Source organism: Labeo rohita, chromosome 1 (genome assembly GCF_022985175.1).
Source record: "Labeo rohita strain BAU-BD-2019 chromosome 1, IGBB_LRoh.1.0, whole genome shotgun sequence".
Classification (NCBI taxonomy): Eukaryota; Metazoa; Chordata; class Actinopteri; order Cypriniformes; family Cyprinidae; genus Labeo; species Labeo rohita.
This window is the reverse complement of record NC_066869.1, coordinates 28,191,797-28,335,975: the sequence shown is the minus strand read 5'-3', so window position 1 is coordinate 28,335,975 and position 144,179 is coordinate 28,191,797. Positions and strand designations below refer to the sequence as shown.

The 144,179-nt window shown below is 36.3% G+C and overlaps 1 protein-coding gene across 1 annotated transcript; it reads left to right on the top strand.

Annotated features, from left to right (window-relative positions):
- The first annotated feature begins 24,334 nt into the window (after window positions 1-24,334).
- Window positions 24,335-136,553, top strand: nlgn4xa (neuroligin 4 X-linked a). The gene is given in 8 exon segments (XM_051114261.1): window positions 24,335-24,675; window positions 31,508-32,070; window positions 32,072-32,267; window positions 47,855-47,914; window positions 62,189-62,341; window positions 112,591-112,776; window positions 117,866-118,655; window positions 134,030-136,553. Coding segments are annotated over 7 exon segments (2,541 nt in total). The 5' UTR covers window positions 24,335-24,675; window positions 31,508-31,803; the 3' UTR covers window positions 134,919-136,553.
- The last annotated feature ends 7,626 nt before the right edge of the window (window positions 136,554-144,179 follow it).

Genomic DNA, 144,179 nt, shown 5'->3' with positions numbered 1-144,179 from the left:
AAAAAAAATCATATTCAAGAGTAAATGTCTAAAAAGCATAACTATTTTATTTTAACACATATCTGGCAAGCATATCTATAGAATCATAATTGACACAAAACCACAGACCCTGTGTGTTTGTGTGGGTTACAATTTATCTACATTGTAAGGACTGAATATCTCCACAAGGACAGTAAACCTATATTGTGGAAATCAGCTGATAGAAAGTTCATGGAAAGTTCCCGATATAATAGAAAGGCAAGGTTGTTTGGGTGTGTGCAGACATATATTCCAGTACCGAAACTCACACACAGCAAAAGATTTATTTGCTTCTGTGATAAAACATTGGACATATTACTGATAGTTTATAGCGTCAAAGAAATGCATAAAGGAAAGAAAAAACATATAAAAGCAAACATGTTTTTCTATATTCCTTATTATAATAGATGATCCACCTTCAATTATTTACAGATTTCCACATTAAATTATTGTTATGCAATATGTATATACATAGAAACATAATTTTGCTGTATACTTCTTGTGGTTAGATCTTCAGTTTAATTATGTTGTCTTTTATTCGTGAGTATTTGTTGTTCGTGCTGAATAATGTATTTGGTTTTGAGCACAGTTCAACTTTCTAACACATCAGAAATCATCTCTACTAGTTAAATAAAGCCAGAAGAGGTGACTATGTTCCACTTACAGCAGTAAGCCTATGAGCAGCACTGCGGAACGGACAGACCACTCAAGAAACAGGACCCATATACAGCCTATAAAAAGGCAACCATTTAAACAATGATTGTCAGGAAAAGTCTAGTCTACTTTCAGCCCCCACTAACAAAATATGAGGACACTTCACTTTGACTAAGAGGCAAAATACAATTTTAAAGTTGAGAAGTGGTACAGTGGATACTTTGTGTGACGGAAATCATTTTGTGGACAGCTCAGAGCACTTAAAGTTACATTTAGACCATGTCACTGAAGAAACAAATAGCGCTGCTGTCTTCTCCTATCCTTCAGAAGATGAGCAGCAGAGGAGCTGGTATTTGACCTGAAATAGATTTTAATTTGTGATTTATGCAACTGCTGCAGGTCTCACAGTATGGACTGTCAGGAAATAGATGATATTAGCCTAGGGGCGTTCGATAACTAATTTAACCCTGGGCGCTAATGCTGAGTCTGACAGATCAATCAAGAAGGTGTTAGATTCTCTGATGCTTATGATTCTCTCTGGCACTGTCAACTTGTTCCATTAAGTGGAATTGACAACATTAACCGACTCAATCAAACATCAAAAGTCATGGAAGGTAATCTTTACAGATTATCACAAATTCTGTGCTTAAAAAAACCCCCCTTAAACCAGACATGGTTTGGTGGTCTTAGTTAGTCTAGCTCTGGAGTCTCCAAGGATGGCTTGGGTTCTAGGGCCATAATCCTGGGGGGTTTAGCTCCAGTCCTAATCAATAACCCCTGTGCCAATCATCGCTGTAAAAAAAACAATTTGTTGAGTCAACTTAAAATAATTTGTAACCTGGCTGCCTTAAAATTTCAAGTTTAGTCAAATAAAAAAAGTTTATTCAACTTGAAATTTTAAAGTATACTAAGTGACAACTTAGATATTTGAGTTGAATCAACTTAAAATTTTAAGGCAGCTGGGTTACTTAACCGTCTGTTAAGTTTAGCAAATACAAATATCTAAGTTGTTACTTAGTACAACTTAACATTTTAAATTGACTAAACTTATTTTAGTTGACTGAACTTAAAATTTTAAGGCAGCAGGGTAACAAATTATTTTAAGCTGACTCAACAAATTGTTTTTTTGTTTATTTTTTACAGTGAAGGTCTTCAGGAATACTAAAAACTTCCAGGCAAGCGTGTTTTGTGTATGTTGAAGCAAAACACTGCAGGACATTGGCCCTTCAGGAGCAGGATTGGACACTGCTGATCTGTCTTTGATTTTGCTAGACGGCCAGTCTGACAAGCTGAAAAATGCCCCAAACCTCTTTGCTCTAAAACCAGCAAACCATACCAGTCTGTAAGACCAGCTAAACCAGCAAACTAACAATATCTGTACTTTTTTTTTTTTTCTTATTTAGCAGAATATAAGCAATTTTTCATGTTACACAAGAACCCATACGTAAGATACTGACTGAAGTCAGCATTATGTAAGATACTATTTTGGAAATGTAATTTTAGGATAAAATGTATATATTTTAGAATGAAATTGTGGAAGTCATGCATTAACTGATGCCAACACGGTCTACTGCTGCTTGCTTCCTGGAAATTATGTAATCTGATTGGTTTTATCAGTCAGATAAAAGACTGTAGTTAGAAATATCTGTGGCGCAGTGATGTTTATTAAGTGTCAGTCAAGCATAAGTGTAGACTAAGTGATTCAAAGAGGAAAAAAAAAAAAAAAAAAACGATTTTGGTGGCTAAGCCTGCACTTTTTCAGCAGTCTTTTGATCTTAAAATTGTGATTCCTCCATTACTTATGAAACAGAAGATTGATTGGCAAGCCAGCTTTGATTACATTTTGTTTTGTTTTTTTAAGTGTACATAAAGATTCTTTGTTTGTTGAATTCTTATTGTATTTGACAATTCAGGTTGGGCTGTAATACGTTTTTGCTGTAATGTCTGTGTGTATGTGCTACATTTATCTCAAAGTGTAACACTATTAGAAAACAAGGAAAGATCACTGGATGTGCACTTCAGAAATCTAGGCAGCAGTAGGTCAGAGACTTTTCATGTACTGTTTTATGAATGCTATGAATTCAGAATTATGGATTATGATTTATATATAATTAAGAATGAATAGCATACCCTTCTGACACATTTTATTATTATTATTATTTTTTACCTACTCAACAGCAGGCATATTTAGATGCAGGGCTATTAAGTTGTCCTCGTAGGCTGCATGCATGCGCAGCGTGCCCTTTGTAATTTCATTCACAAACTAATGACGCTTATGCGTTGGTTATTTTTAGTAAATTAAAAGCATTAGCAGAATGAGTATAGCCTGATTTATGAACAAATGACTCTTACTAGCTGCTTCTTTTAATTAATTAAAATAGAGTCTGAATCACTTTGAACTATAAGATATTATTATAAATTGTCACAGGTAAAAAATAAATAAATAAATAAATAAATAAATAAATAAATAAATAAATAAATAAATAAATAAATAAATTATACACTTCATATAACACTCTTTTTTCACCTCACATAGTTTTACCTGAGCAGGAGGAAAAGAATTTGAATGATCACTGATATACTTCATGATTTAAATCCCATCCGGATTGTTTTTTTCCCCCTTCACATAACCTAGGAAAAACTGTGATTCAAAATATTGTTTTTCAGCTAATTCAAAGGTCCTCTGAGAAATCTAATTCTATTTATTAGATAGGAAAGTATGTTGCTGTCCACACTCTCTCTCTCTCTCTCTCTCTCTCTCTCTCTCTCTATATATATATATATATATATATATATATATATATATATATATATATATATATATATATATATATATATATACACCCACATACTCCCTGCTAAGTACCCATCTGACCGAATCAATTCATGCAATCACAGGCGGGTGTCTAAAATGCCAACTTTTGCCAATAGTGACATCATGGGCATGTATATTACATGCTCAGGTATGTGCACATGCATGTACTTTTTCTTTAAAAAGTGACATCACCAACTACTGGCCTGGCATGCATAATACAGCATTTTTAGTCATTTTTGCAGATCCATGTAAACAAGGATTGTTTTGTCTGTACATGAAACTTTTCAAAGACGCTGTCATGTAAAAATCCAAACACCCTGTGTTAAAGGAGAAGTTCACTTCCAGAATAAAAATGTCCTGATAATTGACTTACCCCCTTGTCATCCAAGATCTTCATGTCTTTCTTTCTTTAGTCGCAAAGAAATAAGGCTACGTTTACGTTTACACTAGTGCGTTTTAAAACAAAAACTTTTGCTACGGTTGCGCCTATCGTTTACACTACTCTTTTGTTTTCGGTTATGAAGTGTACACAGAGATCGTTTCTGAAATGCAGTGAAAACGCTAGAGTAGACAAGGATCGTTTTCATTTTAAAACACAGTTTTAAAACAAAACACACTAGTGTAAACAGGGCCTAAATGTAAACCTTTCCAGGATGTTTCTCCATAGTGAACTTTTATGGTGGCCAACGTTTTGAAGGTTAGTTGCAGTTTCAATGCAGCTTCAAAGGGCTCTACATGATCCCAGCTGAGGAATAAGAGTCCTATCTAGTAAAACAATCAGTCATTTTCTAAAAAAAAATAAATAAATAAATATATAAACTTTTTAACCACAAATGCTATTCTTGCACTAGCTCTGCAATGCATGTCTTCATGCATTACGTAATCATGTTGGAAAAGTCATGCACGGTTTGTCCTTTGTCTGTGTACTTCGATTCATTTTCTCCTCCAACTTCAAAATCTTCCGACATCATTTTACTTTTTTTTTGTAAAGTTCCGCCTACATCACCTTTCCAACATCATTACGTAATGCATGAGGACAGGATGATGCAGGATGAGAGTTTGTGGTTAAAAAGTACTTTTTTTTGTTTGTTTTAAGAAAATTACTTATCATTTTGCTAGATAAGACCCTTATTCCTCAGCTGGGATCATGTAGAGCCCTTTGAGGCTGCACTAAAACTGCAGTTTGGGCCTTCAAACCATTGGCCACCATTGAAGTCCACTATATGGAAAAAAAAATCTAGGAAGGTTTTCCTCAAAAAAAACGTAATTTCTTTGCAACTGATGAAAGAAAACATGAACATCTTAGATGACACAAGGGCGAGGAAAATATCAGGACATTTTTATTCTGAAAGTAAACTTCTCGTTTAATAGCTTAAACTCAGACATTGTTTGGAAATCTAATTCTGTCTTTGTGGTCTCAAACATTGATGTTTTGTCATTCCTTTCTAATGTTTGCAAATTCATGAACATTTGTAATTGGTGGAAGCTTTAATAGATTTTTGTTGCTGTTAAATCCGATGCATAAAAACCTGGAATTTATATATTTTACCCAAGTAAGTAGATATTGATACAAGTTGTTGTCACTAGGTAAAATTATTGAGGTTTTCCTAAAATCTGTTGGTAATCTGAATAGATAATAATAATTTTTGCATTTAAGTTAATGGGACACAATCTCTTGGTGCCCTGACCCAACATAACAGTTTGTGTTGAATATAGGTTTGTTTGGCTGTATTCAGACTGTGATATGTGATTTGTAGTGAAGTGTAAACAGCATCTTGTGACTTCAGTCTTTATGTAGCAGGCATGCAGTGTTTGTTCTCACAAAAAAAAAAAAAAAATGCCAGCATGTTTGTTTCTCGGTGGACACATCTCTTTATATCTTACCATATTGGTGAAAATATGGTTCAATATTGGGAGGGTCACTGTGCAGGAAGCAATGATTGCTGCCCATCAAATAGTCTATATTTCTGTAATTAAATGGTTGTCAATACCTCATATTTCACGGGAGGCACACGACCAACAACTGACCTTGCTCTTGTTCATGCAACAGCTAGCAAGTCTTTTCTTATCTCAAGTGCAACAAGGTGTTACAGTGGATACGGAAAATAACTCTCTCTTGTACAATTGAACAAATCCATTATTGGTGGGAAACAAACAAATTACATAAAATTGCCATAATGAGATACAAGGATGTTTTTCTGTCTAGAAAAGGGGAGGCTGTTTTCAGTCCTGCTGCGCAGCATGCTGCAATCTGTAAGCGCTGATTCGCAAATCGATTGCAGGGCGCGGATAGCTTTTTGATTAAGAACCTCGATATCTTTCTCTCTCTCTCCATCTCACTGTCTCTCTATCTATTTCTCCTTCTTTCTCCCCATGCTTTTCTTTTTCCTTCAATTTTCTCTTTCTTTCCTCTGTGCTTTCTCGTTCTTTCCACAAAGCCTTATTCAATCTACCTTCCTAATCTTTCCCACCCTATCCCGTAAGAGAAAGCTGTCCTCAGCAGACAAAGAGTATCACTGCTGTCTGGAGAAACGCATTGGTTTGTGACGTAGGGAATGCACAGAACACGGTGTTACAGATGGGATGCAGGTGGCGTATTGATCGTGCCCAAAAACTCATCAAGTCATTCCAAGAAGCTGTCCCATGGATTCGGTGGCCTGGACATCAGTCTCTCCCTCCTCTGACTGATGAGTCCATCCCATCCTTTTGGAGGCCGAAGATGCAGTCTAACATTCCCTGATGTGTCCTAATCAGATGCTTGTTTTTTTACTTCTGACAGACCGACCCTGAATTGACCCTTCGCTAGGCCCACCTCAAAATCATTACTGAGTAATCCTACTTTAACATCTGTTGCCATAAAAATGTTCTCAAACAAGCTTTAGCTCTTTTCTAATGTACATCTGTGAGAGATCTGGGTATTTTTGTCTGTGTTAAATGAAGGTTTATGGAAAATATACAAAATCTTTAAATGTAGTAAATCTTTAGAAGTGCATGCTGTTAATGAAATGGCCCTCATTTCCAAATTAATTTCCACGTAGAACAGCAGTAGGGCACTACATTTTCTTTAAGGCAAATTATTGTTAATAATTTAACACCATTTCATTTACTTATCGATTCAGGTCATTGTAATGTCGATAGTAAGTAAGTGATTAAAACCATAGCAAATGTGTTGTGAACAGTTTGTGTTAGGAACAGTTCTGTTTTTCCCTTACACTAATGCTATCATATGCTATTAATCACTTAAAACCCCAAAGGTTTCTTTTAGTTCGCAATTATGTGTAATGATTGTTCTTTTAATATTGTGAACTCTGTAATACTTAATTTTTTGTTGTCCTTGTTATACATACTATAGTAATATAGTTTGTCCTTTGTCTGCGTACTTTGATTCATTTTCTCCTCCAACTTCAAAATCTTCCGACATCATTTTACCTTTTTTTGTAAAGAGCATTTGACTTTCTTTGCGCAGCCACATTGTAAACACTGGGTCGGTACTTCCGCCTACCTCACGCGTGACCTTTCCAACATGATTACGTAATGTACAAGGTTGGGATAGTGCAGGCTGAGCATTTGTGCTTAAAAAGTAAATAAAAATTGTTTGTTTTAAGAAAATGACTGATCATTTTGCTAGGAACACTGTTAAAAATAAAGGTGCTTCACAATGCCATACACTGTAAAAAATAAAAAAAACACAATTTGTTGAGTCAGCTTAAAATAATTTGTTACCCTGCTGCCTTAAAATTTTAAGTTCAGGCAACTAAAATAAGTTTATTCAACTTGAAATGTTAACAACTTAGATATTTGTGTTTGCTAAACTTAACAAATGTATAAGTAACCCAGCTGCCTTAAAAGTTTAAGTTGATTCAACTCAAATATCTAAGTTGTCACTTTGTATAATTTAACATTTCAAGTTGACTGAACTTAAAATTTTAAGGCAGTCAGGTTACAAATTATTTAAGTTGACTCAACAAATTGTTTTTTACAGTGTAGAACAACCTTTTTTGTTTAAATGGTTCCATAAAGAACCTTTAACATCTAAAGAACTTTTCTGTTTCACAAAAGTTTCTTCAGATTATAAAAAAGTAAGAAAGAGATGGTTCTTTAAAGAACCTTTGACTGAATGGTTCATTGTGAAACTAAAAATGGTTCTTCTATGGCATCGCTGTGAAGAACCTTTTAAAGCATCTTTATTTTTAAGAGTGTAAGACCCTTATTCCTCAGGTTGGATCATGTAGAGCCCTTTGAGGCTGCACTAAAACTGCAAATTGGGCCTTCAAACCATTGAAGTCCACTATATGGAGAAAAATCCTGAAAGGTTTTACTTAAAAACCTTCATTTCTTTGCAGCTGAAGAAAGAAAAACATGAACATCTTAGATGACACAAGGGTGAGGAAAATATCAGGAACTTTTTAATCTGGAAGTGAACTTTAATATCTTAAACTCAGATATTGTTTGGAAATCTAATACTGTATTTGTGGTCTCAAGCATTGATGTTTCGTCAATCCTTTCTAATGTTTGCAAATTCATGGACTTTTGTAATTGGTGGAGGTTTTAGTAGATTTTTGTTGCTGTTAAACCTGATGCATGAAAACTTGGAATTTATATTTTACCCAAGTAAGGGTAATAACAGCAAATTATGTGCAATTACACAAAACCAATGCTTAATCCAAACCCTTTAGTATGTGCTGTTAATTAACATTATTCAGTACTTAATTGTATAATTTTAATGTAACAATGACACATTAAAATAAAGTGTAACATAAAATCTTGTACCACTGCAATATACAAAAAAAAAAAAAAAACATAATGAGGACAATATGAAGAAATCACTAAATGTTCTCTTTAAGCTAAAAACGTTTTTTTGAGAGAAGCTACAGACTCTATAATTAAATTAAACTAACCATATTTTCCCATGAATCTACTGAGGTTTCCTTTGGATAAACAGTGTTTTAATTTGAATTTCTAGAATCAAATATTGGGCAAAGGTAATTGTTTGAAAAGACTGGTGAGACACATTATGACAACCATGAGAAAAAAGGACTTGCACAGTCATTGTGCATTCACTGCCACAGAATGCCTTGTCCACAGTTCTGAATCACATATAGTGTGTGTAATATGTACACACACAGAGACACACACAAACACTGCCCCAGCAAGCGAGCTTGTCAGACTTAGTTCTATCCCCTCCACACTGTGAGATGGATGGGAAACAGAGTGTGAGTCAGAGTGCTGTGTGTTGCATTACAGACCTTCCCCCCAACTTTCTGTCCTTCAAAGGGCAGATTAGAAGATCCATACTGTGCACATTTGGAATTATTCCTGAACCCCTAAAACCTCCGTGTGTAAATCCAAACCCTGGCACTTGTATAGGTCAAGCAGTCACTCTCTGAGCATGTGTGAACTGACATTGTCACATATTCCTGACTGTTATGATGTTTAATCCATGGGGTTTTGGTAACAGCTGCCCCATTGTGCTGTTCCGAGATTCTAAGCACTTTAATAACCTTTCAGACTGGCATCCCTAAGAAAAGGAGGAGGATGGTCCTAGTTAAGATGAAAGGGCAGCTTGTACCTGGAGCAACAAACATGACCAGTCATGTTCATGTGAGGTCAAATGTATATCATATGAGATCAACAACAATGAAAGCCTCACAGTCATTTTAATATCTGCTGTTGCATATTTAATTTATTCTATGTACTCTATTTGGTTGTCTAGATAACACGGTAGAAGACCAGTGCAGGTTAAAGACCATCTGGGTTCTGATGAATGAGAATTACTGTACATGTATTCATTGGGATTCTGGGTCAACCGAGGTTGATCAGAGCAAAGATGACAACAGAATTGCATTTAAGTCGGCTCTGACTTGCTTTAATATTTTGTATGGATTAGTGCATTTGTCCAGATGTGCATGCATTTATGTTAAAGGTATAGTTCACCCAAAAATGAAAACTACCGCATGATTTACTCACCCTCAGGCCATCCTAGGTGTATATGATTTTCTTCTTTCAGACAAATAAAATCAGAGTTATATTTAAAGTGCCCCTATTATGGATTATAAAAGGTTCATATTTTGGTTTTGGGAGTCCCAGACAAGAAGTTGACATGCATGCAAGGTTAAAAAAAAAAAAAAAAAAAACAATTTTATTGTCTTATAATATGCATTTATTTTTACCTTATTTGTTCAACGACTCCCAAACAGTTAGTTAAAACGAATCATTTGTCCAAACCATTCCTTTGCGTGACAATAATCTGCGGTGATTGGTCCGATGAACCAGTCTTTTGTGATTGGTTTAACGTTACTGCATGCAGTGAATTTCAAACATGGAACGCCTCAGAATCACTGTTACTCTAGCCCACAACTCAGTGGTAAACAACAGCACCCAAACAGCCATAGTATATGCGTCAACCCAATGCAGAAACGTATTGATAAAGCACTGCAGCTTGTACACCAACATATTGTTCTATTCTTTGTCAGAACTTCAAGTAATAACAACGACAAACATTCACTATTCATCGACACATTTCTTCTCGACATGACGTAAACCACATGGAAATTGTGCTGTATTTCTGGGCGGGCAAGTTGTTCGCGACGTAGAACGTGGGCGGACATTATGTAAATATGTTACTTTGTGACGTACAGCCGTAACAGAAAAAGATTCAAATTCCAAATTCTCGCGAGACTAGCATATTTTTACCGGAGCTTACGCTACACCGTCTTACAACATCCACTGCAAAGCAACTCTTATGTGAACGTGCCTACGATAATATGGATATTTTTCTTACACAAACACATTGATTCGCTTCAGAAGGTTTTTATTAACCCCCAGAGCTGTGTAGAGCACTGAGCATCGAGCATTTTTGATGCATGGATGCACTTTATTGGACTTCAAAATCTCAACAGCCATTCACTGCCATTATAAAGCTTGTAAGAGCAAGGACATTTATAATATAACTCTGACTGTATTCATCTAAAAAAAACCTAGGATGGCTTGAGGGTGAGTAAATTATGGGGTAATTTTCATTTTTGGGTGAACTGTCCCTTTAAGCCTGAGTGTGTATGGTGCAAATACTAGCCAAACTTCAGAGACAAGGGGATGAAATGTTTCTTGGACATATGTGGGCAATGCGTTTAGTGTATATATGTAATCAAATAGATGTAGCCTAGATGAACATTAAATTTGTTCTTTCAAAAGCATGAAAAAATCTTTATGACCCCAAACTTGTATCTCAATTTAATACAAATTGATCTATAACTTAAATTAGAGAGAGAAAGAGAGATAGAGAGAGAGAGAGCAAGAGAGTTAGAGAGAAGTAAAAGAGAGTAAGGGATTGATTAAGATGCTTTACCTTGAATTATCTGAAACCATTTTTCCAGCTGGTGTGTCACAGCCTTGAGAACACCTATCACCCTCCGAACAACTTTGTGCTTGACCTGCCACAATTTTTCTAGCTCCTCCTTCACTGCCTGGTACATCTTGCACTTATCTGCCTTGTTGCTTTTTTTATCACTTTCTGTGAAGCTTTCCATTTAGATGTACATTAGGTGATCCATTCCGTCACCCTGTTTGCTTCTAATCAGTGTGTGCTGTTAATGCTGCATTAGGAGCTGGAGGCCTCTTTGCAGTCTGCACCTCCGGTCATTTTTTGAGTACTGTTTATTGATCTGGTGCTGATGATGTATCCATGATGTATTCATAGATGCTTTACATTTCATCATTTACTGGCCTTGACACTGTATAAATCCTGTCATCTTTTTTTCAACTTGTATGCAGCTTCTAGATACTGGCTTCAGGTGCAATGCCACACACATTTCCTACTGCACAGCAGAATTTATTTTTGTTAATGTTGACTGCTTTCAGTTACTCTTTTGTTCAACTGACTTGGATGACTGACAGGGCGTATGAATTGTTCTTTAGCTCAAACAGTAGAGGTCATAGGTTTGACTCCAAGGGAATGCATAAAGTGATAAATTGTATAGCCAACCTTGAAGGCAGTGGATAAAAGCATCCACCATATAGTCTTGAGCTTATATCCACTAAAGGGGTCCTATTATGCTTTCTACATTTTCAGCCTCCTTTAGTGTGTAATGTTGCTATTTTTAGCTTGACGATATGCAAAGTTACAAAAAGGGAGTTTTTCTTTGTATCAGTAAGCACTTGTTCCGAACTCCCACCCAATGAGGTAGCCCTTATTGCTGTGTGACAGTCAGTCGCTGCTGCCCAATCTTACCTGTCACAAAATTGTGTTATTTTTCTTATAACTGTTTAATGCAGTTTAATGGTAAACAAGTTGAAGATCAGTTGATAGGCAGTCAATTTATTAAATGATAAGCTGTTTTCCCACAAAAGCAGTTTATTCAACATGGTGAAGCCTCACCTTCATTGACATCTGATCAATGAAGGAGGGCTGCTCATTTCAATTTAAAGAGACACACATGAAAACAGCGTGTTTTTTTGCTTCCACCAAAGAAAGGGCATTTACAGCATGGAATAATAAATGATCTTTGAGTTACTTTGAGCTAAAACTTCACAGACACATTCTAGGGACACCTGAGACTGATATTACTTGTGAAAAGGGTATAATAGGAACCTTTAATGAAGACTTGACTAAAGCTTTTCATGTCTATTCAGAAGAGCATCGCCTTGTAGACTCAACACCTCATGTGTGGTCGCCATTGTGATGATCTTGATTTGGCCTCTGGAAACATTCTTCATGAGTTCCCGATGAATGTCCGTAGTGTTTTCCCTTAGTCAGTCTGGGCTCAGTTTAATTTGGTTTGTCTGGTTTATGGGGAATTGAATACCTGCTCTTTCTACCATTATCTGGTGCTCCGAGCCATATGGTATCGTTCCCAGTTCTTTTCAAAGCCACTGTTCTTGTGCATTCAAAGCTAAATCAATAGTACTATTCTTGTTATCAAATCATCTGTTTCTCTCTCTCTCTCTCTCTCTCTCTCTCTCTCTCTCTCTTTCTCATCATAAACATTGTGTGCCAAAGCTCTTCCAAAACTTTCTCTGTGCCCCAAATTTTCAATTATATTTTCCTTATACATAATAACATATTCATTGTAGTAAAAATGATCAGAACCATTACATGTTAACTTACTGTTGTCACAAACGCGGTCTCTGTGGCTCCCTCCGACGGCCGTCAGCGGGAACCATCACCGGACTTTTAATTCACTACATCTCCCATAACCCCGTACCTGGGATCTCCACTTCCGGTTCCGGGTCCTCCCGGGTCACTTCCCCTTTGTCGGCCATTTATAGACTGCCAGGTTGGCGGGCCTCTTTGCGAAGTTTTGGTTAGTCTGACTATTCAATCCTGAGCGTTTTCTTGTGTATTGCCTACCTGTTGCCGTCCGGACTGTCTTTTTACTCGTGTTTGATTTATTGCTGCCTGCCCCGACCTTTCGCCTGGACTCTCGTTTACTCTTTGGATTATCTACGTTACCCCTGTCTGCTGTCGCTCTAACTCTGCCTGTTGTACTCCGTTTTTGGTTCATTAAAGTTGTCGCACATGGATCCCACGTCTCCGGATCAGTCACTGACCACGTTACAACTGTATATAGTAATTACGGTCACACTTTATTTTAAGGTCCAATTCTTGTTATTAACAATCCGTTAAGTACTACTTTTGCCTCAATAAACTCCTAATTTGCTGCTTATAAACAGTTAAATGTACAGTAGCTGTACCCAACCCAACCTTCTGGGTAGTTTTAGTTAACTGAAATATTGTTTACAAATTACAGTCACACTTTATTTTAAAATCCAGGTCTCTGACAAACCATTAACTACGACTTTTGCCTCAGTGAACTCCTAATTTGCTGCTTATTAATAGTTAGTAAGGTAGTTGTTAAGTTTATTGGTATTGGGTAGAATTAGGGCTGTATAAAATGGTCATGCAGAATATGTGCTTTAAACGCACTAATAAACAGCCAATATGGTAATAATAGGTATTCTAATAAGCAACTAATTAATAGTGAGAATTCTTCCCTACACTAAAGTAACTTAAACAAGTGGTTAAGCAGATGTTGATCTAAATATGGGTTAAATGTTTAACCCAACCTTCTGGGTTATTTTACTTAACTCAATTATTGATTAAAAATTAAAGGTCACACTTTATTTACAATTCTCACTATTAACAAACACACTTGACTTTTACCTCAATAAACTACTAATTTGGTGCTTATTAATAGTTAGTAAGGTAGTTGTTAAGTTTAGATATTGAGTAGGATTAGGAATGTAGAATATGGTCATGCAGAATATGTGCTTTATAAGTACTAATAAACAGCTAGTGTGTTAATAATAGGCATGCTAATAAGCAACTGGTTAACAGTAAGATTTGGTCCCTATACTGAAGTATTAACCATGAATTTTACATTATAAAAATGCTCAGTAGAGGTCAAAGATCATAGTGAAATATGGACAGACCCAGTGACTGGGTTGTTTTGACAACCCAATTTGGGTTATTTTGGTAATCCAACGCGGGGTTGGTTTACCAAATCCGGTGTGTCGCTGAAATCTGAGCCGGCGATGGGTTGCTGTTCCCTGGGGAATCTGCGAACTTCAGACCGCCACCACCTCACGTTTCACTCGTAGCTAAAAGGTACCGTCACTGACTAACCTGTCCATAAACAGTTCCGAGTTTTGAGAACATATTTTAATTTATGAATTAATTAGAATCAATATTACAACAAATAAAACCAGTTAGATTTTATTACAGAAAAAGGCATTTCTGATACCTAAACTTAACAACTACCTTACTAACTATTAATAAGCAGCAAATTAGGAGTTCATAGAGTCAAAAGTAATAGTTAATGGTTTGTTAATAGTGAGAATTGGACCTTAAAATAAAGTGTGACCAATTTAGGTATTCAAAAGTTTATGTATGAATTTGTATCTGCATTTTTTTTTTTTTTTTTGGTTATAAGTGTCTAAAGTAATGAAAAGGATTCTGTAAATTAAATTTACAAATGCTAGGGAGGGAATATAGTGTGATTATTTACATCACTTTCATAAAAACATATTAACATATTTTGAATTTGTTACAGTAAGACGGATAGTTAGCCCATTATTTGTTCACCCTCAAGCCATCCTAGGTGTATATGATTTCCTTCTTTCAGACAAATCCAATCAGAATTATATAAAAAAAATGTCCTGGCTCTTTCAAGCTTTATCATGGCTATAGACGGGTGTTTCTCTTCAACAGGTCAAAACAAGTGCAATAAAGTGCATCCATCCATAATAAAACGTGCCTCACACGGCTCCAGAGGGTGATGCATTTTTGTATGAAAAATATGTATATTTAAAATGCAATCATCACTTTAATCTAGCTCACGCTCACTGTTGTAGACGGAAGCAGCTCTGGGCAGATGATGTATGACGTCAGCATTGCACATGCAACGCTCAGAAGTGACAAAAGCAGAGGCGGAGAGAAGAGATCAAAACAAAACAATGGTCACAAATCAGAGGATTTGTAAAGAGGAATTTTGATATAAGCCAAGAGGAGACTGGTTTGATAAAGTAAGTCAACTTTGCTTCCTTTGCTCCTGTAAACAAGCGTTGATTTTCACGAGACTCACCGGCGCATGCACGACGCCAACGTCCTATGCCATTTGCACGGAGCTGCTTCCGTGTACAACAGTGAGCGTCAGCTAGATTAAAGTGATTATTGCATTTTGAATGTGGGCATTTTTCTTTTCTTGCCATGCGAGGCACTTTTTTTTATGATCGATGGATGCACTTTATTGGACTTGTTTTGACCTGTTGAAAAGAAACACCCGCTTGCTGCCACGATAAAGCTTGAAAGAGCCAGGACATTTTTTAATATAATTCCAATTGGATTTGTGTGAAAGAAGGAAGTCATAAAACGCCTAGGATGCCATGAGGGTGAGTAAGTAATGAGCTAATTTTCATTTTTGGGTGGACTAACCCTTTAATTCTTGAAAAAAAAAAAAAAAATATATATATATATATATATATATATATAATCCTTATTGCTTTGGACCTCAGGTGACTCTAAGACATCAGCTGTGTTAAACAGCTACAACATTTTTTTTGCCATGAAGCACTGGATGAAAACCTATTTTTATGTTCCCATGCAAATGTGTATGCATGCATGTATTAATACCTATGAGCGTATGTGTGACTACCATGTGCAGATGGATGTGTTTTTCCCTAGGAGAACGTTTGCCTGAATAATCTTGCATTTAGGATGCCGTGTTTATGCTTGTGTGTCTGAGTGTCTTTGTGGGGTATGTGGAGCCAGAATCACCACATCTGTAAGCAGGTCAGTCTTCTGAAGCTTCCCTTGAGGAAACCAGAAAGAGTTCCACACCACCACTAATGATCCAGCACTATTTTCCAAGAAAGTGGAACAGACTCTCCTGACCTTAGAAATGAAAAGCAAATACAAAATCTCAATTACACAAGTGACACACAATCCATTTTTCTTAAATATAATATCAATATCAAGGTTACTACCTAAAAAGTAGCTGCATCACCTGCAAGATAATAATTTGTTGGTCGTGACAGATGAGTTCAATTCTCTGTTAGCCATCACATTTGCCAATGAAATTTAATATTGTTGTTACATATTTGCCTGAAGGCACAAAATTATGCACCCAGGTGAAATGAGAATTGCAAATATTTATGCTTGACTGTGGAAGTGTTACACAAGAATGTTTTATTTATTTTCATCTGATATGCCTGATTGAACTGTGTCAACAAATTCGCATGAGAGTCAGTGACGTCAAAATTGTTAAACACATGCTCAGTCAAATAAGGATGGAGTTACACTCTTTCAGAGTTTTACCGAATTTTCTGACCATCTTTTAATATCATCTTATAAATGATTAAAAAATGGAAAGGAAGGTGTAATGCAGGAATGCAATTATTCATACACCATTAGAAGGAAAGAGGCACTCATGAACACGAACAATATCATCAGTCCATAAATTATTAACGGCTTAGGTCAAACCACATCATCCTTATCCGTCAACACGTTCCGTTTTGACATTGATCTTTTTGCCCCCTTTGCCTTCCGTATCTGTTGCTGCTGAAGGACAGTAGCACTCCAGTGCTTATTTTAGCTGCTGTCTGAATATGGAGATCCTTCAGAATTGGACCACTCAATCTGTCCATCAGCCCCTGTGAGACTGGCAGATGTCACAGAGGATTCATATCAAAGGTTTTGCATGGAAGTGCGATGTGGAATGTTTCAGTCTGATGTGGGATGATATAGACCCTGTGGTCAGTGTCTGGGCAAGGATCCTCGGTGAGGGAAAGGTCACATCCTCTGTGTGTCATTTTGCACCTTGCATTGTCCTTTTTTAACTCCTTATGTCCATGTGAGTGACTGTGAGGTGATGCAGAGCAAAGCTAGTATTGCTAACTAAAACTGTTATGAAGGAGAAAACTACACTGTAAAAAAAAAAAAAACGCAATTTGTAGAGTCAGCTTAAAATAATTTGTTACCCTGCTGCCTTACAATTTTAAGTTCAGTCAACTAAAATAAGTTTAGTCAACTTGAAATGTTAAGTTGTACTAAGTAACAACTTAGATATTTGTGTTTGCTAAACTTAACAGATGGGTAAGTAACCCAGCTGCCTTAAAATTTTAAGTTGATTTAACTCAAATATCTAAGTTGTCACTTAGTATAATTTAACATTTCAAGTTGAAGAAACTTTTTTGGAGTTGACTGAACTATAAATTTTAAGGCAGCCAGGTTACAAATTATTTATATATAAAAAATTATATATATTTATTTATTTTTAAGTGCAGTACAATACGAACAAACTAAATACTATCACACAGAAAATGACTGTCAGTATTTTATTTTATTTTATTTTATTTTATTTTTAAATGCAGCTGTGTTGTTGTGAAGATGACACATGAAACTTTGAACCTGTACTTTTGGTATTATAATAATTATAATGCTGTTTCCAATAAATCAACTGGTGCTAAATACAATAAAAAAGCACCATTAAAGCTAACTAAAACTAAACTATTGAAAACCATGGTGAAAAATTAACCATTTTCAATAACCCTCATGCAGAGAGCTGGAACCTTACATAGGGTGAATAGTAAAGAGGTCAAATATACATATAACAATGTGAATAATAAGGATGTGACGTTTCATCAAATTACATTCTGCTCAGCCTCATTTTACATGGATGGAATTTTCTTGAAAATTGAACTTGAAAATCATCTTATCAGGCCTCATCACTGACTTGTCACATGGTTTTTACAATCTAGTTAAATTGATAAAGAAAACTTGTGAAATTAATGCTCAGAGAAAAAAAAATCTTGTAGAAATGTGAGGTCAGAGGGAGTTAATAAATGATTATTTATTCATGCATACATCAATATTTAAATGACATTAATATTCATTGAGACTATGAATCCATATTTATCATATAAAGTAGATGTATTATAGATATCTTGGAATCTCTTACACAGCTTATCTGGAACATGCTTCACTTCATCTCCCGGTCAATCATCTTAAAAAAAAAAAAAAAAAAAAAAAAGCGATAAAGAATACTAAAATATACATAAAAAACGTTTTTCTGATATTCAAATATAATATATTACATTTCTATGTATGTAATAGTTATATGAAGTAAAAACATCTATGAAATCTATTAGAAATTGGAGAAATTCCATATATTAACATGCTTGTATGTTTATGTGTGATACATTTTTGACATATATGACATATATGTCATGTATATTTATATCCATCCTGGTCATTACAAGTTGATATTAAGCAAACATAAACCATCTAAATATAAACATATAGCAGATATAGCAGAAATAACATGTGCAGACACAACTTTTGCTATGGGGATTTTATATATGTGACCCTGGCCTCAAAACCAGCCGTAGCACGGGTATATTTGTAGCAATAGCCAAAAATATAGTAGATCAAATATAGTGGATTAAAACCTTTCATCAAAGTTGTCCTAAAACCAAAACAATACCCATTCTTGTCTTAGGACAACTTGATTAACTTTTTTTGATCCACTTCAAATTTTGAGTACTGTACATTGTATGGGTCGACTGTATTTTCTTTTATGCCAAAAATCATTAGGATATTAAGTAAAGATCATGTTCCAATTGCCTACCGTAAATATATAAAAACTTAATTTTTAATTAGTAATATGCATTGCTAAAAACTTCATTTGGACAACTTTACAGGCAATTTTCTCAATATGATGATGTATAAATCTCAATAAAAAAATAAAAAATAAAAATAAAAAATTACCCTTATGACTGGTTTTGTAGTCCAAAATCACATATGAGTCATTCTATATTTAGGGGTACGTTTCATGTCAGCCAATAAACTAGGTGGTTGAATAATATATCCCCTTGATGTGCTAAATTAATTATTTGGAAAGCTTAAGTTCTAATGACTTTTTAAATATGTTAATGAAAATTAACATTTGATTCATTATTTTGTCAACTGTGTTATAGACAAATGCTGTGTCGAATGAAACATGAATGAAGTACCACATGTTTGATAACACATTTGTTTGAAGGTTTTTGAGTCTATTCACCAGTTTTGAGATTATCTGTCTGATTTAACTGATTTAAAAATATGAATTTGGGGCTTCATAATGGGCGTTCTGTGGGATGCTATCATTTAGTATTAAACTTTTCTTTAACATAAGTCCACAGTATGCTAAATTTAACGTTATTCACCATCCTTACCCAAGACCTCCATCTCCAGAGATATTCCCGTGTTTGTTTTTTTTTTTTTTTTTTTTTTTTTTTTTAGGTTTAGTTCACATTGAAAAGATTTATGACATAAAAACCACACATAACACAGTTGACAAAGTAACACAGTTGACAGAACAGAAAAAGAGGAAACTTTCTTTAAGATAAAAACATATAATAAAATAAAATACAATAAAATAAAATAAAATAAAATAAATATCTTAACCTTTTTCAGTTCATTTTCACCAGTCATGACCTAGAAGAAATAAATGTATGTCAAATCTATAATATTCTATAGGTTTAAGTCAATCATGAACAATTCTTAATGCTTTATAACCCTTGACAAACGTAAATATAACGTGTATACAATATCATGGATACTGAGTTAATAGAAATTGTGGCTGTGATTAGATCAGTTAAGTTTATCCATTGTAATGCAAATCATGGTTTAAGGCAATTCCCATGTAATTTATGTGTAATGACAACAGTTTGTACATTTATTTATTTATTTTATCAAGCCCTTAATGTGAGCATAAATTGACACTACCAACATTTTCAACCATGTTAATCCTTGTCAACTGTGTTACAGCTAAGGGGTAACACAGTTGACAGGTAACACAGCTGACATTTCAGTCATTTTTGGGCCTTGTGCAAACTGCTGACCTTGGACTAGTTAGTACATGACCTTGATTAACTTATGTTTTTAGATTTTTTTACATATTTATAAATATAACATTCACCAGAAGTTCACCAGAACATGTTGATAACACAGTTGACGATGATGATTTTGATGATTTACTACACTGTCTTCAAATTTCCCTATAAAACAAAGTAAATTACATCACCTGATATTGGACCTGTGACTTTGGAACAAACCATTTCTGATTTATAGGGGGTTTTATAGGGTGTAACAGTTGACACCGACTTCTCAGACATACACAAAATGGATGACTTAATGTAGATGCATGAGCAAAATATTTTTTAAAACTCTTTCTCATAATTTGATGATTATTTTGGACAAACATTTATAAGAAATATATACAGAAACATGTATTTTAGAGCTAATCTGAAAAGCAATACCTCACATTTACCAAATCGGACAGCACACCAACAGCAAATTCCAGTACAGAACATGCCATTTTTTGCAAGATAAAAGTTGTCCCCTGAACAAGAAATGTCCCCTCATATAAAAGTGATCATTGCTTGAAGTGAAACTTTATTGAAAAAACTTTTATAGAGTATAGAGTCTATGGACATGACATGTACCCCTAATTATAGGGGTATCGTATGTTATAAACTTAAATCTTCATCTACCCAGATAATGTGCATATGGTCTGTAAAAATTACACATTGCCTTATACGGCAATATCACATTTCATTTCCGGTTGCAATTCCAGCCATTCATAAAACAATGTTCACGGAGATTGCTTTCAAAAGGATATTGTGTATTCAAACTCTCACCCCAAAATTGAACCTTTCATGGTTGGATTCACACTAACAGTGCGCTTTTTCACTATGCCACAGCCAGACGTAATATTTAATATCAAATCAATACAAACAGTGCTATATGTCAAGTACAGAGCATAAATTATTAAAGAACAGTCGGCTCAGTCTTACTCTTACTCTCATTCCTTTTGACAGGCGCACTTCAGGTGTAAAAGCTGATATGCTATTCCATACCGCCCATAGCACTTGGCCAGCTCTCAGCAGCCATTGATGCGGGTGTCATGTCCGATACATCACAAGCTTTCCGCTAGAGACGTAGCAATTGTTACGTGGCTGCGGGACGCGGCCAGATTAAATGTGTTACTGCGTTTGGGGTCAGCAGGCACTAGACAGATCCCTGCTATTAGACTGGGATGAGGGAGACAGCGGGGCAAAATGAGCTGCATTGACTCAGTTGCAACACGGGACATGAGGAAATTTTAGAAATGTGAGATGTGGAAAGGTTTCTGTTGCTGGGTTACTTAAATACAATAATGGTGGAAGAATGGGCTGGAGTCTGAGCACTGACTTCAGGACAAGTGAGAATATCTTGTTATTACTAAAATATTTTTTTAACATCAGATTTATCTAAAAAAAAAAAATGTATGTGAAACATGTATGCAATACAGTAATATGTATTCCCCGTAAAGTTTTTACTGGTTGTTGTATTGGCACAATCCCTTTGAAAAGTCTTTTTCAGTGTCAGCCAGAGACTGGAATTTTTTTTTTCCTCAGGCTTTCGCTGGGGAGACAAAACTATGAAGTATCTGGTATATGATTATCTTTTTAAAAGTAATGTTTTGTAACAGATATGAAGAATAGGGAGTAAACAGTGGCAGGGATCTACTCACATTACACTCGCGTGGGCCCTCGGCTGCCATATGAATCCATTTGCTGCCCTGAGGCAACAAGCTTCATCTGTGCCGGGAGTTTGAACGCCTGGAGAAATGAGCGCCCATGGTCTTTGATCTAAGTCTCTCGCGCGTGATTGTATCTTTGCAATCCGAAGCACTTAGGCACGCTCGGTAATTTCCACTACAGCCACAGCACCACAGTGCATCAGCCACTGTTGGTAATTTTACCTTCCAAGCTGCACAAATTACATAACGGATGGCCTTTTTAATCTAAACATCCAATTACAGCTGCGATCAGTAATAATAATATCACAGATTAAAACTAACTAGTTAATAAATGACAATAGAGAGAGCTCTCCAGAAAATGACAATGCTCCTTGTCATCCTAAAAATTTAATACTGCACTCATAATATAAAGTCTGGTCTCAGTTAATCTAAAGTTCAGTGACTGTACGTTTGCCAGAAAAAGGGAAAGTAATAGCAGCAATATTTCTGTATGTAAAGTGTTTATAATATATATTACTTTTACTTATGTCACCTTTATTTTTATAGCACTTCCACAGTATTAATCAGAAAAGTAATAGAATTAGTGATGCAAACTTCAAATATGAAGCAAATCCAAAATTTTGCTATAAAGCAGCTGTTGCAAGGCAGAAGTGTCATTATTCACTTCATTCCAGTTCAAAATTTGAACTGGAATAAAGTGAATAATGACACCTCTGGGATTTCTTCCCAGGGATTTTCAAGGATTTTTGCTCTCATCCAACAGTGTCAGTGGTGTCAATTCAGTGATATTACTGAATATTATGTGTCTTTTGACCCCAACTAAGCAAGCCGAAGGCAACAATGGCAAGGAACCCAAACTTTGCAGATGACATAAATGGAGGGAGCAAGTTTGCTGATAATTAGTACTGGGACATCTCACTACCTGTGTTTATGTTGACCCTAATAATACGATCATAATAGGACTAGAAGCATAATCAGAATAAAAAAGTCACATAACCGTGTCAGTCAGATTGAATTGGCCAGATTCGATTCAGATTTCGATTGGATTGTAAGGGGTGGTTTATTCCTTTTGTAATCCGAGTAAGGGGACACGTAAACGCTTGTTCAGACTGAAAACCAAAACTTGAAGGCATTGCGCACATGCAGTGACGTAAAAAATAACGAACGAGCTATCCTTCCTGGTGAATAAAGTGTCATAAATAAGTTTATTAAACGGATAGTTCCGGTCCTTGATTCTGATTGGTTGACTCATGTTCAAAGCTGTTGTAAATTACTCTACAAACATGTTTAATTCTGTGTATTGCTCGGCAACCACTTTGTTCCAGCCACAACTGTTTCTTCTACATTGTTTGGTGGAAGAATAATGTTTGTATTAATAACATTACACTTTATTTGCTCTGTTTTATTTTATGAAACTTTACTATGTATATGGCATAACTGTTTTATAAAAGCAATAAGCTAATAATGTCCCTTAGCTGTTATAAATTCACTGTAAATCACAGTATCTTGGGGGTTATTGCTTTATTCAGTCATTCTAAAATTCTGCTTTCACTCAGCGTCTGTGAAGTGGAGCAGCACAACATCCCACAACAAGTCCTTGTTTAAGACTCTCATCAACAGATGACTGGTTTTGGGTGCGGAAAGGGGCACTTTTGCTGTTTTCTAGTAAGCAGCACAGCACAACAGTTCATGTGCTGGTCGTCGCCTAATTAGGACCCAAAGTAAATAAATATCAAGTGAGCTTTTTAAAACAGTATGTGACAACAGTGGGAAACTCTGTATATTCATGCAGTGCGCATGTCAAAAGAATAAATCTGATTAGAAGCTTGTGACACATAAAGGTGCATATCAACCCGATCACTTTATTTAGCATTCATGTAAACACTACGTTCAGATTCGTCAATCAGAATGAATTCATTTTGATGGAAGGAAGAAGTATCTATGTAAACGTAGCTACTGTTCATAGACAAGAGCATGTGAGTGGTGCACAGTGGAAACAGACATTGTCTGCAGCGGAAAGACTCTAGAGATAAGAAACAGTCATTTGTAAACATCGAATATAGTGACACCAAATTAGCTTTCCACCGGTCAGCATGGCACATTTGCATGATCAACATTAACCTGATGAAATCTGTATGGATTTTTTTTTTTTTTTTGGAATTCCCAGTCATGCGAATTCCTATTGAAATTACTTTGATTGCACCTTTAGACTTTTCTGTCATAGAAAATTTAAAGAGGATGTTGAAAGTCACACCACTTGGAGCTGGGTTTCTCTCTGTAGGAAGAGAAAAATCAAAAACCTGGAGTGGATCTCAAACTGAGTGATGGGAAAATATCTGCCAGTCCACTCCACTCATACACTGTTCCAGACTGGTTTTCAGTCTGTACATTGCTGAAGTTTGGCTTCTTTTAGAACTACTTCCATTGGCGGAGGAGAAACTGGCCAATTTCTTTTTTAAAAAGTAAACTTCTTGATGTGTGATGATCAAGGGCGGCATCATAAGTATATTGCCGTGTTGATATTCAGTACAACAGCACTTGTGTGATATTGCTTAAATCACATCCACTATATAGTTGTAACCCAAAACAACCACAAACACACTGCTATTATACACGTATTGAAGCTGGTTAAAGGGTGATAGAATGAATGCGGCAATCTATTGGTTGTAGGCATTGTAAATTTCATTCAGTGCAGTCCAATGGCAACGAGAGAGAGAGAGAGAGAGAGAGAGAGAGAGAGAGAGAGAGAGAGAGAGAGAGAGAGAGAGAGAGTGAGAGAGAGAGACGCCTGATACAGCCTCAGTCTCTCTCCCTTTAATCTCTTTTTTTCCAGTCTGTGCTGCCTCTTTCTATGGAGACAATCAGATTCTCTACAATTTACTGTTCCTCCGCAGTGATTTCAATGAATTACCTTAATCTATGTGGGTCATTTACATCAGATATGTTGCCGCGTCTCTGCTGAACAGTCCCCGGTGTGCCACCTCTCTTTCGGACGGCAGCATCACGTTGGATTTTAACAGGGGCAGAACGGAGTTTGATTTTTTTCCCTTGTGTGGCACATACATTTTGACCGTACCTCAGGAAGTCGGGGCGGCAGGACAGAAGCCGTACAATGCAGATACCGCAAAGGTAAGCGACACAAGCAGCGCTGGAAGTGAAAGTATCTCTATTTTGTGCTTATACAGAGTTGAACTGTTTGCCTGACGCCGCGTACGCGCTTATTTCCAGCTGGTTCCCAGGATTTTTCCCCTCTCTCTCTCTCTCTTTCTCGCTCTCTGAAAGCTTCATCCATCCGGACGAACGATGCAACGATTTTGCTTTGAGTGTTTAATTCGCGCCGGCTACTCGCGCTGATTTGCATGAAAAAGGCTGACCGTACAAACTGTTTTAGTAGTTTTTGGGCAATTTAATTTGCGTGGACCTTTTTTCGTCATCGAAATTATTATTAGGATCAATAAAACCCTTATTCTACTTTCCACCATTAGTGTCATCTACATTTAAAGATGAAGCTCAAGTACACAGCATGAAAGAATCTTTTATATGAGTCACAGTAAATACATGTACGCACTTCGACACTCAGCAGATGAGTGGAAATATTTTTTTAGCAAGGGATTCGTGTGGCATAAGTGTTTTGGTATATCACTACTTACCTGTGGCTAACCAAACCTCGGTACAGTGAGGTGTTGATTGATATACGATAGTTTTCTTTATCGTACGTCTATAGCCGTTCACATCCATACGCGTGTTAATCACTCGGCTTAAAAATGTGGTGCCGATAAATCTTTCGAGATTTCGTTTCTCGAGAGCCATAATGTTGGGCCAGGATTTGAGAGAAATGCAAGGTTATTATTTAGAACGTAGTGTATTTGCGATAAAATACATTATCATTCTGTGATGGGACACTTAGAATGCGCGCTCAAACTGAGGAAGACTTAGCGATATGGCGTGTTTTGTTACTTAACTTTCGCCTGGCTTTGCTATGGTTACTGACGAAGTACATTCTCCTCAAAAGATGTGGTGAGTCCAGACTTTCATCACAGGGACCACTGTTTCAACCCAAGCTGTCCCGCTTATACAGCGGTGAACCACAAGGTGGTACTGTGGACATCTCCTGCATACGTGCGTGTTTTTGGGATGGAGTGAGGAGGGGAAATTGGGCCGCCTCTCGAACATTCGCACTGTACAGCATTTTAACCTTCACTTCTGTCAGAATGCGCGGCAACTGCGTGACATTAGTGTCGTTTTAAGAGTGAATTATGGTTCATAATTCACGTAAATTGAAAAATGTCAACAAGTTCAGTCTTTCTATAAGGTAGATCAATAAAAAAAAACATTGATTAGTACTTTCAAAGTAGAAAAAAAAATAGTGATAAAGTATGCTCTTTAGGTAAGTGTGTAATACTAATACTTGCTCCACCATGCTGGCATTGTTCTTCTTTGACCTGTAACTCGCCAACAAAAAAATTGAAAGTAATTTGATTGTGTGCTGTAATCTTTCTTGGTTTCTTTAGTAGGCCTGTGTATATATATATATAAATAAATTAATAAATAAATAAGTTGTTTCTGCTATTTTCTCAGCTCCTTAGCTCCTGTGGTACTGTTGGATAGCAGACCAAATATTGTACGTCATCTTGGTATTGCTCTCCTACTGTTTCATGAATATTTGTGATATCTAACTCATTGATGTACTGCTTGCTGCATAATATATAGTGCAAAGCATGCATATTTTGACACAAAGGTGTGTTCAAACTTGGAAAGAAAATAGACAATTTTTTAAATCTTGAATACAGGTTTTAGTGGCATAATGGGGTGTATATAAAATTAGGCATAGACGGATAATGAGCTTGAGAATATTTTGTTGGATAGACAATAAGACATACCAGTTTACTATTTCTTACTTCTGATCACTGTTGTTTTAAATAAGTCACATACATAAAGAACCGTAGTAAATGTGATGGAGCTACTTGAGTTTGTAATCACAAAAACGTATGTAGTTAAAATAGACATAGTGCTTGTATAAGCAAAATAATTCTGGTTTTAGTATTCAGTATTTCTCTTGTGTTCTCTCTCACTAACTCATAGGATCAGTGGTTGGCTGTTGGTGTCACCTTTGAATAAATTTTCACTCTCTCTCTTTGCTTTCTGGGGTTCCTGTCCACACTTGGTCAACTGACAGAAAGATAGAAGGAGAGAATACAGCTTGAGAAAACAAATTCCAGTTGACTTGCCAGCCCAGACGCCATGTTGAATAAGTCATAGCAGGTGCATTTGCGGTGGAATCGCACCACGTTTATCCGAAGTTCACCCAAAGGTCACAGCAAATTCTATGCTTTATTCCATGGTCTTTTGTGTATCGCTTGGACCGAATCAATACTGTCTCCTTTAAGTCATGAGTCACTCTTTGAACAGTGCAATTGTTAGAGCCTCCTTCAAGCAGATCATTTATTATAATTAAAATTCAGAGATAGACCCGGTGCCTTCATTGAGATTCGCGTGAGTTATCTTCAGTGATCACACAGGCAGCGAATGCTATTTTCTCTCCTTTTATTCTCTTTGGTCTCATTTCTCGCTTCTTTTTATTTGTCATACTCACTGATGTATCGAGGGTGCATTTAAGGGAAGTGTTTGATACATTTACAACAGAAATTCCACCCAGTCACCTTATCTAAATTTAACTGACAAAAACTCACATTCTCTCATCTTAATTTACTCATTTAATACTAGAAAATAGCATGGTTTATACCTTAATTAATTCATAATAAGATTTCATTTTATTTTATTCAATATCAGACAATCAATTTAAAAGTCAGTGGGGTCCAATGTTGTTTTCTCTTATTGTGTGGACAAAAAAAAAAAAAAAAAATATGAAAAGCCTTCATACAGGTTTTGAACAATATGAGGGGTGAGTAAATTACAAAATTTTTCATCTATTTGGGCTGGTAGCCAGTATGGGCAGCTTAATTCTGTGTTCTTCTTTGTTGTAATATGATGTTTTGGCAGAAAGTGCCTTCATATACTGAGCCTCTTGAATGTAAGCATTGCTTGAGGATGTAGCTATATTGGCGTAAAGTTATTGAATAAATCCCTCTTGGCTCGTCTGGACATCAGATGAGAGTGCATGCAAACTGGTGGATGCTACATAGCTTTTTGTCTGTGTTGGAAATTAAATTGCTGGCCAGACATTCAGGCCCATCTGCTTCGGAGGACAAACATGTACGTGAAAGATTTTCAAAAATGCCCATCTCAATGTCATGATGTATAATGATAAACAGCAAAGGGAGAAGTAATGAAAGCTTAGGATTTAAAAATCAGCAGGCCTACCTCTTAGATCAACACAGGCCTGTTGATGGATCATGCTGTCTTAATTGTTAATTGTTTACCAAGTCTATTACAATGTGATTTATTTTAAGAGATCAAATTTTCTCACTTTCTTTTGGGTATCTCTTAATAATGAAGCCACTGCTGTGTGCACAGCACATGTCTTGATATCTGAGCTAAATGATGGTTTTAATTTTAAAAAAGGGTGGACTTAAAACCCCAGGGTGTTACGGGATGGGTCTTTCTGAGACCACCAATAAAGATCTTTTAAAGCATGTCATGTGTGCTGGGACCCAAGCCTTATTAAAATCATACTCCTTCATTAAATGCTGCCTTGGAGGAATAACACCTTTCAAATGCTCTAAACTTCCACTAAATATTTATCACAATAATATTTTACAGTCATTTACAGTATCTGGGGATGTTCTCTGCATTGTACAAAGGAGATAATGCCTCTGTGTTGTTTGTTTTCTAGCGCTTTCTTGTTTTCTCTTGTGACTGACAGTGCTTAAAACATCCTGCCGTTGTAAAGCATTTTGTTATGAAGTGGAAAAGTGAAGATAACCCTAATCCTTTTGCAATTTAGCATTGCTCAACACCAATTTAAGTTAATGTGACTGTCTCAATGAGTCTATTATATCATCACTGCTTTGTTCGCACAATTAACTTTCCATGGGTTATACTATCTACCATCTGATCTCTGCTGAAATTGCTTTGTGATATGAGGAAATGAAAAAGTTATATCAATCAATCTTAGATTCTTGAAGAATTATTTAGACAGGCTTTGAAAATGACAGCGTAGATAACGCTGGCCGTGACATCTGTTAAAAACACCGTATTTTAAAGATGTTGGCAGAACGATGCCCTTTTATAACTTTAGATTACTCTGTAAATAAGAGGTACTGATTCGAGAACAGTCTCATAGGAAACCTCGCTTCACTTTCACTGACAGAGCTATTAATGGAGGGATCAGAGCGAACCAAAGAGTTCATCACTTGTAGATTTACTCAGGACTCAAGTCATTAAAGTTTCCCTCCAGAGGCTCCATCGAGCCTAGTTCAGTAATTTGAGGCAAATGTGCATGAGCAATCCATGTGATGATCTTGAACTGTATATGAAGTTAAACAAATTAGAGCTACAGTTTGTGCTGTTGAAGTTCAAGAGTATCAAAAAACACCAACTGACGAGGATCTTCTCGATTCTTGTTTCACACCCACTCGCTTCCTCCTCTTTCTTGTGGATGAAATGCATAGAGCATTCATTATTCAAATTCACACGCAGGGTAACATTTCTTGCGCATAATCTGCTCTCAGCCTTGTGTGCTTGTTCTGTTTGTTCATTCAGGTGGAAAGATTATAATTTGTTCAGACAATAAATGTGGTGCAGACATACCATTTTACAATTCACATATATTTAAATCAGAGGCAGATTTGTATTCACGTCTACTCCAGTTTATGTCTCTAAGGAAATTTCTTTTGAATGCAGTTGATTTATTCCAGAGGATCTTCATAGAAAGATTCCTGGAAACACCATGACCTTTAGCATTTCCAAGTCAAGAGGAGTCTCAAACCAATGTTTTTTGTGTCATTCATTCTGTTGTAATTACACAGAAGCTTTCCTTTTGCTAAATTCACAAATTTGTATTTGAACAACAGACCAGAGTCAAAGGATAATGAATAAATGTTTGGATTTGTGTAGATGACTCAGCCAGAGCATGATGAATTTCACTCTCTGATTATGTCTTAAAGGAGTAGTTCACTTCCAGAACAAAAATAGCGTACTCAGATAGTCATAAAGAAATTATTTTTTTGAGGAAAACATTTCAGGATTCCTCTTCATGTAGTGGACTTCTATGGTGCCCGCCGAGGTTGAACTTCCAAAATGCAGTTTAAATGCAGCTTCAAAGGGCTTTAAATGATCCCAGCCAAGGAAGAAGGGTCTTATATAGTGAAGCAATTGGTTATTTTCTACAAAAAAAAAAAACAAAAAAACAACAACAACAACAAAAAACAAAAACACAATTTACATACTTTTTAACCTCAAATGCTCGTCTTGTCTAGGTCTGTGTGAATTTATTTCTGGTTCAGCACAGTTAGAGTATGTCAAAAAACTCATCTCATTTTCTCCTCCAACTTCAAAATTGTCTTACACTCTTAAAAATAAAGGTGCTTCACGATGCCATAGAATAATCTTTTTATTTAAATGGTTCCATAAAGAACCTTTAACATCTGAAGAACCTTTCTGTTTCACAAAAGGTTCTTTGTGTCGAAAGAATGTTCTTCAGATTATTTCTTCTTTAAAGAACCTTTGACTGAATGGTTCTTTGTGGAACCAAATGGCATTGCTATGAAGAACCTTTCAAAGCACCTTTATTTTTAAGAGTGTACATCACTGTTTTACCTTTTTTTGACCTTCTTTGCATGTTCACTTCATAAACACTGGGTCGGTACTTCTGAAGCGATTTAGGATGATTTTGGAGTTGGAGGAGAAAATGAGATGGGACTTTTTCTACATACCCTAACTGTCTTGAACTGAAAAAAAGTTCAAGCAGACCTAGACAAGATGAGTGTTTGAGGTTAAAAAGTATATCAATTGTCTTTTTTTTTTTTTTAGAAAATAACCGATCGTTTCACTAGATAAGACCCTTATTCCTCGGCTGGGATTGCTTAGAGCCCTTTGAAGCTGCATTTAGACTGTTCAAAATCAGAGGCACCATTAAGGTCTATTATATGGAGAGGAATCCTAAAATGTTTTCCTCAAAAACCTACTTTCTTTACGACTGAAGAACTTCATGAACTTCTGAATATGAACTTCTTGGATGACAAGCGGATGAGTACATTTTCTGTACATTTTTTGTTCTGGAAGTGAAAGTCCTTTTAACATCTTACGCTTTTGCTGATGATGACTGTGAAGAGTATTCATGTAGTTCAAATAGTTAGCAATATAAAACTCATGGAAGGTCATGAGATTGAATTCCAGTAATGCATAAACTGATAACATGTTTACCTTGAATGCATTGTAAGTTACTTTGGATAAAAGTCTCTGAATGAAAATGTAAAGAATGTTGGAACATCACAATGACAACTAAAAGCTTCCATTATAGGACCAAGACATCAAAACACTTCAAATCTTAGATTGGCCATTTCTACACTAAGCGATGAGAAATAGAGGAGAGAATGTATCAATCGAACTCAATTGTTGTTCTAAAACATAACTGCTTCAATCATAGATAGACAGTTTCCAAACAAATAGATCAATATGTTCTAAAGCAGCCTTATTTAGTGCAACTAACCTCATAAATGGATACACTATACAATATTTTGTGTATACGCTACAATGCTACACACACAGTTATTTGAGCTTATCAATTTACCAGACCACTTACTGTATAAATTGTGGCCCAGTCAGTGGAGTCGTATTTCAAAATAGCTATTGTTTGAATCTAGAGTATAATGATGTCTAAGTGTTAGCATTTATTTGCTATTTGTGTCTATTATTGTATGTTTTCTCTGGCAGCACAAGGTTACCTTGGTGCCTCAGATGCTTAACGCAAAGCATGCAAAATAATGAAGGAAATGCAATTCCTCTGTTTTTGTTTATGGCAATGAATGAGAATTTATAGGCTGTTTTTTCTTTCCCACAGGCAAACCAATAAAGAAGGTATTGAAAGGAGGGAGTAGTTACATCAGAGGACAGCTCAGGGGGAAGGAGCAGCGGTTTGTTTCTCGTCAAAAGGATAGCAGTTAAAGACGACGAAAATACAACTGAGATCCGGAATTGCCCTCATGGCATGGGGGAATGACATAATCACTGATCTGATTGGTGGGCGTGCTGTCAATCATCTGTCCATTGCAGCCTGAGGGTGGGGTTTCACCTTGGCTGTGGAAGGAGTGGAGGACTGTGAATTTAACCAACTCTGCCAACCGCAGCTGGAGGACCATGTCACTGCTCAGAGGAACCCCATGGATACCACTCACCATGGTTCGTCCACTGGCTACTCTACGCCTTTTTACCTGGATTGTGTTTGCAGCTGCTTGGCTAGCTGTTACATGGTCCCAGCAGCACCCTATTGTCACAACAAACTACGGCAAGCTAAGAGGCTTGAAAACGGCTCTGCCCAATGAGATTCTAGGGCCTGTGGAACAGTATCTGGGGATTCCCTATGCCCTCCCGCCCACGGGGGAAAGAAGATTTCAGCCCCCAGAGCCCCCCCATGTCGTGGCCAGGGATTCGAAATGCCACACAGTTTGCTCCAGTTTGTCCTCAGTTTTTGGAAGATCGGTTTTTACTCAATGATATGTTACCAGTATGGTTCACCGCCAACTTGGATACCGTTGTAACCTACGTGCAAGATCAAAGCGAAGACTGCCTGTACTTAAACATTTATGTTCCCACGGAGGATGGTATGTAATTTCCTTTTTTTTAAAAAAACAAAATGATAATAATAATGCATACCTTTAATGTTTTCTTCTCTGCAAGTTTCATCGTTTGTTTGATGATTTGGTTCATGCAAGTTGTTTTAGCGGCATAGTTTGCTTGGTTTGCATCCTCATAACTTGATCTATGAAGATTTTCCAAGTTCAGCAAATTGAGAATTTCTAAATGGCTTTTTGACTAATTGTTGCTGACATTCCACAATGAGTTGTTTTTTTTTGGAATGGTTAATATCATCTCAAAAAAAGCTTAGCTGAGTAGTCTACATGTTTTGTAATAAATGTGAGTCTGCATGTCTTGGCTACTGTATATCTTAAAGTATATTATATATCTTACTTGTTTATTTTCAGGTTGCTGTTATTTAAAGGATTAGTTTGCTTCCAGAAATAAAATTTCCTGATGATTTACTCACCCTCATATCATCCAAGATCAAGGTCTTCCTTTTTTCAGTCGCAAAGAAATTAAGGTTTTTGAGGACAACATTTCAGGATTTTTCTCCATATAATGGACTTCAATGGGGATCACCAGGTTGAAAGTCCAAATTGCAGTTTCAGTGCAGCTTCAAAGGGCTCTACACAATCCCAGCCGAGGAATAAGCGTCTTATCTAGTGAAACGACCTGTCGTTTTCTACAAAAAAAAAAGAAAAAAAAAAAGTATATACTTTTAACCACAAACTCTGCGATGCACATCTACGACTTCCCACGTTACGTAATCATTTTGGGAAGGTCAAATGTAGGGTAGGGGGGAAAAACTCCAACTCATTTTCTTTTTTTGGAAAGGACATTTGACTTTCTTTGACTTTTCTGTGTACCTCCACTTACATCACGTGTGACCTTTCAAACGTGATTACGTAATGCGTGAATCTTTTTTCTTCAGAAAATGACCAATAATTTCACTAGATAAGACTCTTATTCCTCAGCTGGGATCATGTAGAGCCCTTTGATGCTGCATTGAAACTGCAATTTAGACCTTCATCCCGTTGGACACCGCTGAAGTCCACTATATGGAGAAAAATCCTGGACTGCTTTCCACAAAAACCTTAATTTCCTTTCGACTGAAAAAAAAAAAAAAAAAGACATGAACATCATGGGACATGGGAGTAAATTATCAGTAGTTTTTTATTCTGAAATTGAACTAATCTTTTAAGTGTAAATAGGGTGGCCATACGTCCTGGCCAAGATTTCTGTATTTGGCTTTGTTTCCTGTTTTCATACTTTCAGAAGATAATGATCGAAACGTAGTTTGACCATTAGCATGCAGGCATTGTGCATAATCAACCTATCGTGGCACATGAGAAGGTGGGATCTACAGAGAACGGTCAAAGCGATGCAAATACGCATACATATTAGATGTGTTCGTTCGTTCATTCGTTCGACTTAAAGCGTGCTGCGCAGACTGATCGTTGTATGACATCAAAGTACTGTGAGAGCGATTCGAAAGCACAAGGCGCCGTCTGCTCTCTATAGCTCTCATGGATGTCATACAACAAACGGTCTGTGCAGCGCAAACAGCCAAATCCTGGATATTTTAGGGATATAGTGTCCCGTAAAAATGGCACGTATGGTGTGAATAACAGTAACAATTTACAGATAGCACTCAGCTGTTTGAGAGTGTTTATCCTATAGTCTTGAATTGCATAATAGTGTGCTAAATTTAGCTTGGACACTGGACTGAAAGATTAAGGAAGAGAGATTTGCAACTGAAAATCTCTCAAACAGTAGAGAAGCCATGTCTGCATCTTCAAATTATTGTTGTCTTATTATTGTGACATCATGATGATGAAACATTTTGATTAGTCAGCCATTTGAGAAGAAATTGAAAAGTTATTAATCTTGCTGCTCAGTACATAGTGCTTTGTTAAAGTAGTGTTTATTGCAGTCTGACAACTAAAATCTATAACCTTCTTCTTTTTTTGACCTGAAATCAAAGAAAGTTACTGTATTTCTCTGAATTCATGAGTGTTGCTGCACCAATGTGCAGTAAATTTCAGTATGTGTCAGAATATTGTGACAGCCTACAGTTTTGCTTAAAAAAGTCCCTTCTGTGATGCTGAAATTCAATCCTCTTTTGTGCCGTACTGAAGACGGTCATCCCGTTAGCTTTCAAACACTAACCGCCTATCATGCTTCAGCTCTCCAAATTGCCCTTTTCAAAATCCTATGTAATATGGGACCATCCTGGCATTTTTGACTCAGAGAGGGACTTGCTCTGCAGTTGTGCCACTGCTGAAACAGGATGACAGCTATAAAAAAGCCCTTTAGTGCAAAGAACATATCGAAAGAAAAAGCATGATGTTCAAGGCTAGAATGGAAAACCGGGATCACCACTTCCTGATCTGTAGAAAACAGGTTAGAGACACATAAATTCTCTTTGTGTTTTAGCTGCCCGCTTCTTTTGTTAGCTAGACGCACAAAAGAGACTGCAGTCTGTTAGTGACGGAGTCAGCTTTATCTCTCGGTGCAGTTACGAGTGAAGGCTGTGGAGGTGGCATCCTGTTTTGTTGTGAATTAATCACAATGAATGCTTCAGCCTGAAGGGACGGTCTGGGCGAAGAGACAATGCCGGCTCCCTTCCACTCTTTAATTGGGAAAGCTAACCAATTTAATTTCTATTGGACTATTCAAAAAAACCCATTCAGAGAAACAGAAAGACGCTGAAAAGAGGCAGTCACGACAAATCAGCGCTTGTTACCCTCATTGTCCATCTCAATGGGTGGACTTCTTTAACCTAACATCTGAAATCCAGTGTTGTTTTAAAGATAATTGAGATCTACTTGTAGAGTGCAAATGGGGAACTGACACCTATGATCTTGTACTGTAATTAATCCCACTCACTGCTCTTCCACAGCCTGTAAGCCTATACATGTACATTAGCGGCTGGGACTAGTTGTCACACTTGTCTTTTTCGCAAATACTTTGAAATTGAATTTTAAGATTGTCAGCTAAATTTAAGATGAAAATATTATAAAACGCAAACGTTGGAGTAATTACATAGAAAAACCATTGTTGAACCATCGTATTGGCCAAGATCATAGCTTGCAATGCATTGCCACAGTGGTGTGGAAAAATATGTCAATATATGCAAATGTTTTTAATATATCAATACATTTTACAGTAACTAAGTACATACTTATTCAATATAAACACATCAGCAAGTTGTGGTGCACTAAATTTGAGTTTATGTAATTTATTAATATTTATTCAGTGGAATTACATATTTAACAAGGTTAAATATGAATAAATTTGAGAAATTTCATTGTATTTCCTAGCCTTTGTATGTTCCTTTTTTGATAAGAGTAGCACTTTAGGTTGACATGGATTTTACAAGTTTGTGCAGTACTGGAACGTTTGCTATTCAGCATCATTTTATAATATTCCTAACTTTAATGGAAGCAACAAAATCTGACCTTTTGCACCAAGCAGTTCACATATTTTCAAATGTGCTTGTTAAATGACCTAGAAAAGGGAACAGTCGAATATCTACTTCTTATTTAAAGTCATAACATCTCAAACATTCTCAAAATCATAAAACTTTTTTTCACCTTGAAGTTGTATTTTGTATCCTAGACTTTCAATGTCATCTCAAACTTCTTCACACCACTAAATATATCTCAGAATACATCTCAGAAACTGACGATCTCCTGGGATTGTCAGACACAACAGTCTCTAGAGTTGGAGGAAAAAAAAACATCAAATGAGCAGCAGTTGCTTGTGAAATTGCTTTGTTAATGAGAGGGTTTGGAGGAGAATGGCTAGAATGGTTCAAGCTGTCAGGAAGGTGGCAATAACTAAAATAACAATGTATTACCGCAGTGCTATCCCGCAAACCAGCTCTAAATGCACACTTTGAACGTTTAAGTGGCTGGCTAGACCAGCAAGCAAACAGGAGACGCCTCAGGCAGCTAAGAACAGGAGGCTGAGGCTACACTGGGCATATGGTTGTCAAACTGGACATTAGATGATTGGAAAAACATGCTTTGTCTTGTGAATCATGATTTCAGATGCAATACAGATGGTAGGGTCAGAATTTGGTGTTAACCACATGAATCCATCCTGCATTTTTTAATGGATCGGGCTGCTGCTGCTGCTGCTGGTAAAATTAGGCCATTTGAGCATCATTTAAATTCCACATCCAACTGCTGTGATCTGCATCCTTGCTGACCGTGTGCATATCCTTGCGGACACAGTCTACCCATTTTCTAGTAGTTAATTTCAGCATGATAATATGCCATGTCATTGAGTTTAGTACAATGGTCTCCTGGGAATGCCACAAATGTGCAGCCAGTGCGAGTTTGTGATATTCTCATGTCAGTATGGACCGGAATCTCCAAGGAAAGCGTCTGGTACCTTGCTGAATCCATTCCGTGAAGAATTCAAGCTGGTTAAATTAGTTTAGAATAATATGAATAATATTACATTTGGTAGCATGGTTCTTGTAAGGTGAATCTTTGCGGTACCTCATACGATCACGTATGATCTTCTCTCATATTGCGTCCTGCTGTGGCTTTTAATTTGTTGCTGTCAATCATCTATGAATAATTGGCCATTTCTTGTGGTTAATGTGTTTTGTGTGAAACCTTTATTTGAGCTGTGGGGATAGTATCGACCGCTGGGTAATGAGATGTCCTTTGAAGCTCAGCCCAAAAAAAGTGTTCAAAGCTAGTGTAACTTAGTTCCTCATATTCTTCAGGTTGAATTATTAATGAATATAATGTAATGAGCTCCTGAACTAAGGGATTAATAAATGTGCTTCGTACATGCTAAAAATACTGATTCAACCTGTGCTAAGTAGAAAAAGAAAAAGTGCATTCATACACTATAAGGTGACTAGAATTTTTAAGTGTCAAACCCAGCACACAGGGGTGGGTATCCCTGTGATTTTTTTTTTGGTGGCATATCACAACTGTATTAGTGTCAAATATATATATTTGACACTAATACGGTTGTGATATGTATATCACAATATGGTATGTGGTAATATGGTATGTGATATGATATATAGTATTCTGAAAGGTTGCTGCATTAAATTTAAAGTAACTAAATCTCTCTCCAACAAATTATGCAAAACTAAAATTAGCATTTTATTAAAATCAAAGACAAATAACAATCCAAGGCAAATAACAAAAGAAATATCTAATGTGTATTATTATCACTGTGACATTTACATGTAAAATAAAATTAGCAATCATATAGACATTTTCACTACCTTACTTTTTTTTTTTTTTTTTCCCCTTTTCACCATTTGAACATTATTCAGGAAAATCTTGAATAGCACTAAATTTCCTTCTTTGAAATTAAACAAAAATAGGATTTCCAGTTATGAAATGGGGAACGTCTTGTTTTATCTGGAATCTTACATTGGGTTAATAGCACTTCAAAATCATAGAGATGAACATTTAGCTGTTAAAATTGCTTTTGCGACCTCTGAATGAAATTCTCCTCAGTCTTGACATTAATTAAATAATTTTATGTAAGCACATCAAGCTAATCTGTCTAAGCCAATGCAACCATAACATCACTTATGCAGTCATTTGTGTAAGCTAATGCTGAAAGACTCTAGGGCAAAGAATAAACATTTCTAGAATATTTTTTTGTGTATTTTAAGCTGCTAGTACATTTACATTTTCACCAGTAGAGTCACCTTGGGTGATTTGGTGTGCACTTGGTTATATTAAAAATATAGCAGGTACTGTACAGCAGCAATGAAACTCTGAGACAAATATACAATTGCTGCCTGTCACTGAAAACAGTCATATCAAGCTCTGTTTTAAATATTAAAATTTTTATTATTTTTTTCTGTTTTTCTCGTTTAAAAAACCCAACGATAGTTGAAGCAACATTACAGAATATTTACCTCTGTTTGAATAAAATACAGTGTATTTATTTATGTATTTATTTATTTACAACCCACAGAATTTATGGCACGTAAACAAATGACAATACATAAAATGACAGCAATTCAAATTCATGATTTTCAGTTAGATATAACTGACTGTAGATTTTAATATATTGTTGAATAATATTAAGTCATAAAAACTTTGAAGTCATTGAACATGGTTTTGATTTGCCAAATTTGCTTTTATTATTCATTCATCAAGTAAAATCGTATGGTTTGAAGTAAATTCCACTGAATGCCTACACAGATAAAATTCAAATCCAAATAACTATCTTTGCAGATTATATCATCAACAAGTATTTTCCAATCTAGCTACAATTCTGTTGATTCTGGTTGCTCTATACAAAATGAGAAGCAACACTGACAAAATTGTTATAGTAGTAGATAATATAAAGAATCTTTAAATGTATCTCCAGAAAGAGGATTCAATAAATTCAATTGAAATTATGCAAAATTTTATGAAAGATAGGGACCATGCAAGGTCCCTATATTTACTGTAATATTGTTTTTAAATACAGTAAAGGGCCCCCGGCCTTTTGATTTTGTCATGACTCATATTTTAATGTTCATTCTTGTTGCTTTAAGTTTGTGTTTGAGTAGTGTTATAATTAGAATAGTATATTATATAATTTTTATATTTTCTTATTAACCCTTAAATGCATACCTCGACTCTTTGGCAACCTGGGACATCATTCACTACCCTCTCCCTCCTTCAAGTTAGAGATTAACTTTCTTAGTATTCTCTATTTATCATAAACAATATAACACAAATTAATAAAATATACAATAATGTTTTCTGAGTTTTATTTTATTTATTTATAATTTTTTCAATGTAAACCCAATGTATGTATTAGTGTTAGTATATTTTCTCTGCACAACAATATTTAAATATCTGATGACTCAGTACATGCAATTCACCTTTATTCCTCAAGGTTTAATGGACAATAATGACCTGATGTTTCACTCATAATTACTGCAGGTTGAACTGGTTTGAATGGCTATACTGCAGAACAATTACTGTATGCCATAAAATATAAATGTCACTGTCAGTTGATGGGGATATGGTAAATAAGTTGACTGATCAAACTATTGATTTTGAATTCTTTGAAAAGATAGTTTTGCAAATATGGTAATATGGTTGAGATGGTGAATATGAGCCAGATGCTGAATGCACTGTGGAAGTGCGCTCTGACGATGACACAGATGATTCAATCATCTGCCCAAATTGAACCTTTTCAAAAGATAAAGAAATATGCTTGATTGTATTATTCTGTAATTGTTCTTAAAATATAAAGATAGGTTTTTTTGCAATTGCAGCAGTTAGAGATCCATCCTTGCTGGATATATAGGTCAATTTAAAAAAAAAAAAAAACAGTGGAGTGTTCCTTTAAGGGTTAATTACCTATAGGTTGGCATGTGATACAGTGTAAAAACCACCTGTTACATTGGTCGACAGGAGTTGGGCTTAAAGTGATAGTCTGCCCAAAAATGAAAATTTTGTCTTTTTTGGAGAATTTTGACAACCAACAACCTCCACTGTTTGGAGGAAAAAATAATGGGAACAGGGTACAGTCAATGGAAACTGAAATGGTTTCCAACATTCTTCAAAATATTTTCTTTTGTGTTTCACAGAAGAAGGAAACTCATACAGGTCTCTTAACATGAGTTAATGATGACAGAATTTTAATTTTGGGGTGGATTAATGCTTCAATGCACAGTAGTGTTTTGAAAAGTGTTTAGGAAATATATTTGATAACTATCATTATTTTTGCAGTTCTATTTAGTCTCACTAGTGACACTTCAGAACTATTCAGTGTGGCTGTGGAGATCAGGTTAATGTGTAAAAGAACTGTGAAAGGAACCTTGGTGCTCCAATTATGGCTAAGAGCACAAAACTGCTTCATAAGGTTGTGGAATGTGTCCGAGCGATCACACAGGAGTGTGTAGGGCCAGTAGATCTTCCTCCTCTGACAGAAAGTCAGATGAGTGGAAACACAGGGGTAAGTGTCTGTGGAGCCGGTCAACCATAGTTATGGTTGCAAATGTCTTAGAACTTCACCATTGGATGACACATCATGTGAGGTCATGTGTTCATAGCCACAAATACCTATGCCCAATTACACATACAAACAAAATGTGCATGTGTCAGCACAGTTTGGTGCACCCTCTTTTTTAATGTTGCATTATAAATGCATTTGGAACGTCTCCATTGCCCTTCTCCAAGAATCTGGTGTACTAAGATTACGGGTGCTGAATGAATGTCCAGTCTAACAGATGTGTGTGAGCTTTGTGGGCAATTGTACACAAAGCCAAATGTGCAAGTATTTGGACTCATATTTAAAGAAGATTTTTCCATGCAGTAATACCAAATGTTATCGATACAACTTGCTTGCAGATGTGGCTGAATGCATAGAGTTTTGAGTAATACTATTTTTTAGGATTTATATCTATACAGTATATATCAATGGATTTATTGAAATACCTTTGTTGGACATTCATAAATCAGTTTCAGAAAGACAATATCACCTGAATTCACAAATAACAAGACTGAAATGACTTGCAGTCTTGCAGACAGGTGCAATCTAATAGACTTTTCTGTATTTTGGCCTTTCTGTGGAGACATGTCTTAGATTACATATTCAGCACGGAAAACCCTTAAAACGTTGTTGTACTCATGTAAAACAATTCTGCGTAGACTATATTAGGAGATAAGCATAGATATATTTTGCATGCTATCAAGATTTTACACTTTTATGGAGACAAACTAATGATTCTGGCCTTATTTGGGAGCAAAGACATTTTTATGGACCTTTGATAATGCATTATTACTTACACAGTTTAATTATTAGCAAATCTTTAATTATTTATTCTTTGATTCACATGAATAAACATGGCCCACTGTCAATTTCTTTTCCACCAGGTCAATATTGACATAGACAGTTAGCCTTTAGCTTAATTACTGAGCAGCCAGGGCAGTACTACAGATGTATAATTTTTAGGCTTGATTTATTACAAATCTGCCATTCTCATTCTTTTATAAGGAGATTCTAATAAAAATGAAATTGGTTTGTCTTATTCAAGTCACAAAACTATATTGAGGGGGGCATGTCTTACCCAGTATACTTGATCAATATGGGGTTTCTCATGATTGATTATTGAACTTTGTCATCTTCTGAAATCTTGTATATTTTAGATTTGGCACATTCCCTAATTACTAGGAATTGCCAGTAATTTTTAGTTGAAAGAGAAAACAAAGAAAGAAACTGCCTCCCTTCTAACAAGTCAATTAAATTTCCTGAGGATCTGAGGTTAACTAAAATTTCCTGGTTAGCACTGTCATGCTTGATTTGATATTTCAGTGTGTTAGAATATGAATCAATTTCAAGACTAACACTTTAGCTCATGATATCTAGCCAGAAGCCATTACTTTATAATATGTATGTATAGTCATTAAGAACTTTTATATGATGCCGACTAAACAGATCAGTAGTTTGTTACAAAATGATCTGCAAATGTATTAAAGCATGAATGTAGACTAAATCTTAACTAATAATCTTAAATCTTACACCATTAATATTTGTTGATGTTAATGTCAGTTATGAAGTGTTACCAGATAGTAATTTCCAATTTTCACTACTTTTGTAATTCAGTAAAATGAAAGAATAAATGTGAAATATAAAATAAGAAGCATAATTTCTAAAGGGACTGCAATGTTAAAACGTTTTGCCCTGTTTGGTATGAATACAGTGTTGCCAAAATCCTGCCAAATATTGATTTCAAGAAGTTTTCAAGATTTTTCATTTGAATTACAAAGAGTTTAAACATAAGAAGCCTGTAAATGGCTATTATATAACTGAATGTTTCTTAGCATTAAATCTTAAAATTATTAATGTGGTATCCATTGGTTGGTTTTATTAAAATAAATTAAAAAATAAAAAATAAAAATAAGTTTTGTGTTAAACATGTATGACAAACCAGAGTGGGAAGGAGTATAAATTAATGTGTCACATTATGGGGTGGAATTAAACATTTGATTCTCTTCTTTTATTGTTTGCTGAGGTTTAAAGGTTGTACCAAAGCCACCTTTAGCCAAAAAAGCGTAACGGCTAAAGCTAAAGCCCTGGCACAGTGAACGAGATTGGATGTTTAAAAAAAAAATATATATATATATATATATATATATAGAGATAGATAGATAGATAGATAGATAGATAGATATTGATATAGATGATATAGACATAGCTATAGATATAGAAACATAGATGTCAGTGGAAGAGAGGCTTCACTATGCTGAATAAATAGCTTTTTTAAGGAAATATCTTATCATTTATTAAGTTGACAGCCTATCGGCTAATCTTAAAGGAAAGCAAAGGACATGATGTGTGGCCAAGTATGGTGACCCATACTTGGAATTTGTGCTCTGCATTTAACCCATCCAAGTGCACACACACAGTAGTGAGTAGTGAGCACACACACACACACACACACACACACACAGAGAGCAGTGGGGCAGCCATATTGCTATCACTGTGGCATCTGGGGAGCACTTGGGGTTTTGGTGCCTTGCTCAAGGGACTCACCACAGCCATGGTATTGAGGGTGGAGAGAGCGCTGGTTATTCACTCCCCCCACCTTCAATCCCTGCTGGACCTGGGACTCAAACCTGCAGCCTTTCAGTTACAATCCCAACTCCCTAACCATTAGGCCACGGCTGCCCCAAACATATTTTACACTAAACAATGGTTTTGGAACTAGTTTTAGATTTCACACCGTAAAAAATGTTGTTTTATAAGAGAAGTTTCAGACTTTTTGTGACAAGTGGGGTTCAGCTTACAGCACTTCCCATTCATTTCCATGGTATCTGTAAACGACGATTGAGTGTCACGCAACTCTGAAATTCAATGACGTCAGGGCTGTAATGTGATTGGTTATCAAGGCACTTATGATCCAAGTTGACCGTTATGCTTTCTCCAATAATAAGTAATACAGACCCACTCATCTCCCAAAAGTAAGACAACCTCTGGTTGTACCTCAAACCCCCCTGAGCAAACAAGAAGAAAAAGTGACAGGAAAAGTCCAACATCAGGTCAAATTTACCTCAGAGCAGATGTGTTTAATCTGCTGATCAGTGGTTTACTCATGGAGTGATCTTGATCACACAACAGCAGTATTAAACAGCACAGCAGGATCCCAAGGTCCCTTATATTGTTTTGGGAGTCTTCTGCAATAGGTTTACATGCACGCAAGGTCAAAAAACACTTTTGTTTTCTCAAAATAATATCACCTCATTTTATAGCGATTCTCAAACGATTCGTTCGAGGCAAATCAAAGATTCAGACACTCTAAACCCCTCCCTTCCGTGAGCCTCCTCTGCTCTGATTGGTTAGATGGCCAGGGGTGTGTTTCCCATACAACGACTTAATTTGCTGATTAACTACCATAGTTTCATGCATTGTTGTGGAAACAAACTAGCTAGTCACAGCTGTTTCCCGAACACGGTCACATCTCTGTCGTTTGAACCACATTTGTTCAACAATATAGGGCCATTGTAAATAACATTTAAATAACTCCTGCTGTTTAACTGATTAGAAATCTCTGAGATGCTTCTGTATTGGACATGGCACCTGATGACTAATTTATTTTTTTTGTTCCCTGTCACTTCGCTTTATTTGATGTTTGATTCATGGCAGGTTCCTTCTTACGTCATACTTGGGGGTTCCCTTAGGCATTTATGCACGTGCACTCTTCACAAACGGCACTTACGAGGCGCGCAAAAATACATACTGTATATTAAAATGCATTTATATTTAGATAGAATGGAAGATATAGATTGTACTGCATATTAGCTTTCTTACTGTGCCCAAGAGCATAGTTTATTTAAGCCCATATGTCTTACTAACAAGACACTATGCTTCTAACCACAGGTCGAGAGCAGTAGTTCCAACCACGCAGGTTTGCGACGCTGTTTGCGAATGTTTGTTTGAACTACGTTGGTAATGACGGAACTTGTGACCATGGTTGGCTAACAATGCTTTTGGGAAACGCACCTCAGGTCTGTTGTGATTGGTCTACCGCCTACAATGAGTGTCAAAGAAACTATTTGCCCATTGTCAAAGTTTTGTATTTTGAACGCTCCATAGAAAATATCAACATCTACTATTTATCATTCTTACAGGTTGTGATTCAGTGGAGCCAGCTGGTCCAAATAAACCATCTTTCAAACCATCTGAGCCATCTTTCAAGAGCAAACATTTATTAAAGAAGCAGTCGACAGTAAAATGACGTGTTTGTGGGCGATGTCAAGTTGTTTGTGGCTGGCCAATGTAGGGAAATTATGCAAGTGTGTTACACAGAGATGTACAGCTGGCCTTGGAAGTGGGATTCGAATTACCAACAACTCGTTTCAGTTGATTCTTTATTTTGGGAGACAATAACTTTCGCCTTTACAACTTTGCAGATCGTTTACATTTGCATACAGCTACATTACATACTGCATGAAAGGCAATATTGGAAATGGCATAATAGGAGCACATTAAAGCAAGATGAAAGAGTGCTGACATTCTCAACAGCATTAACACTGAGAACAGAGGAAGTAATGTAGAATAATTGAACAAATACAAAAAATACAAAGATGTAGTTACTTTTTACCATGGTGATTAAGAGACATGCATGGTTTGGGGTTATATGGATACAATACAAAACAATAATAAACTTTAAAGTGCAAATACAAAGCAGAATCAAGTTGCATTGTCAGAATTTGTATATTTTTATCTATAAAATATACAATATATCTTTTTTTCTCGTTTTGCTGTTGTTAATGTGAATTTACATTTGCTTATGTAAATTATGTATGTCTACCCATTCCTAACCCCATCTGTAGAACTTGGCACGGATCCCACTGCTCTCATATGAGAGCCATGCAACATTCACTTTTGTTGCTGGAAACACATACTGTAAAGCTGCACCATAGCAAAGCTTTGTATAATACAAGCCTCTTTAGGAGGGTGGTACAAAAGAAGTCATTACTCAGAAAGAACCATGTAAAAGGATCTCAGGAGTTTGCCAAAATTCATAACACTGATGCATTGGTGAAGGGAAAGATTTAGAGTACAGGACAGAGCTGTTTAGCTAGAAGCCAAATAGATCTGTGTGACGCAAACCAAACAATACACCACACAGCACAAACACACTACATCTACAATAAAGTATGGTGGTGAAAGTATCATGCTGTAGGGCTACTTTTCATCAGCAGGAACAAAACATCTTATTACAAGAAGGAAAAATGGAAGGCACAGTGCAGAGAAATAATGCAAGAGAAAACCATTTGATCTGATATAAACTGAATCTTGGTATGTTATCATTTATAGAGGAAAGGAGAGAATATCCATTGGACATCCAACTGTACCATGCCAGGAAATCCTGTTCTTAAATCCAGCACTATATTTCAAAGGTTTTATTATTTTTTTTCCTGTCATTTATTTGATTAAAAAGTCTAGCCTGTAGGCTGAGACTACTGCAATGTATTATTAAAACCATATTTTGTGATAAACCCAAACTAATAAAACAAAAGAAGACAAAATAAGTGTATAATTATTCAGGGTCTATTCCATGATCACCTCTTGGCAAACATCTTTTTTTCTACAGTCCAGCCTCATAATCCCTGTTGTGTAGTGCTTATGACCCAGCATGGTGGGTGTGTTGTTCACACTCTAGTGATTTACATGCTACTTGCTTTTGTTTATACAGCTTGACATCCCACAATCCTCTGTTAACTGAAGAAATATTGGAACCTGCATGATCTCTCAGTGTGAGCCAATGTTAACACACAGTGCTGCATATGTAATGAGCCAAGGTCATTTACAGAAACACCAGAATCCTGATGCTCATTTTGTATTTGCTAAAAGCAGTTTTTTAGACACTTTCTTCCCCCCTCATTTGCACACCAAAATGCAAGACTTCTGAAGACTATTAGGGTATGAAGCGTGTAGCACTGAAACCCAATTGTAATTGTTAGAATGGGCACGAATGATCGATTTCCACGTAAAACTGATCGTGCGGTCCAAACCATAAGACGTAGAGTCTTAAAACTTGGAGGGATGGTAGAACTCACACAACCTACAATGTGACTGAGGCTCGCCCCAATCGGCCTGATGGGTGCACTACAGTGATCGAAAGTACAAAAACTCCTAAACTGTCAACCGCAGGCTCAAGTGTCTTATGTCTGCGAAATTTTCGGGTATTTCACATTTTTTTTGCAAAACCTACTTTTGCAAACTAGTCCTAGGTTTTTCGCCTGATCTTAACCAAACCAGTGCAGAAAGATTCTCTGGAGAGTGAATAGCAATAATTATCAAAAAAGCTGAACTTTCGACTCACCGTGGCAAAGGAACGCCAAAACGTTTGAAAGGGGCAGGGCCACTTTTAGTAAAATGCCTATAACTCCTGAACAGAATGAGATATCTTCGCCAAACTCAGCACACTTATGTAAGAGCTCAAGCTGAGGTCACTGGAAAACATTTCAGAGATTGGTGGTGCTATAACAGGAAAATAAAAAAAAAAAAAAAAAAAAAAAGGCTATAACTAGGCAACCATTTGTCCTATCAACATGAAAATCGCTGTGCACAATCTTGGTCTAAAGTGCCACAAGACATTTGCGTATCTAAAAAAAACATGGCCGCCATTGGCAGATGAAGTCTGAGAACCTATTAGACATGGTTAACGGAGTCAGTGGGTCTGTTTGACTCACAGCCCCAAAGGTCTGTGAGAAATTTGAGAGAAATTGGCCACTGGGGGGCAGTATCACATTTTTTTGAGGGTGTAAATGTTTGTACATTGCTCGGTTTTCCGTACATACACACGATATTCGTATTGTATGATAGAACTCCTCATTCTGAACATCTTTGCCTCCAGAACCACTGCTGTCAATCAAACAGTTTTTTTGTAAATGATTGAGAAGATGTGAAAAACTTTTGCAAACTAGTCCTAGGTTTTTCGCTCAGTCTGAAAAAAACATAGCAGTCTCTGGACTCTCTAGGTCAATAATTATCAAAAACATGTTGAAATTTACACTTTGGAAAGCTATAACGGGGTCCTTTAAAAAGGAGGCCTGTCCAAATATACCCAAAAGCCTATAAAGCATAAACGAAAACTCAAAACTTCACGAAACCCGCTGAGAACATGCGACGGGTGATTCTAAACAAGGATTTCAGGGAGATCGAACCATAGTTGGCACTATACCAGTCATAAATGTTATAAAAACATCATATTTCTAATGTAAATCACCTGGATTTGACAAAAATGCTTTTTTAATAATTGATTTTGTTGGTTATAGGCTTTCTAAATAATATGTAATGTCTTATTCCTTATGTGCTTAAATACCTTAAGTGCTTGAACCCCGGTAATTTCTGCTTGCAGCTATATTGATTAATATTATTTCTCTTTTATAATGTTTAGGAAAATTTCGGAATTATCTACAAAATGTATTTATTCATTCCTAAGTATATTTCCAGGCTGTAATCACTAATTCCCATTGTGTTACAGTTTTCACCAGATTTTCTCCAAACTTGAAATAAATCAAGTGATTTTTATTTAATATTTAAGCTGCTGTTTTAAAACCTGTTCCCCCATTTATATTCTTCACTTTTCCCCTGTTGTTGACAGTAGGAGCCAACACAGTCAAAGGCGATGATTTCACCAATAATGAGGGTGGCGAAAATAAAGGTATTTTTTTTCATCTTTTTTCCATTTTTTAACAACGAGATTCCAGCCTGAAACCTGCATGAACGCAAAACCAATTTTTTTCTGTAATGAATTCTTTAAATTGATTTCATTTTGTTCTTGCCTTTTTTGGCCATCGAAGCGCACCATCATCTTTTTGACACCTCTTTCCTCTTTGGTGATTCCTAGCACAGAGCTGAAGGACTGTGTGAAAAGGCTAAAGTTTGCCTCTGTAGAAAATACAAGAACATCCATAAACGACACTTGTTCTCACATAAACGTTACCTTCTCCCAGTGCTGCAAAGTGAAAGACGGTCAACGAAGCCTGCATGTGTTTTTTCCTCTCCTCCTCAAAGAAATGATTAAACAGTCATGTTTCCCTCTTTTTTCAGTTTTGCCATTTTTTTTCCTTCATTGCCCTGTGAAGCATGAGCACTAACCTATGTTGTTTTGACAGTGGAAATCTGTTCATTTGTAACTCCTGTCAGATGCTGTGTTGAAGAAAGTCTTCTCACTGTAATATTAATGGCTTGCTTTTTTGCATCCCATTACACTTGGACAAATAGCATTTTGTAAGACAATGCATTATGAAACGGTAGAGCCATGTATGTCGTATACGTCTCAAAGCAACATCGAGGCAGGTCAGTGATACATATATGATAATTGAATTGATCTTTATTGAGCTCAGGATGTAGTGGTGTCTCTTGACACAACTGATAAATTGCTGTAGTGGATCTGACTGTGGTTTGTGGCTGGCGAGGAGTCAGCTGTCATGATCTCTGAGTGATGTGTGCGATCATTGATTGCTGCTGTCCAGACATGTTGTACTTTCTGATTGCATTCTGATACCTGTATCAGTAGGGAAGAGAGCAAACATGTGTTTGTAGCCAGCTGGGGAAATACTACAAGAAGCATTTTCAAGATGTTATTTTTGCTCTTTGAAAAGGTTCAGCTTGGGCAATAATCTGAATGCTATTGCTCACAAATTTTGTTGAAATAGATCTTACTCTTTCTGTGACCTGTCATTGTGTGATCACATAATGATAAACAAACAACAAACTAAATCTGTAGTGTGAGAATTTTGAGATTTTTCTAGTTCACGCAAAAAAAATGAATTCTGTCATCATTTACTCACCCTCATGTCATTCTAAACCTTTCATCTGTGGAATACAAAATAGGATATTTTGAAGAAGTTGGTAAACAGATAGCTTTGGAGACCAGTGACTTCCATTATATGTATTAAAAAACTACCTGATCTCATGAAAGTGCGTATCAGTACCACGATTTTCTGTTTCTATTTGGCGCACAATTTATACGCAGAAATTGACTTTCAGTACGCAATGGTTAGCATTAGGGTTGTGGGGTAGATGGGTATTATATGTGCGCCTAAACGGCATATCATATGCATGCCAAGAAATTGAGTATCAATTTCACACAAAAAGCGCATATTATATGCACACCAAACATGTGCTTATCATATGCACACCAAAGTCAATTTCTGCATATAAATACCATGTCAAATGGAAACAGAAACAGGAAATTGAGGTCCTTTGCCAATCCCGATCCCGCTCTAACTGTATATCTATCATCTATCTATCTGTACTTTTATTGTGGGTAGAAAAAAGATTCCTTGTCAACTAGATAAGATTTTCTAATAAAATTGTAATAATTTGCTTTGGATTTAGCTTAAGCTTTTATTTATTTATTTATTTATTTACTTTTATGTTTTTCTTTTTTTTTAGTTGCAGTTTATTGGTAACACTTTACAATAAGGTGTTATTTGTTAACACTACTTATGTATTACCTACATAAACAATGCACAATTCATTTATTACACTATTTATTCAAGTTTTGTTAATATTAGCTAATAAAAATACAGTCTCTCATTGTTTGGTCATATTAGTTCTTAGTGCATTAACTAATGTTAGCAAACACAACTTGTGATTCTAATAATGCCTTATTAAATGCTTTAAAAAAATAATTTAATAATAGTCCATCTAAAATTCACTGTTCCCATTTTGGACAGCACCTGTGATATCATACACATATGATTTTGGCATTTTACTTACTTGAATGTTGATTCATCCAATCCAGCAAATCAAGATGGGGAAACAAGGGAAGTTTACAAGTTGTGTAACTTCATGCCCAAGTAATTTTTTTATTTTGTATATATATTTTTTTTAATCTAGCATCCGATTGCATCGGAAGGCTGAACAATAAGACCTATTAATTGGGTGTATGTGGTCTTAGAGAAAAAAAGAGCAAGTTTTTGTTTTTAGTCAAGCTAAAAATGATGTTGTAATATTACAACAGTGGGCCTTACATGGTTAATGAATGCTGTAAAAGTATTGTTCATTTTTAGTTCATGTTAACTAATGAACCTTCTTGTAAAGCATTACCATTTTATTTTTTGTCTGTTTTTATGACTAAAAAAACTGTAAAGAGTGACCATGGGTAATTGACAGATTATTTATTTTGTCTGAACACTTTAAGGTGTTGTTTTACCTGCCAATTATTTGTGTGTGGTGGTGCGTGTCTAATTGAAAAGATTGCTTACAGCATATTTAATATAATCTAAAAAATGCATGCATTTATGGGAAAAAAAAGAGTCATGTTTTTCATCTGGTGCCAAAGAATAAGCTGTTGATTAAAATGAAATATATAATAATAAAAATAAAAGCAATATAATGAATAGCCTTGGACTTCAGACTGAGTTGTCCAGATGGCATATTAACATTTAGAAATGCCTAGTTAATCTCTGCATTTTCAAATCAGGCTACTTTAAAAAGAAAGTGTTGAGTCCTGCAAGTACCTCCAGCAAACGCTTCTTGTTCTGAAGAGACGAAGATGGTGTTTTCAGAAGGGCAGGATCGATGCTCTCTGTCTGTGCGAACATCTGCAGTGGCGATGAATTACTCTTCCTGGCTCCCTTGAGGTTGTACCTATGCCATAAGACTCCCCTGCAAAATCACCCTACAGCAATGCACCAGCCTCCGCAATTTCCTGCCACCTTTAAAAACTCACCCAGGAAGACTCTTTGAATGCACAGAAATGAAAGAGAAAGCTCTTCTTTCCTTCTGTAGTCCCTTTAAAGGATGACACTCTTTAGACTCAGCCTGTGCAGAAAGAAAGAGCTTTAGTTTGGAAATGAAAGAGTGAAAGAATATCACTTGTCAACCATGCTTTAATTGGTTAACATGGGCTCTGAATGAAGGGCCTACGGCATTACTTTAACAGCTTTATTAAAGCTTGATGTTGAAAGCTTACATTTGAGACCCAGTAGCAGTACATGAATAGCAAATACGGTGCATGTCCAGAAGCCACAGTTGACTTGGGCTTGATGTGAGGCCAATGATCGGCATACAGTTGCCTTTATTGATATATTACAGCTATGTTTTCGCTGGGGTGCCTGCCCCGGATTGCTGTGCATTACAATTCTGTGTTACAGCTGAACAGACTGATTGAACAGCTCAGCATTGTTCAGACTGCATGGTCATTAACAGCCATCCTTCCATACTAACACTTCTGGGAATAGATTATTCAAAAAATAAAATTCAATCATTAGTTTCTTGTCTTCCAAAACCTGTATGACTTAGTTTCTTCCGTGGAACAAAAGTTTATATATATATTTTTGTGATTATGTGATTATATTTTACAATAAGCAGTAATGTATTAACTAACATGAATAAACAATGAACAGTACATTTATTACAGTATTTATTAATCTTTGTTAATGTTAGTTAATGAAAATACAGTTGTTCATTTTTTGCTCAGTTCGCAGAGGATTAACTCATGTTAACAAGCACAAATTTTGAATGTGTTAATTAATTATTACATTTATGTTAATTAAATAAGTAAAATATTACACACTTTACTGTTTTTTTTTTTGATCGAATAAATGCAGCCTTGTAGAGTTTAAGAGATTTCTTTCAAAAGCATAAAAAAATCATAAAAAAAATGATTGTACTTTATACACTGTAAAAAACAATTCGTTTAGTCAACTTAAAACAATTTGCTGCCTTAAAATTTTAAGTTCAGTCAACTCAAAAAAAAAAAAAGTTTAGTCAACTTGAAATGTTAAGTTTTACCAAGTGACAATTTAGATATTTGAGTTGATTCAATTTACAATTTTAAGGCAGCGGGTAACAAACACAGCTTTTAAGTTTAGTCAACTCAAATATTTAAGTTGTCACTTAGTACAACTTAACATTTCAAGTTGACTAAACTCATTTGAGTTGAGTGAACTTAAAATTTTAAGGCAGCAGGGTAACAAATTATTTTAAGTTGACTCTTTTTTTTTGTTTGTTTTGTTTTGTTTTTTAAAGTGTATACAGACATTATATAGCACATTTTTGACCATTTTGAAGCCTTGTGGAATATTTTTTTGGAAAATAGTGGCCAGTACGTTCTGCTAAATATCTCCTTTTGTGTTCTAGAAGTCATACTGGTTTATGATGACACGAGGATAAGAAAACGATGGCAGAATTTTCATTTTTGGGTGAACTATTTCTTTAATAAGAACTGTTGAGTCTAATGAAGAATTCAGCTCTTTTTCTCCCGTTCTTGCTCTGTATAAAGATGAGTAATGTGTGCAGTGCCGTGCAGCACATGAGGGAATATATTATCCTCCTCGGCCTGTCCTGGCAATGATGAATGTCCAGGGTGTGTGCACTGCGGAGTCACCCCCACTCACTCTCTCCTTTCGTTCCTTCCTCCCTTCCCTTTTCTCTCTATCTCTCTGACACTCTCGCTCTCTCTATATTTTTTTCCTTTTATTTTATTTCTGTCGTTCATGTTCTCTCATCCTCTTCACCTATGTCTTCTTGTCACAGCACAGTTCTACGGATAAAACAAGAACAGGAACTTTTATAACGTCTAAGCGGTGAAACTCACGCCGTTGACAGGATGAGGTCAGAGTGGACATCTGCCTGGGCTGTTCTTGGGTGTAAACATGCTCTAGAAGAATGTCTTATCGGTTATGTTGTGTCTTGCAAACTCTGTCTCATGAGTTGTACAGTGGTTCTCAAGTGTAACACCAAATTAATGTTGCGTGTTTTGATCAGAGAGTGGCAGATAACCCCTCCTGCCTTTTAACATGGGGTGCAAGCTAAGTAATTTCACTTTAACAGATGACCAGTCTGAAAGAATTGAATAATCTGTAGAGCCTCTTACTGTATTATCAACACAAGGAAGACATAAGGAAAACAATTAAGTAACACAAATAATACAAGGAATTGATTAAGAAATACAAGTGGAAAAGATGCATAGAATCTAAGTGATTAAATTGGTTGTTGCTATGGCAGATCAAAGTTATTTAATGGACTATAAACATGCATTTTTGTTTTTCTGAACTAATAAGGTAAAGAGTATTTTATTCTCACTATTAACTAGTTACTTATTAGCATGCCTGTTTTTAAAACATTGGCTCTTTATTAGTACTTACAAAGCACACATTCTGCATGACCATATTCTACATCCCTAACCCTGCCCAATACCTGAATTTAACAACTACTTTACAAACTATGAATAAGCAGCCAATTAGTAGTTTATTGAGACAAAAGCTATAGTTAATGGTTTGTTAATAGCGAGAAATGGACCCCTTAAAATAAAGTGTGACAGAGGCCGCTCCCACAATAGTTGATTGACATGAGCTTCTTACCTCAGGTCAGCTGTCACAATCCGACCTCCATTGTTTCGATGCCAGAGCAGGGACGTAAGTTAGACAAGAATATCTCAGATTGAGCGATTGAGGTGTTGTGTTGCTGGATGTAATAATGAACATAGTGGTCATTATTTACTCCTGACATCTGAGCCGCTGAAGATGCAGTGGATTACGTTTGTTTGTGAAGGGAATGCACTTCCTGATCTACATAAATGCGTCTCAATGTTCACGCAAATCATTCGTGATCCAGCTTTACCTACAGCAGAAGTGAGTATGTGTTTTTTTTTTTTTTTTTAATGAATCTCTGCAATCACCTTTCCTAGTAATGTGCTAGTTAGCAAGTTTTGTGGCTAAACGCGCTAAATGCGGCTAAAGTAAACAGGCTCGTCATTCCACAGAGAGTACAGAGGGGCGGGGCGAGCAGAGCTCATTTGCATTTAAAGGAACAATCGCTCAGAATGGGATAATTTTTTCAGAGCTCATTTTGACAAGGTAAAAAGATTGTTGTTTTACACAACCATTGAGAATTTTTAACCAAAGTAAATTATTGATTTTTCATTAAGACCCTAAAGAATCATATCAACTTGTGGAAAATGGGCATCCGATGACTCCTTTAATTTAAGTGTATTCAACTGTTCTCTGTAATCACTGTAAACTGCCAGTGTGACGCTAAAATCTGAGCCGGTGATGGGCTGCTGTTCACTGGTGAACTACGGACCCCAGACCACTGCCTTGCATTTCACGCATAGCTGAAAGATGCCATGACTCCATAACCTGCCCATAAACAAACAGTACTGAGATTAGAGAATGTATTTTAACATCAAACTAAATTAATTTTAGTCTTAACGAGTAAAATCAGTTGATGTTATGCGAGGCAAAAGGTGTTTCCATCATGCGAAAGTAACGCTGATGCAGCTGACTGACATCTTATCCTTGTATGTTGCATTGCGTAAAATAATATAATTTACAGCACAGTAAAGATTTTATAAATTAAAATGTATACTAACCTTTATATAATTGAAAAAGTGCACCAAATTGGTGGCGCCGAGAACTGCTTGCTTCTGTAGAGGACACAACTGAAAAAATAACTTTAAAAGATTTAATTACTGATTCATTCATTCAGATGGCTGATTTATTCAAGAATAAAGCAAGTGACTGTCTTTATGAATGGGAAATTGAATCAACTCACTAGATTTGTTTAAAAAACACATGGTTGTTCATAAACAAAACACCACTGTGTTTGAATGGAGATGCACAGCGGATCAGTTGCGACTTGTTTCAAACCATTTTTTGACAACAAAATAGAGCAAAATCAGGCAAAAGTGTTATAGTCAGACAATATAAGTCACTTAATATTAACTTCTTGTTTATTTAACTGTTGTATTAACTCTGTATCTCATTTTCACCCCTCCCCCAAAACTTCTGTCACTCATCAGTTCATTGCGATCTGTAACGAAGGCGCTGAGGCGGCGTTAGAATCCATATGCAGAGGTTTATTGTACAAAGCAGCAAACATACACGTAAAACCAGGCAATGGGTCGTTAACCAGAAAGCAGTCCACTCTTTCGACAGTCCAAGGGTAATCCGTAAATCGTAGTGAGAAAGCCAGGCAATAAGGTCAAACCTTGATATCAGTCCACACAGTTCAACAATCCAGAAAGGGTAATCCAAGAAATCGGTAGTTAGAAAACGAGGCAGAATCATACACGTGCAAACAAATCAGAGTAATCAGAAACCGCTTGGTAAGGCAGGTAAACTGGCAATACTTCGCAATGTGTGAGCACATGGTGAGTCCTTAAATACTGCCAAACAGGAAGTAGCAGTAGAAGCAGCAGAGGGAGCGCGCAGTCAGTATTCGGGTGATGGCTCCCTCTGCTGGCTTGGCATTACACGATCTCACAAAGTTCCATTATAATCAGTGAAGCTCTCTACACTGTACAATGAATTTCTTATTTACACTCTTTCTACACTTTGTTTGTAAATAGATGTGTGAGATAGGGCTGCAACTAACGACTATTTTAATAGTCGACTAGTCACCGACTATTAAAACGATTAGTCGACTAATCAAATAATTATTACATTTTTCTAAAATTTAGCATGAGATTGCTTTAATTCTGTGGAAAATGATAGTAAACACAAGAAAGAAGGGGGTACTTCAATGAAAAATGCATAGTTTATTGAACTTTGCTGCTGATAGGCCGATTCATACTAAAAGTAAATAAAAATGCCCTGTCTAAAACCAATTAGGCACAGTGCTCGGTCAGTATAGACATAAATGCATAAATAAAGAAACTCTATCATTTTTATAAAGGACAGGCACATTTGTTTTATAAGAAAAAAATAAATTAAAATCAAGTAAACATTTTCTTCCTGTAAACCAGGGGCAGGCACATTAGCAGCAATAAAACAGTAAACAAAAATATTAAGTGCATTTTGTGAGATACATTCAGTGGTCAATCTGTTGCAAAAGAACTTTACAACTCGTCTCAGCATTATGAAATCTAACGGTTTTAAAATAAGCTTTCAGAGTCCTCTGAATTTAAGTTGTAAACATGGCACAGTAGGGCATAACGTTAAATCCTTTTTTTTTCTTTTAAAGCGAAAATACGCTTATAAAATGTACAATGTACATCCAAAACAAAACGTATTGGCTTCCATGTTATTTAAATCTTAGCGAGGCGAGTCAAACTCTGTTTCATTCAACTCTCCGACGTGCTTTCTCTTTAAATGTTCGTGCATCACCGAGGTGCTGCCGTGATAGGCAAGGACTGCTTTGCAAACCATGCAGGTAATCTTTTTATTCGCCGTATCCAGGCTAAAATGCTCCCAAACTTTAGATGTTTTGGTACGCGTAGCTGCTGCGTTGGACGCCGCCATTTCTGTATGTTATCGCTCAGCAGAGAAGCTAATGCGCATATGTGCGACTCTCGGCAGAGATTGTAATGAAGAGAGATGCCTCACTCGGTCGGAAAAAAACATGTCTGGCGACAACTTCGATAATGAAATTCATTGTCGACTATTTCTATTATCGATTTTTGTCGACAACGTCGACGAATCGTTGCAGCCCTAGTGTGAGATATGTTTGTGATACAACACTCAATGTTGCAAAAACAGGTAGAAACCTTTGAAGCTCCCCTCAGCGCAAACACAATATGCTGATTGGGTCAGTCACACTGGTGCTCCTAAATATTTTTTCACAGTCGCACGCAATAGTTTTCAGTCGCAAATGTGACATGGTCACACTGTAGAGCCCTGTTTAAACTAGTTTAAATCACTAAATCATTTGTACTCTTTGCTGAATTCAAGCGTTTCACGCTGGATCTCCCAACGCTGTTTTGTGCTTGCATGACCGAGACTTATCAGCATGTGGTGTGGTTCAAGTAATTAGCACTATTTCACTACGCTTTTGGCACATAAACATTATGTCAAGCATTTATTGAAATTGTTTTAACATTTTATCAAGGACAAATATATCACAATAATTATTGTTATCGTTTCACCCAGTCCTACTTGGATGATGTTTATGAACTTTTTGAAGCTTGAAAATACAAATACAAATATCTTCATATGTGTTTTGAAGATGAACAAAACTCTTGGTTTAGATCGACATGAGGGTGAATAAACAATGACAGAATTTTCATTTTAGGGTGACCTTTCCCTTTAACCAAGTTTGTTTGTAATAGGGAAGAACAGCTTTATAAATACTGCACATTTTCATATACAGTAACATTTGAATGGATCAAATCAGTTCATCAGAGTTGTCTTATAAGAACGGGTATTGTTTTTGGTTTTAGGACAACTTTGATGAAAGCTTTTAAACCACTTCAAATGTTGACTACTATAGTTCAGATTGTATGAATTGTCATTAGACATCTTGTGCAAACTGTCATGAGAATGTGTTAAAGTAAATTGAAATTAAATTCAGTTACATTTAGTTAAACTGTACTGCACTAGTAACTCAAAGTAGTTCAATTCCTAGGGAGCGTATGAACTGATGAAATACTGTGAATGATCTTTTTATAAAAGCTTCTGTCAAATGCATTAATAAATGAAACAAAGTTCAACTTTTAAAAACAAGATGTTTGGTTCCATTCCACTGCGACTGCAGTTGCTGTTTTTGCATGCAAGAACTCATTTCGGGATGAACGGCCCCTAACTCATCATTCACAAGGGCCAACATGTTTGCCAACTTCGCAGGTTTCCAATGCCAGTTGCGTTTCAACACACCTGGGATGCGAAATGTGCATAGATGTGCTGCCTTCTCTGCTAACAGCCCCTCCAATATGTCACCTTGATCTATGAGTTGTGCCGTGAAGAGCCTTAAGATGTGTATCGGCATCTACTCTAAACAAGTTCATGGCAGCACTCCATTCCCGTAATGCGTTTCTGGATAGTTCTCGTTCCAATAGCGGTGGCGATGAACGATTTAAATTGTTTTCTTGGAAAGAGCCCATGAAATTAGTACCTTAACTGCTTCTTCTAGGTCAAGATTGTCAGTTAAGACTCTCCATAATAGAGCTTTCCAATTACGTGGGTGGAAAGTTTTGCCAGCGTTGGTAGTAATGGGTCAGGATAGGTAATCCTAGACGATGTAAAGGGGTAAAACATCAACACTATGCTTGTGTAACATCTCCACTAAACGAGAAGCCCTTGCGCAGCTATTAGTCTCCCTGGTTGAGAGGCAGAGTATTAGACAGGAGGTTCTGGCCTTGCTGATGGTCCAGTGCAATAAAGGCGCTGCGACGCTGAAAGTTGTACACCAGCAAAGAGCTGCAAAATAGATGCACTCGCATTAGTGCGCTGCCTGGCGCCCACTCAGAACCCGACCGAGATTAATCACCTGTCACGACGGGTTGTTTTCCAGCTCTCCCTCTCTTTCTCTTTCTCTCTCACCCTTGTTTCCCTCTCTCTCCTTCTCTCTGTTTTCCTTTGCGGGGGAGAACGATACACAGACTTGCCTTTAATTCTGCTCGCCTGCCCACAGGCGCTGTAGGATTGTGCCAGCTCTGCAGCAGACCACGCTGTGCGCGTGTGTGTATGTGTCTGCGTGTTTGTGCTCCACCTCTATGCAGTTAATGAAGCCATATGCAACAGAAACCAATAATCAAAGTACAGTGAGGTGGCTTTGGCTGAATACCAATTACTCTGGGTCTTACGCCGTCCCCCTGTTGGACTCCACTCTAGCCTGAGAAGCCAACAAGGGCGTTTCTAATGCAGCTATACCACTCCCACTGAGAGGAGGCTGTTTGCAGTGAGTGTGTTTATGGAGATACACACACACCGAATGTCACAACCCCTTTTTGAAGCCATTAGCTCTCATTCCATCAGCTGTTTTGAGCAGGCTTTGGAAGCTGTTTGATGAAATATTAGTATACACATTAGCCTAATAAGAGTAACAGTGCAAACCACAGAGCATTAAAACACACTTAATTAAAGATGCACACTGATTATTCACTCTGACTTGTTTGTAACCACTATTTTTTTATTCGATGAGGAATCTTTGAATCAATTTTAAGTCTTTGTTATGTGCTTCTGTGAACTTTTAGAAAAGTAAAATGCCTTAAAGACATAGTTCACCCACAAATGAAAATTGTGATTTCATTTACTCAGCCTCATGTCATTCCCAATCTGTTTGACTTTTTTTCTTCTGTGGAAGAAAGCACTTTATTCAGTACACCTTACTGGTACCCGGTTGTGCCCCCTTTCACCTACAGAACTGCCTTAAAGGATAGTTCACCCAAAAATGAAAATTCAGTCATTAATTACTCACCCTCATGCTGTTTCAAACCCGTAAAACCGTCAATCATCTTTGGAACACAAATTAAGATATATATGATGAAACCCAAGAACCTCTGACCCTAGACAGCAAAGCAATAGACATGCTCAAGGCCCAGAAAGATAGTAAGGACATTAAAGAGCAGGTCATATGAGTTTTTGTAAAACAATTTTTGCAGTTTGTAACGTAGCTATCCTTCAGTGTAAACAGTCTGCAAAGTTGTTAATCAAAAAAGTGCATTACACAAAGATATTGTCTCTCAATAGAATAAATCGACTCAGAATCGCCTTAAGAAGTCATCATATTTTTTAATCTTCTGCCTGTTACCGATCTACGTCACTAGGTAACATATTTGCATAATCCCCGCCTTCCTGCAAAATATGAATAGTCAGACCTGCCCACAAACGCTTCCGCTAGTTAGTGTGTTTACATCATGTCGAGGAGATGCTGTGTTCTGCGCTGTGATAGCAAGTTTGTTTTGTTTTCATTGCCGAAAGATGATGATGTGACGAATCAGTGGTTAAAATTCATTTTTTCCACGATACCACAGCAATACAATTCAAACGTTTTGCTGTGTATTCATCAGTTTACCAAGGACTGCTTCTCTAATGTTATAGAGCGCTATATTGTTGCATGCTCAGGGTTGCCTGGTTTTCACAACCCAGCCAATTGCATTTCGAGGGGGTCCCCCATTAAAAATCGCATTCTGGGGTGTAAAATACACGCTTTGTTGGGGCTGCCCTGGTAAATTCACATTCCTGGGGCTAAATATGACTTTACTGGGGTTGCTTCAATGCGTGGACATCAAAAACAACCGCAGACTTGGCAACACAGATGGTAGCACTTGATGAAGTACTCATCTCTGTACCAATCACAATAGGCTTGGCTAGCTGACCAATCAGAGCAGAGTAGGGCTATGGAAGGGAGGGGTTTACAGACATTATGCTCAAATCTGCTTTAAACAACTGTTTCGAAATCATTGGCAAATGACTCTATGTATAAATGTATATTCTGGGAAAATTACAATAAAAAAAAAAAAAAAAAAAAAAAAAAAAGATTAAATAAAACATAAAGTTGTTATTTTTGTTTTCTTTGCACACAAAAGTATTCTCCTAGCTTCATAAAATTATGGTTGAAACACTGATGTCACATGGGCTATTTTAACAATGTCCTTACTACCTTTCTAGGGATTGAACGTGGTAGTTGTGTTGCAAATTTGCAACATCTCAAAGGTGCTCAATTGGACTGAGATCTGGTGACTGTGGAGGCCATTTGAATATAGTGAACTCATTGTCATGTTTAAAAAAAAAAAAAAAAAAAAAAAAAAACACAGTCTGAGATGATCTGAGCTTTATGAAATGGTGCATTAACCTGCTGGAAGTGGTCAGAAAGGAATGAACATACTCAGGTAGGCTGTGGCATTTAAACAATGATCAACAGGTACTAAGCGGCCCAAAGTGTGCCAAGAAAATGTCCCCTGCGCCACTGAACTACCACCACCAGCCTGAACTGTTGATATGGCAGGATGGATCCATGCTTTCATGTTATTTACACCAAATTCTGACCCTGCCATCTGAAAATAACAGAACAAATCTGGTCTCATCAGACGAGGCAACCTTTTTCCCATCTTGTATTGTCAGTTTTGGTGATCCTGCAAAAATTGTAGCCTCGGTTTTCTAAGCTAGCTGACAGGATTGGCATCCGCTTTGGTCTTTTGCTACTGTAGCCCATCAGTTTCAAGATTCAGTGTGTGCTTTCAGAAATCTTCTTGTGCATATCTCAGTTGCAACGAGTGGTTATTTGAGTTACTGTTGCTTTTCTATCAGCTTGAAGCTGTCTGGCTATTTTCTTCTGACCTCTGGTATCAACAAGGCATTTTCGCCCACAGACCTGCCGCTCACTGGAAATTTTCTCTTTTTCTGACCATTCTCTGAAAACCCTAGAGATGATGGTGCTTGAAAATCCCAGCAGATCAGCAGTTTGTGAAATACTCAGACTAGCTCATCTGCTACTGATAACTAAACTATGCTTAAATTCATTTAAATCTGCATCTAAATGGATTGAATTGCTGCCATGTGATTGGCTGATTTGATATTTGCATTAGCAAGCTTGTTAGCAGTTGAACAGGTATACCTAATAAAGTGGCGGTTGAGTGCAAATATAGGCTAGTTGTTTACAGCTTCCCTTAAGATGCATTTATTGATATTGATGTTCAGCTTCTGCAGTAACAGCACTTATCTAGAAACTCTCAGTGTGTTTTCATTGTGACTAAACAAAGGGACACATTTGTATCTATGTTAGTTCTGTTGAAGACTGTTAGATATCCGATGTGAAAAATCTATAGCCTGGTAAGCCTGCCTGCAATTTGTGAAATGCTATCAAAGACTTCCTCATCCTAGGGCTGCATGTCTCCTGTTTTATAATCAGCCTCCTACACATGTACTAATCAGGGGCTTTAATCAGAACAAGAGAGACCCACAAATAACCAACTCATCTGCAGCAATTACGGACTTCCCTGTGCATGAGCCACATCTTGAGGTGAATCTCGCAGAGGTGGGATTAGTTTCAATGAAAACGCGGCTTGATAATGGTATAAAAAAGCTGTTTAATTTAGGATATTTGTCTGATCTTCTCATTTGGGATTTTACTATTGGATTTGCTTGTCAAAGTGTAAAGCCTAATGTGTTCTACTTATGTTCATTTACTGAGAAAAACTGCCAGTGTTTTTGTCAGGCCACTAATAGTTGGAGAAAAAAAGGTTGTTTATTCATCCTACAAAAGGTAAATAGGTTTACAGTATGTTCAGATGATTTTTTGTTTGTTTGTTTTCTACCTGCAGACATCCATGATGAGAATGGGCTGAGACCTGTTATGGTGTACATCCATGGTGGGTCCTACATGGAAGGTACAGGCAATATGATTGACGGAAGCATTCTGGCCAGCTACGGAAATGTCATTGTGGTGACCCTGAACTATAGGCTGGGAGTGCTGGGTAAGTCACTGTTTTTTTTTTTTTTTTTTTTTTTTTTTTTTTTTTTATTAAATGGTGGATGGTTTTGATTATGAGATATCTTGCCGACCTGTTTTATATTCACCCTCCCACACACGTAATAAAGATATTCACATGTGTTAAAGTGGCTCATGATCTTGGAATAGCTAATAAAAAGGGTTATAGGCTTAAAAGTCACAGAATATGAAATTAAGATTTCATTTTGTTTATTTGTTGAACACAAAAGAAGAAGAGATTGAATGTTATGTAAGCATTTTATAAGAGCTACTGTAATTTAATTCCCTGCAGTTATGGTCATGACATGCAAATACAATATTTATGATTTACCTGTGAATCTTTCTCCAGTTGGAAGAAGTCCCAATTGAGTTTGAGTTTCTTGACCAGTTGCTTCAATTTCATTATATACAGTTGAGGTCAAAAGTTTACATGCACCCTACAGAATCTGCAAAATGTTAATTATTTTACCAAAATAAGAGGGATCATACACAGTGCATGTTATTGGTTCAAACGCTCACTGATGCTCCAGGAAAAACAAGAGAGCCAGGGGTGTAAACTTTTGAACAGGATAATGTGTACATTTTTCTTATTTTGCCTGAATATCTTTTTTTTTTTTTTTTCCCCATTTAGTACTGCCCTTCAGAAGCTACAGGAGATACTTGCATGTTTCCCCAAAAGACAAAATAAGTTAAATTTACCCTGATCTTCAAATTCAAAAAGTTTTCACCCCCTAATTAAGAATCAGATGTATGTAAATTTTTGAACAGGGTCATTTTTATAAATGAAACTATTATTTTCTCTTATTTTATCTTTTATGTGAAGTATTTTGTATGGTCTCTCTTAATTTGGTAAAATAATTAACATTTTGCAGATTCTGCAAGGTGTGTGTAAAGTTTTGACCTCAACTGTATTATACTATTATAACATTTATTAATATTTTAAATAAGCCATTTTTAATATTTTCAGTTTTCTTTTTAAGTAATTTACATTATATAACTCTATGTACCTTTAGTCATTTTTATGTATGTATTTATTTATTTATTTATTATTAATGCTATTTAACTTTATTTTATTTTAGTTAGATTTAGTAAATTTAGTTTATTTCAGGTAGTTGGTAGGGCAAAAAGTTGTTCATCTTTTGTTTTACACTGCCAGCTATAGTTTATTTGTCTTTGCATCATGGCCAGGCAAAATTGTCCTCATAAAACATAATGATTATCTTACATAAACTATAGAAGGACAAATTTGGTTCTAAAAGTGAAAGAGAAATGTTGTTTGGTCATTAAATTCAGAATTTGTGCTGTGTAATAACTTTTAAAGTCCATTTTAGATTTCATAAACTCTCTTTCACCTTTCTTTTCAGTACGGTTATACATAAGTAGGACGTAATATGATTAATAATTTACGTTTAAGAATCTCAGTCTTTTAGACTGTTGCTTTTCTTACTGGATGTGGCAGGTAAATATTCAAAAAAAGGATCATAGATTTATTCATAATCCTCCACTTCAGCTGTTCTTACAACTCATTATCAGCCACAGCTCTCTGTGAGGCTGGCTATATTTAGATGTGTTAAAGGAAAGGGTATAGGCCTACTGCAAAAGTGTGCACTGCAGGAAAAAGACAGTAGGTGGGGGAAAGGGAGGAAAGTGGCAGCAAGACCGAAGACAGGAGTGAGAGAGCACGAGCGAGGCCTTTGTTAAACGTGTTTCTGCTTCTCTGCCTGACAGTGCTCAGCATGAAGGTGATGGAGATAGTCTAAAGTGTCTGGCTGTCTCCGTCTTTATGGAGAGCAGTTTGAAGTGCTGTGGCAGTGAAAAGCCGAGTCCTAGATGGAGGGTAAAGTGAGATTGGAACATGTTCCCAAGCATATAAAATTGCAGGATCGTTTCCCTTTTGTACCCCCTCTTCAGAGAGCGAGAGCTCTTTCTCCATGACAAAAGTCATATTTTAACACCTCTGAGGTATCTTGGTGGCAGCGTGTGTGTGTGTGTGTGTATGTGTGCACTGCACAGACTGCTGTCTAGTTGGCCCATGCCCAGTCCGCCACCAGCGAGACAGATTTTCTTCTCAGCTGTTTTTAGACCTAGTGTTGTAATGGCTTTATCCAGCTTTCAGACACATGCTCACTGATTAGCCAAGGGTGAGAGGAGCATTCCGGTGTGAAAATACTGTTTGCAGAAAGTCATGCACTCCTCTCTTGAATATTAGCTTGTTAGGGAACAAAAAAAAAAAATGTGGCTGAACATATGTAGACATATAAACGACAATGTAGTAGGCACAACAGGGTTGTTAGTGTCATAATCATGTGGGAAGTAATAGGACTGCAGGGGTGTTTATTTATAATCATTTTGTATAGGCTACATGGGCATGCATGTGTGTGGCTGTGCATTTTCAGTCCAATATAACTCTGTGTGTGTGCTTTCATAGTAATTGCTTCATCTGCAGTGGGGCACATGTGGCCTGACGATGATCCAGTGGAGGCTGTTAGGATGAACTGAGATGTGTCACTGGCACATGGCTCTCTCTCTCTCTTTCACATAGCAACGTGAGCTGACTGCTGATTTGCTTTATAATACAGCAGAATGAGTCTGTTTCTGCACTTAACTCTTCGTCATGGTGCATTATGGGAAACTTAGTTCTGATTTGTCATAATGAGGTATTTATGTATGCGACACTAAATGAAGAATCACAATGGCTCGTTACACAGCAGCAGCAGCAGCATTGAACAGTTGTCAGTTCAACAGTTTTTGTGCACAAAAAATAATAATTAGCTCTACTTCCTGTCCGCATTCTCATAAACCTGTTGCAGCTATGTTATGTTACGTTACGTTACATTGTGTTGCATTACATTGTGTTGCGTTACGTTGTGTTGCGTTACGTTACGTTACTTTACGCTGTGCTGCATTGCATTACGTTATGTTAGGTTATGGACAAAAATAATAATTTGTTCTACTTCCTGTCCGCATTCTCATAAACCTGTTGCAGCTATGTTATGTTACGTTACGTTACATTGTGTTGCGTTACATTGTGTTGCGTTACGTTGTGTTGCGTTACGTTACGTTACTTTACGCTGTGCTGCATTGCATTACGTTATGTTAGGTTATGGACACAAAATAATAATTTGTTCTACTTCCTGTCTGCATTCTCATAAACCTATTACGTTGCACTGCATTATGTTGTGTTATGTTTCGTTGCGTTACGTTGCATTATGTTATGTTACGTTATGGACAGAGACACTTTAATTTGGTTTTGAGTTAGGAATATAGAGACATTCTCAAAAGCCTTGCAGCAATGCATGGAATCATTTTAAGTGAAAGGCATTTAAATCGGTTTATGAGAATGTGGACAGGAAGTAGTATGAATTATTATTTTGTGTGCACAATTAACTTAAAACCAAGGAAAGAATTATTATATCAAGCACACAATTTACTTTAAACAAGGACACATATTATTTGTGTACAAAGTTTACTTATAAAGAGGGAATGAATTAGTAAATTGTGTGCACAATTATTTTTGAAGAAGTTTCTTCAAAGGCTGCATTTATTAAAAAAAAAACAAAATTACAGATAATTTACTCACCTCCTTGTCATCCAAGATGTTTGTGTCTTTGTTTTTTCAGTCGATAAGAAATTATGTTTATTGAGGAAAACATTTCAGAAATTATCTCCATATATTGGACTTCAATGATGAATTAGACTTCACAACACGTGAGGAGGAAGGCAGAACACAACAATGAAATGCAATGAATAGTCTTTAATATAATCCACACAGGTAAATTCACCATAGGAAGACAGGAACACACATACTCATTGATGAGACCGGACACAAAGCATAGAACTCAGCCATGAGCTATGATGGCGGCACACGGCGGAGCCGACGGAGGGAGGAGCCATGGTCGAGGAGCGAGTGGAGGTAGAGCCTGAGGCGGAGACAGAGAGCCAATGAGTCCAGGCAACACAGAGGATCTGGAGGGCCAAGACAGAGTCCGTGGCGGACCCGGAGTGACAGATGACTGAGGCAGAGCTGGAGGGAGCGACGAGGCGTAGCCGGAGGAGTGGAGTCCTGAGGCAATGGCGGGACGATGACCGACCAAGGCAGAGCCGGAGGAACGACGGAGCCCAGTGGAGCTGGTGGACCAACAGGCGACGGTGGAGACGAGGGAGACAGGAGCCAGGGTGGAGCCGCTGGATTGGAGGGCAGAGGTGGAGTCCAGGACTCGGAGGCTGGAGGCGGAGATGAGGGATCCTCCAGTCACGAAACCGATGGAAACTGGAAAACCCGCGGCGAGCCCACCGCACAGATTGTGGGCTGAGGGTGGGCAGTGGGGCTGTCAGGAGACAGAGGTGGCGTGGCTGAGGCAGGGATGAGTGGAAGAGGCAAGAGAGGGAGGGTGGGAAATCCAGGCAGGCAGACAGGTCAGGGCAGAGAGAGGGTTTAGGGTAAACTGATAGTTTGGGCGAAGGTGGGATTAAAGAGGGCATGTCTGCATATATGTCCTCATTGAAATCGATCAAATCCTGTTCAAAATACCACAGTCCCAGATACAGTTTCCGCTCACCCTCAGTGATGATGCAGTGGGCGGGGCTTTCCTCAGCACCCTCACGCTCCACTGTAACTTCCACTTTTGCGTGTAATGTTACCAACTCTCGCACCTGGTTGGACGTGATGGGCTCTGGCTCCGGGGCGAACCTCAGTACTGTCGTTCCATTTGGCGATGGCTCATCGGTCACGCTGGGCTCTGGCTCTCCGTCTGCGGTGGGCTCGGGCTCATGCTCCACGAATCGGGGTAATGGTTGGCTGGGCTCTGGGTCAGGAGTGCTGCTGGTGTCGTCGTCCGCAAAGTCCATGGTCAGTGAAGACTGGCAGGACACCAGTGCCCATTCCACAAAGGAGGCGAGGCTCTCTCGAGGACCTTCCGGGTAGTGTGTAAGGTTGGCTAGAAACACAAAGTCCATGGTGTGGTCCTCGAGAGAGTGGTCCCCCTGCTCCAGCAGGAGAACGAGGACGGCCGGGTCATCCATGACAAAAAACATGAGGAGGAAGGTGCAACATGACGATGAAATGCAATGAAAAGTCTTTAATATAATCCACACAGGAAAATCCAGGAAGACAGGAACACACATACTCATTGACGAGACTGGACACAAAGCATTGAACTCAAACAACTATTAAAGGGTGGCTAATGATACACAAACAGGTGATGGTGAAAAACTAAAAATGACTCGAGGACAGGAGCAACCATATATGGGCACATGAGGGAAAAACCAATGCAAATAGGGGTGTGACAGCCCAAAACGGTTGGTCATTTTCAAAACAAATTGACAATTTATATACTTTTCGAACTCAAATGCTGGTCTTGTCTAAGTCTGCGTGAACTCAATACAGTCAATACAGTTAGGGTATGTTGAAAAACTTCTTCAAAATCATCTTACATCGCTGCAGAAGTACCAACCCAGTGTTTACAAAGTGAACATGCAAAGAAGAACAAACGCAAAGGGCGATTTTGACACTGAAAAAGAAAACGAGAAAACGAGACGAGTTTTTCGACGTACCCTAACTGTATTGACCCGGATTACACAGACTATGCATGTGCATCGCAGAGACGAGACAAGGTTAAGAAGTATATACATTGTCAATTTGTTTTGAAAATGAACGATCGTTTTGCTAGATAAAACCTTTCTTCCTCAGCTGGGATTGTTTAGAGCCATTTGAAGCTGCATTTAAACTGCATTTCGGAAGTTCAAACTTGCGGGCACCATTGATGTCCATTATATGGAGAACATTCCTTAAATATTTTCCTCAAGAAACGTAATTTCTTATTGAGTAAAGAATGAAAGACATGAATATCTTGGGTGACAATGGAGGGAGTAAATGATGTGTAAATTTTTGTTCTGGAAGTAAACTTCTCCTTTAAATCAAAAAGACAAAGAGTAATATTGTGACATATTATTACAATTTAAAAGAACTGTTCTCTATTTGAATACATTTTAAAATGTAATGTATTCCTGTGATGCAAAGATGAATTTTCAGCAGCCATTACTCTAGTCCTTCAGAAATCATTCTAATATGCCGATTTGCTGTTCAACTTGCTTTATCATTGTCAATGTTGAAAACAGCTGTGCTGCTTCATAAATTATACTTTTTCATTTGTGTGTGTGTGTGTGTGTGTCATTCCTAAACAGTGACACTGTGAATGTAGCCAATCAGATTAAAGCGCACTGTATAACTGATTTCTTGCTGAACCTCTATAGTAGACATGCACATCGAAAATCTGCTTCTTGAGATTTTACAGTCTATAACCGTAAAACTGAACTGCAGAGAGTCCTGCAGAATCTCTCTCTGGCTTTTATCAAGCGAGACACTAAAAAACCTTCCCAAATCACCCTCTGAGTCGTTTAACAGACAGTAGCTTACGCTAATAGACCCCTCTGCAGTGGGTCAATCTCTGCGGAGCCTTTATCCTATTCACTTCTGTCTCTGTCAGTCTGTCTGGCCTGGAAGCCTCCTACAGTTTCCCTGAGGCCTGTGAGTAGAGTCTCTACAGCAGGGCAAGGACAGGCACAGCCCAGGGGAGGAAGGCCAAATGGGCTTCAGTCCTCTGAAATGCTTGCATGTGGGAGGAAGAGAAACAGAGAGATTAGGAGCGACAGAGAATGAGAAACAGAGGGCTTTTTGGGTTGCATTTTAAGCAATAGCAATATAATGGTGCAGTAATAACAGTGAGAATGTGCTTGGGTGTCTGTGGGCATGTCATGCTGTCCTCAACTGCCGAAAGGCAGAGTTGTTTGTTGTGGTCTCGTGGTGGTTCTAATGACTTTGCTTTCTTTTACACAAAAACACAGAGAGGAGAGGTGATGTAAGGTAACAGCAGGAGAGGTCAGAGGAGGACTGTTGCAGGTAAATGTGTTGAGAGTTAGAGTGGACAGGAGTGAGGTATCACAGACTATTGAGTAGATTAAAGATAGCATGTCAACACTAGGAGAGGAAGACTTGAATCCGCAGGCAGAAGGGGCTGCCAGAGAATTTAACGGGAGAGACGACATGGGAAACAAGGATTAGAAGAAAGAACATAAATTGTTATGGACAATACTGCCACGGCCTAGTGGTTAGTACATGTTTCAGATATACAGTGCCATGCGAAAGTTTGGGAACCCCTTGCAGAATCTGTGAAAATGTGTATTTATTTTTGTCTTGTGGACTATATGTACATATCTTTTATGTAAAATATCTTACGCAGGACACCCTTGGTTCTTAATAGTGTGTGATTACCTACAATTGTTGCGATCTACAACTGTTCTTTTTTTTTGTTTTGTTTTGTGTTGTGATGGTTGTTAATGAGTCCCTTGTTGGTTCTGAACAATTAAACTGAACACTGATCTTCAGAAAAATCCTCCAGGTCCTGGAAATTCTTCAGTTTTCCAGCATCTTTTGCATATTAGAACCCTTTTAAGCAGTGACTGTATGATTCTGAGATCCATCTTTTCACACTGAGGACAGTCGAGAGACTCAAACTGTTAAAAATCTTTTGCATATTTGAACCCTTTTAAGCAGTGACTGTATGATTCTGAGATCCATCTTTTCACACTGAGGACAGTCGAGAGACTCAAACTGTTAAAAAAGGTTCTAACATTCACTGATGCTCCAGAAGGAAATGTGATGCATTAAGAGCTAGGGGGTGAAAACTTTTAGAATTTGAAGATGAAGGTAAATTGTACTTGATTCGTCTTTCGGGAAATATTATGTTGCTTCCGAAAGGTCAGTACTAAAAAAAAAAAAAAATCAACGAAGTAGTAAAAACCCCCGGCTCTTAATGCATCGTATTTCCTTCTGGAGCATGTTAGAACCTTTTTTAACAGTTTGAGTCTCTCGACTGTCCTCAGTGTGAAAAGATGGATCTCAGAATCATACAGTCACTGCTTAAAAGGGTTCAAATATGCAAAAGATTTTTAACAGTTTGAGTCTCTCGACTGTCTTCAGTGTGAAAAGATGGATCTCCAAATCATACAGTCACTGCTTAAAAGGGTTCAAATATGCAAAAGATGCTGGAAAACTGAAGAATCTGCAGGACCTGGAGGATTTTTCTGAAGAACAGTGCTTAGTTTAACTGTTCAGAACAAACAAAGGACTCATTAACAACCATCACAAAACAAACAAACAAACAACAACAAAAAAACCTGTCATAGATCATCCAGGTAACCACACACAGAATTAAAAACCAAGGGTTCCCAAACTTTTGCAGGGGGTTATTTTAATAATTTCAGCGATTTTCTTTTTTTTTTCTTTTTTATTGTTTTGTCTTGTGGACTATATGCAAACATCTTTTATGCTAAATATCTTACTCAGGACAGTACTAAATAAGAGATAACATGCATTTTGTATGATTTCTCTTATTTTGTTAAAATTATTCACAGATTCTGCAAGGGGTTCCCAAACTTTCGCATGGCACTGTTTTGTTTGAGAAGAGGTTCGAGCCTGAGTTGATTTCTGTGAAGATGGGCAGAAATATTCATATTCTTAAAATATTCATACTTTTGTTACTGCTCTTATATTGAGATGATTGATTCTCCCATATAAATACTGTTTTTAAACTCCCGATTTCACTATTTATTTAGTAGGGGTGGGAATCTCTAGACGCCTCACAATTCAATTCAGTTATGATTCAGAGGACTGCAATGTGATCATAAAACGGTTATTGATGCATCTTGATGTTTCTTTTTTCTTTTTTTTTATTTCTATAAAATATTTCTTACTTTGTGAGTACTTGGTCATTTCAAAGGAAATGTTTTTGTAATGATCTACAATGAATTTACTTCCAATATCTGTTAGTAAACATTTAAACAGATTTGATTCTAAAACAATTTATCTACATTCTTCCTTATTAATAATTTACAGACTTTGAATATCAAATTTATTTGTGCATTTTTATTAAATTACTTATATAAATATACTGTTTTTCAAAATAACCACAAATTAATAATAAAACAATTGTGCATTAAGAATTAAAATCTGAGAGCTTTCTGACCCTGCATAGACAGCAATGCAACTGCCACGTTCAAGGCCCAGAAAGGTAGTAAGGACATCATTAAAATAGTCCATGTGACATCAGTGGTTCAACCGTAATGTTATGAATTTACAAGAATGTGTTTTGTGTGCAGAGAAAACAAAATAATGACTTTATTTAACAATTCCTTCTCTTCCATGTCAGTCTTCAATGCACGTTCACAAGAGTACCATGGCACATGCATGTGGTGCTGCTGACGCAGGAGCCGGCATTCTGACATGACGTGCATCTCTCTAAAGTCATTGTCTGTGTATTCTGGTTAAAATAAGTAAGGCTGGGCAAAAACGGAACGACATGAGGGTGATCGGTCTTATAGTTCTTATTTATTCCTAATATGAAACTACTTACTGTATATGAACCTATAAACTAAATGAACAATTTAAAATCTTTTAAAATGTCAGATATTTTTACCATTTCATGACGTGGCCACGTTAGTTCAGGTTGTAAAATGCAAAGGTTGTAAAGTTGTAACGATATTTATGAATTATTACCTCACAATATTTATGTAAAACATTACCTTGAAAAATATATATGTTTAACAACTGTTCTTATATTTTAGATTTAAAAAATAGTAATAATACATCAGTTTATGCCAACAAACTATATTTGCTATTAAATCAGGTAGAAATAGCTCTGAAAAATAACAGGTGATCACATTTACGGTGTAAATATTTTATAAGAATTGATTTTCTTGTTGCTTTTTCCCCTCATAATTCCCTGCAATTTCTGTGCTTTATTGAAAAAAAACGAACACAATGTTTTTAAAAATGCGAAGGATAGGATGGATGAGGAAGGAGGTTTAGGTTGAGAAATTGAGGTGACTGCCTGAGGGGAGTCTTCAAAGCGTGACACAAGCGGCGCATACAGCGCTGGTTAACGTCTTCCCATTACAATCAGCTCAGAACACAAACAATAAGCAAACAAGCTTCTTTCGAATGGCACTGATGCCCAAGGCGGGTGAGAAAGCTGATTTGCCTGTACCAAAAGAATAAAAACAAAACCTAATTAAAGACAGATCAAGCCCCAACTGACGTTTCCCTTTTGACACATAAACACACACCTCTAATGGCTTTTAGAAACGTAAACCTCTAGGATTTATATAAATGAGCAGAATCCTCTGCGGATGATGCAAGCCCTCTTGTAGTGATTATTCAGACATTTTGAATCATCGTGCCCCTGTGAGAGGGTCTGGCAGCTCTGATAAGGAAGGCTACCTTGAGAGCCACTTGTTGAAATTCCTCCATTTTGCATTTTACCTTGTAGCACATTAATCTTTCAAACATTAAATATGCTTGATGTATTTATTTATTTTTTTTTTAATGATTGCTGAAAAAAATTGGTATGGAAATAAATTTTTAAAAAAAGCCTTGCCATTATTGATAAATATTTAGTTTTTACAGTAGCTTTTGTCTTAAGAACCTTTAAAGAATACAGACTAAAATTATCAGCCCCAGTTCTTGCCTTATAAAGTTTGAATGCCTATGCTTGGCTTCCATTGTAAAGGTCATTGTTGTCATACTTCTTTGTAAGCTCAGTGTTATAATGGGCTCTGAAGTCTTCTTTTTTTTGTTTTTTTTTTTTTAATTGTATATTTGATCTATTTGTGGAAAGGAAAGCACGTTATTGTGAACTCAGCTCTACTGTCTTGAGCTCCAGTTAGGGTGTTTTTGTAAGTGTACACTTTTTTTCCTTGAAAGAAGTATATTATGCTAACCAAGGTTGCCTTTATTTACTGCATAATTAATCTTTTTTTGAAATAACATTTTCCAATTATATATTTTAAAAATCCAATTTATTCCTGGGATGCAAACAGAATTTTTCAGCAGTCAGTGTCACGTGAACCTTTAGAAATCATTCTAATATGCTGTTTAATATTTTGTAGAAACTGATTTATGTATTTATTTAGTTGTATGATAGGAGAAATAGAAAGTTCAAATATAATATAATATTAAAATCTGTACTGTCTATGCTGAATAAAATGATTAATTCATTAAAAATGTAGAATAAATTTGAATTCATATAACTACAGTGTGTCATTTTAACTAAAAATGTTTCATGTGGGTTTTGCAGATGGATATGGTGCACAGCATAAATGAGTACACCCCCTCTAAAACTTAACAAATTCGGCAATTACTCTTCACTTAGAAGACAAGTTAGGGATCTTTGGAGATATAATATTCCAACAAGCCTGCTTGATCAATTACCAAAGAAAAATGTCAAAATTATTTAGTAAAATAAGATTTTCTTTTAGTTCACACTAACCTAGTTTAGGTTTAAGGCAATTTTTGATCAATGGGTAAGTATATTGAATCAAAACTTTTAAAGACAAGTAATTTCCTGACAATTAAAAGTGTTATATAGCCTACTGAATCATTCTCAGACTTAATACTGGCAACAATGGAACCACTTGGGAGAGAACTGCCATCTGACTTATTTCTTAGCATAAAAGAAGACAATGGTACAAGAGGAATACCAAATTATTGTTTTAAGTGTGAAAATATAGCAGAAGTAACACCAGTATTCAAAAACAATGGACTTGTGACAAGACTGCTGAAATAATCAGGTCTACAAAAGTTTTCATAGTGATGAGTGAATTTTTGCTAGAAAAAGAGCAGGGGAAATACCATGCTAGTGTCTCAGAGCCTGCAGAAGTGACATGCATGGTTGTTGTCACCACTAGAATTGCTTACTGTAGCCAAAGCACAATAATCTCATTTAACCTCCTCCAAGGCCCATATTTACAACATTTAGACTATAGGGAATCCATACTGTGGTCTCGAGACCAAGTCAATCATTTCAGATCCAAAAGCATCCAAAATGTTATGGTGTTGCTAGAGGAGGAGTACACTGAGAAGTACCTGCTTCCCACAGTGACATTCAGTGATAGTAAAGCTCTTATATAGGGACGTATGAGTGCTTAAGGTGTGAGGGAGTTATGCTTTAGCAGTGCTGTCATGAATTCACACACCACTGTGTGATGGAACACAAAGACAGAAGATGCTACCCTCCCCTAATCCCCTGCATTGTTGGGCTTTTTTTTTTTCAACATGACAAAAAAATATTCTCACTCTCTTGAGCAACTGTGGGGGACTCTGTAGAGACGAGCTGATCAACACTCCCCAATAAAGACAAGGGCATTTAATGGGTTAAATAGGACAGATGTGGAAGATTTGTCATGAACTTATACACTCAGTGCCAAGAAGGGTCAGAGCAGTATACTTTAAGTTCTGGAGGACATACTAAGTACTAGAATATTATACATTTACTGAATTAAATCTACTCATTTCTGCAATCCTTCATTTAAACAAAATTGGCTAATTTACTTATTTTACAGACATTGTAAAATATTATATATATATATATATATATATATATATAATATTTTACAATGTCTGTAAATATATATATATATATATATATATATATATATATATATATATATATATATATATATATATATATATATATATATATATATATATATATATATATATATATATATATATATATATATATATATATATATATATATATATACATACAGTACTGTGCAAGAGTCTTAGGCCACTAGCATTTTCATCAGCTAAAAAATGGTTTAAAGTCAGTTAAAGTCGGTCTTTTGCTGTAGTGTGTCAGTAGGAAATATCAGATTACATTTCCAAACATTCATTTTGCCATTAATCGTAATAATCCAGTGAGATTTTTGTTTGCACAAGGAGTCTGACAATAGCGAGTGCTATATATATATATATATATATATATATATATATATATATATATATATATATATATATATATATGTATATATTTTGTTTTTATTAAGTATATATTTAATACATTTCAGTGTTGCCATTTTTCCATGAATTATATTAGTGATCATAAAGAAAATACATATTTTATATTTAGTCAGAGGGGGTGTACTCATTTATGCTGTGCACTGTAAATAAATAAATGCATGCATACATACATACATACATAGAATGCCGTTTCCCGCATTTCTTTAAATTGCAATTAAGTAAATAACAAATGAAACTGCAGTTCCTGTGGAAACTTTCTGTAGCTCACAGCTAATTCAATTTAAATTTCAATTCCAGGATTCAGCCTGTTCTTACATTTTGAATTTTGCCCATCCCTGCAATAAATAGATCAGAAACTAGATCAAACAAATGTGCAGGGTTGTTTACAGACCTGCAGACATCAGTCAACATTTTTAATTTCCTTCATCTCAGACATGCACAGTCTGGAATCAGCATACCTCCATGTTGAAACAGGGAGCTCAATTTGCCCTCAAAGTGGACCTTCTACATGAACCAGATGTACTGGAGAGATCTGGCCTTATTTTCACCATAACTCCAGATGGCCAGGCCCTTTGAGAGGAGGAGACCTCACTGTGTTGATTGGTTAATCCTATAAAAACTGTCTGAAGATCTGTGGATGGCAGCTTGTTGCTCAGGGACGCAGTGTGCTGGGGCACAAGAGGGCAAAGGGTTAATATGAATCTGGCTGGTTCAAGCCTCGTGTTCAGTCACGCTTTCCCTGTTTTGGGTTGCTCTGCCGGGGGAGATGTGGAACTCTTTGCCCTGCGCACGTTCGGATGCTAATGTGCTGTTTGCTTGTTTTTGTTTTGAGCTGCGGCATAGCAATGCCACAGGAAGGAGGATGTAATTGTGTAGGGCATTACATTCTGAAATTACAATCACATGGAGAGCACTGACAAAAGTACGGAGAAACATAATGAGGCGTAACGGGAAAAGCCATGTAAACATCAATGACATGACCTTGACTTGACAAGACTCATTTAGGGACACTAAATTGTTTTATTTGTGTCAGTTTATGTAGTGTTCTACCAGTAAGTGGGGTTAAAGAGGGCTCTCAACTGCAATCTACATGCAGACAGTTACAAAAAATGATATTCTTTGGACAGTTCTGGATGTTTGAATGTGGTTTAAAAAGCATTGCTTACATTAATGTTCAAAAGTTTGGTGTACTCTCATGAACGCACACCAAAGACTGACACGGAAGAGAAGAAATTGTTGAATAAAGTTGTTATTTTTGTTTTCTTTGCACACAATAAGTATTTTTGTAGTGTCATAATATTACGGTTGAACCACTGATGTCACATGAACTATTTTAACAATGTCCTTACTAACTTTCTATGCTATGCAGGGTCAGAAAACACTCAGATTTCATCAAAAATATGTAATTTGTGTTCTAAAGATGAATGAAGGTCTTACAGGTTTGGAATGCCATGAGAGTGAGTAATTAATGACAGAATTTTAGCTATCCTTTTACATATGAACATCATAACTAAAATAATGAAAGATTCTTCCAAAATAAAATACTTGCTTTTAATGATTCACAGAGTATGCTATGTCAGCTGCTATCATATGATACATAGATGCCATCCCAGTTTTCCGTGGAGGGTTGCTGGGTGTCCTCTCGGCAGTGCACTTAAAGATACTCATCATGACTGCACTAACCTCTAGCTCTAGCAGATTCAGTGGAAGCAAACAATTTATATATATGCTCTGCATACTGCATGAACACTATTGGAAGCATCTTACTATATAGCATTGATTTAGTTTTTATAAAACTGACAGATAAAGAGAACATGAAAGAAACTCCGGAAACAAGGTGACAAGATGTCAGCTTACTGCCAAAGGAGCAGCAACTGGAATCAAAATGCAGCATCCGTTTAAATGTATCAGATCATCATCGTGTTTCTTGTCATGTTTGTATGATACATAATACTGTCATTACCCACAACCCTAATATCATGCTAGGGTTTGATGGCTTTAACATGGAAAACATCCAAGAATCTGCATCAGTATGCAGAAAATGTAGTGCATAAACAGCAAAAGAACACACTGGTGACAATTTGACGAAAGGAAAGGGTTTCATTTGAGACTTTGGCATAGAAATGATGAAATTTTAACTACCTTGGCAATGTTGTTGCTTTGCTCTGCAGGGCTGCAGTGCAAAATACTTAAACTTTTCTAGCCTTGCTCAAGCCAAGAGAAGACCTGATCTTCATTTTCAAGGGTTTTTGTAGATGTTAGGGTCAGTTACATGCATGCCACTCATTTTTGTCCAATCAATCAATCAATCAATCAATCAATCAATATATACACTGTAAAAACAAACAAACAAACAAACAAAATAAAACAAAACCAAAAATTCTGTAAAATGTACCGTACAAGACCCTGGTCGCTGTGGTTGCCAGAATTTTACAGTAAAAAATAAGATAGCAACATTTTAGGTTTTAGAGTTTTAAGATACTTACATTTAAATAACGTAATTTCATTACCTGATATAACATTAATATACCAACCTAAGTACTGAAATCTGTTTTTGTACCTTTGTAATACACGGATAACCACCAAAAGCAGGTGACATAAGAAAGTCACATGATGAATCAGCCCAATCACAAGCAGCTTTTAAATGTTAACCTTTGCATGACTGTTTTGCCAATCACGATTACACATTCAGGACTTTAGCAATCCGGATCTATATGTGACCATGGACCACGGAACCAGTCATAATTGTAAATCTCTCGAAATTGAGATTTAAACATCATCTGAAAGCTGAATAAATAAGCTTTCCATTGATGTATGGTTTGTTAGGTAAAGACAATATTTGGCTGAGATACACTTATTTGAAAATCTGGAATCTGATGGTGCCAAGTAATATAAATATTGAGAAAATCGCCTTAAATTTGTTCAAATGAAGTTCATAGCAATTCATATTACTAATCAAAAATTAAGTTTTGATATATTTACGGTAGAAAATTTACAAAATATCTTCATGGAACATGGTCTTTACTTAATATCCTAATGCATCCTAATTTGGCATAAAAGAAAAATCAATAAATTTGACCCATCCAATGTATTTTTGGCTATTGCTACAAATATATCTGTGCAACATATGACTGGTTTTGTGGTCCAGGGTCACATATATCCAGCACGGATGGATCTCTAACTTCTGCAATAGCAAAAAACGTTCTTGATATTTTAAGAACAGTTACAGAAGAATAAAATAAAGCATATTTCGTTACCTTTTGAAACTTAGAAGGGTTCAGTTTGAGCAGATGATTGTACCATCGGCGTCATCATCAGAGCGCACTCCCACAGTACATTCAGCATCTGGCTCATATTTGCAATCTCAACTATATTCGCAAAATATTGTTTTCACTGACTTCAAAAACAATAGTTTGATCGCTGGCAGCTTATTTACTACATCCACCATCCCAGCAGGCACTGGACGTCTATATAACGTCAGGTTGACGTTGGACATGATGTTGGACAGACATTGCATTTTGGTTGAGAATAAAAATCGTGTTGACGTCAGTATTTGACGTCAATTTGACGCTGACTTGATGTTGGATTTTGGTTACACAACCTAAAAACAACAACATATCAACGTCAGCTGACATTGGTATTGGACATCAATTTAACGTTGACACTAAACGTTGAATTTACATTGAATTTTGGTCAGCCGATGTCGCAACCGAAATTTAACCAAATATCAGCGTCTTATGACATTGTGTGCCTGCTGGGATCAAATAACAGTGACATTTATATTTTATTGCATACAGTAATTGCTCTGCAGTAAAGCCATTCAAACCAATTCAAGTTTTGCTGATGATATTCTTTTGTTTTATGCCTGCGATAATTAGGAGTGAAACATCATGTCATTATTGTCTATCAAACAGTGCCACCTCAAGCACTAAAGGTGAATTGCATGTATTCAGTTATCAGATATTTACATATTTTTGCGCACAAGAAATATACTTACACTATTACACACCTCAGGTCTCTAGTGACCCTATACACATTTTACAAAAAAAAAAAAAAAAAAAAACTAAAGACCTGAGGTATGCATTTAATGGTTAAAAGAGGGTCTTATAGCAAAACGATCAGTTCTAAAAAAAAATGTACAATTTATATACTTTTTTAACCACAGATGCTGATCTTGTCTAGCTCTACATGAACTCTGTGCATTCTGGGTCAATACAGATAGGGTATGTTGAAAAACTCCCATCTCCCATGGGAATGTCACGTTTTTCATTGTAAATTATAAGTTTTCACCGTATATAGTACAGCAACTTACTATTAACCATTTAACAGTTTTTTACTATGTCATTTTTACACCGTTAAAGTCACTGTCATTTTTTACAGTGTATCTGTATCAGACTCATTTTGTAAAAAAAAATAAAAATAAAAAAAAATAAAAAAATGGTACTGATACAGTATATGACATTTTTATGACAAGGCAAGGTTAGTTCAGGATGTAAAAAAAAAAACATTTTTGGAAATAATAATTAAGATACAGTCACAGGTATTGAATGTGCAAAGACAGTGATGGTTACAACATTAGACATTGGTCAATTCTCATTGTCAGAATTGGTAAATCTCTCTTTCTTGTAAATATACAAGTAAAATAATGTAATTTTGCACGCACACAGCTTGCCAAACAAGCAGTTCTAATAGCTGCTAAAGTGTGCCAAGTGTTAAATTGGTGCCAAGTGTTAAATAAACTGCATTTGGCTAGTTATTTGAAAAAAGATCCTCTTTGTTTTCCCAGAGAAGGAGGGACAATAGCAACACAGTGATGTGTTGCCAAGTGTTGCACATTTTACGTTCCCATGAAAGCAAAATACTTAGTTTGATAGCCATGATGTTCAAAACACAACACTTTTTTGTCTCCTTCTCTCCAACCCCGCAAACTTCTCGCTTCATTTAACTTTGAATGAGGACCAGGCTGTGTTAAGAGCCTTATCTCGCCACAGGATATCTTCAGATGGTGTAGCTTCAGATGGCTACCACTTTTACATCCATGGTTATTCTCTTTATCCAGTACAGACACTTAAGCCTCTGTCAGAGGACATTACTTACATTGCAATGCTCCTATCATATAGGTGTTATGAAAATTAAGGTAGAGAGGAAAATGTGATGGGCTCAGCTGGACTTGGCTGTTGTGTGGTCATGTGATCTCACCATGAAGTGAAAACATGCAATGTCGTGAGCGATGGGAAATACGAATGCACTGGCACAATGCAGCTTGATGAAATATGAGTTTTCACTTTGAATTTGGTGATATTACAATATGGACTGTTCGAGCTGTACCAATAAACACATTTGAAGTGTAACACTCCAAGGAGACACCTATTAATGTATTGCATTAGAGAATTATGAATGGAATTTTAAGCAGATATTTAAACATAGTTAAACAAATAGTTCATGCAGAAATGACAGTTGGTTGAAAATAATTCTCAGGTTATCTAAGATGGGGATGAGTTTGTTTATTCAATTTAGCATTACATCACTTGCTCATCAGTGGATCCTCTGCAGCGAATGGGTGCCATCAGAATGAGCTGGTGAAAACATCACAATAATCCACAAGTAATCCACATGACTCCAATCCATCAGTTTAAGTCTTATGAAGTAAAAATCGTTCTTAATGAACAGTTTTGATGACTGATTTGTTTTAAACTTGAAGCTTTTTGGTTTCGGCTTCAGCTGATGGAGTCTCATTCTGATGGCACCCATCCACTGCAGTGGATTCACTGTTGAGCAAGTGATGTGAAACTACATTTCTCCAAATCTTGCTGAGTAAACTGTTTCTTTAAAGGCTTAGTTAACCCAAAAATGAAAATTCTGTCATTAATTTCTCGCCCTCATGTCCAAACTTGTAAGACCTTTGTTCATATTCAGAACACAAAGTAAGATATTTTTGATGAAATCCAAGAGCTTTCTGACCCTGCATAGACAGCAATGCAACTACCCCATTCAAGGCCCAGAAAGGCAGTAAGGACATTGTTAAAATAGTCCATGTGATATAAGTGGTTCAACTGTAATTATTTGAAGCTATGAGAATACTTTTTTTCTTTATTCAACAATTTCTTATCTTCCGTGTCAGTATTCAGCACGTGTTCACAAGAGTACCACACTACTTTGGTAGATCCGTTGCTGTCAGAAAGCTCTCGGATTTCATTAAAAATATCTTAATTTATGTTTCGAAGATGAACAAAGGTCTTATGGGTGAGGGTGAGTAATTTTCATTTTCAATTTTCATTTTTGGGTGAACTATCCCTTTAAGAATTGGGAAATTACAGCGGCAGATTTCCGTTTTGTTTTCATTTAAATTCTCCATTAGCTTATTGGCCTGATATATGTAAAGCAGATTAACATGGATTATACTATTAGATGTATAGAAGATTGTTAATGTGTAAAAATGCTGCACGTGAAACAAAACAAATAGAAACTATAATGTAGCAAACATCGCAAAGCTGCTGAAGGAAGTGTGCTCTTTCATGTTTTAATTTAGTTCTTCAGGTTAAAGGTCCCACAGTTGCTGCTGTTTTTTCTCTAATTAGAATGATTGTCATGACTGTCCTCTTTGACATCACTTGCCTTATCAACATAATCATTCAGACCTCCTTTTTTTCCCTATTCATTTCCTGTCTTACACTTTCGGCTAATTTTAAATTATGCATACTGTTTTGATGTGGTGGTCTGATTAGAATTCATGAGAAATGTTTTAAATATGCTGTTAACAGACATATAAAGGAACGTTAATGGCTTGACACTAATTACTGGATGATCCCTGCTGAGAATGATTTTAATTACATGAGCTTGGATCCGATTAAGGCCTTCACTATAAGTCGATATTCAGAATGTCAACATGAGCAGTGCATATTATAAGCTCCTCCAAATATACCAAATTTACTTGAGCTGTATGTGTAAGGCATTGTGTTTAAACGTCAGTTTGCAGATTATAGAGTGAGTTTGGATTTTGAAGTCATGGAGAAAAAGCCTAAAATCTATATTTTTTCCTCTGAAACGAGCGCTGCTTTGTGTGGATTTCCCTGATCTTCTGTGCAAGTGCACAGCTGTTTCTCGATGTTGCTTATTTTGCAGGTGACGGATCAAAGGCTTTAGAAATTTTAAATATGCGTATTTACCATATTGGTAGACATCTCACGTTTGTCTGATGACTAAGCGTGAACATGAGAGTAATTTTAGGGCTTGGATTTCTCCAAACCCTGGGTACTCTAAAATTAATCTTGATTGAGTATTTTATATCAGACTTTGACCAAAGACCATACTGTTAGATGAGCGCTTATTACTGTCTGTAATTGTATGTATGAGCAGATTTGTGCCACAGCTGTTCTCCGGATGATGTTTAGAAAAGGCTAAGGAAATCCTGTAACAGCATGCCTTTCCCTATTTTCTGCTTCATCCAAATGATACACATGAAGACATTTTCATCCTCCATGCTGCGATGAAAGACAAGAGATCTAATTTAAAAAGCATGAGATTTCTTTTACAGGGACAATGCTTAGGGTTACACTATTGCTCAGTTTGGCGTAGTGTTTAGTTAATCCATCTGCTGGTTGTTTTTTAGGCCAAGGGCACTCTGTGGATCCTTCAGAATGGATGCTTGAATTACATTTGATACCAAGCTGTTCACTGAAGCAGGTATCTGCCCGAGGAGCTGAAACTGAGACCTGTCAGAGCAGATGTCGTCCATCCATAGCAAATCTTAGATAAAGAAGGAAGGAAAACAGAATGTAGCGGAACGTGGAGCTTTCTAGCAACTCAAGCTGAAAGAGAGCAGTCTAAACCCTCTACGTCATAAATCCTTTGCCCTGTGCTTAGATTTTAGAACATATGATTTCTGAACATAAATGCTTTTATATTCTAAAAAATATATAAAAATCATGCATGTGTTGTCTTTGTCCCAGAGAAATGTTTTAGGCAGAAGTGATGCTTTGACTTTTAGCATGCTTCCATATTAAACTGAAGCCATTTCTGAAGTCGTTTGAAGTTGCATAGCATTTGAAAAGCAAAAGCAAGTTAATTTGCATCTCTCTTCTATGGAATGAATTCTTCTTCAAGATTAAAGCTGATTAAAGATTGATGTGTTTCATTCGAGTGTGCGTATGCACACATTTGTGCATGAGACTTACAAGGATTTTCACAAAATGTATTCAAAATTTATGCAAAAATCTAGGAACAACTGAAACCCCATGCACACCATGTGTTATTGGAGCACATTTTACAAGAAAATTCTATTTCAGTCATTCTTCTTCAAAATTTCATGTTTACTTTGTATATAAAAACTGGTTAATAAAATATCTGTAGTCTGTAGTCTAATAATTCACCCCAAAAAGAAAATTCTGTCATTAATTACTCACCCTCATGTTGTTCCAAACCCATAAGACCTTTGTTCATCTTTAGAACACAAATTAAGATATTTTAGATTAAATCCAAGAGCTTTCTGACTCTGCATAGATGGCAATGCAACGACCACGTTCAAGGCCCAGAAAGATAGGGTAAGGTAGGGTGACCATACGTCCACATTTCCCTGGACATGTCCTCTTTTTGGACCTAAAATATGTGTCCGGCCAGGCCATTCATTGTGTGCGTTTTTGTATTAAAGCCTTGCACAGGACTGTTGTCTTAATAAATATTGAATATAATTTTCGCACATCAGGGAGTCCCTATAGATATGCAGAGTATTTAATCGCTTTGGATGCAGCTCGTGTTGGATGTAGGGTTGCCAAATACACATTTTTTTCCACAGAATTGGGCTGATTTTGAACTGTTGCAGTGGGTAGATTTTCTCCCGGGGGAAAAGGTTTGAAAAACTGCATAAACTGCATTTGACTGAAATGCTTGTATTGAAACATTTTGCATTCTACCTATATATATATATATATATATATAACTGGAACATTAGTTTTGTGGAGGATGGTCACTGTGGTAGGAAGCTTTTTAGCTGTGTTTATGATCAATCTGCATAACTGTAACATATTTTGTGCTTTGATATAGGATAAGGTCACCCCCCCCCCCACCCACACACACACACACACACACACACACACAAAAACACAAAACGTACAAAAATATTCTCATAGCTTTAGAAGTTAAGGTTGAACCACTGATGCCACATTGACTATTTTAATGATGTCCTTTCTACCTTTCTGGGCCTTGAATGAAGTAGTTGTGTTGCTGTCTATGCAGGGTCAGAAAGCTCTCGAATTTCATCAAAAATACCTTAATTTGTGTTTCGAAGATGTATGAAGGTCTTGCGGGTTTGGAATGACAGAATTTTCATTTTTGGGTGAACTATCCCTTTAAAGTTGAGTTTGAGCTGATTTTGAGAATGGCACATTTGTCATAGCTCAGGGATCTTGCTGCTTGTGTTCTTAGACAAGAGCATATCTTTAGAGAGCACTGAATGTTTGCTAAGAGTGACAAAAGACTTTAAAGGAAAGCTAGTGTGGAAAACTTAATAAATATGGTTTGGGTGTGTTTTATGCAAATGACTAACCTCAGGCACTCAGTCGCTCATTTAGAATGCTCAAAATGTATTAACAAGGTTAAAATCAAGCTTCTGTAGGTACAGCACTTTTTCTGAGTTATCCTGTTATCCTGTTGTTAGTGAATAAAACCCAATGCTTACAGAGCTACAGTTAACTGCAGTGCTCATCACCCTTTCATCACGAAGGTCATATTTTCATTTTATTTTTTTTCTAATTAGTTAGTCTGACTGAATCTAGAGAACTAAGCAGTTATAACGCAGCGGGAATCTGCTATTGGGTCATTCTACATCTCATGTCTGTGAAGTATATTTTTAATATATTTTCATCAATATAAAGCCCCGATGCTTAATTTTCTAGTACACAATTATATTTTTCCCAATCACACTATACATTGAAAAAGCCATATATTTTGTTCAAAAATTATGTTCATATCACATACAGCCTTGGTATTCAGCTGAATATAACAGATTTTGTAAAGGTGCTCATTCTACTCCACATTTAAGCATGACAATTACCTCAAATATAAATAAATTTCATAGGTTTGCCTTCAGTTAGATTAGATTATCAAGACATTTGGGTGTGCGTGAAACCGTATGATTCTTTAGTCTGTATTGTGTTGAAATTTTGTGAAGAACAACAGGAGAGCGCTGGATTGGGTCTGCACAGAGAATGTATTTTTATAAAGACAGGTCATCACAACAGCTTCAGCTCACACATTAGTAACACTCTTCTGTTCGGGAGAAAGATGGAAAAGACCGCTAAAAGAGTAATATGGCAGGTATGGCTGCCTGGGCTGAGCCACTTTGTCGTAAAAGAAGTGGAGCCATTCAGAAATGGTTTTTTAATGTATTTTTACAAACACTGGATTAAACTATTTTAGAACAGCATTAAATGCTTATGAACAGGAAAATCTAGTGAAACAAAACCATTTTAGCCTTGTTGCATGCACTTCAAAAATAATACGTGTTTATATATAAATATATAATATATGTGATATAAATTGTTTTATTTGTGTCTGAAAAATCATTGCCAACTAAGTTTCCCACTAGAACCCAGGAATGGTTTGTCCCATTCTCACATAATTTGCACAGTATGATGATATTTGCTCTAGAAGCACATGGATGAAACACTAGAAGTTATGTTTTTGGGAAACTTTTTTCTTTGCATTGTCCAATTTTAAATGTACCCCTAATTTTTAATTATTCTAAAATGACCCTATTGCAGTTACACTGCTGTTTTGCTTGCATGCTGCATATGTGCGCTGTGTGAAACAGATCTTACATAAGCTCACGTCAGAGTAGTTGTTTATACTCTGTCTAATTAACAAGAGAATATGTAAATTCATGTGCATATAGCTGTAGATTCCCCCCAGTGTTTAAATAGAAATGAGGATTTGCATATTTCACAATAAACAACTGTAAAGACTGATGTGCAATCATGGTTATCATTTGTAGGATTATAAATCAGGTTTTTATCATGTCATCTATTCTGTGATCACTCACTTCATTTCTGAATTTTAATTAATGATGTTCTCAGATAAAATTGAAGGGGCCAAATGAAAATGCTGTTCTTTGTAACACGATCACAAAAATGTAAGTGACATTGTGACAGAACATCACATATTAGAGATAATTTAGAGATAGAGAGCACATGTGAGACGTTTTATTTGTTCTTAAATTTGTAAATGTGTAGTCTTTATCATTACTATGTACTATCACTATAAGTACATAACTAAAATGCACGTCAGAAGCTATATTGCCATGACAGTAATAGTTTATTTGTATTCATCTGCTCTGAGTAAAAGGATAAAGCCCTTTGTGATTGTCTGGTTGCATTAAAGGAAGAAAACTATTTGTTGATGACCAGGTAGTTATTACAAAGATTATAGTCTCAATCCCTGTGGTGCGCAAATCAGTTCAGAGCATAGCTAGCAAATTTCTTCATTTAAAGTTTAATTTGGATGCTTGGATTCATGGTGCTCCTTCTATTTCATATCAATGCTTGATTCTTTTTTAATTGTGTGTTAACTCAACTTAGTTTAAGATTTATTTTAATTGGTTATTTAGCATCCACAGGCATAGTGATGTGAAATACGAGGCAAGTAGTCACAACACTGTCATTAAAGTGCCGCGTGATGCTGTTGAAAAGCAGATTGAGTCCTGGGGGTCTAACTAGATGTTGCAGCTGATGGAAAACTCCACACATGTAGAACACTGACAGAGGAATTCAATATATTATACAAAGAAGGCCCATTTGAGCTACTGTCATGGCTCATTGGTAACATGTTTGCATCATTTGTGGAGTGCTGGTGTTTCGTGCAGATCCTGGCCTTTGTAAAGAACTCCAGCTCTTGTTGATGAAGAGGATTTGTTTGTGTTTTGACATGGTTATATATTTACTTAGTATCGATCTATCCCTAATGTGTCCTCTCCACTCCCCTCTCAGGGCTGCATAAACCGCTTCAATGACACAACAAAGAGTCTTAGCGGCCAAGTACTTTCTACTAAACGAACGAACTCTATCAAGGACCTTCTGCCAGACGAATGAATTAGAGACAAAATGAGGCTAAATGCCATTGCTAATTGGTGCCATCTTTCATATTAGTGGATCCATATTGGGCCATTAAAGTTGCTCTTTAGCTTAGGTTTTGGTTTAACAATAAAACTTTTTCTTTGTAAATCAACATGAAGCCAGCTGTTGGTTATCACACAGATAACCCTACAATATTAGAAGATCAGCTTTCATTGTATGGAAGAGTCAGTCATTTAATTTTTCCTATTAAAGTCTCCTTGGTAACTACTAGGGTTATTATTGATAAAGTAAAACTGACGATTTGTATATGCAGGGAATTAAAATTCCATTCCTTTTGAATGGTTTAATTAAACTTTCGTTGTCAAACAGCATGTATAATTGATTAAAATTCATAAAACATTAGCAGTTTAATAACTTCGACAAGCCCTTATGAAATCTGATTTATTTTTTCACCAATGCAATTGTTCCTTCTTAGTATTTTTCTCTATTCTGTGTTTATAATTTCAAAACTGTGCTAGATCTAACACATAGATCTAACATACACATGTGATATCTATCCTAGCCCTTTCACAGACATAACCAACTGTGTTTACAGTGTGTGAACTTTGTATTTAATAGTTTGTGTGTAAGAGATAGTTCACCCAAAAATGAAAATTATGTCGTTAATTACTCACCCTCATGTCATTCCAAACCATTCCAAGACCTTCGTTCATATTCAGAACACAAATTAATATATTTTTGATTAAATTTTGACAGCAACGCAACTAACACGTTCAAGGGCCAGAAAGATAGTAAGGACATTGTTATAGTCTGTTTTATATACTTTTATATACTTATTAAAGTGATTAGATATAGATATTTTTCTTACAAAAACGCATTAATTCGCTACAGGGGGCCTTTATTGACCCCCCGGAGCCGTGTGGGGCACTTTTTATTATGAATGGATGCGCTTTATTGGACTTGTTTTGGACTGATGAAGAGAAACACCCACCTATGCCGTTTTAAAGTTTGGAAGTACCAGGATAATTTTTAATATAACTCAGATTGCATTCCTCTGAAAGAAGGAAGTCATATACATCTAGGATGTCTGGAGGGTGAGTAAACAATGGGCTAATTTTCATTTTTGGGTGAACTAACCCTTTAATTTGTGTTCCAAAAATGAACGAAGAATCTGGCAGGTTTGGAACAATATGAGGCTGAGGAATTAATGACAGAATTTTCATTTTTGGGTGACCTAACCCTGTAAGACATGAAAGAGAGCTTAGTTTAGTATTCATGTGACACACTGTGTCACAGCTTTATATGCGAGTGCTTCGGATACAAGCGTTCAGAAAACCATGTATAAGAAGTTTAAACTAATGTGGCTATAAAACAAATGCAAATATTAAACTTGCATAATGTTGAAGAATTGCAATATCACGTTGCATGCAACATTGCATGCTAATGTTTAGAAATGGTGTAATAAATTATGTGTGGGGTATTTTGAGTTGAAAATTCACAGACACATTCTATGAACACCTGAGACTTGTCACATCTTCTAAAAGCAGCATAATAGTCCTACATTTGATTTAGAATTCCAAAAATTTGCCAAATTCCGTTACATTTCACATTATAGAAAAAAAAAAAAAATAATGACTGGATTTCACAATTCTGTCTGCATTTTCAGCATTGCTGAAATCATAGGGCCCTACTTTTACCATCCTCTAACACCAGAGTAATGATGCTCATGGCATGTTAATGTTATGTAACTTAAATGTCACTGTGCTCCATCTTCACACTGGCTTTGTCACTGACTGACTAATGCTCCATGTCAAAGGTGAAGGAGAAACGCATCATATACTGTCTGTAGGTTCTTCTGAGCCTTGAGGTGAAGACCACCTGTCTTAATGAGTACAACTGACTCTGACATCCATCATCCACACTGACAGAAAAGCATTTCCCAGGCGTGATGTTCATCTTGTGAGTGAAGGATAGTAGCCTGTAAGGGACAGCAGACTTCATCATGGACCTGTGTGGTTACCACTAAAGTGCTGAGGGATGTGTACTCTCACCCCTGGAAGCATCTTAATGTTTGATGAAGTGAACTGAGGATGCCTGAAGTTTAAAACTGAAAGTTATTTTGACAGTCTTTGCAGTGTTTTAGGGATTGGCTAGAGGTTAAAAGACTGGATAGATCCACTTACTACTATGTGAAAAAACAGGGCCTCACATTGGAGCTTCTTGACACATGGAGCGATTCAGGTTTGAGTCTGATTCGCAGTGTATATCAATATGTATCCAGAGCTAGGTGGATTACTTACAAATTGTAATCCGTTACTGATTCCAAATTGCATGAGCATTTTTTTTTTAGCAATTTAATCAATTACATTTTAGGTAATATTAACAGACTACTTTTTACTTCTTTTCACCTAATTACTTTTATAAAGGACAATATTGGACAATATTGTACCAAGTTTACATAATATCTTAGGTTAAAGGGGTTCAGATGAAAATGTCTTATGTAAATAAGAAAAAAAAAAGTGAATTTGTGCATTTTAATTTGTTTGAAAGACAAAAGCCTTCCAAAGACATAGTAATGCATGGTTAAACAATCTACTAAAATAAATAAATAAACAAATATTTATTTATTAATGTGCTCATCAGTAGTTGATGCAATGTTATTAAATTTAAACTTAAAATAGGAAAGTATGCCATTTGAGTATACTTGACTTATACTTAATATAATTATATATACAAAAATATTTGGACTTTTTTTAAGTGTGTATATATATATATATATATATATATATACTTAGAAAAAGTCTACATATATTTGAGGTATGCCTGTGTTTATAACCTAAACAACAGATGCTTCCACATGTAATCTAACACAATCGTCAGACATAAAACAGCATCAAAACCATAGATACGTAAAACTGTAACGTTATGAAATAAAATGTCAACTCATGAAGTGGTAACAATTACTGCCAAGCTTTGGTGTGTTGACTGACTCCATCTACATCTTGATTATCATCAATATTCCTTTTTTTTTTTTTTTTTTTTTTTTTTTTTTTTTTATGAAACTACACATTCATTAAACATATACTTGAACTCTGCTTATGTATGCTTAATAAACTTGAAGTATACTTATTTTTGGTAAGGGTAGTGACTGGTCTTTGTATGAATGTCGACAAAAATGACTTTTTGAAGGTAAATAAGCTATTTTAGAAAGGAACATTTAAAAGATTAAAAAGAGGAGTTGGGGAGAATCAATAAAAAAATATGAATACCTTATTGATTTTGTGTGAATAATATGTAATCATGTAATCAATAAAAAAGTAACTGATTATGAGTATTTTAATTTAATTTAATTCCAGCTTTTTTTTTTTTTTTTTCTTTTTTTTTGGAATCTGGTTACAAGTAATCAGTAACTACCCAGCTCTGTCTGTATCTCTGTCCACAAACATTTCTTGTAACTTCCTACTGTATCTATTATTTATATCAGTGGATCTCAACCAGGACCCACTATACCGCCCCCCCTCCCTCCCTTGGCAAAGTTGTTATTTTTTGCTAGAAAAGCAGCTGTCATCTGTCAAGATGTGCTGAAATAAGTGGTGATGAAGCTTTTTTTTGCCCTAAATGAATTGATTCGCTAAATTGAATCTCATGCTAGAATGCTACATATGACAGAAAACAGTTTATGAGAGTGTGTTTGAGAGTGAATAGAATCTGTGCTATGTACATTGTCTCACTACATCAATACTTGTTGCAAAAACAGTCTACGAACAAATTACTGAAATAAATAATAAAAATAATAATAATAATATATGTATTTATTTGCATATATTTTATTGTCAATACTGTTAGTGAGATACCCCAGCATTAGTTCTAATTTACTGTCTACAGCAGCATTTTCCCTCTAGCCTCAGTCCTTACAGATCAGCATAGATCTGGCCGCAAGCAACAGCCCCAGTTAATGGTGCTGTACTCTATATGCAGACAAAAGAGAATCTGGCCTGTTGTTTGCCAGCTCTTGCAGAGAGTTGGGTGTTAGTAAGAGAAAGCTCAGTGTATTTGTCAGATGGCATGGGCACGTGGGTTTTGCTGCCCTGCAGATAGCGACCTGGGAGACCCTGATGGATCTGATTGCCATGCTTTTGGAGGACAGATGGCTTGTGTTGAGGTGATGTGTGTGTGTGTATGGACTCGCAACAGGGGGATTTAATTCTCTCTGACCCTGATCTCGGTTAAGCAGTCTCCACGTTTTCCCCTGTCCGATGTTGTTGGAATCCTGGGGATGACAATGTGTTCTTTGCTACTGTGATATATGTGTTTTTTCTCCTCTGTTCAATCCCAGAGTATTTATGGAGGCCTGTTTTTGCCTCTGTTCTTCCCTGCAGCTGCTGGTCAAGGGCAAATTCGCGTTTTATCAGACATGAAAATGTGTTTTGGGAAATCAGTCTTCACTGCACAGTTTCATCTGCGGTTCTCTTGACTCAGAGATACCGATGAAACCCAAGCATGTTTTGATCAGAATTCACATTCCTGCTTTGAGACAACATACAGCACAGGCTGTGTTTTATTTATGTGCCGGATGAGAAATCAGACTCGTGTCTGGGTTTCTGACCCGTCCTGTGACAAGCGATGAGGAGGGGTACAGAGCTGCCTAATAGAGAAATATTCTAGAGAGAAATGTATAGCTCAAACACACACTACATTCTCCTTTCCTTTCTGTCAGTGTCACATGTCTGTCTTCAGCTGAGCTGTCATTGTCCACCCATAAAACACTGGTGCCCTTTACCTGAGTGACCTGTCATTCTGAATACCCGCCAGACGCAGCTTTGATTCCTGTGACAGTTTAACCATACATCAGAGCAGGAGAGACCTTCATGAGCAGAGAGGGTCTGGACTCCATCACCCAAAGGGCCCCTCATCAGTCTCCCACTCACTGCTGATCCTTGTCCAGTCAAACTGAGTAGACTGGACACCTGTCTTAATATGAAGTATGAGACAGACAGAAAGAAGTCTAAAGATGATAGGTAGGGGCCTATGGGTATGGATATGCTGTCCAGCAGAAGAAGGGGGAAAAAAGCATAGAAAATGAGGGAGATAAAATAGGAGGACAGATAAGTTTTAAAAGAATTCTCCCAAAATTTCGAATTCACCCTAAACCCTCAAACTCTTATGACTTATTTTAACCCCCCTCATCAAAATGCTCTGTTTAAATAGGTGTGATCGATTGTAGACACAGAAGTAAATGCCCACAATGGTGTGATTAAAAAAAATAAATAAATAAAAGATCTGTAATAACAGACAAAGCAATAGTGACCATATAATAAAAACAGTTACTCTGGAACATCATTAAAAATGAAGTTCATCCACTCTTTGCTAAAGTTAAGATCAGATGGAAGGCAATGCAAAGACTGTTTCACAACTTGGCACTGCACAGCATCTTGTTGTCTACAAAGACATCTTTATCGTTTTGGTTATCGTTGTGTAGACCTGCATTTGTCTCTCCCATTATTTACACTACATTCACGAATTGGTGGGCGGGGCTTAATAGGAAGTGATGTAGAAACAGGCACTGATCTTCTTTTGCAAAGGCGGTGTTTGGCTACACTATTACGTCATAAACACATTACACAACCTGTCATTTGGCTTCAGTATAGCCTGATTTTAGACTAGTTTTGAGCTCTGAAACGTACATGATGATTTTTTTTTTTTTGTAGAACAATGACCTCTTATATGTCAAACAATCAAGGGAATTTTGATTTCTCAGTTCATGACTGCTTTATTTATTTATTTTGGCCATACAGTGAATCAGATGTTTCACAATCAGAACAAAGATTTACAGATAATGTACTCACCCCCTTGTCATCCAGGATATTCACGTCTTCCTTTCTTCAGTCATAAAGAAATTATGTATTTTGGGGAAAACATTTCAGGATTTCTCTCCATATAATAGACTGATATGGTGCCTCAGAGTTTGAACTTCCAAAATGCAGTTTAAATGCAGTTTCAAAGGGTTCTAAATGATCCCAGCCGAGGAAGAAAGGTCTTATCTAGTGAAACGATCGGTTATGTTAAAAAAAAGTAAATAAATTACAAATGATCAAAATGCTCAAATGCTTGTCTTTTTCTAGCTTTGCGTGAACTCTGTGTATTCTGGTTCATGACAGTTGCAGAAGTACCGACCCAGTGTTTACAAAGTGAACTTGCAAAGAAGGTTAAATAGCCTTTACAAAAATAGGTAAAACAGCGATGTAGGGCAATTTTGAAGTTGGAGGAGAAAATAAGATGGGAGTTTTTCAACATACCCTAACTGTCATGAACCGGAAAACACAGAGTTCACACCGAGATAGACAAGACGAGCATTTGAGGTTAAAAAATATATGCATTTCAAATGTTTTTAGAAAATAACCAGTCATTTTGCTAGATAAGAGCCTTCTTTCTTGGCTAGGATCATTTAGAGCCTTTTAAGGCTGCATTTAAACTGCATTTTGGAAGTTTAATCTCGGGACCACCACAGAAGTCCATTATGTGGACAGAAATCCTGAAATGTTGTCCTCAAAAACGACTGAAGAAGGAAAGACGTGAACATCTTGGATGACAAGGGAGTCAGTACATTATCTGTAAATTTTTGTTCTGGAAGTGAACTGCTCCTTTAACTAGTAGAAGTTATTACTCCTCTGCATGTAATGTCTTTATATTTCATCTTGTTGAACCAACTGACAGAGATGTGACTGTCTTCTTCTGAGTATGCACTTTTGTGGCATAATCCCACTTCTAAAATCTAAAACGACAAATAGGACACCCTACGGTCTCTATGGCCTTTACTGCCCCTGTTAGCACACCCGCCTACCATGCAGGCTGATACTAGTTCAAATCCCACGGTTAGAGTAAGACCAGTTACCATTACCCGCATGAGAGTAAGGTTTAGGGAAGTAAGTGTAATGGTGGCCGGCTAGGAGGAGCTGTGTAGGTGAACTTTACTTCCCTGCCCTGAAAAAGCACACTAGCCTCTGAAGCTAGAAGCTGCAATATCCTTTTTAGTTCTTCCGCCTCTCATGGTAGTTATTGCTTGTTTGAATCCACCTTGGAGCAGTGCAAGTAGAACTAGTTATATGGAAAAAATATATAAATTAATAAATAAATAACAATATTTATTTTTAATAGTCTACTTTTATGTTTCACAGAAGAATGAAAGTTACAAAAGTTCTGAAGGCCACTGAGGATGAATAAATGATAACAGAATTTTCTTTGTGAGTGAACTCTTTTTTTATATAATGAACATGAAAGTGAGGTTTTAAGTTACATCAAACATGCAGACCCTGATCTCTTTGTATCCATGTTGCCTTTAAAAACATAATCAATGTTGTGTTTTTATAAACAGTTTGGAGTCAGAAAGGGTTTTAAAGGTCTGTCTAAGATGCTCTGAGCTCTCCATCCTGTTCAATCAAGTGTATGTGAGTGTGTGAGCAGAACATAATGTTCAAGTTCTGTGAGCACCTCTATTCCAAAACCAGCAGAGCTGCCTAACTAGGTGGCATTTTAGGCATCACAGGTGCCCTCCTGACGCAAATGTTTTTTGAAACGGTAGGTAGCAAAATTATGCTGCCTTCTAAAGATTTCATTTTGACCAAACTCTCAAGCAGCATAGCATGTATTCTTCGCAGAAAAGGCATCGCCAGGATGCATTTCAATGAGCTCAACTTCAACTTCATCCAAGATGAAAAGAACAAAAACTCTGAGGGAAATGATAAGGCATTGATTCTGTACTAAAGAACATTCATAAGTAATAATAAGTGCACAAGATTTCACCTAACGTGCTCTGTATTTATTGATTTAGTACTAACATTTGCATGCAACAGTTCCTAATATTGTAGGCCTGTTCTATTATTTCTTTCTTACTTGTTTACTTACTATTTCTCTTCATCCAGAGACTGCATATTTCAGTTTGACTTCGCTACTCTTTTTTTTTTTTTTTTTTTTTTTTTTTTTTTGGAACAAAATTTACAATAATTTACCAAGGATGCAAAAAATGTTCATTTTCCACAAGTTGGTATGATTATATATGAACAAAATTTGGTGTTCTAGTCATACGTTGAAATTAACTTATTAATGCATACCCCACACCCCTACACTCTTAAAAATAAAGGTGCTTTAAAAGGTTCTTCACAGTGATGCCATTTTTGGTTCCACAAAGAACCATTCAGTGAAAGGTTCTTTAAAGGGGTCATCGGATGCTAAGTTCACTTTTACATGTTGTTTGAACATTAATGTGTGTCGGCAGTGTATGTACATATCTACCCTATAATGATAAAAATCCATGCAGTGGTTTTTAATTAATCTGTAAAAATAATATTCCCTTTTTCAAATTGAGCCATTCTCAGATGCCTGTCGTTGTGGTGTCACACCGACAGAGGCCGCTCCCACGATAGTTGATTGACATGAGCGTCTTAACTTGAAGATGCAGTAGATTATATTTGTTTGTGAAAGGAATGCGCCTCCTGATCTACATAAATGCGACTATGTTTGCGCGAATCATTCATGATCCAGCTTTACTTACAGCAGAAGTGAGTATAAGGGTTTTTTTTATGAATCTTTGCGATCGCCTTTCCTAATAATATGCTAATTATTAAGTTTAGCGGCTAAATGCGGCTAAAGTAAACAGGCTCGTCTCTCCACAGAGGGAAGAGAGGGGCGGGGCGAGCAGAGCTCATTTGCATTTAAAGCAGCCTCGACCAGAATGAGATGATTTTTGCAGAACTGATTTTGGCAAGGTAAAAAGGGTGTTGTTTACACAACCATTGAGAACTTTTTAACCAAAGTATATTATAGACTTCTCATTAAGACCCTAAAGAATCATATCAACTTGTAGAAAATGGGCATCCGATGACCCCTTTAAAGAACCATCCCTTTCTTAACTTTTTTATAATCTGAAGAACCTTCTTTCACCACAAAGAACCTTTTTTGAAGCAGTAAGGTTCTTCAGATGTTATTGTTTATGGAACCATTTAGACAGAAATGGTTCTTTTATGACATAGTGAAGCACATTTATTTTTAAGAGTGTAATCCTAACGTAGACCGACGTAGAAATTTATTCACTTGATTTGCCGATATGAGAGGCAACCCCTCCTGGTAGTGTGATTTTATATAGTGTAATTTGTAATGACGCTTGGACTCTGAGTACCAGCAACATGTCAGAAGTGCCGGTACGCACGAAAAAGTGCCAGTACGTGTAACGGAGGCCAGCGGTAGGTGCTGTGCAGGTAAACCTCACTCCCCTGATCTCAAGAGGTACACTAGTGACTGATGCTAGAGGCTGCAGCCTTTAGCTTCCTTGTTAGGGCGCCTGCCACCCATGCCAGAGACTCAAGGTTGAGACCCACTCGGAGCAGTGTGCGAGTAGGACCTGGGGAGAGGGGTTACATACACAAAAGCCTAAAATACAGAAGTGCAGCTGCGAACCGGGCCAAATCAAGCACTGGTGTTACCGTCAAAACAACAAGGCTAGTCCTCAGTGGCTCTGATGTTGGAGAAAATGAAGGCTCTTATGTTTACTTTTAAATCCAACAAAACACCAGCGCAATGCTGGTGTTTTGTTGGACATTGTTACAAGACATTGTTGTTGCTACAGCTGCTCGAGCGTGGAGAAAATGGCAGACTGAGGCTGAGGGCGGAAATATGCTGGGAATATGCAAATATTAAAAAACAAAACAGCTTGATAATTGAGTCTGTTTAGTTTTTTTGTTTTTTTTTTTGGAGTGAATGAATTTTTATCAGTGGTTGAGTCCACACACTGCTATATAGCACATTTATATGCAAACACCATGTAAAAGTGAATTTTGCATCCGATGTCCAATTGAAATGGTTAAAACGACATTAAAGACATTTAAAAAATTGTACAAATAAATGCTGTTCTTCAAACGTTCTCATCATTGTAGAATCCTGCAAAAAAATACTGTGTTGCGGTTTCCCTACCTCATTAATCAGCACAATTATTTTCAACTGTGATACTGTGATAACAATAAAAGGTTTCTTGAATTTTCTTTCTTTCAAAAGCCAAATCTTACAGATCTCAGAGTTTAGGATAATGACATTCATATTGTTTCTGCTAAAAAAGAGAAAATAAAAAAAGAAAGAAAGAAAAATGCAAAATGAACAGTGGAGATTCAACAGGCAAGCATACCTAGTTTGAGTATAACCAGTGTGAGAAAATAGAGCGTAAGAAAAAGGCAAAAAAAGAGTATGTTAAGAATATATCATGGTCCAGAAAAAGACATCATCCATCAAAATATGTCTATCTGACAATGGCAGAATGGCAGGAAGTGGAGCAGAAAGAGGACTCCATCAATTACCGCTGAGGTTTTTGCTGATAGATGGGGAATATTTTGTCCTTTACAACATCATGCCCCTGAAGCTTATCCTGCTTTTACACAATGCTGCCAGGACTTAGTCTAATAGAGTCATATATTAAAGACTTACTTATTTGTGCCTCGGGGGCCAAAGATAAAACACCTACCCGCGAGGGGTAAAGATTCAACATCTTGCAGTGGCTAATTTTATAACTGTCTATGGAAATTAATTCATAAATTTATGAATCCAATTACATTCGCACCACAAATTGGTCGAATTGAGTGCAGTCTGAGGTCTAACCACCTCTTAACTCATTCACACACACGCGCGCACACACACAAACATAAACTTTCTCCTGAACTTGCATGAGAACTTATTAAGAGTTATGCACTGTACTTTCCCTCAGCTTAGGGCTATTTTTTACCGTAGGATCCTGCAAGCCTTGCAGTCCTTCTCTTTGGGGTGTCAAATAGATTCTAATTACCTCGGCAGAATTAAATGAACATACGCTAATGGATCATGGGAGGCATAGCCTGGCTCCAAGGATGTGTAACCAATTGCACTCTTCATGGTTCAGAGGGACTAGAGGAGCTGGAGGACTCACTTCACACTTCACACCAGACCTTCTGTATGTATTACCTCACTATATCCTTTTAAACCAAATGACACTTGACTGAGTCTATGAGGATTTTACTCAAAAAGAGAAAGAAAGAGAGAAATTTGAGAGGCATATATCATGCCCCGCGTGGGGAAGGGCACTGCAGTTCCTAGCTGTCTGTAGTTTTTCTCTCCTCTAAAATGACTGGGATCTGACTGTGCGTAGGACTATGCACTTAACCCTGTAAGGTATGTACTGTAACCATATGGAGGCATATCATGTTCCTTCACTTTCTAGGAAATAAAATAAAATAAAATAAAATAAAATAAAATAAAATAAAATAAATGTGCTGTTTTTAGGCCACATGGCATTTGATTTTTCCCTCTGGGAGAACATTTATTTATTAATGTATTTATTTAGTCATTCATTCATTCATTCATTCATTCATTTATTAGTTGTTTTAGACACATCCTGTCTAAAATTATTCCTATGTCATGCTATTCAACATTTATAATACATAAGGAATTTATTAGTTCATTTATTTATTTATTTATTTATTAGTTATTTTAGACACATCCTGTCTAAAATTATTCTTGTATCATGCTATTCAACATTTATAAGTAATTTTATTAGTTCATTCATTCATTCATTCATTCATTCAACTTTGTTTGACATTGTTTTACAGAAAATTGAGAAAATATGAACATTGTCATAAAGCTGTACCGCAAAGGACATGCCGTAATGCAAGTTGGCATGTGCATTTTTTTCAAGCAATCAATCAATCAGTCAATCAATCAATCAATCACTCAATCAATCAATCAATCTTCTCTGCATTTCTCCTCTTCTCTAGTTTGCTTTCTAGTCTAGTTGTCTAATAAATCTGGCATTGTGTATTACAATTATTGTTGACTCTTTGACAAACTGCTTTCTTCATCTGTCGTTGCTTTTGATAAAATAATAAATGCATAAATGTAAATGTCTATGGAAAAGGCAAGCAAAACAGTTATCCATTGGCTCAAGAATAGGGAAAAATGATAATGTTCGCTCAGTTTGGGTTTGTGGGAGTTCCAATGTGCACATATGTATCATTTCAAAGAAATTTATCAGAAGAGAAATTCAAACTTGGCAAAACTATATACTTTTTTAACTTTTGATACTTGAGTTGTTTTATATCAGGAAAAAAAGCATAATTGCATAATTCCTCATGCAACATTTCCTGGAATTTTGAGAGTTCAGCACACAGTGGTGCCCACCATTGAAAGAGGCGAACAAGAAAGGATTGCGAGACATTATAAACGGCCTGTAAGAGCCAGGAGTCCTTGCTTATATGGACCTTGAATGACTCCAGGAGAGCAGTCACCCAAGTGCACTCATCTAAAATGCATGCAGTTCACTATATAATGCCAGGTTTTTCAATGAATAATGTAATTTGATCAGTGAACCGGGCTTTCGTTTCATGGTACTTTGAGGTGCTGCTTAATTATATATCCCTTTCGCTATACATATTTAAGGAATATATACAGTGGTCTCCAAAAGTCTGAGACCACACTAAAAACCAAGGGATTCTAAGTCTAACTTAAACTTGGAAACAGATTTTTAGTCAACAAGTCAAATTCTCACTACTAACTAATTGCTTATTAGCATGCATATTACTAGCATATTGACTGTTATTAGTACTTATTAGGCACATATTAATGCCTTAGTCTGCATGACTATATTCTAGATTCCCTAACCTAACCCAATACCAAAACTTAACAACTATGTTACTAACTATTAATAAGCATCAAATTAGGAGTTTATTGTAGGAAACTCTTAGTTAATAGTGAATACATATTTCCTTTTCTGCAGTGTTACCATAAACATAAAAATTAATAAGAAATATTTGAGATTCTACGCTTTGTTAATGACTAATGAAATAAGCCCATTGACCATGAAAACAAGGTTAGATGTTTTTGCTTCCATAAAAACACAAGAAAATCAAGAAAAGTAATTCTGGAAATTATTATCATCAGATTTTACACAAGGGTCTATGGCAGTTTGATTGACAAAGTAAAGCATATGTAAATTTATTTTTTTTTACTCAAATGATTATGCTCATAATAAATTATGTTATGAATTGCATTAAATGAAGGTAGAAACAAGCAAAATAGAATAATTTTTGTCTTAGACGTTTTGACCCCTGTATCTTTCTTTTTTTTTTTTTCCTTTCATTTTTCTTTTTTTCCCACAGAATAGCTGAAGATGTTGAGTTACAGAACTGGAGCATTTTCCCTGCAAAACTGTAACCTTTTATACAGCAGACAGACAGCAGCGTTGATGGTAGAAAAATACACTTTCTCAACAGCACAATTCTCACTAAATAAAGAACAGATGGTGCTTTCACCACACATCAGACAGACTCCCTGATAATTACACATGCTCATTTTAATCACTGTGCTTCTGCGTTTCATGCTATAGGTGAGCTGGAGCAGTGTTTTCTGTCGCTCCACTGATACTTACATCTTCATAAAACCAATCAGTTTTGCTTGCATTTGTTTTAATAACTATTTTCATAGTTACATTTTAAATTCTGTTTAGAAAATTATGTTCTGTAGACAAATCTGGCTAGAGTTATCATCTCTGTGGAAGCTTGTTTTATTTTGCAATTCTAAGTTTATATCTCACAATTCAGACTTATTTTATATTTGTGAGATATAAACTTGTAATTAAGAGATATAAACTCAAAACTGCAATAAAAAAGTCTGAATTATGAGATAAAAAATAACAGCCTGTTTTTTTTTCTTTTTTTCTTTCTTTTAATCCAATGGTGGAAACAAGCTTTCCTGCATCTCTGATAGTCACGATAGACTCATGAAGATGTTGGTCCAGATTTTCCTAGTCGTGAAGGAGCATTGTGACAGAGTGACTCAATTGCAACTTGACAGATTGACTCAATTGCAACTGAGTCAGGGAAGATGGTGCGCTGTAACACTGAAATGTAAATAACAAACAGGAAGGCTCAGAAACACTTCTGGCTACACAATTACCATAAGTGGCGTAATTCTTTATGAAACAAGCCACAGGAACAGTATAACTAGTGCTTTTGTTTCTTCCAAAAATATCTGAATTTCTCATTTGAGTCTGAGAGTCATAAATTATCTAAATCATGCAGTCTGACATCCTGCGAGCGTATCATCAGAACAGGACCTCAGGCTGACGGCACAGTTCTACATTAAGTCCAAAGTGACAGACTGAATCCTGTTGTTTACTCAGAGCCAGTGGCGTAAACCATTTGATTATAATTTTTAATATAAACATTCACCAAATATTGTGCCAGATTGCAGTTTGCATAATCTCAATGAGAGGGAAGTAAGTAAAAAGGCAGGATTGAGTATTGGTCAGAGTCTTATTTTAACTATGCCATTTGGATGTGTTAATACATGTAGCTTTCACTAGATGTGCAATTTGAATGCAATCCAAAGCTGTAAACAGCTGTTTGCTTTGGTAAATAAACCCAGGTTTCTTCTAATATCAGTGATGATACTTAGGTGTATAATTTATAGAAATAGTATGTGGATCATCGGATGCAAAACTCACTTTTACATTTTGTTTGAACATAAATGTGTGTTGGCAGTGTGTGTACACGACAGCCCTATAATGATGAAAATCCACCCAGTGGCATTTTTTTTTAAATCTTTATAAGTAATATCCCCTTTTTTAAATCAAGCCATTCTCAGAATTTTGTCTGTGATGTCACAAAAACCCAGGCCACTCCCACAATTGTTGATTGACACTGCCGTCTTACCTTAGTCCCTCCCTGAGTGAGCTGAATGAACTGAGAACTGTCCGCCATTCCGGCTCAGGTGCAGGGGAAGACAAGAATGTCGCCGATTGAGCAATTGAGATGTTTTGTTGTTGGATGTAATAATTAACATAGCAGTTGTCATTTACTCCCGACATCTGAGCCGCCAAAGATGCAGAGGATTAACGTTACGTTCGTTTTTGAAAGAAATGTGCCCGGCGATCTACATAAATGCGTCTATGTTCAAGCGAATCATTCGCGATACAGCTTCGTCTACAGCAGAAGTGAGAATAAGGGTTTTTTATGCATCTTTGCAAATCACCTTTCCTAATAATGTGCTAGTTACCAAGTTTCACAGCTAAACGCAGCTAAAGTAAACATTAAGGCTCGTCGTCCCACGGAAGAGAGGGACTGGGCGAGCAGAGCTCATTAGCATGTAAAGGCAAATGCAACAAAAGGGCTCACTCTGAAAAGGGCTGATTTTCAAAAGGCTGACACTACCACTGATACATTTTAACCAAAGTATGTTATAGACTAAACATAAGTATAAAGTATGTCATTAAGACCCTAACGAATCATATCAACTTGCAGAAAATGGGCATCCAATGACCCCTTTAAGGGTAACCCACTCAGTCATGATATCTGCCGTCTAATGTCTGTTAATGATTTTCTTGGTAGATTTAACTTTTTTTTTCTTGCGTGATGATTGTGGTTAAGATTTGAGAAGACTAAAATCTTCATATGAGCTGTAAGAAACAAGTACAGATATAAATAAATGATTTCTTTTAAATTTATATATTTATTTCTTTGATTGCATCTTTCTTCCCAGTATCTGTGTTTGAAACAATAAACTGCTGCTTCAGACAGGCTTAAAAAGAAGGGCTGTGTTTACTTGTTAAGGCTTGAAATACACAGATAAAGAAACTAAGCTGCAATGTCAAACAAACCCTTTAAGGCGCTTCTTTATCAAACAGACAGAAAAAGGATGTCTTTTAAGGCCAAGTGTTTATCGCTTTGTTTTCTTGATACTCCACATGAATAAAAGTATCTACAAGACATGATTTATTCATATACATCTGTACTGAAACAAATGCACTTTCAATGACAATCTTTGGCAGAGTTTTAAGCAAATCAGAGATTGTTTGGTAGTTTTGAATTAAGTTTAGACTAAGCTAAGGTAACTGGCTTAAGCCTTGTCTGTGAAACCAGGGTTTAAGGTAATAGTTCACCCAAAAGTAAATCAAAAGTAACTCTCCCTTATGTTGTTTCAAACCTAAATGACTTTCTTTCTTCTGTGGAACCTATCGACATCAACTTTCATGTTCCACAGAATAAAGAAAATCATACATTTTTTAAGGGAAAAAAATGTGAGTGAGTAAATGATGAGAGAAATGTAATTCAAGTCTTTGTTCACTCTAGAATCTCGGCTGTTGATTACTGAGACCATATTATTAAGTCAGTGAATTAAACTTAAGAACTGGATTGTTCCTTTTTGCGAACTAATCAGTCAAACCATTTGTGCGAACTGAATCAACCAATTCATTGATTCACCTGACTCAAAAGAACTATTCTTTAACAAAACAGTCATCACTACCTCTCTCTCATTTTTTCCTCAGCATTGACACGTCAATTCATATTCATTACACTGAACCTTGTCTTCCACAAAAGAAAGTCAAACAAGTCAAAAGTAGAATGACATTAGACACTATTATCTTGTGAACTATTCCTATATGTTCTGTTTTATCCATGAATAGCAAGTAGTAGAATTCACAAACATGTCTATGAACATCTGTTCATGTAAGTAAGCAGACGTTTTTTATCCAGGGTGACTTAGAGTTCACTTATTTTAGAGTCTGCCCCTGCTGGACTCAGCGATGATGGTTCTGGTTTCTTCCGGGTTGCAAGTCTTAGCTTTTTTCTTTTTTTTTTTTCTTTTATAATTATCAATAATTATCCCAGAATAAATTTGTATAGACATTGTATCATCTAAACTGGAGATTGAGGTCTAGTGTGAATGCAGTGATAGGAGTTGATGGACTGAGGTTAATTTCCCATCAGCCCTAATGGCGGTCATTATAATCAGCACCTGCACCTTAGAGATGCCATACCAGACTTCATTACCGCTCTTTTGACGTCATTCTGAAACAAAAGAAATTGACCAATAAAGTCTCTATATAAATTCCTGGAATTGTGTATGTGTGTGACCTGACCTGTGAGCTAATCCAGAATGTTTCTCTCACATCTCCTTCTTTGAAAATTAACATTTCATCTGAGAGCCAAATGGATTATCTCCCTGACAGTGAGAACAATTAGATACTATTACCATCAGCTTGTCACAGTACGGATTTCTTTTCTTTTATTCTTTCGTTCTCTTGCCGCCTTTGCATATTTTGATTAAAAAAACATCAGTTAATGATTGCTGAATGTACGTATTAAAGACAAAAGGAGGATTTGGCATTAAATAAATGTTTTGATGAGTGTGGCTGTTATTTGTGTTATAAAATTAAAGGGTGTTATCAAAAAGAAATGAAATCAATACGTACATTTTTTCCTCACAACTAGTCAGTTGGATATAACATAGTTATTACTATCAATACCAAGGACTGACAGCATTCCAATCAGTTTCTAGCGTGTTTAAGTGTGTCCTGACTGAAGCTTTGTTTGTGAAACTAATCGATAGATCTTCTAGAAGTACCAGGTCATCGGCAAGTCATTAAGTACAGAGAGTCATATTTCAGAAACCTTTCAGTAAATGTTTGAAACACTCTTGTATGGCTTTCTTCTGTGGGATGTAAAAGAAGACCAAATAGTTTCAGTTCTCATTGATTTTTCAAGGACAAAATACATTGAAGTCAATGAGAAGCAATGGTTACCAGTTTGCCTACCAACATTCTTCAAAGGAGGCAATTGGATGCCCATTTTCCACAAGTTGGTGTGATTCTTTAGGGTCTTAATGAAATGGCCGTAACATACATTATTTGAAATTCCTCAGTGGTTGTGTGAAACAACACTCTTTTTACTTTGTCAAAAGCAGCTCTGTTCACAGCGACCCATTTCAGTGCATGTCTCTTTAAATGATAATGAGCTCTGCTCACCCCGCCCCTCTTTTCCATAGAAAAAGAAAGGCAATTTACAAATAATCAATAATTTTAAACTGTGAGACATAGTTCTTCTAGAGGTGCAGCTGGATTATGAACAATGGGTACTGACAACCAGTACGCTCTATAAAAGCTACAGAAATCTATTGGTCTGGGTCATCGCCAACACCCGCATGCGTCAGGATTCTATTGTGAACATGCATCCACAAGCAATGTAATAAAGATGAAAATGTGGAATAAAATCATTATTTTTGTTTTCTTTGCGCAAAAAAAGTATTCAGCATGGAGAAAATGGCAGACAGCGTACAGTCAGCATTCATGGGTGGGGCTTGAGCAATATGACATCATACTGCTCAAAAAAACCTAAACGACTTGATGACTGAGATTTAGGTTTTCTGAGGTATTAAAAAAGAATAAGTGAATGGATTGTTATCATTGTAGGGTGGTTGTGTCAACACACTCCTAAGACACATTTATATGCACCATGTAAAAGTGAATTTTCCCCTTTAAAAATTTACTTACATCAGCGTTACATTTTCTTTTGTGTTCCACAGAAAAAATTTATACAGCCATGTGCCGTTTATAAGTACCAGGCTATTGAAAAGTCACCCAGAAACACCCAGAGCCATTGCATATTTCAGACTTTTTTCAATAAATGTGTGACATTTTGAACAATCAAGTTTTCTTGGGATTTAGCAGCAATGTGTTTTTAATTCATGCTTCAGCTCCCAAACTCATTAAAATATAAAGGACAAAAGCAATAGCTAGTTTTAGATACTGTATGTGTACAGAAATATATTATAAAAAAAAAAAATCCCGATGGGAAATTTGGCTTTTAAGGAAATGTATGGATGTCGCATCCTATAACAAAAACAAATAAGATGTAATACAATCACGTACAATAATGTGAAACTTTTGACTGAGCCTAGAGATTACTTTATATTCTTTTCCTTTATGCTGTTCTCCTTGGCCACTGAGATTTATCTGTATGGTTTATGGTCGCCTACATGATCCATCCGCTTACAGGCCAGTATAAAAGGTACATAAAAGATTACGTGACTGTGTTACATTAAATTCCTGAGGTTTAGTTGTGGCTGATTGCTTGAGCCAAAGCTGTGATTGTTTAGTTTTCACACAATAGCTTAATCCTTTGTTAACACTGCTGTATTAAGGGACCGTTCACCCATAAAAAGAATATATATATATATATATATATATATATATATATATTTTTTTTTTTTTTTTTTTTTGTATTTATTTATTTATTTATTTATTTTTCCAAACCTGTATGATCTTTATTCATTAGAGGACAAGGGGATATTTAACAAAATGTTCAGGCTGATCTTTTCTGTGGAAAGTGAATGGTAATTAGGAACAATTGAATCAGTGGTGCTTTATGCTGGTATTTGGCTTTTTTTTTTTTTGGAGAATATTTGTATGACTGACTTTCTTCTTTAGCACATAAAAAGTTGATTTTGAATGTTGATACCCAAACAGTTTGAGATCCTTCCTTTGGAAGGACAAAATACAGTGGATGTCAATGGGAACAGTAAAAGTTTGGTTACCAACAATTATCAAAATTGAAATTAATCTTCACTGAATTTTCTTTTGTTTAATGCAGAAGAAAGAAAGTTTAGGTAAAGGTTAGGAGCAACATGAGGTTGAGTAAATAATGACAATTTTCATTTGTGGGTGAACTATCCTTTCTGCATTCTACAGAATAAATAACTAGATCTATAAACGGTCTTCGATCCTGAGAGACATCTTAACCATTATTTATTGATTTAAACCACTCTCATCAACTAAACTACCCTGTCATACTTTTAGTTTCCCTGTTTACTTTACTGCTCCCCTAGAAGTCATAACTGTCATCGTAGACTAGTGAAAACAGCTAGCTGCGAGCCTGGCAAGATCTTTTTGTCACTGTCGCTCAGCCTTCTGATCTCTCCATAGTATTTGGAGGGGTGACCTACATTTCTGTGCGCGGCTCTCACTGGCTTCACCATTTAATACAGCAAAGGATTAGTGAGGGTCTTACTTTGAACAACGTACCGGCAACTGCATCAGTCCTTGTTGAATGTTCCGGAGTGTCTATCCCAGCACTAATACAAAACTGTCCACATCATGTGGCCAAGTATTAATGTATTACTTCGGTCCATAAAGAGAAAGAGAAAATAACATGTCACATTAAGATTTATAAAGATCAGAAACAGGTATCAAAATTGTGTAATGTGTGAGTTTGGTTTATATATCCTGGTGGGGACTTAAACCTGAATCCACACAGATTCATGGGGACCTAAATTGAGGTCCTCATGGATACAAAAGCTTATATATCATACAGAATGAGTTTTTGAGAAAGTCATGAAAAATGCAGAAAGTTTCCTCTGACGGGTAGGTTTAGGTGTAGGGTTGATGTAGGGCGATAGAATATATGGTTTATACAGTATAAAAACTGTAAAGACCATCATTTATTTCATTTCATTTGGATCATTTATTTGATCCAAAATAGTAGTTATATAAGCAGTAATATAGTGTCACATGATCCTTCAGAAATCTTAAATTACATTTTAAAACATATTAAAATAGAAAACAGTTATTTTAAATAGCAAAAATATTTCACAATTGTATTTATTTATTTATTTATTTATTTATTTGCAATACTTTGGATCAAATAATCAAAAACTTTTGACTGGTATATACACATAGAATAATATATCACAAGGAGCTTAAAAAATACTGTAACTAAAAATAAAAGCTCCTGATTCTCTTATGTCTGGTATGTCTGCAGTAAAACACATTGCTGAAGATGCACACACAATGGAAAAAAATGTAGGAGGTCCAAAAAAAAAAAAAAAAAAACACATTTACATGATGGTTGACTGTTCCACTGTTATTGTAATCATTTTATTGTAGCTTTCACATTGAATGCCTTGAATGCAGGCACTTATAATGGTGTACCATGCTGTGAAATACAATTACATTTTACAGTTTGCCACAAATGTAATTTTCACATGTTTCTTGCCAAACCAAATGAAGACTCGTACACCCTTTATGAAATGTGTGATTCACCATAATGATGGGAAAATGGCTACTCCCAAACCATCCATAACCACACACACATTCTGTTTTGTTCTCTCACTTTTTAAGATCTCATTTCAAAATTATATTATACAATGTTAAAACACTGCTTTGAATTGCCAAGGTCCGTCCAAGAGGCTATATGAATGACAGGTTAAACAACCAGGTTAGACAGGTTAAACAACACATCATTTTGTCCTGTGTCTTGTTTAGGGGCATGGAAATGTCCACACAATAACAGAACGGTGTGTAAAATCCCCCAGAAATTCTGTAAAATTCAACCAATCAGATGACGACTTTGAAACTCCTGAAGTGTTTCCAATTTTGTGTGCCCTATGCATCAGACGTTCAGCCAACGGTACGTGGGCGTGATGTCTGAGGCTGAAACTACACTATAAATAATCCTAATAGATCAGTATGACTGAATGAGCTGTAAATTTCCCTTTATGTTCTATTTTTAGAAGTCAGGAGAATGCAATGCTTGATATTTCAATGTGATGTGATAGAACAAGAATATCCACGGAAGAACTCTTTTCAGTCCACTTCATTCTTTTCCTCCTGACTATTTTCTTTTTTCCCTTTGTTCTCGTTTGAATGAAAAAATACAGCATATACTTTGCAATTTTTGTTTTTCTGCTCTCTTGATTCCATTTATGATATATCCCATGAATAATTTTCGGGAATGCACTTTTTTCCTCCCCAAATCCTCATGTCTCTTTCCAGGTTTGTTAGAGAGTATAGACATTTATTACTATAATATACTACTACAATGATATCACACATGCATTGAGCTTTAGGGGTTATTCATTGTATGTTGAAAGTAATGTGTTAATGCTTTTACGTTTTTTAAATTTCCTTTTAATGTTGGAAGGGTGAGTTGAAGGTGAGTGAAATAATGCATTCATAGAGTAAACCTACTGCTGATTGTTTACAGTTTAGCGGACGTTACTCCTTGTCACGGAGCTGAACTCCATGCCCCAGATGTCCTATCGTTAACCCCTTTTTGATAAAGACACAGACACATAATTGGTTTTAAAAAAAAAAAAAAAAAAAAATTCTTGATGTGGCAGTGAGGTGGAGACATGGTGGACTCATACTTGTATACACACACAACCATGTATACACAATTAGACTGTAGTATCTCAGACTGGCCACCAGAGCACTAAATCTGTGGACATTTCATGTACTTCATATTGCTTTAATAAACTGTGGACTTTCATTTGGTAGAGGTGGTCGCTTTTGAAACACTGCTTCAGGAAGCTTCAAAACCTTTGCAAATCATTTGTTTCAAAATAGTGGTTCAGAGTGCGTAAGTCACGTGATTTCAATAAATAAGGATTCATTACGTCATAACTGTTTTTGAAACGTTTCGAACATTATATTAATAATGAACAATCATTATTAAAAAAAAAAAACACATATAGGCTACAGACAATTCACATTTAATGGCATTTTATTATTTTAATTCCATTTAATATAAACATTTCAAGAAAGCATTTGACATGGCTTTGTAAAAGTTGTTTTTTGCATGTTTTGGCATGAGTTTTGACCAGCAGGCGTCACTAGCATGTGGAATGTCGAGTGCTTCGAAACAGTGAGTCATTTCGCGAAGCAATATGTACAGTTGTTTCTGAGCTTTAAAAAGGTTTGTTTCTTCAGTCACTATCATTTAGATCAACACACATGGTAATGGCCATCTTGATATTTTAAATAACCTGAAAGGGTGTTACTTAGTTTTTTTATACCTTTGCTGTGATGCATTATGGGAAAGGATACCAAAGATATGGGAAGGGGGTAAAATTTAGTATTTATTGATATTCATGCTCTTGAATTTCAAATGTTATAGCTGAAATAAAGCTAGGATGTTGTGCTTTTTTTTTTTTTTTTTTTTTTTTGTCTTTATGTGTTAAATGCTGTTACTTTTTATATTTTGTTGTTTTTGTGTGTTTTTACAACTACTGAGAATGGTGGTACCCATATCTATCAATAATTATCCATTAGAGTGGCATGTTAGTCTGTGACTGATGTGTAGTGAGTGAAGACCTGAGTCAAGGTTTATGTCTGTCATTCTTCACATGAATTTTGACGTTGGAATTTTGTATGTTCCCCAGGATTTTTCTCCTTTTGGATTTTTTCATATTTTTGCACAAGTGGCATATTGTACTTGGGGACAAAATAAAAAAAAGGAAAACTGGCATCCTCCATTAATTTTTGAGACAGTTGCTTGGTTTCATAATTCCATAATATTTGTGTATTAATTTTCTTGCCTGAGCAGATTCAAGATTTTTCGATGATTTTAAATCAAAGCATCAGTTTTCAAATTGTAACAAACTAATATTTAATTAATTCAAATAATTATTTCAAATTCACATTTCCCTAAACTCTCATTTCTGTCAAAGTCTTCTGTGAAGTTTTGAAGGTTAGATTCGATAAATGATCCTTTTAGAATATGTTTTGAATTTTGAAAATTACAAAACCATCATTTATTTCAAAATATGAAAGGAAATTGAAATATTTATGATCAAACTCATTTACAAAGAGTCATGCTTAAAGCCCATTCACACCAATAACTGTATAAAGATAACTATATTAATGTCCACACCACTGGACGATGTCTGTTTATTCTAAGCGCATTCTCGTCAGTCACTTTAAAATTCTCAAGCTCGTTATAACTATTCATTATTCTAAATGGGTGTCAATGTTTTATTGTTCATGAGCTGGAAAAAAAAAATTCTGAAAGTGATCGCAACTATATTGTTTCTCTGTGCCTTTATCGTTATAGCTGTGGTGTGGACTCTTTCTTCATAATTTTTAGAACTATAACTTTATTGTTATCTTTATAGTTATCGTCCTTGGTGTGAACATGCCTTTAGAAGTGGTTTTGAGGAATGCCTTGTGAATGGTCTGTTGTGAAACCAGGTTCACACACAATGGTGGACAAGGTGCGATATGCACCATGTGTGCCTCATCACACTAGCAGCAACATTCCATTTTGTTGGCAAGTGCACTCCAATCATGAGACTGGATGAGGTCTGGCTGTAGGGCATTGATGAATGTTTTGAGAAAGGATTCTTTAGAATTTGCATGGATATCCAATACTTTCTAACATGACTCTTCTAAGGTCTTCAGTAAGATGCACTTGCAGAATTCCTCTGATTTCTTTTCCCATTTTGTCAGGATGACGCTCTGTATGTGACCATGGCCTTGGGTTATCCAGTTGAGCTACAGTACTGATGCTGTCCTGGGCTTTGTAATCCCTCTCCCACAGCAAGCCCCTTCTGTGTAGGCATGACCAACTGGATCTGTCCCTCTATCAAAAAGCCACAGTGGCTAGCCTTGCTTCCCTTGCTTCTCATCCTATTTGTCCAGCACTGTCTGGGACCAGCCCCTAAGCGGGTATACAAGGAAAGTGCCTTTGCCATAGGCCAGAAATCCAAGACTGGGCAAAGGAACAGAATTGACACCCCTCAGGCTTTTCCGGGTCTTGCTAATGGGTTTAAGACAGTTGGCTAATTTGTCAACCTGTTTGTGATTTTGTGCACATTGACAAGCCTGTTAAAGTTTGGCACGCTTACCGTAAGCCGATCGGAGCAATGGGGTTTATTTAAAGTCTTTTAGGAAATATATCTGTTGCTGTATGGTGTCACTTTGATGTAGTGTGTCCTCAAATAAGATGTGGTTTTGTCAAACAATGCCCTTCTTTAGCAATCCAAATGTTAATTTTAATTAGAATCTAGCTTTTATTCACACAGAGACCTCTGCTAAAATATGCCATCAAGCCATCATTTTCATGTCATTTGAGTGGCTTACCCTTAACCCAGTGGAAATTATGGGCACCTCCACATTCAACTTTGAATGAGTGGCTAAATTGCATCAATTAACATGGAAGTAACCTCAGCCTTTTTCCATAAAGATGGTCGAATAACCCTATTAGAGTCTAAAATGTGACCTTGAACTATCCTCTGTGCCTTAACAGCATGTCTCTTGCACCCGAAGTGGTGCCTTTTTCATTCTTTCTTCACAATGATGACTTTACTGAAAGGGTAGTGGGACAGATTGGGTCCAGAGGTAAATAATGAGAAGGTTTCGAGGGCAGCCATTAGTGCCCTTAACATGAAGTAACTGAGGCATGCCATTAAGGGTCTCGTTTTAGAATTCTGTACTCTGCCTATTCAGATGTCAAGTGCAGCGATTCTTTTGTGTATATGTGTTTGTGAGTGGGAGGGAAGGTGTGTCAAGCAAAAGACAATTGGAATGAAAACAACTTTGATCAAATGGCAAAGATGTCTAAAAAAACCCCCACACAATTAAAATATTTAAATAATGAATGTTAATAAGCAATGGTTTGCTTGAAAGTAATGACTTTAAAAGCTTTGTGAGATTTCTTCTGAAACATTTTAGTGTGTTTGTGTCACCAGGGTTCCTGAGTACAGGTGACCAGGCAGCCAAAGGGAATTATGGGCTGTTGGACCAGATCCAAGCACTCCGGTGGATCAAAGAGAATATCCAGGCTTTCAAAGGCGACCCGAAAAGGGTGACTATATTTGGATCAGGAGCTGGGGCGTCCTGTGTAAGCTTGCTGACCCTGTCACACTATTCAGAAGGTAAAGAGCATTTTGTAATAGACAATTAGACATAGTACAGTGTTATCAGACCATTGTTTAGGAAATCATTTCTGACCAAAATGAGTAATTGTGAGATAAAATAAGAAATTAAGTCACATTGTGAGATATGTAAAGTTGCAGTTGTGACATGCATTATAATAAGTTGTAATTATGAGATAAAAAAAGTCAGTGATGAAAAAAAATCACAATTGTGAGATATACAGTAGTGTAAGATATAGTCACAATTACAATATAATCATAATTAAGAAATTGTGAATCTTGGATTTCGGAAGTCAATTAAAGTTCTAGTTGTTGGTTATGAAGTCACAATTATGGGACATTAAAGGAGAAGTTCACTTCCAAAGCAAAAATTTACAGATAATTTACTCCCTTGCCATCCAAGATGTTCATGTCTTTCTTTCCTCATCAATAAGAAATTAAGTTTTCTGAGGAAAAGATTTGAGGATTTCTCTCAATATAGTGGACTTCTATGGTGCCCGCGAGTTTGAACTTCCAAAATGCAGTTGAAATTCAGCTTTAAAGGGCCCTAAATGATCCCAGCCGAGGAAGAAGGGTTTTGTGACAAACAAAGTGACAATTTATATACGTTTTAACCTCAAATGCTCGTCTTGTCTAGCGTGACAAGCGTGAACTCTGTGTATTCCAGTTCAATACAGTTAGGTTATGTCGAGAATCTCATTTCCTCCTCCAACAAAATTGCTCTACATCACTGCAGAGGTACCGACCCAGTGTTTTTGCAAGTCAACATGTAAAGAAGATCTAACACCCTTTACAAAAAAAAAAAAGAAAAAAAGAGGTAAAATAGCAATGTAAGACGATTTTGACGCTGGTGAAAAAAATGAGATGGGAGTTTTTTGACCTACCCTAACTGTCTTGAACCAGAACACACAGAGTTCACGCAGAGCTAGACAAGAAGAGCATTTGAGGTTAAATAGTATATAAATTGTATTTTTTTTTAGAAAATGGTCGATCGTTTTGCTAGATAAGACACTTTTTCCTTGGCTGGGATCATTTAGAGGCTTTGAAAGCTGCATTGAAACTGCATTTTGGAAGTTCAAACTTACGGCCACCATTGAAGTCCACTATATGGAGAGAAATCCTGAAATGTTTTCTTCAGAAAAATTAATTTCTTACGAATGAAGAAAGAAAGACATGAACATCTTGGATGACAATGGGGTAAGTACATTTTCTGTAAATTTTTGTTCTGGAAGTGAACTTCTCCTTTAAGACTGTTTTCAACTTAGCTCGTTTGGAGCATTTGTTTTGGACCCAGAGTATTTTCTGCTTAATTTGTTTCATTTGGGCATTAAAAGGATAGTTCAGCTAAAAATGAAAATTCTGTCATTAATTACTCATTCTGTTTTTACAAACCTGTAAGACATAGGCACTCACTTAGAGCTTTTTGACCCTGCATAGCAACATAACTGATAAGTTCAAGGCCCAGAAAGGTAGTAAAGACGTTGTTAAAATAGTCCATGTGACATCAGTGGTTCAAACATAATGCTATGAAGCTATAAGAATACTTTTTAAAGACATGAGGGTGAGAAATTAATAACAGAATTTTCATTTTAGGGTGAATATCCCTTTAATGAAAATGGCAATCGAATTCAGATCTGCACCAAAACAATCATTCAGTTGATCTGGGCCTGACTGAAGACAAACTCTAGAAAGATTTGCGTCTGGTAAGACAGCAATCTGACCCAGCAGTTGAAAGAACCAATATCTTTATTCATGAATTCTGCTGCATGAAGGACAGCACTGATTGTTTGGTTAGAAGAATAAATCAGTTAACCTGCAGCAAAGATGAGGCAGAATCTAGCACATCACTGCAATTCATAATCAATACGCCCTCTTTTTATGTGAAAATACCATCTAATTGCTCTTTGCGAAACAGGTCCAATGAAGCACTGCTATCCTGATGTAGCCTTAATTTATATCCAGACTCATAAATAAATATAAGTAATGATTATTAGAAAGAAAACTGCAAGCCCACTACGCTGTTATCCCACTACGAGACCAGCTGCATTTGAATAATGTGACTTGCATTAACAAATTTTGGTCCATTAAAAAACCTAAACTAAAAAAGCGAAAAAAAAAAAAAAAAAAAAAAAACTACAGGTCTGAGAATGCCCTAAATTGCAATTATGAGAAATTAAACTGTGATTATGTTCTTTTTTTGTTCTCTCTCTCTCTCTCTCTGATACAAATCCAGCTTCCAAACGATTGCTTATTTGCATTTACAACAAACACACAACCCCCTCTTTTCTCTATACTGCTATATTGAAGGATCTTCTAAGAACCAAAAGTCCTTGGTCCCAGTGTGCCTGGCTGCATGTAATTTTCATTACAACAACAACCCCTACAAGGCATTCATCTGGAACTCAATTGTCCCACTATAAAAATAGATTTTACATTCAATGTCCAGCCTGGCTAGATAGCAGACGAAATCTAGTAATGGATCAAATGACCTCTGGCTACAGTTACTCTAACACTAACACAACCCCAAATAAGGAAGTACCATATTTGATCAAAATAACAGGACAAGATGTACAGTTCCCTCCTGGTGTTGCTGTCTGAAAGGCTGGCCATGATTTATGAATGAATTACATAATGTAAATTGTAAAATAAGCAGAAGGGCATTTAATTTCACTTGTTACCCCTGCTGTTCACCTGAGCCCTTTGTCTTCAGATGCATGCCAAGCACTCTACAGTTCTGATTTCTCTTTTTAAAAAGAGATTTTGTTTTTAAGTAAAAAGGCTTTTAAAAAAGGTTTTTATTTTGTCATATTATTCAGACCTCACATGCACAGTTCAATGTGCCTGGCAAAGCCATGATGCATCTAGGTTTGATTTGTACTTTGTTTAACCTAGTTTAAAATATATTATGAGTAATCAGTCTTTGCTTTATGAGAAGGGTCTGCTAAGCTCCATTGTCTGGGCATTGATATTGATATTTTAATGGCCAATGCATTAAAAAGCTCTTGACAGTAGTGCCTTCTCCACATTTTTGATATTTTAAACTTGAGTGAAGGCTATTTTTCACTCCGTGTCAGTGCGTCAGAAGCCTTGGTTCTGCCTAGTGAGATCCGGGCCCTGAGGTATTGTTATTTTCTAGGACACAATCTGTGTCAACGTGTTATGGCTATGGCTGGCTGAGCTGACAAAGGTACAGCATCAATGCATATGCATATTAGTTGGCGTCTATGTCAGGCACTGTCTGATATTACTTATCCATATAAGAGTATGCAGGAACAAATACCCCAGGCTTCATTACAAAGCATTTTTATTCTACGTACGATTTCATTTTTGGTCAGGTTCAATTGAAGTCTTTGATGACACATTGTAATGTATAATATAAAATAAACAAGCACCTTGCTTTTTGTTTCATCAGTTTCATTATTGCTGTGCTCATTATTTTCCTTCAGTTCTCACTTTGTTCCAAACCCATAAAACTTCATCTTGAATGAAGATATAAACCTGACAGATTACTAACCGTTCCTCCGCTCCACTCCAAGTCCATTCATCCAAAACTTGGATGCTTCATAAAATTTATAAAGAGATCATAAAAGTAATCCATGTGAATCAAGTGGCTTAAACAAAGTCTTCTAAAAAGACACTATCCTTTCATATGATTAACAGATTTAATTTAGGTTTTTATTCGCATATAAAGATCGTTCAACACACACATACAGCGCATAAAATTCTGTCATGAAACTCTAGATGGCGCAGGCCAATAGGTTCTAAGTTAATCTCATACAAGACGCAGCTGATTGGTTTCTTTTTACATCAGCAGCCAAGTAGCTTGCTGTTCAAGATTCAAATACTCAGATAGTTGTTGCTGTAGCAGTTGCAGTGCACTTCAGAAACCCTCCACCTTCCCCAGTTCCACCTATCTAGATCTGCTAAGGGTTGATTTTATGTTTATCATTGATTTTATGTTTATCATCAATTTAAAATAAGACAAATTAGAATATATATATATATATATATATATATTCTAATTTGTTCAGATGCAAAACCAGCTAAATCCATCTGACATCTTTCTTTAAAAAAATGCATTTTTATCAGGCTCAGATGTATAGGTTTCTGTGTAAGTACTGGTACTTCTGATTGGGCTGAGGGTGGTATTTTAGCGAGTTTGAAGAAAAAGTATTCGATGGACGTATAATGTGTGTCGAGAGCATTCACTCAGTATCATTATCTCATTTCTGACCGAGATGGCTTTTAGCTGGTTTTGCACCTGAACTCTTCATATTTTTATATATATATATATATATATATATATATATATATATAATAGTAATATAAGAGAGATCATACAAAATGCATGTTATTTATTTATTTATTTATTTTTTATGTAGAACTGTCCTGAGTAATATATTGTAATAATATATTGTATATAAAATATGTTTACATATAGTCCATGAAACAAAAAAATAGCTGAAATTATTAAAATAACCCCCTTCAAAAGTTTGGGAACCTTTGGTTCTTAATACTGTGTGTGGTTACCTGGATGATCCAAGAGTTCCCAAACTTTTTTTTTTTTTTTTTTTTGTCGAGTATATGTAAATATATTTTATGTTAAATATCTTACTCAGGACAATACTAAATAAAAAAAAATAACATGCATTTTGTATGATTTCTCTTATTTTGTTAAAATTATTATAATTTTCACAAAATCTGCAAGGGGTTCCTAAACTTTTGCATGCCACTGTCTGTTATATGTGCAGCAGCAGTATTTCCTACATGCTCACATCAGAATGTTTGTCAATGTATTGGCAATAGCAAGTCTCGTTACTTGCTCTGCCACAACAGCAGTGTAGCAGATCTAGTCCACTAAGACCAAACACATTAACATTATCATGTATATTACCATGCTAAACTCTCTAAGACTTGTCATGACAGAAATATGGTTAATGTAAGCTCACCCGTACTTGCTTGACACGCAAAAACAAACCTCATTGGTTCTTTCCGAGGCTTAAATGTGCTTGCGCAACATATCACGCACGTCAAGCTATTTTCATTTTAATGCTTTATTATTGATTAATGTTTTGATTTTTGCTTTCAGATTTGTTTCAGAAAGCCATCATCCAGAGTGGGACTGCTCTGTCAAGCTGGGCCGTCAACTACCAGCCAGCCAAATACACCCGCATACTAGCTGAGAAGGTGGGCTGCAATATGCTAGATACTATAGATCTGGTGGAATGCCTACAGAACAAAAACTACAAGGAGCTGATTGAACAGTACATCACACAGGCCAAGTATCACATTGCATTTGGTCCAGTTATCGATGGTGACGTCATCCCCGATGACCCCCAAATTCTAATGGAACAGGGAGAGTTTCTCAACTATGACATCATGCTGGGTGTCAACCAGGGTGAGGGTTTTAAATTTGTGGATGGCATCGTGGACAGTGAGGATGGTGTCTCTGCAAATGACTTTGACTTTGCTGTGTCTGATTTTGTGGACCACCTCTATGGTTATCCAGAGGGCAAGGACACGCTTCGAGAAACCATCAAATTCATGTATACCGACTGGGCTGACAAGGAAAACCCGGAAACCAGGCGAAAGACTCTAGTTGCACTCTTCACTGATCACCAATGGGTGGCGCCAGCTGTAGCTACAGCGGACCTTCACGCTCAATATGGATCTCCAACATACTTTTATGCTTTCTACCATCACTGTCAAAGCGAAATGAAACCTAGCTGGTCAGATTCAGCACATGGAGACGAGGTGCCTTATGTGTTTGGAATTCCCATGATTGGTCCCACTGATCTCTTTAACTGTAATTTCTCCAAGAACGATGTCATGCTTTCGGCGGTGGTAATGACTTACTGGACGAATTTTGCAAAAACTGGGTGAGTTGAAGCCTTTTATCTGTTCTGTTAATTAATCATACACAATGGATTCAGTATCAGATACGTGTGGATAATTATTTGAACACTTTATCACTTGTTATCATGGTCAGTGACATGACACTACTTTTATTTCTCAGTTTCTTCAAAAAGTCCTTAAATATGCCATTTGGAGTTGCAATTATTTGAATACACCTCTTCTATGATGAGAATGCATTTTCATTTTGATAGTTTTAGGGGTTATAAAGAAAGTATTATGAGTGCTGCAGCTGTCTTGAAATAAGGGTAAAGATGAAAAAAGTTAAAGAAAAACTTATAATGTCATGTTCTATAACTAATTTCTTAGAAATTAGTCTCTCTCTCTCTCTCTCTCTCTCTCTCTCTCTCTCTTATATACATTTTTTTTCTTGATCTTGGACATTTGTCATTGACCCATTAAGTAGCACTTAGATGCTTCTTCACCTGGTCATTTAAGCATGTACACTATAACCTTTCAGATTTCCATTAAGATTTCTTAAGATTAAAATTCTTACTCTATAACGAATGGTTGTTTTTAGCTGCCTCAGACCACACAATGTGGAGCATCACTTTCTATTTAGGGAACTTGTCCTAAATGAGTCATGGTTTTGATTAAAGAACCTTCAGTGGCCTTTGCTGTCTCCTCACATATCACAATTTGAAGACTCAACATTGCCAGATCATTCTTTTAATAGTATCAGACCAGCTTTTAACTAGCCTCTTGAGTTATGGGGTTCTCTCCATCCTTATCCCCATAAAGCACCAATGCACTCAGGGCAAGCCCAATTCATCCCAAACCTACTTCAAATACAAGTGACTGGGGCCCCTTCATACTTTCAGGGCTCCATTCGGCGTTTATAGTCAGAACAGGCACTGCTGTTTGGCACCACTCCAGGTGATACCTGTGTGTCAGAAGATAGATTGGCAGGCTCATCAGTACCTCACGTCAGGCTGCTCTGCCTCCGCTGGCTAAGTGTTTCTCTCAGCTCGAGTACTTTAAAACAGAGGAGGAAAAACGAAAGCAATTTCAGCAGCACTTGGAGAATGCTCGCTTTGCAAGAGAGTCACTCCAGCCTCTGGTAAACACTCCACTGGTGATATCAGCCTCTCTGAGTGTTTCCACAAAAAACAGGGCAAATAAATAACGTGGAGGGAAATGCGCAGAACGTAATGTCTCATTTGTAGCCTTCCTTTGTTCCAATGGCTGCCAAGCTTGGGTGCTCAGACTGGAGAGAGCAAGACATGGGCCATTAATGCTATCACAGAGGTAAATTAACATACACTGATGTTCTGGATGTCAAGGGTCAACATCAGCTTTGTGGATTTTATGGGTCAGGTATATTGTACACACACATTTTATTATACAACAACAGCAGACCTGAGATAAAAACCTGAAATGGATAGATGGAAATCTTTGGGACTCATTATCACAGTGTTCCAATCGGGTATTACTTTACTTCTTCTGTGAAAAGTCAATAGAGTCCAAAACAACATTGAACCCTATTGACTTTTGTAGAGAGAGACACAGCACTGAAACTTTTTCTTAAAGTCTGTGTAAAGGCAATTCAGAGAATTGTTTCTGAACACATACATTTTAAAAAATGTACTGCTGAAAACATGTTACAAAGACTGTGAACTATGTTGTACTGAATTGTGGAGTTAGACAGTTTAAAAGTTTTTTATTGTGTTCAGGATTTTTTGGAGCCACTGAGCATGGGCCCTCCCCTAACACTATAATAAGTAGAACACATTAGAATCAGTGGTTTTATTGTCATTACAGTTAGTTACTACAGCCTACAGTTTGCCAGTTAGCTGCCTTTTAAATGTACATGCGTATTACCTGGTTCAGATAATTTACAGTACAAAACAGCTCAAAACATGCAATAATAATTTATTAAGTGTAAATCATAATTTTAATTCAGTTTTTTTAAATGGATTCTACCTTATTGGGACAATAAAGCCCTCCCTACACCTACCATAACCCTACCCGAAACTTTATTTTCAACTTTTTGATTGTTTCCTTAATTTTTTATTGACAATAAATGTCTTTTCAATGTGATATATGATTTGAAAAGGGAGAAAGAAAAGGTAGGATTCAAACTCGGGTCGATTGCGTCAAAAAGACTATGGTATGTGCTTTACCTTCTGCGCTACTGAAGCTGATGTTTGACGATCGTCTTTTGTAATGTTGATTACCCCAATCACACGTTGGAGGATGTAGTTAATGTAAATAGCCTCTGCCAACAAGTCAGGCTGTTTACACTTACCTGCATGGGTGGCATTGGGGAGGGGGGCAAGGGGGGCAGTTTGTGAGATCGCGATGAACAAAGATGAGTGACGCTTTGTAGCTGTGCTTTGTAGTTGCGTACTTTCTATATAGGCTATAATCCATTCAGAATTTGTGTGAAACTTTCGTTTTTTCAGACACGTACATGCTGCAATGTTTCGGGAATAACATTTATGCTAGATTAATTCTCAAAATAGCAGTGACTCACACAGTGATAACCAAAGCTAAGCAGGACAAAAAAACATATATGAAAGCAGCCTCAGTGATTTAATTCCGGAACCGGTCCTTGCCAAACTTACATAGACAGCGTGTGTCCTGGGCAAGATCTAGTTCACGGACCAAACGCGTGTGTAAACTTTATTGAGATCGGGGCATATCAACTGTAGCCTAATTTTTCATGGACATTAGAAAGTTCAGGAATGAATGGTATGCGATTTATGACAAACTGATCATTTATTTTTTTCCGTACGTGTCTCACCTTTAGTAACAACAAATCAAAACGGATACATTTCAAATGACACAGGAAAAAAACACAGAAAACTTGATGAAAATCAGAAAAGCAGCTTGCACATTTCTGGTTAAAAATCAAAAAGGCCATTAACACTTAAAACGGAAATCATCGCCATATTCAAACCAAGTTTAAAGCTCATCCACAGTTTGGTAAATGTTGGGAACCTCTTTAAGTTATTCTTGCACTCTATTGATTGCTTTGGTGCTTTGCAATGTGGTAGGGCTTTGTTTTGATGCTTACCCTAAAAAGTTTTTTTTTTTTTTTTTTTTTTTCTTGCCCCCCCCCGACTCAAGAGTCAAATGAGAGTCATGCTTACCTGTATATACATCTCTCCCCCAAACATATAGATAATATAGAAATGTTTTTACTCAGTCAATAGAATGCATTGTAATTTGCATTTAGCGTAAATAGCATCTATCGCTAAGAAAATATGCTATTTTCACTTAGTGTAAATAGTATCTAATAAACAATAGTATCTATTGCTATTTACACTTATTGCAAATAGCCGCTGCCTTTAAGTTAATCAGAAAATATTAACCTATGCATAAAGTCAATCAATTAATCAATCAATCAATCAATCAATTATTTGCACTTAGTGTAAATAGACACTCCATAACTTAAAAAACTAAAAAAAAATAAACTCTAAAATTCTGAAAAAAAAAAACAAACAAAAAAAAAAAAAACACGTTCCTGGAGGCTGCCCAACACTGCATGTTTTCCATGTCTCCTTAATCAAACACACCTGATTCAGATCTTCAGCTCATTAGTAGAGTGTCAGTGGGTGTGTCAGACAAAGGAGAGAAGCAAAATTGTTGGGGAACCTCCAGGAACGCGGTTGGGAAACACTGTTGTAATATGACCTTTATTTTTAAAGAATACAGTTTTAAATAGCATTGTTTAAAATTAATGTATACAATATTACCTACATTTAAACTTGTTTACTAAACATTTTTGAAATTATAATAAAAAAGCAACAACTGGCATCTCAGTATGTTGTGTTGCATAAAATAATTTACAGCACAGCAAAGACTTTATAGATGATATAAAAGTCATACAAACATCTATTCTACTGAAGAAATAAACTAATTTGGTGTTGCTGAGAACTGCTTTTGCCTAAAGAGAATGCAAAAATCCTGTGCATAACCCACGGAAATGACCTAACAGGCTGTTTTAAAAGTGAATCCTTAGCAGAGGAATTGCTTAGCAGAATACTTCCAGTGTGTGTTTTAGAGCAGTAATAAGATTAGTACCCCGCTTCAGTAATATCACCTTGTCATGGTACGAATTGAATGAGGTGATATAAACGACTCTTTATGTGACACTTCCTGCTTGAATGCTTGCGCAATTTAGTTGTTTATTGTTAGTGCGTAACACACCAGTTAGCTTTACAAGCCCTGAAATATTGTCAATATTGTGCATTACATTACAAATGACGATAATGGCTCTACACAGATATTAGTTCCAGGAAGCATAGGAAAATGTGAAGAAATGACTATTCCCAGTTATATTTTGCACACACCATTAAGTGGATCTTTAAGTAAATGCATTTCTGCATCATGGAATCACACCGTTTGCCAAATTCTGGCTGGGAGAAGCAAATCCGTTAATGAAAGTGAAAATCAATATGGATTTCAGCCATTACAGAAGTATACTCACTGACTGAAATGAAGCATAACATTCCCTGATGCTGTCTAAAGGATACAGTGGATTTAACCATAGCAAAGGCTTTTGTAATTCAAAAGAAAGCACTATTGCCTACGGTGTGAATATAAACCTGTGATGACTTCAGTAAATAATTAAATAATATGAGCACTGTTTTACTGAATAGAAGTGTGGCTTTGATTTGGTTGTAGGCACAAGGCCATGCAGTTTGTAAACTGTTCGGTGTTACTGAGCAACGCACAGGCTGGCAGCTTGTCTGGAATGTTGCAAACACAGACAAATGGAGTAATACAAACAGTGAAGCATCACAGTAAAGCACTAAACTGTTCAGAACTGTTGGTGGACCACATGTCCAACTGTTGTATAACTGTGACCTGTTCCAACATTCTAAATCTCCTGAAAGAAAGAAAGAAAGAAAGAAAGAAAGAAAGAAAGAAAGAAAGAAAAAAAAAGAACGAACATCTGTTGGATGTTGTGCTGGGACGTTTTCAGGAAATTCAAAAATAGGTTGAATGTCATTTTTTTAATCAAAATTAGGTATTCATTAAATTATTGTTCTATAACATATTGTCATCTCTGAAATTATCTTGGCAAAATTCACTTGTTTAGTGCAGAAAAATTAATTTTTATTGCAGCAAGCAGAAATTACTCTTATGTTAAGATCGTGCCATGCAGTTGCTTTCTCTTAACACCACAAAAACAGTTAACCCAATAAAAAAACCACCTAACATATTTAATAAAGGTGTATCAATGTACATTCCCCACCAGTCCTGTGTAAACTATGGCACGCAAAGATTTATTTATGGTGAGATGGTAAGATTTATTATTATGGTATTCTTGGTGATGTCAGTGCCCTAAACGATGTTATAATGGACTATTTCACATCCAGAGATGAAGGATGGGATGATTGAATAATACAAGGTACACTATTTGTGCTATCTAAACATACAAGGGGTGATCAAAAGCTCAGAGACTATGCCCATTTTAAACAACGGAAAACTGCCCTCTTCAGGGTAACGTTAGTCTGTTTGTGTAATGATGCAGGATAGCGCTTCTGACAGACAGCTCTCGTTAGACCCCTAAAGTGAAACCCATCTTACTTTAAATCCATTTTTCTCAAAATTCCATTCTTGAAAGTCATAGCTATCAGCCAACTTAAGATAGCCATAACTTTTGTTACGTTCAAGCTATGGGGAAGAAAAAAAAAAAAAAAAAAAAAAAAACGTTTTGAATCCAGCGTTCATATGGTATCAAAACCTAAAAAAGGTACAATTTCACCATGTGTTGGGTTTTTCTAGATCGCATCACATAAAAAATAAATAAAGAAATAAAAAAAAAAGAAATAAATGTCTTAGTTCTTCCAAGCTTTATAATGGCAGTGAATGGCTGTTGAGATTTTGAAGTCCAATAAAGTGCATCCACCCATCATAAAAAGTACTCCACATGGCTCTGTGGGCTTAATAAAGGTCTTCTAATGCGGATTGATGTATTTTTGTAAGAAAAACATTACATTTTTTTAAAAATGTAATCTCTAGCTTCCACTAAATGTTGTATGCATGTTCACAAGAGTCTGGCATTCCAGAAGATGACATAGGACATAGACGTAGCGTACAACTCCGATGAGAATTAGCTAGTCTTGTGGGAACTAAGTTTTGTCTCCAACATTTTTCTTTACAGATCCCCGTTTTGTAATTCTAATTCATGACCGGTGTTTTGTTTTGCTCTTGCATTTTGTCCTGTGTTGTCCACTGGAATGCCACTCTCTCATGGACGCATATATGACAGTTAGCAGAAGCTAGAGATTATGGTTTATAAAGTTTTAAATATGTATTTTTTTTTTTCTTTTCTTACAAAAATGCATCAATTTGCTTTAGAAGGCCTTTGTTAACTCCTCTGAGCTGTGTGGAGTATTTTTTTATGATGGCTGGGTGAACTTTATTGGACTTCTATTGGACTATTGAATATCGCCATTATAGCCATTCACTGCCGTTTTAAAGCTTGGAAGAACCAGTACATTATTATTATTATTATTTTTTTTTAAATATAACTCTGATTGTAAATGTCAGAAATAAGTCATATACACCTAGGGTGACTAAGTCATTGGGTAATTTACATTTTTGGATGAACTATACCTTTAATCCTGTACACTACAAAACCACTGTGTTTACAAGATACAATATAAAATTAATGATTCTCTGTTATCCCTTTTCCACTGAAACAGTGCTGGCATGTTGCTGAAATCTGAGCTAGTCCTGGACTGATGTTTGGCAGTGAAACTGTAAACCTCGGACTGTTGCCCCACATTTTTAGAGCTGAAAGATCAATTCTGAGAACATATTTTAACATCCAGATCAGTTAAATTCACTATTTTAACAAATAAAATCAGTTTATACAAGACAAAAGCATTTCTGTCATGTGCTGACTAACATCTCGGCCCTGTATGTTGCATTGTGTAAAATAAAATATTTTATCACAGTAAATACTTTATAGATATAAAAGATTTGCCATTTTCTGCTCTCGGTTAGCTCCATGCTCACTTCTGGGAGAAACCCTGTTCCAAGCAATACAGAAGCAATTTAAAAAAAAAAAAAAAAAAAAACAGACATTCCACTTTTCTGCTCTACTTCCATTTTGTACCCTTTCACAAACTGGTCTAGAAAAGACGAGTGATACAGACAGTGAAACTTACTACCACCTTATTATTAAATATCAGCACTGTTTGTATCCATTCAAACTAAAAAGAGCTAGTAACTTAGAGCCACTCTTCACTGATTTTAATGATTTAGGCAAAATGCAAAATGTAAGTGTTATTTTTAATTTAAGTTTGTTTTTAATAAAATATATCAGTGTTTATTATAAACCTGTGCACATTATTCACATGAAACATTTGCAGCAATTAGCAAACGACAACCAACCAATCAATTTCTGATGGCCAAAGTCCTACTCTACATTTTTTTTTTCTTGTTTGATAAATCATTTCACTCACATATACATATAAAAAGCATATACATATCACAAAAGCAATTTAAGTTACCTGTTGAGTTTAAAATGCAAAATTATTTGTCTATTTATTTTGTGTGCGAAGTTTCAGCTCTAACTGTGCATCTAACTGTATGATTATATAAATGATAAAAGCACAGTGGATGTAATGGGACATGCTGTACACGGTGCCACTTTAGTGAAGTGCCGCTCTTATCTGAAACACAGAAATTGAGGAGCTGCAGATTGGCTTGGTGGGTAAATAGCTTGGAGCACTGCTTGCTTTTCTCAGGTCTGAGTTCTGTGAAATGGTCATTAATATAGTTATTGCTTGCAGTACATACACATACGGGCATTACCAGAGGTTAAAGCAAACCATTGAAATACCATTGATTCTTTCTCATGTTTGCTTGTAGCTTGATTAGATTGTTGATTCCCTGCCATATATGCTTGCAGTGAGATTGTGCCCTTTAGAGTAGATTATTTGTGGAAAGAAAACATATTATATTTTCCACAATAATTTACATTGCAAGCCAAAATAAATAACATAATCAAACCATGAATAAATTGAACATTCACATTGCCACAGTTTAAAGGAATATTTCACCCAAAAATTTAATGTTATTTTTGTCATTTTTATTTACCCTCATCATTCCAAACCTATAGAATTTTCTTACTTCCACTGAACACAAATGTGGAAATGATGACTAAATAGTTGATTTTCTATAGTGAGCTTTCAAGTTAAAGAAAAAAAAAAAAAAAAAAAAAAGAGCAAAGGCATCATAAAAGTAGTTGAAACCCCAGTCCTTATTCACTTTCTGAAAAATCACATGCAACACAATTATCACTATTTGTGTTCTGTGAATAATAAAAAATAAATAAATAAATAAATAGTCATGCAGGTTTAAAACAGCATGAGGGAAAATTATGACAGGGTTTTTTGGTAAACTATTCCTTTAAGCCTCTACATACTGTAACGGGGCTGTAACGGGAAGCAGGCGGATCCATACGCAAAGCTTTATTGAACAAAGTCAAAACAGCAGGCAGGGTTGAACATCAGCAAACAGGTATATTGGAGCAAGGCACAAGAGTAATCCGTAAGACAGGCGAGGGTCGATCAGCGACAAACGCAATCTAAGGGACGAGGCAAACGGGTGATCCAAATAGACAGGCTAGAGTTCATTGGAGGGGCGAACGGAGTCCAAAACGACAAGGCAAAGGGTTAAATCCATGACAGGCGAGAAGTCCAGGGCAGGCAGAACAAGGCTAACACAATGTGAGTGCTAAACACAATGCAGTACTTGGCAGCTAGGAAGAAGAAGTACAAGGCTTATATAGTGTGCTTAATTGGTTACAGCTGTGTGTGTCATCAGTGCAATGAATGATGGGAAATGTAATCCAGGGTGTGGTGCAGCAGTCTGTGTAATGTGAAATGGCAAGGCTCTGACTTGTCTTGACTCAGGAAACACAGCTGTAACTGGACTTGACACAGGAACAACGGCATTGACTTTACTTGACTAAGGAATAACAGCTGTAACTTGACTTGACTTAGGAAGAGCAGCTCTGACTTGACTTGACTCAGGAAACACAGCTGTGATGTTACATGACTCAGGTATGGCAGCAGTGACATGACGAAGCTTTGTTGTCACCGTCGTCTTGTGAATGGGCTCCGCTGTCACCGCCATCATGTGAGCGCGCTCTGGTGTGGCCACCATTTCAGGAGCTGGTTTAATCACCGGAGTAGAAATGTCCCGGAGCTTGCGGTCGACTAAACTTCACGGCCACCATTACCGTGATGTCACGTTCCTCCTCCGTGACACCCACAGTGAATGACGAGCCCAGAGTGATGAACACGGACCCTAGCGTCTCAGCTTGGACTTTGGACAGGTTGATGACTTGGACAGGTTGATGAACACCATCACAAAAAAACTCAATCAATAAACAGTCCGGTAGATCTGAGTAATCCACAATGGCTGAGTACTCTTGAATATAGTCCTCGAGCGTTTGCATGCCCTGCTCGAGGGCCAATAACAGTCTTGCTATGTCCATACCTTGCCAATGTCCACATGAAAAGCTGATGGATCCTTGTGCGACCGAGTATTCTGTAACGGGGCGAAGGAGACGGGAAGCAGCCGGATCCATACACAAAGCTTTATTGAACAAAGACATAAAGCAGGCAAGGTCGAACATCGGCAAACAGGTATATTCGGACAAGACATAAGAGTAATACGTAAGGCAGGCGAGGGTTGATCAGCAGCGAATGTAATCCAAGGAACGAGGAAAATGGGTAATCCAAGTAGACAGGCTAGAGTTCATTCGAGGGGCGAACAGAGTCCGAAACGACAAGGCAAAGGGTTAAATCCATAACAGGCGAGAAGTCCAGGGCAGGCGGAAGGCAGACATGACGATATAACCAGCCTAGAAAACAAGACTAGGAGAAACTAACTAGAAACACGACTGAACTAGACTGAGGATGAACAAGGTGGCTCCGTACAGCTGCTAACACAATGAGAGCGCTAAACACAATGCAATACTCAGCAACTAGGAAGAGGAAGTATAAGGCTTATATAGTGTGCTTGATTGGTTACAGTGCAGTGAATGATGGGAAATGTAGTCCGGGGTGTGGTGCAACAGTCTGTGTAATGTAAAATGGCAAGGCAACCTCTGGTGGTGAGTGGACTGGCGTTCAGGAACAGATTCATGACACATACTGACAGACAAACATTTTTTTTTATTTTTTTTTTCCTGACCTACAAACAGATTTTTTCTTTTTCTGTTGGAAACATGGTTCCACTATTTAAATTCTTAAACCAACTTATTAAATTCAAAATGGTTCATTATAGATTCATTTATTCATCCATGCACCTTTGAAAGCATTTATCCATCAATTATTTCACTTATTTAGTAGTGCTTATTTAATCATTTTTATTCTTGTATTGTTTTGCTCTTAGCACTGTGATAAGGGCTTTCATTTGATTTCACTCAAGCATTTTTTTTTCCCCACACAACTTGAAATGTAATGAAAAGACAGCGCACCGTATCACAACAAAGCATATGGTCATATCATAGAATGTCTAGGATTCAGATTCTATATGGGACTCTTTCATTTTCTGCTGTGATTAAATAAGATAATAATCTAAAATAAGGGCAAGTAGACAAGCAAAACATTCAACCTGTCGTTCTTCAAAGTTTCACACAATGACACCATTCAAGAGCCATAATAACTTGAGTGAATATAGCAGCTGAACAAAGCTTTGAAATGGTTTGAAAGATTATTCAACTGACATCATCATATGTACAGTTACATGCTACGGATGTGAGTATTTATTATGAAATGGCAGTCATTTTAAAACTAGCAATCAGCCAGCTTGTAATAAAAAATGCAAGCTAATTTACATTAGCTGTCTGTTTTAGGAATACTTAGTGGTAGGCATGATACTATGCTGCTATAGATAAAACTACATAGCTGCTATCAATATCATAAATCCTTACAGAAAAACAGTGTTGCTCAGAAAACCAAAATCCCATTTAGCCTGATTGAAATTGATATTTACTCACTAGAGACTGTTTATATTTACATAAAAACTGTATATAGCACCAATTTATCCCTGACACAAGATCATGTATTAATAAATATAGTCATAAGGTAAATGAATAACAATTTAGTGGCATTACAACACCTTGAATTCCAGTCCAGTTTTAGTTAATTACATTTGAACATTATGCTTTAGTGATGGACTCTAGTAGAGTCACCATATTCAGCACTGTTCTCTAGATCTGCTCTGTCAGACATGCATTCAACCTCACTGCCTGGTCTGCCAGGGTCAGATTAACCATATGGGCATTTGGGCATGTGTTCAGGGGTGCCATGTCCAGGGTGGGTACAACAAGGTCTGTGGGGACATAAACAGCTGCAAAAATATGCTCCACGATAGCTGCTTGTCTTTTTTTTGGTGACGATAGGATACCTTCACTTCAGACACACCATTGTAACACATGCTTATGCTAAACATTTGGTCACATTTTAGTTTAGGGACCAGTTTTCACTGTTAACTAACTATTAAATATGACTCTTGTCTCAACAAATGCCTAATTTGCTGCTTATTAATAGTCAGGTAGTTGTTAAAGGGATAGTTCAGCCCAAAATGAAAGTTCTGTCATTAGTTACTCACCCTTATGTTGTTCCAAACCCGTAAGACCTTCGTTCGTCTTTGAAACACAAATTAAGATATTTTTGATGAAATCTAAGAGCTTACTGACCCTGTATAGACAGCAACGCAACTGAAATCTTCAACGCAGGCTCATTGGAAATACGTTCCTCTACATACATTTCTGTAACACCGTAATTACCTACCTTACTGCAAGTTATCGGCAGTTTCATAGTGAAATGTCCAGAGAGTGCCGCTAAAACACAAGACCAATTATTAATAAATATAATGATAAGGTAAATGAATAAACATTCAGTGGCATTACAAAACCCGTAAGACCTTCATTCATCTTCGGAACACAGTTTAAGATATTTTTGATGAAATCTGAGAGCTTTCTGACCCTGCAAAGACAGCAACACAACTGAAATTTTCAACCTAGGCTCATTGGAAATATGTTCCTCTACATACATTTCTGCAACACCGTAATTACCTTACTGTACGTTTTGCGGCAGTTTCAAAATGAAATGTCCAGAGAGTGGTGCTAAATCACAAGTTCAATACATGACCGTGGCATGTTTTTATTACATTATAGTACAGGCACGTATTGCTGCATTTTTTACTACCCTGCTTGAGGTACGTATTGTGGCTGTTCAGAATTCAAAAATCCGGGTAGTGTCTCTAAAGGTTAATGCTCTGTCGTGTTGGAAATATGCCTAAACATAACCGTTAGCGTTAACAAATGCAAAAGTGATATAAAAATGCATTTGTTGATGCAGCCATGCTATTTTAACTTTCAAATGTGGATTTGAGCAGTTTTGTCAAACCGTAGCTCTTCATCACTCATGTGCAAGGCTGTACTGTGTGAACTACCGAGCCAATCTACTGAAATAGAAAACTCACACATATGAAGCTCTATATGTGATGACAACATTCAAAAGTATAATTTTTCAAATCACACAGAATGTTAAAATTGTTTTGAAGTCATAAAATAATATTCTGTAAGTAATTATGCAAAAATTAGGCTTTATTAATCAAAAATCTGTGTGTAAATCAAACTTTGTATGAAAAGGAATAAAAGTTGTCAGAGTTTTAATGCCTCTAGTGTTCATTTAAACTGGAATCTGCAGTGATTCATACATATAGTTTTTTTTTTTTTTTCTTTCGTTTTTTTTTTTTTTTTTTTTTCTGTTTTTCAGAAAAATATATAGAGGCACATATTTGAAATGAGCCTGTGTTGGAAGTGTTTTATGGCCCTTCTCTTCCATGTCATGTTCTGTCGCAATTCACTAGAGTATTACGACTATTTTATCGATGTCCTTAATACATATCTGGGCCTTGAATGTGGTAGTACCATTGCAGTCTATGTATGATCAGAAAGCTCTCAGATTTTATCAAAAATATCTTAATTTGAGTTCAGAAGATGAACGAAGGTGTTACATGTTTGGAACAACATGAGGGTGAGTAATTAGTGACAGAACTTTTGGGGTGAACTATCCCTTTAAGTATGGGGTGAGATTAAAGGATCCAACATTTGGTCAGCATAAGACATTAAGATGTACTTTATAAGTACTATTAAACTGACAGTATGCTAGGAATATGCATGCTAATACGCAATTAGTGAAAATTGGTCCTTAAAAATGAAGTTACCTACATTAACCCTTAAATGCATGAATGTTTCGCCAATCGTTACTACTTATTCCGGTCTTTAGCGACCTGGATCTATATATCCAGCACAGATGGATCTCTAACTTCTGCAATAGCAAAAAACTATTTTAAAAACAATTACATAAAAATGACATAAGTCATATTTCATTACCTTTTGAAACTTAGAAGGGTTTAATTTGAGCAGATGATTTCCCCATCGCAGTCATCATCAGAGCGCACTTCCACAGTACATTCAGCATCTGGATCATATTTCCAATCTCAACCATATTCTCAAAACTATCGTTTTCAGTGACTTCAAAGTCAATATTTTGATCACTGACAGCTTATTCACCACATCCACCATCAAATAGCAGTGACATTTATATTTTAATTGTGTACAGTAATTGCTCTGCAGTAAAGCCATTCAAACCAGTTACATTTTTGCGGATGATATTCTTTTGTTTTATGCCTGTGATAATTATGAGTGAAACATCACATCATTATTGTCCATCAAACAGTGCCACCTCGAGGAATAAAGGTGAATTGCACATATTGAGTCATCAGATATTTACATTGTTGCGCATGAAAAATATACTTACACTATTACACACCTTGGGTCTCTAGCAACCTTATACACATTTTACAAAAAAAAAAAAAAAAAAAAAAAAAAAAAAAATTCATATATATATATATATATATACACTGCCATCCAAAAGTTTGGAAACACCCCTGGCAAAGTGTGGTTTTGGATGATTTCCGCATAATCCTTATCATTTTTTGTTGCAAATACATTAAAGTAACCTGACATTATCATTGAAGACCAGCAATAACAATTTTCATTTTGATTACATAATAATGGCAATGTATACATGTCAAAGTCAGACTTTCCCCTTTGCCAGCTGTGATGCCTGGTTACTGGTTTAAACTTGGCCCAGGATATTTTGATGAATCGAAAACGTTTTTTCTATGTATAAACTGTTTATGTAATAAAATATGTTTTCGTATTTTGTGTTGTCCCCTAGCAGTGCAAAATGATCACAAATTAAAAAGGATTAATGCCAATATTGTCCAAAACCCCACTTTTCCAAACTTTTGGAGGGCAGTGTATATATATATATATATATATATATATATATATATATATATATTAAAAAATTAAGAAGGGAGAGGGTAGTGAATGACATCCCGGGTCATTAAAGACCCGAGGTATGCATTTAAGTGTTAATTGTGTATCTAGCCATTTATTTCTATTGTCCCCAAATACACATATTAAAGCAAATAGCAATACAAAGGTAAATGTGTCCTTATAACCCTTCAGGATTTAAATGTATGCATTCCAAACCGTGTTTCCCAACATCTTTAAACTACTGCAAAGCCTACTTATTTTCCTATCCTTTCTTGCCAAATTATTGTCAAAATATTTGTGCTCTGCAATGCTATCTAAAAAGTCTGATGACAAAAGATGACTACTGAGACCGATTTTTAAACAAACAAATTTTGAGCTAAATCTGTGGAGAAGTGAAGCTATTGCTTCAGAAACAAACCTTGACAACACTAATGCACTCAGAGAGAAATGCCAGCCCGGTTTTTACCACCTCATCTCCATATTTAGAAACCTTTTATGCCCGGCTAAGTTGTCTGCTGCTCCCAGACTGAATAATGTGTAGGAGTGGTAAATTGGCTTTCCGGTTAAAACCTTTATCACTAGGTATGTTCTTTTTTGTGGCTAGGAAAGCTATACCAGTAATGATTCTTCAAATACAGAGCAATGCTGTATTTTTTAGTTCAAGCGTGTCAGTTGAAATTGTACTGAGCAGATTTTTGTTTGCTATGAAGCTGAGCAGTAAGACTGATGAAGAGGCATCATATCCCAGAACATTTTGAGGTCATGAAGCTTTGTAAATGATTATGTGTGGTAGGCATCTCTTCCTTAGGTTCAACAACCCAAGGTTAAGCTATTATTATAGCATATGTGCGTTTCTAAACACATACAGTGCACCGAGGTAAAAGCTATTGATGTATGTGGGTTTATAAGCATCTGTGTAGACTTGCTCTTTAGTACTGCACACACTTGCATTTTCAAAGCTGTTTGCTTTTAAATACTGATGGTTTTTCGTTCTCATTTTAGGGATCCGAATCAACCAGTTCCACAGGACACCAAATTCATCCACACAAAGCCTAACCGCTTTGAGGAAGTGGCATGGTCTAAATACAACCCCAAAGACCAGCTCTACTTACACATTGGGCTGAAGCCAAGGGTGAGAGATCACTATCGTGCAACTAAGGTTGCTTTCTGGTTAGAGCTGGTACCTCATCTTCATAACATCAATGAACTCTTTCAATACGTCTCGACCACGACTAAGATACCTCCTCAGGATACTACGCCGTTCCCATACACTAAGAGACTAGGTAAAACATGGCCGTCCACCACACGCCATCCTGGAGTTCCTCCCGCCAACACCAAACAAACTACAGACCAGCGTAAAGGCAACGATTTAGGTGACGACTCTGCTGTGGTTATCGAAACAAAACGCGATTACTCCACTGAACTCAGCGTGACCATCGCGGTGGGTGCTTCTCTTCTTTTCCTCAACATCCTGGCCTTTGCAGCACTGTACTACAAGAAGGATAAGCGCCGACACGAATCCAATCGACGTGGGCCCAGCCCGCAGCGGAACTCTGCGCCGGCTAACGTGGCAGCTAACGCTAATGACATAGCACATTTGCAAAGCGATGAACTGATGTCGCTCCAGATGAAACAGCAGCAGATGGAACACGAGCACCATCACGAGTGTGATTCTCTGCCGGCTCACGATGCGCTTCGTCTTACCTGCCCGGCTGATTACACGCTTACTCTACGACGTTCGCCTGACGACATCCCGCTCATGACCCCGAGCACCATAACAATGATTCCTAACTCTCTGGCCGGAATGCAGCCCCTGCACAATTTCAACACATTCGGAGGTAGTCAGAACAGTACCAACCTGCCCCATGGGCACTCCACCACCAGGGTATAGCTTTGTGATGTGCACTGAAAGGTCCTTTCAGAACTATAGGACATGGTCTGCTAAGGCATTGGGGGTTAAGGACCTTTGTTTGTCGTGGCAAACTGTGCTGACTTTGTTCCACTCTGAGACTGATCTTGGTGGATGAGATGTTATTTTCCTATGAAGCCTTCTTGCAGAATATATCAAAGTCAAATATGACCTACTTGCGAAAAAATGAATGTTACTAAAGTAATACTTTATTTGGAGCCAAGCTTGTTAAGGGCAAGGGACTTTACACCAAAAGACAAGAACTCTTTCTGAAGGACTGTTTTGCTTGCGTAGACGAGAGGATCTGACGAAGCTTTGTATGTGCCATACTATATGTCATATACCAAGAGCAACAATGAGAGCAATGTTATTATACAAGAACTATATTTCAGACGAACACATTAATATTATTTTCAGAGAGTGTTGTCACATACAGAACCTGTGGACTGAATTCAAAAATCCCAGCCTGAAATGTAATTATAACAAATTTGTAAAGGTGACAAAATGTAAATACTTGTGAGTCAAATACAAATATTAAAAGAATTACAAAGCTTTTATTGTCGTTTAGTTCAAAATATGACTATTATGAGCTTACGCTTTTGTTAAGGTGCGTGTAAATATATCAATCATTCTTTTTTTTTTTTTTTTAAATCATCTCTGTGTTAAACCGCCTTTACACCTGAAAAAGAAATAAAGGAAAAGACAGTATTCTTATTCCAAAGCCTCTAAACATCCATTTCAGTCATCTGAGTGTTCCTTTGTCCCGATGTTTGACGAATATTGCATGTTTGATTGCTGCTTTACATTTGATAAACCCATACCGTGACCCCATACAGATGTTAAAATGAAATATTGCTTCTAATTACATTACAGTGCTGGGTGAAGTTGCCTATTCAAGCTGTTCAGAGAGTAGATGTAACGTTTTTTTTTCTCATTTGGGGGTTTGATGGAGGAAGGTGGATTGGATGTAAATCAGGGCAACTTCTACCCACATCCAATTTGTTTTACCTGCTTAAATCTCTCTATTTTTTACTACCTTTTTTTTAATCGGTATCATCACTGCCTGAGCTTCAGATGTGACCAGCATTGTATAATTTAAAATATCTATAAATAAATAACACAGGCAGTGGATTTGGGTATCTATATTAGTTGGATATGTTTGTAAAGAAGTATATGTTAGATATTTCTATTCGTAACATGCTAGCAATATGTAAAGTATTGTGCCAGGCTTGTGATATTTTGGGTTAAGTGAATGAGTGTAAATACAAATAATTATGATTACTATAAATAAATACAAACAAACAAAAAAAAAAAAAAAATAACCCTGATATTTTCAGTTCTGCATCCTATAACAAAGATGTTGAAAGCGCAAGAAAGAATTTAAAAATAAATGAGTTTATAAAGTTACATTTGTATATTAAATCAGTTCATGATTCATGTTAACCCTTGGTTTGTTACCTGTCAGTACAACAAGGGTCAAATGTAGGGTTCTAAATAATAGTTTGTCTTATATTGTTTGCAGTTTTTGCCTTAAGTGATAGATGATATTTCTGGCTGGACACCTGTATAAAATTTTTCTGCAGCATTTTTAATAAAATATCACAGTATTTTCTAAAACTGCGTCTTCAGATTTGTTGACTTCTTGTTGAAATGAAAAAGCATCCTCAATGGAATGTGAAGCTGTTTCTTTTCTTAATAATAGCACTTACATAGGTAAATTAGACTTGCCTTGTGTATTATAAGTCCATTAACAAAGGTTCTGCTCCATTTCATGTTTTGAATTCTTGAAAAACTCAAATTCACTGCGCTCAGCTTTTTTTCTTGGGTGCGTCGATCAATCAGCAATATATATTTAAGTAAAGGATCCACACTTGCTCAATCTTCTTGACGATTTACAATTTTATTATTTAGCAACAGAGCATTCATGCTTATTTACTTAACATGTTTTGAATTCTACCTTGACTTGTGTTTGACTTATTTACCTTCCTTAAGGCTACATCACTTTTCAACATCAGTGCCCAGTGCACGTCTTGTTAACTGTAGATGATCTTGAAAATTAATTCTTTTTATGGTTGTTACAAGATAAACTGATGGCCTCTGTTCTTTGAAAAGTTCATGATAATGTCAAGCAAAGCCAAATCAATTAGATAGCAGTAGGGGGGCTGAAACTCACTCGCAGTCATGCTTGCTTTCTTTGCCTTCCCTCCTAATACTTTCTCTCTTATGAAGTACAGCCGTTGTCTATACTGTCAAAGAGACAATTGGTCTGCATACCAATAAATAAATAAATAAATAAATAAAAATCCTACACATAAAAAACAAAGTCATATTCTTTAGTCACTGATTCCTATGTCAACCTATGACAGCTGAGAGCAAATAAACAGGAGTTGCACCCTATCCCTCTTGAAAAGTGATGTGAACAATATTTCTCATTAACATTCTATGAATAGACAAACAAAGGTGTTCTTGACACCTCTGTCCTTCAGGTTCAATCAAGTCTTTACATTTTTTTACAGCTAGATGTACACAATCATTTATTTTTTTATTTATTTATTTGTTGTTAAGATTAAGATTGGAATTGATCGCTGCAGGTGGTCCACAAATATTTCCCCTAATGCCGGTTCATCTGTTCATCATTTGCCAGATCAAACTCTCATTTTCCAACCTGTGATTCCTTTTTGTTCAAGTGCCAACTCAGATCTTGAGATAAGCTACGAAGTGATGTAAAAACTTGTGAATTCGTAAAATCTTCCATTTGCCATTTTAGGTAGAATTTCTATTTGTATGTATTGTGGCTGCACGTTAATTAAATATGATATTGAAATTTTATGTTTGTAGCACTGCACAGAAAAAAAAACAAAAAAAACATTAGTACTGCATCAGTGCTCGGTTGTCAGTGTATGGACAATCATAGCATAACCATCATCCCTCTGCGTGCCTTCTGAGAAAAGTTCATGAAGTAAACAGTTCAAATGTTTTTGGTGGTTCTTGCATTAATTTAAAATGTAGTAAATTAACAAAAAAGGCAAAGAGATGCCCCAAAGCTCACTAGTTTCTCAACAGTGACTTTTATTTTGTAGCATGTTTAATTTACTTACTCAGCGGTTGTATATGCCATACACAAACACTCAAATGAGAAGAGAGCAGGGCGTAGGGAGAGGAAATCAGTTTCACAGTTTTTACTTCATTGAGCTCTCAAATCAGTGTTTATCAGCTCTGGCAATCTAGCCACTGGAACTTCAGAACACTAAATTAAATTCTAAATTGTTTAGTCAAAGCAACTGACTTTGTGATTGGTTACGATAGCAGGTAGAGAGAGAGAGAGAGAATTAGAGAGAGACTATACATATGAAACTTAAAGGCACAATACATAAAGTTGAGCCTTGCATTTTCCCCAGTAGGAATCAGCATGGACTTCATCTAGAGGTGCAATAAATTGCTTTGAAATTCTGCCACTCACTTTCATTGCTGTTATTGATCTTTCCTAACATGACGTTAGTAAATTAGCTTTTGAGTTAAAACTGAAGTGACAGGAGAAAAACTAAAAGCTTAAATAGTTATTTGCAGTTACTCAAGCGTGATAGATGTCCCTATACATTTCATTGGGTATGTTGAGTCTTTTGGGGATCGAAGGTCAGACATGGAATTTAATGGATTCTTTGAACCTAGCAAGACTTGTCTGTGCTTGTTTTTACATTTTATATACTTAATTTTAACATAATAATTACAGATCAAGTACAAAACCTATGTTATTACAATGTAATTGCATTGTAGTCATATTGTAATTACATTGTAATCACACTTGGTTACTTGAATACTATAGTTTTCAGTGTGACATGAAAAGACAACTGAAATAAAATTAAAAAAGTCAGTAGATAGCACAGTTTTGCTAGTTTTATTATTTTGCACGTTACATGTCAACATCCTATCCAACAGAAGCAATTTCTACACCTTCATACCTAAGGGGTTCAGTCTGTGAAGCTAGACTCTCAAACCACGCTAATTGTTTATAAGAGGCAAAACCAGCAGGAGAAGGGAGAAGTGAGTGGGCCTGAATATTCTTGACTCAACTGGAAGTTAATTAAGCCAGCTCCAGCATTCCATCACTCTCTCTGCTCCCTGTCTGTCATTCATGCGTGGGCCCTTCTAAGCAGTCATTACCGTGGCATATTGATCCAAGCTGTGACAAGGTAGCCATCCGAAGTGGAGAAGTGTGAAGCGAAGAGGACTGGGGTATGGAAAGGGAATGTATGAACAGTTAAGAGTGTTCATAGAGCAAATGTATGGAAGTTAAGAAAGTTACCAACTAAGAGTTTCGATTTTTTTTTTTTCTTTCGAAGAATAAAAATTCTACACACCTATTCTGTCTCACTCCAACAAACTCACACTCCATCCCCATTCTTTGCTCCATCTTTCTGCACTTCTCCTTCTCTAAACACGAATTAAGATTCAGGTAAATACCTCTGCATCCAATTCAGCTGATTGCCTTTGCTCCCTCAGTGGCAAGACCTTAATAGATGAATATGAAATCTTCTGAGCCAATATATATGCTGAACAGTTAAGTGGAGAGGAACACTCATCTGTGCCGCCCTACCTGAATAATGAATATAGCCAAGAGAAACTTCTTTCTTCTTGTTACCCCCTCTGTTTTCCTTCGCCTGTTTTTCCTCCTATTAATACTGCGTTGACAACTTTTAAAGTGTTACAAAGTTCATTTTCCATTCTCGCTGGTGCTTAGTCTCTCTTTACGTAAATGGATGACTAATTCCTCCAGTGTAGTGCTAGAAAGAACAATGAACAATGAGACAGTTTGTCTTTTGTACATGGCAGGCTCTGTCTTAATAGACAAGGGCCACAACACAACGCTGATCATTAGCGAACACGAGCATGCTGGAAAAAAGCCAGCCTGCATCATTCATCTGAAGAAAGTGGAAAGGAGGCAGGGAACTGCAATGCAGGAATCAGTAGAAAAAGAGTAAAAACTTAGGCTTGATTAAGAGCTCTCACATTACTATTAGGATAAAAAAAAGCTTCCTTTTGTTTCTAATTTTTAGTCACAAAAATGTTAACACTACAGTTAGATTCTGTTAAAATTCTGTCATCTTTTACTGAGACATCACACAGACCAAGGCCGCTCCCACAATAGTTTAGTAGACAGGGCTGTTTTACCTTAGACCCACCCTGAGTGAGCTGAGCGCCATTGTTTTGACGCCGGAGCAGGAGTACACAAGAATGTCTCCTAAGCGATTGAGGTTTTGTTGTTGGATGTAATAATGATCATAACATTCGACATTTACTCCCAACGTCTCAGCCACTGAAGATGCAGAGCATTAAGGATTATGGTTAGTTTAGTTTTTGAAGGGAATGCACTAAACCCAGATCTACCTACATGCATCTATGTTTATGTGAATCATTTGTGATCCAGCTTCACCTACAGAAGAAGTGAATATTTATGAATCTTTGCAAATCGCCTTTCCTAATAATGCACTAGTTAGCAAGTTTCGCAGCTAAAGTAAACAGTACAGCTCGTCTTCCCACAAAAGAGAGGGGCGTGAGCATAACTCATTAGCATTAAAGGAACATGCAACAAAACGGGTTGCTGTGTGCAGAGTTGATTTTGACAAGGTAAAAAGGGTGTTGTTTTATACTACCATTGAGAAATTTTAACCAAAGTATATTATAGACTTTTCATTAAGAGCCTGAAGAATTATATCAACTTGTGGAAAATGGGCATCCGATGACCCCTTTATGTGTCATGCTTAGGTAAATCATAATTATGACATAACGACTAGAAATTATGAGATACAAATCATAATTAAGCTATTTCGGCAATGTGTGACTCACTGCTCGAAAATAAGTTCAATAATAATGCTGCTATAATAATGGTGTTGGCTATTTTTGTATTAACACTGTAATTGCCATTTTGCCATGTTTTGCGTATTTGTATATATATTGTTTGATAATTTTGTTTTCTTTTATATTTTATATATCATTATTGTATTGTTATGATAATATTTTAATAATTTATTAACTATCTGTGTATATATATATATATATATATATATATATATATATATATTGTGTTACACAATGACAATAAAGTACTTAGTGTATTTATTTATTTATTTATTTATTTATTTATTTTATTTATTTTTTTTAATTATGAAGTGAAATTACAGTACAATATAAAAAGTCCTAATCTCATAATAATTTAACTTTTATGTCATAATTATGATTTTAAATCTTAAATAAATTTGACTTATAACTTAGCATCTCATCATTTTGAGGTCTTCTGTATTATTTATTAGTTTTATGTCACTGATTAATTGATTGACAGAAATTGGCTTCGATAGGTTTATATATGAGCTACAACTTATCATAGAAATTTAATATAAAAAATGCAGTTAAATTTCTGTGTTTTTCATCATTCTAACATGGTAATATCTGAAGATTTGTCAAGACTTTGATGAAATCCTCCAAACTGAGGTGAGAATGTCACAAGAGCAATGAGGTGAGGGATAAAAGAGTGATATTTCCCTTATGAGACTGCCCTGGATTGAGATATTTCCTTTTATGTTTATTTCATATAATTTTCAACTGAGGCAAATAGCTTTTGAAGAAAACACAGTTTTGAGGAAACTTGATTTGAGTTTGACATAATTGAGAACGATGGAGTGCATTACAGTAGGTCTAGTGCTATTGATATTATACCCATATATTAAATACATTCCTTCCTCATTCTGTTTCAAATGGTTGAAAACCCTTTATTTCAAGCTAGCTAAATCAATCAATCAATTGCTGTTTATGTAAAACTGATTAATAATTAGCTATAATTCAGCTGTAGGTGTTTAATTTTATAATCATTTTATAATTTGATTTCAATTTTATTTAGATTGCGTTGTTGTGTTGACCGCTGTTGCCTTTATATTATATGCTCTGACGGAATGGAGATGATAAATGATTCAATCTGTAATTCTTATGGCTTCATCATTTTCCCTCTCTTGTTTTGTTTCTCTTTCTCTCTGTCTTTATCTCATTCAAACAGACATACACTCACTTGCGCAAAATCCAAAAACAAGAGGCTCCCAATTACAAGTTAATAACATACTTCATTATTTCTGAGCGGCTTGGTACAACATGTCCAATTGGCAACAGCTTTCAGGGACCCTCTGGTGAAAAATCTCCACATCAACTGTAAGATTTCAATGGCTTGTTTAGAACTGGATAATTAGTTAAGTAATTAAAGGATAACACAACAATTGATTTGACTTATTGCCAGCTTTTGTATTTTTGAGATTTTGCATCTCTATCTAACCAGCATGGAATATTACCCTCGTAAGATGTTTGCAATCAGTGTCATTAAACATCTCAGCGTATATTCATCATTCGTAACTTAGATTTAAGTATTATCCTATTCCAAATATTAAATCACCACTTCATAATCCGGTTTATTAAGTGTAAGACTTCATGTGTAATAGGAAGGCTCAGTATTTCTTAGCTGAATAACTAAACAGGAAAGTAACTTCAGTGTAAGATGGATCCTGTCATGATTCTTGAAATCTTATCAAGACAAGCTGTCAGGGAGAAATGGAAAATAATTCACACTGAAGAGTTCGGCTATTGAAATCCCCCCCTCCTTCTCTCTTTTCCTCGCTACTAACGGTATGAAGTCGGGCTCTGTGTCCCCTTGGAAAGGCATTTCCATGGTTACTGATGTAATCTGCAATCTGCTGCTAGCTAAGTGGACGGAGAGAAGGCAGCGTGATGAATGATGAGGACTAAATGCTGACATGTAAAAGCGAAAGCTTATCACACATTCAAAAACTATACACAACACAACCAGCATGAATAAGTGAATGGGTCTAACACTGCACCACACATTTAAATTATAAACTGCCAACTCGAGCACTCCATTACAGTTAAGGAATTCAATAACTGAGTATAAGTCTATCTATAAATATCCAAAGACAGGGTAAATAGTATTGGTCACAAATGTGGAGACTCACTAAAAACTCCCACAGATCATGTAATTTTAAGTTTTATTTTAAGTCTTATTTTGAAGTAACAAAGTGGTTGTGTAAGTGTGTGAATTGTTTAGTTACTAAATTAGTCTTTCCATTAACTCCACTATTTTGTTCATTCAGAATGCGCACAAACACAAGAGGCCGGATTTATCGCATGAACCAATCACAGCCAATCATAACCTGTCACATCCAATCATATCGTGATGGAGGCATTGCCTCCTCTCATGTGACTTTCCCCCATTCATTCTCCATTCTACCCCCCCACCAAAGTCAAGGCTTTCTGTTAAAACTCAATGGGCTCATTACCTGCATCTGATACAGCATTCATTCTTCAGATCTGTCTTGTATTCACAATAAACATTATTTTGAATATATGCTGATGAAAGCGTTATCTTTGTCGTAACGTTAATATCCTTTCATCTGTTAAGGGAGATTTTGATGCACAGTGCATTTGTTTACTGCGTCAAGCTGTTGTTACGACTAAAAATAACTTCTGTTTATAGCGTTAACTTTTTAAAGTAGTGTATAAAACTATCTACTATACACTTTTTGTGTAATTTTAAAAAACTAAGGAACTGAGAGTGAAGTAGTTATTCACTGCAAGCAAATCAGTGAGAAGCTGAATTCTTGAACTGAATCAGTATGACTCATTTAAAGCTTTCATTTCTAATCATTTAGACTTTTATGTGGGTTTTGTGAACTTCACATGGCTCATTTATATGTGACTCAAGTTTATTGAAGAATGTGGCAAGGGGAGATGTCAAGGTTGTCAGTTAATAATAATGACGTCACTTGCATTCTGTTCCTCACATAAAGCTATTGTAGGCCTATGGCTTCAAAAAAAAAAAAAAAAAAAAAAAAAAAAAACCTAAGAAGTAGAAACCATATAGACCATTTCTAAGATATTTTTGATGTTTTTATGACATTTTAGAACCTGACATACTCACTCATTCATCTTATTTAATTTAAAAGAGCACACTTTCTTTGAAAATGAAAGGACAGAGATTTCCACAGAAGTACAAATAATGAAATAATAACATCATGGAGGTTTGGAACAACATCAGGGTGAATAAATAAGGACAGAATTTTCATTTTGGGGTGAACTATTCCATTAAGTAATACTTAATGGTACTGTTTTTCTTCACTGATTACTCATTAGCAGTGAAAACCAGCAAGATTTAAATATGCAGATGGACCTGGCCTGACCCTGTGAAATACA